This window comes from Coenobita brevimanus, chromosome 81 (assembly GCF_032717465.1).
Source record: "Coenobita brevimanus isolate Jiangsu-jjx chromosome 81, ASM3271746v2, whole genome shotgun sequence".
NCBI classification, from domain to species: Eukaryota; Metazoa; Arthropoda; class Malacostraca; order Decapoda; family Coenobitidae; genus Coenobita; species Coenobita brevimanus.
The window spans coordinates 7,775,417-7,919,595 of NC_137034.1; the positions used below are offsets into that span (position 1 = coordinate 7,775,417).

Here is a 144,179-nt window from a genome sequence, read left to right on the forward strand (position 1 = left end):
TCTCTTCTTACTCTGTCTTACTAAACTTTTCACCTCCCCCTTCCTCTCTACATATAGCTCTCTCTTCCGTCTCTCAACTTCTCCCACGCCCCTGTTTCTGATCCACTTACTATATGCTTTCTTCTTTTGTGCCACAGCCCCTCTCACCTCCCCATTCCACCATGCTGTTCCTTGCACCCCCTTTCGTCCTCTCTTCACCCCACACACCACCTCCCTTTCTGCACAGATTTTTTCTGTGAATATCTTGTACACACCTTCCACGTCCCCCATCTGCTCCAGTTCATATTTACCCAGTCGCTACTCCGTTTCTCTCTTATATTCTGCCTTTTTTCCATCCTCTTGTAACCTTTCCACCCTCATTGTATGAACTACTTCCTTCTGTCCTTCCCTTCTTGTATTTTTCCATTTCATTTGGACTTTGATTCTGACCACTCCCCCAACCTCTATATACTCTTGCATCCATTACACACCTTCTCATCCTTTTATCCACACACGCATAATCAATCATTGCCTTCCGTTCATTCAGTTCACCAGCCACCCTTCTCATCGCTTGCCACGTACACCAGTGGAACATTTTGTGCCTGAAGAGTGTACTGGCTATCACCAACCCCCCCCCCCCCGGCACAAATGTCCACTAAAGCACTGCCATATATCTATCTATCTATCTATCTATCTATCTATATCTATATATCTATATCTATCTATCTATCTATCTATCTATCTATATATATATATATATATATACAGTATATATATATAAGACTTTCATAAATGCATGTGATGTACTGTATTATATGCAGTATAGCTTGCTAGGAAACAGAAACGTGGAATTATGGAATACCGTTCTTTCGTTTATTGTTAAAAAACATCTTCACATTATAAAAAGTGTCTCGCAGGAGAGCGGGGTTTATATAGTCCTCGACTACCATATCTCAGTTGCCAGATAGTGAATAAATTTTAGTACAGTTCGGAATATCTGCTAAAGTTAACATAAGATTAATGATGTGAATGCACGGAAACCCATCTCTAAATTCTTAACAAAAATATGAATATTTCCTAAGTATGCATAGTAATAATACATATGCATATATCTGTCTATCTATCTATCTATCTATGTATATATTTATCTATCTATCTATATATATATAATTATATAATGTTTCTAAAATTACACAGAACTTTAGTTCTTTCACGTTTAAGATTAAAGCCCCGTGAGTCTCTGACATCGTTAAAGATGGCTTTGGGACAATAATTTCCCGCGACAAGCCCAATAGTTTCCTATAACCGAGGAAGCCATTTACAGCAGTGGATGGTGAACATACATTATAACTATATTACGGAATGAAGTGAAGCTTGTTATGGTACGCCTGTTAACTGGGTCGAGGGACAGAAATGCGACGCCCATCCGGGAACCACAATTCCACACTCCTTCTCCCGCCTCGCTGTGGTGAAGTCCTGTCTACAGCAAGGTAACATCGGTTCACGACACGGGATGGCCTTGTAGGGGCAGTTCCTTGCTTGTAGTTGATGGGTCTGATTGGCCATACAGTCTGGGACTACCCAGCAAATAATTTCCCATCACATTCACCCAAGTATAGACTGCTTTTTTGTTTGTGTTTATATAGAGATTTAATCTGCAACTTGTTTTCGTAATGATGATAATAATTATTATAATAACAATTGTATATGAGCGGATACTTGTTTAGTCATCGCGATTTCGACACTGCAGGAACGCTATGAACCGACATTGGTCGTTGTCTCTGGCCAAAATTTGCAGCCTTAAGAAGGGAACGCTGAGAAGACTGTTTTACGTGTACACAACTGACAATTCATTAACTCAGCGTAACATGATGGAGTTCGGCAAAAAATGAGGCTTACATACAGTATCTCTTTCCAAACGATTTTGCGAGAGACAGAGAACTACTAGACTCCGAGAGTGTAACACATTTCACTCCTAATAAAGTGTCCAGTAGCAGCACGGTGCCTATAAGAATAACCTAAATTCTGATAGTATATCTACGGGCCTACATCTCACATTCTGGTGGCAGTGATGGGATGAACTTATCCTGTCTCGTACTTTGCAGCTGACTGTAGATGCTCATCAAATATCTTGTTTTCCTGTAGTAATAATCTACACATTTGTTACAGCATTCATCAAAGGAAGTAAACTTCCCCAGGAATCTACATCTTATGAGAGAATACACTCTTGAGTAAACATCATTTAGCATGCTTCTAAGGTATGCAGTCTTAGCACTGTCTAAGTCCATTGTTTGTATTTGCAGACTGGATATCACTAATTAAATCATAAACACTAGCAGTAGGATTCATGCTTGTAAATTTGGAATGCTATGCATCTTCCAAGATGGTCGTTTGAGGTGCAGGAGGGGATGTTGTAGGCTGAGTTGACATGGTTAAAAAAGTAGAGGGAAAATTTATTTTGGAACAGGAGTAACACAAGTGCTGGGAGAGGCAGGAGAGGATAAGGAAGGTGAGTTTCTATCTAAAGGTAACTAAGAAATGTGTGTTTACGGATAGAGTATGAAAGATCTTCAATGGAAGAATTAGTTGTTGCAACAGAAATAGGGATTTGTGGCTCAGCTGATTGAACGATTTCTCGTGAATAAGTCTTTCCGTCTCTCAAACGGGTATGATTGTCGTGTGAGCTTTCAGTCTGGGTCAGTTCTATTTCATCTCAGGAAGAATGTGTATTATCTTTTGATAAAAATTTAATTTCTTAAAATAAGGAAGTGTCATGAAGAAATAAGCCGGAAAGAGAAATGAAATAAGAAGAGAGTAGGCTACAATGAAAATATTATGCAAGTGGATACAAGTGATGAGATTTTTTTTAACCAAATAAAACTAGTATGTACAATAATAATTAAGAAAGGAGGGTCTTCGTACGAGTTAATGAAAAAAAAAAAAAGTGTTCATATGGATGAATATAGTAAAAGAATATCGGGAGTATGAGAGATGGTATGAGGAACTTGTTTTAAGCACAGTAATTTAATCGTGTAAGGGAAAAGGGAGAGTTACACAGAGTTACATATATACACAGACCACACAGACCTTACGGTCCCTACGAGGTGGTCCGGCCTTAATCCTAATATAGTGCATAGGAGCAGGAGAAAAGGATAGCACAGCAGAAGGCTCTCTCCCCCACCCTCCAGACCCTCCGGCATTTGCCGTACAGGAAACAAGAGAGGAAGTAATACCTTGCAGGACTGGAAAACCTGAAGGAATTTTATAGGATCGGCAGAAAGTAGAATAATATGGAAAAGGAAAATTTGGGCATACAGCCACATACTTACTCTATGCATGCAATTTTTTTATGTTTTTTTTTTTTTTTATCAAAAGATGAATAGAATGTTTATCTATTATTTATATTCTATAATATTGTCTGTGTCTTATAGACACATGAATGCAGAAGCGAATATGCAATAATTGCTCCATCCTAACTAAACGATACCAATTGCGTCGAGATACATGTCCAGTCTCTTTTTAAACATATTTATGGTACCACTTTCAATCACATTCCCAGGGAGTTTATTCCATTCGCTTACAACAGAGTAAGTGAAGAAGTTTTTGGTTGTATCAAGATTAGCCCTCCTTGCTTGCAACTTCATACCATTTCCTCGGGTTACAGTCTCGGCAATTACTGTGAATAGCTTGTTTGAATCAGTATTACTGAAGCCTTTTAGCATCTTAAAGCATTCAATCAGTTGTCCCCTGAGTCTCCGTTTTCTAAGAGAGAATAGGTTTAATTCCTTGAGACGGGATTAACTTGGTAGCCCTACGCTGGACCGCTTCGAGTATTTCTATATCTTTAATTAGGTGAGGCGCCCAAAACTGCACTGCAAACTCTAAGTGTGGCCTGACTATGTTTTTGTATAGGGGGAATACAATATCTTTGCTTTTATATGTAAAATGTCTTTTGATGAAGCCTAGGGTCCTGTTGGCTTTATTGGCGGCAGAGATACATTGATTTGAACATTTCAGATTGTCTGAAATTAGTACGCCTAGATCCTTAACTAGTGGGAGAGAGAGCGAGAGAGCGAGAGAGAGAGAGAGAGAGAGAGAGAGAGAGAGAGAGAGAGAGAGAGAGAGAGAGAGAGAACTCGTTTTACATACCCACTTTGGCCATATCTATTACTTTCATTTTCGTACACTTTCATTTGTTAGTGTTACCTGCCCGAACATTCCTGTCAAGTCATTCGAAGCTTCTGGTCTGTACATTGCCCCAAACCACTGCTCCATCGTGATAAATATTCTCTAAATACCCAAAACATCAACACTATGCTATTCATTCATATACCTTTGAAATTTTTGCAGCTATAAATATCTCCTCTACTTTCCCTATTGGTAATGTAAATATCATCTCTCCTCATCTTGACATAATTGATTACCTAAACAGTTCTGTCTTTGTTTAGATTCTCACTTCATTCATCACTCTTTTTTAAGCCCTCATTTCGTATATCCTCCTATTGCATTCACCCTACTAGAATTCTTGATCATGGTGGCTTTTGTCCATTACTATGCTAAACGTATGGAAAAAGGACTTCATGAAATTAGGTTACAACATGGAACAAGGAAAGCAGTGAAACTTGTTCAGTCTGAAAGTGATGTGAAGGTGCAACCTGATGCTGAAGTTGGAGAAATCTCAGCAGGGGCATGACGAAACTGACGACCCGCGACCCACTCCATCTCTGCTATAGTGTTGATTCGTGTGAAGACGCGTAGACATCCAACTATGTGAACATTATTTAGTTATTACGAGATCTTATTCTCTCACGATACCATTGTAAATTCTGTACAACCAAGTATTATATTATTGTAGTTTTATTGTTAGTCACTATATCATAAATCAGTATTTTATCATTCTCTTACGTATGTACAATAATTTAGTTAAATACCTAGTATTTAACTAGTATCCTCTTATTATTAATAGAGTAACTAGTATCCTCTTATTATTAACAGATTAAATCGCCATATAATTTTCTTATCATTCACTTATGATATCAGTGTTGTTTTATTATTTGAACTGTTCTCCAGTAATCTCTGTCTACAACATATCGGGAGACATCTTATTTACTGGGGGGGGGGGGAGACAAATGTAAGTGAGTGGATGTTTGTTGTTTGGTTGTCATAATTCAGACTGCCAGAATGCTATGAATAGACAGTGGTCGCTGTCTCTGGCCAAAATTTGCAGCCTCAGGAAGGGAATGCTGAGAAGACTGTTATATGTGTAACACAAGTGACAATTCCTTAACTCAACATAACGTGATGGCACTGGGTAAAACACGGACTCTCACTTACCTCTCTCCAAACGATTTTTAGGAGAGACGGAGAACTACTAAACTCCAAGAGTGAAGTATCCAATAGTGGTATGAGGTCTTTAAGAATAACCTGAATTTCTGATGGTATAACTACGGGCCTACATCTCAAATAATAATAATAATAATAATAATAATAATAATAATAATAATATAACAAAAACAAAAACAATAACAACAACAACAACAACAACAATAATAATAATAATAATAATAATAATAATAATAAAAATAAATAATAATAATAACTACAACAACAACAACAACAATACTAATACTAATATTAATACTAATACTAATAATATAATAATAATAATAATAATAATAACAATAATAATAATAATGGAAATAAGAATAATAACACCAACACCACCACCAACAACAATGTAACAACGAGAACTCAGGCCCCGGGCTGTTGACGGCAAGATTCGCTCGGTATGCCTCTGCCAAGCCTTGTGCAGGGACTCCCCATACAACCTCCATGACAGGGATCATTGTGTGTTGAAACGAGTTTAAAAAATAAACTAAGTCGACCCCATATGACCATGACTCTTGACCCCTCGACCTTGTTGACCTAATCAGTTCATCATCCCTTCACACTGCAACACTGGTCAAAATCCGTCAAGGGGTTCGGGAGATATTACACCCACAAGGATAAACTAAGTTGATCCCACATCACCTCAACCTTTGACCTTTTGGCCTAGCTGACCTAACCAGTTCATCATCTCCTCATACTGCATCACTGACAAAAGTGTCGTGGAAATCCGTCGATGGGTTCTGGAAATGTCGTGCCCACAAAAGTGTTATAGACGCATGCACGCACCCACGCACGGACAGACAGCAGACCAGTCACGTAATGCCTCCTCAACCATAGGTGGGCGGAAAGTTTGGTCAGGCACACGGACTCACCATGCAGTCTCCATGACAGGGTTCTTTGTGGGTTAAAATGAGACTACACATAAACTAAATTGACCTCATATGACCTTGGCCTTTGACCTCTTGACCTAGCTGACCTAATAAATTCATCATCTCTTTATACTGCTTCACTGACAGACGTGTGGTGGAAGAAGTTCAGGAGATATCGCGTCCACAAAGTGTTAAGGACACACGGACCCATGATGCACGCACTCACGCACGGGCAGAGCATTCACTTAGGCCCAAATGCGAGAATGGGGCTTGGGCTAGACTTGGATGTCTGACCTGGGACGGCCCCAAGGCGAGGCACAAAGCTTAATCAAGCATGGCTCTGCCAGCTTGACTCGGCCATATGCTGAATTGAAGCTCAAACCTAATTCACAAAGTCGGGGTGAAGTCGCGGACTTGTGGCAAACCTTCGATTATTTTCAGATCAGTCAGTCACAGTGCCAGCTTTCGAATTAAATTTATCAAATAAAGCAAGATCAATCAAAAGACGCATTATAAAAAGTCAGTTCATTATCTCCTAGTACTGCATCACAGACAGAAGTTTGTATAAATCCATCGACGGGTTAAGGAGATATCGGGCCCACAAAAGTTACGGACGTGCGCACGCACCCACGCACACACAGACGGAAAGACAAGCCACTTAATGCCTCCTCCACCATAGGTGGGCAGAAAGTTTGGTCAGGCACACAGACTCGCCATACAACCTCCATGACAGGGTTCATTGTGGGTCGAAATGAGGCTAAAGATAAACTATTTTGACCCCATATGACCTTGATCTTTGGTCCCTGACCTTGCTGACCTTATCAGTTCTTCGTTCCTTCATACTGTATCACTGAGAAAACTTTGGTCTAAATCCGTCTTGGGGTTCAGGAGATATCTCGCCCATATGACCGTGACCTTTAACCTAGTCGACTTAGAGTTCATCTCCTCATACTGCATCACTGACAAAAGTGTTTAGGAATTGTCGTGCTCACAAGAGTATTACGGACGCACTTACCAACGCACGCACGGACAGATCAATCACTTAATGCCTCCATCACCATAGGTGAGTGGAGGCATAATAATAATGATGATAATAATAGTAGTAGTAGTAGTGGTAGCAGTAGTAGTAACAGTGGTAGTAGTAGTTGTAATTATCAATAATGGTAGCTTAAAGATGATGCTGATGATGGCGACGATGATGCATTTGCAAAGCGACTATATTCAGCTTAGATCCCCCCCGTAAGGAAAGGTATATAAGCAGGGTCGTTGCTTGTCAGTGTTCACAACCACCAGAGCCTACTGCAGCTTAGGTCTGTATACCTTTTTTACGCTAACTTGGCCAAATTTGCCATCTCTCCATCTTGACTGCTGCAAGAGGACAAAAATCAAGGCCAGGTTAAGGTAAAAGGAGTATAGTAACCAAGGAGACTCAGTTCCACCTTATTTACTAAGGCATATAAAATACCAAGGAGACACAACTCGTTATTCAAGTTGTGGGATTTGCCAGCTCCGTCAGATGAACACAAACCTATTTAGAATCCAAGGAGACTCATTTTTTCCACGCAACATAGGCTCATCAAATTTTGTGCGTCCATGACAGTATTCAGGTTTTGAGAGTTGTCTAGTTCCGTCAGCTAAAAAAAAAATATTCATAGTAACCAAGGAGACTCACTGCGACCTCATAACTATCTATCAATCTATCTATTGCCAGACGCCTAAATCCTGTAAGGGGTGGCCACAAACAAATTGCCTCCATGTTGACCCGTCCCCCGCCATTTCACTGCCCTGCTTCCAGCTCACATCCCCCTCTCCCATATATCTCTCCACTCCATCCCTTCATCTCATCTTTGGCCTCCCCCTCCCTCTCCCCCCCTCCACCTCACTCACAAATCCTCTCCTCGTCAGTCTTTCACTCTCCATCCTCTCCACATGGTCAAACCACCTCAATGTGTTTCTCCTAACGCTTCCTATCACATCCACATCCACACCACAATGCTCCTTCACTTCGTCAGTTGTCAGTCTGTCTCTCCATGTGACTCCACTTCTATGTATCTATCTATCTATCTATTGCCAGACGCCTTAATCCCATACGAGGTGGCCACAAACAAATCGCCTCCACGTCGCCCTGTCCCCCGCCATTTCACTGCCCTGCTCCCACTTCACACCCCCTTCTCATATACCTTTCCACTCCATCCCTCTATCTCATCCTTGGCCTTCCCCTCCCTCTCTCCCCCTCCACCTCACTCATATACACTCATAATTATACAGCATCGAATTCCATGCAACCACAACTTAATATTCTAGTTGTGGGAGTGTCCTAGTTCCGTCAGATGAAAACAAATATAGTAGTGTAGACTTCGTCATAATTACGATTCATAAAATTTCATTCAACAAACGTTCTGGGAGAGGCCTAATTCCTTAGGATGAAAACAGACCGAATATTTCAACCAATGAGTCCCATTCCTACCTCGTAATTATGCAAATCGTATTTCATGCAGCCAAGACATATTGTTCATGTTGTTGGAGAGGCCCGGTTCCGTCAGGTGAAACAAACCAACTATGGTGACAAAATGAAATTCAGTCTTACTTCATAACAAGATCATCGAATTTCTAGCAACCGCGGCTTAGAATTCAAGTTGTGTTAATGGTCTGGTTCCGTCAACTGAAAAGAAATAGACAATCGTAACCAGAAAGATCCATTCCTGCCTCATAAACATGGTTCATAAAATTGAATGTACCTAACACTTTGTATTCAAGTTATAGAATTGGCCCATATCCGCCAGAACCACACCCATCACCAACATAGTAGTCTTCATCTACTTTACTATCCTTGTTTATTCAAGTACTTTACAAGAAGTCATAAATTTGTAGGAACTGCTTAGCATGGACCAGCTGGCCTACTGCAGTTATCCTCTCTTCCTATGTTATTATAGTTCATCAGAGCTCACCCTACCCTAAACTAACCCTCCTTACCTCTTCTATAACTATACCCAGCCCGGCCCAGCTGTACCCTGTAATACTTTGCTCTAAAGTACCCTTGCTTACCTTGCCCTACTTTACTCTGTTCTCTCATGCCTGATCCTAACCTGCCCTGTCCTGACTTGCGATACTCTGCCTTACCGTCTCTTGTCTTAGCCCATCTTGTCCTGCACTAGAAGTCTCCTATGCCACCAAAAATACGACCAATAATTCACAGGTATATAACAAAAAGCAAAAAAAAAAAAAAAAAGTCAAGATTTGTAGCCTGATTCTAATTTCCATACACTGAATTAAAATGTTATGCTGAAATTTAAGTACCACTTACGGTGTGATCAGAAAATTAGATTCTGGAATCTCAAAGCCTGGAAAAATATAAGGTGATCAGATTCTGGCTTTAGTCTCACAAGGTAGCATTGCCATATTCTTTAATAAAATTACAGATCTAAACTTGGATCTAGCATTTTTTATTGCCTCATAACGGAACTGAATATGAGTATCAGTAGGTGAGGAAGAGATTTGGAAGGAGACACAAAGATGTATACCAGTTACTTCTTGTCTCAGTACTGTTCGGACGTACGTCGTAAGAGTAAGATTAGCTTCAGTACTGTCCTGAGGTGTGTTATATGAGTTTTCTTTTTGTAGAGTTCATTTTACTTTATTATTTGCTTCAGAGTCAGCTGTAGTCTTTCTGGCAATGGCTACACGAGGTTGTGTTAACTTCAGGACAGTTTCTGTTACATCAGTGGTGAATATGTCATAAGGAAGCAACAGAAATACATTTAATATATTAAAGACTTTGTCAAAAAGTGATCTATTCATACTCTGAAGTGAAACTTGGAGGCCAGGACAAATCATGGGCTCTCGATAAAATATGATTTAGTTGCATTGAAGAACTAAGGCTGTCACGAGTCGGCGCGATTTTATATTTAAATAAGCTCGTGACATTAAAACTTTGGTGGGAAACAGCGAATTCTAGTGGAATCCCAGTATGTATTACTCAGTCAACCGCCACGTATTCACCCGATCGGGAGTGTTTTCAGAACCATTTTTCACTGTGTCATAAGTGATCGTCTTTGTCCTCTGCTGAGTGATTTGTTATGGGTGTATTTTGCCCATTCTAGCCGTTAGCAAGTGCGGCTCGACACTCGCCTCTTTCTCACGATTTGAACTCAGTCATGATTTGAGCGCCATGGAAGCAGGTTAGCAGCGTGTGTGTGGCAGCGTCCTTCCTCAGCCGACGCCCAGTTCCTGCCGCCGCCATTGTCCAGTTCCTGAATTCCCACCTAGCGTGATTTGGCGAGAGGCTCAGCATGTGCAGCGTCCTTCCTCAGCAACAACGCCCAGTCATCCGCTTAGTCCACTCTCTGACCAGTATTTCTTTTCCTTTTCCTAGGATTAAGAGTTTAGCTTTTGAGTGAGCGAGTGAGTGTGATCTCCTTTTTTTGAAGTCATTTGAGACGCATGTAATGTAAATTTATTTCATTGTAATCAATAAATTTAACAGTTCTTTTCTCTTGAGCTTAATGTAACGTAAACTCGTGTTTTATTTCTCCATTAAGCTTATTTCACTTATAGCTCCTAGTTTGCATAAATGCTTTGCATTATTCATAAATGGTACTTAGGCCAGTCCTTTTGTATTAAGCTTAAAATCCGTTGTGCAACCAGGAGTTAATTGCACCAGCAAGAACCTGTTTATCATTAATAGTATTAGTTACTGATTGTCAGGGGTGGAGTCACTTTCTCCAGAGGCCAACAGTACTAATAAACGGCATGAGTGAGTCATTAGTCTCTGCTGTGTACTCTTGAGAAAGTTTATAAATTCTCGTCCTTATAGAATTGGCGAAGTAAGCGGAATAAAGTAATCATTGCTTGATTTTCACAAGTCAATTCTTTGTCCCTATTCTCAAGTATTATTGAATATTATCCTTTAATATTGCATACTCTTAAAAACCCCTTGACAAAGGCAGTGGGCAAAAGAGACAAGAACATTTTTTTTTTTTTTTTTAGCTTTGTGTTCCAATGATCTGAAGAATCACAGCGATGAGTGCAACATTTGGACATTTAATCAAGTATACAACGCTAAGAATAGAAAAAAAAAATCTTTATCCAAACCTTCCATCTCCCTTATGACCAGATATACCCGTCCTAGTACCACCTGAGAACCTCGAAAACATACATTGTAGCTCTGACCAAGAAAGCGGTGGCAACAGCGATGATGAGGGCGTCAAGTGTGACAAGCGATAACACAGAACCTCAAGTTTGTTCTCAACATCAACTAAGTGATCTGGTCAGAGACTAGGGTCTTGTTAAGGAGTCTGCCGAGACTTTAGGTTCCAGACTTAAATCCAAAGATTTATTAGCACCTGACAAGTCGTTCCCCTGGTCCCAGAACCAAGAAATAGATTTTCTCCCATATTTTGAACAAGATGATTTGGTTTACTGCACAAATCCTGCTGCATTCCTAGAAAAGTTTGCTCTCATTTACAGTGTTGATGAGTGGAGACCAATTATTCTTTGAAAAGAAGTTTTTGGGCAGTTCTTTTACACTATGGTAACACGTAAGCTTCTGTTCCTGTAGCTCATTCAGTGAACCTCTAGGAAAGTTATGAAAACTTAGTGATGGTTTTAAATAAGATTAATTACAAAGGTTACAGATGGATGATTTGTGGAGGCTTAAAGGTACTTTTTATGAGGCTTGGACAACAGTTGGAATACACAAAGTTTTCTTTCGTGAATGGGATAGCAGGGCAAGAACCTCCATGAGTCTTAGAAACTATGGCCAAGTAGAAGGCAATTTTCACAAGGGGAAAGAAATATTGCACGAGCTTGTTTGGTTGTTCCCAAAAAGGTTCTTTTGCCCCCTATACATGTAAAACTTGGCCTAATGAAGCAATTTGTTAAAGATTTGCCATGAGACAGAGATAGTTTCCAGTATCTGTGCAAGAGGTTTTCAGGACTGTCGGATGCCAAATTTAAACAGGGTATATTTCTCGGACCTGATGTAAGGAAACTTGTCAAGAACAGAAATTTTGAGTACTTTCTTGTTGTTGTTGAAAAGAAATATGGATTGCCTTGGAAGATATCATTAAAAACTTTTTAGATTACTATAAGGATCAAGATTACAGAGACATTGTATGCAGGATTCTGGAAAAGTTTAAGGCCCCAGGATGTAACATGAGTCTCAAAGTACATTTCTTGATTGCTCATTTTGATTACTTTCCGCAAAAATTTGGGAGTTCTGTGTGAAGAACAAGGTGAAAGATTTCATCAGGATATTAAGGAGACTGAGAGAAGATACCAAGGAAAACAGAATGTCATCATGATGGCCAACTACTGCTGGATGTTGGACCGCGAGAATCCACCAACAACTCATAAACAGAGAAATTCCAGACAAAGCTTTGAAACATAAAAACAGCAGGTTTATTCAATTTGACTCAGTTGTGGAGCAGTGCCGATCGCGAGATACATTCCTGGTCCTAAGTGATTTCAGTGCGGTTACTGGCACTGATGGGGAAGGTTTTGAGGAATCTGTATGTCCCCATAGATCTGGAACCAGAAATTCCAGTAACATTTATCACCTGAATTTCGCAAAGTCCCGTAAACTTAGAGTTGCAGGATCCTGGTTCTAACAGTCAGATCTCCACTGCTGGACTTCGTATTCCAATACTGGAGGGGCTGCAAAAGAGATTTGGCACATCCTTGTTGGCACTCACTCGAGGATCCTTCAAACTTCAAGGTTTCCAGGGGTTCGGTGTTCTTTTCTACTGATCACAGTCCTGTCATTGCTATTCTAAGGCTGCAAAGAAAACTGAGAGAAGCTTAAGATGATACAAAAACAGCTTCATCTTGAGAAACTCAAGAATGAGGAGTGTGCTCATGAGTGTGCAGTTGCAGTCTCAGATCGGTTTGTGGTGATCAGTACTGTTGAGGACCCTGTTGAGTGATGATATCTTTAACCCCTAAAGGGCGGTCAACGTTCCAGAATGTCCGCAGTTGATGTTCCGGAACTCATTCCTATTCTGCGGGCCTATTATATGAAACAAATGGGAGATATGGCAACAGTGCCTGTTAGGACGTGAATACATCACACGACACCACCTTGAGTCACTTCCAGTTGATGCAAGTGGCCATAAACAACAGAGGAGGTGTGTTGTATGCAAGAATTGAGCGAGACGCCCATGTAAACACAGAGATGTGACTAAGTGGTGCCCTGAGTGTGGTGTGGGTCTCTGTGTCAATTGCTTTACAGAATACCACACACATATTAGTGTGAACAGTTGTAATATACAGTTGTACATATATATTTACAGAAGTACGATTTTAACTGCAGAGACGTAAGATAAGGAAAATTTTACATTATAATATAGTGTGGAGTGTTCAAAGTGCACCACGAAGACCCAGAACCGTGTACATAATGTAAAAATAATATATTTTAGGCTGCTGTTGCAAATAAGAGCAGAGAACAAGACTCTTTACCCACCTGCTCACAGTTGCTTGCCACTGACAGTGACCTTGACACGCCACTACCCCTCCCACTCAACACTCACCACCATCCAGCCGGCACGCAATCTGAAGTGAGTAACATCAAATTCTGTGTTATTTCAGCTATTCTAATCCATTTATGTATGTTTTGCCTGATTTCATAACACTATATATTTTCCAAAATAATCTTCCCTTACGGATGTAAAATTGGAAAGTTGCCCGCTATTAAAGGGTTAAGCATGTAACCATGGCAGTATCTGATGACTGTGTCGGAATACACCCGAGATCAAGGAGGGATTTGTCTCGCCGGGGACACTGGCCACAGTCAATAAGAGTCGTGCCACTAGACTGGCTGGAGATTGGGAGCAACACAGACTTCTGTCTCAATGGGCACGGGTTTTGCTGAAAAAACGGAGGTGGAAGGGAGCTTTCATGAAAATGACCTTTGACCTGTTTCCCGAGCCCTGAACAAGCTTCACTCCAGGCCTCCTTCTCAGGTTAATTCTATCTGGATAGCAGACAGATGGCTTGTGTCTGGGGTAAATGAGTATAGGGCAGGTATGGCAGCTGGTGTTTGTGGCATCCCAGTGGAACTGACCAAAGCTGAGATTGAAGCTAAGATCAGGGCATTATATACAGTCACAGAAGCCATCTAGTGGACTGGTATCATTCCTCCTGACTGGACAAGAGGTTTGGTCACCTCTCTGGAAAAGAAAAGGAGACTAGTATGACTGTAGTAACTACTGTGGTATTACAGTCCTTAGTGTGCCAAGTAAGGTTCTTGCTTACACTCCTCTGATGCATATTTGGGACAATTTGCTAAAGTTTCAGACTCCAAAGGAATCCAGATTCACACCCAAGAAGTTTACAGTTGACTGTCTTAGCTCTTCGAGATCTCATGGAACACTGCCTTCAGTATTGACAAGGTCTGCTTGCAGCCTATGTGGATCTCAAGAAGGTATTTAACTCAGTAAATCAAGAGGTACTATGGGAACTCCTGCGACTCCAGGGGATACCTACAGAGATAATCTGACCGATGCTGGCCTGAGAGAGCTGTCAAGAGTGGATGGGGAACATCCAACTTCTTCCCAGTAAGTACTGGTGTCAGACGGGGATGTGTCCTTGCTCCACCGCTTTTCAACACGTGCACGGATAGGGTACTTGGCCGAGTTGTGAGTTGATGTCATTGTGGAGTATAAATCAGCAGTTTCAGGGTTACTGACCTTGACTCTGTTGATGATGCAGTGGAGTTACTGGAGATATTACTGGATACTCACAAGGAACTACATGAGAATACAAAGCCATTGGGATTAAAGGTCTCTTGGGCAAAGACCAAGGTATTTGGCGGCTGTTTGGATGAAGCAGTTCAGTTTGTCCAGGTGTGTGATAACATGGACATCTTGGAAAGATTCACTCATCTTGGTAACGATGTCCATAACAACGGTAGTCAGATGATAAGATTTCTCATCACATCGATAAGGCCTAAAGGTTATGATTTAATTCAGCTTGGGTATTTCGCATTGCCGTTATTTGTGCGGAATGACAATAATTCGCATCTTCAAGGCTTTGGTGCTCCCATTCTTACTCTGTGGACACTAGACAGTGACTTGAAATAGTAAATTGCTCCTTTGGTATCAAGTGCTTTTGCAGGGTCATGGGATATCGCTGGTACAACTTGGTGCCTAACAAGCAACGACTCAATAAGATTGCATCAAGGCCTATTACCCACGTAATACGTTAGCGGCAACTCCAGTTATATGGGCATGTGGACCGTTTTCCTGAGGTTGATCCACCTCACAGGGTCATCTCTGAGGGAGTTAACCTGGGGCGGAGGAGAGCAAGGGTAAGTCTCCAGAACTCATGGCTGTAACAGGTCAGTTGCTCCTGTCGAGAGATACTTAAAGAAGGAAGAGCCTCTGACTGGAGGATTGCACAAAGGAACCCAAGCAGGTAGAGTCAGAGGGTGTGAGGCTAAGGGGCCTGCGGTGTTTGCCCCCAGTTGATGATGATTATGATTATTGTTATTCAATATTTACAGCTGCATATACACTTTCAGTTTTGATTTCTCTTGCATTATATGCCAGTTCATGCAAACTTTTGAGTGATTTTCATAATTTTGTGAGAAAACCTTACTTGATGGAGGATAACTGATGTGAAATGTGGAGGTAGCATCCTCCAAATATAGTAACTAAGCCAAAAATAACTGAAGCAAACTTCTATATGTTATATTTTGCAGACCTGTGTTATCACAGTTGTTGTCGTCAGAACTACTGATACGCTGGGCAACCCTACGAAGATGATGATAAGATAAAGTCTATGAATAAGTAACTGATGTCACGAATCTCGCCATCAGCACTCTACTGTTTGTTCACTCGAGTGACGGACGCTGTGTGGCTTCGTTCTATAGACCATTATTGTGTGTCCGGAATTTACAAGCGAAGCTTGGCAGTCAGAGAGGTAACTGTACCAGGATATACTGTATTTATTATTTGAAGTTACATACCTACATATAGGTAAAATGTGTGTGTGTGTGTGTGTGTGTGTGTGTGTGTGTGTGTGTGTGCTCAGCAAGGGTAGCAGTATGGTACAGTACGGTACGGTACGGAATTACGGTGCAGTATAGTATTTTTTCACCTGTAAGTACGGTACGAAATTACGGTACGATATTTCCTTTAAACTAAGGTACAGTACGAAATTACGTGATTTTTTCCGTACCTTTTCCGTACCCATTCCGTACTTATTTTTCCAAATGTGACTGTCCACTGTCCAGAATAATCCAGATGACAAAGAATGACTTTTAGATGGGGTAACCTAATTATTTCCCTGACGCATGTTCTTTTTTAAGATATAACCTTATGTTTTAGCGTGTGTGTGTGTGTGTGTGTGGTACAGTACAAGGTCGGTATGACTGTACAGGTACGGTGCGGGTGAGACGCACTGTCGCTGACCGAATAACCGCGTTCAGTTTCTGTCCACAGTCCACGTACTGCGTTGTAGCTAGTGGGCTCCAGCGCCAGCTCATTTGGCGGCACGGCAGTAGGCGCCTAGCAGTTGGCAGGGAGAGATGTACTAGCTTAGTAGCTTACTGAGATTGAAATTTGGTGCAATGTGCAAGTTTGTCTCGCCTGCAATTTACGAAGCTTCACCTGTCTTGGTGGCGCGATAGATAAGGTGTCTTGTACACTCAGCGTGAGATTGAGGGTTCGAATCCCATTGGGTTACCTCATTGAAAAATAAATTTTATTGCTTTCATTGACTTCATTTGGTGGGTTGGTGGAGTTAAATACATGATCATGTCCATGATAAATAGCTTATTGCCATTTCGATTTTTATTAGGCTATATTGATATAAGTTGCCAAAAATGAAAGTATAGTAATTGATTTTTCATTATACAGTTGTATAGGCGTACACGGTTTTGTTAACCTCTTAGAAGTTGTGAACTTAAGTCGCATTTTGAACACCCTGTTTTGGTTATCAAACTTATCAGATGATTGTATGCAGCTTAATGGATCTGTGTGGCTGACTTTAAAGGGTAAAACCTTTCCCAATCATGCCTCTTTTACCCTTCCTATTTGGAATAAAATTACTCATGTTAAACAAAATATTCTGACATATATACACATGGTACATGTGTCTGTATTGTGGTTACAGTAATTTCCTCTAACAGCAGAAAACACAAATATAATAACTGAGTACTGAAATTGGACGAGGAATTGCCTGCAAAAATAATTTGTATTATCGATTCATTTTCACAGAAACGTAATGGCAGAGGTACGAAATTAGGTACGAAATTACTGTACGAAATTTTATCGTACCAGTACGGTACGGTTCTTTAGGTATGGTACGAAATTACGGCACGATATATTTAAACTATCAGAATTACGATATTTTTTTCCGTACCGTACCGTACCGCAACCCTTGGTGCTCAGGAAACGGCGAGAGACTGTATGAGACAGCCCTAGCTTGTATTCAATATGGACGGTGGGTGGTAACGAAGTGGTGACATGTAGAGGTGTATGGTATGTAGGACTGCTGGGCCTTGATAGCAGGCCGTGAAGCCTATGCCCTGAGTCAAAAAAAAAAAAAAAAAACTCAGGCCAACGGAAGTTAGCCCAGAAGTAGACCCCGCCCTCATCGGTTTTAAGCTGGTTAAGGCCAGTGAAGATCCCCATCTTTACCCAGAGCAGAATGAGGGTGTCCTGCAGGCCCCCTCACCCATTATCTTTGATTCATTAGTACTATAAATACGACAAGGGTTACTGGAGTGGGTGGTGTTGGTAGGAGGGTGGTGCTGGTGGGCGAGTGAAGTAGGTAGGACAGTGTTGTAGGTGGGAGGGTGAAGAAGGTGTAGGTGGGAGGATTATGTAGATGGTAGTGTGAAGTAAGAAAGTGGTGTAGGAAATAGGGCGACGCAGATGAGAGGGTTAAGAAAGAAGGTGGTGTAGGTGAGAAGGTGGTGAAAGTGGGAAGGTGAAGTGACTAGTAAAACGGAGATGCAAGTGGAAGGGTAAAGTTACTTAAGAATGCAGTGTAGATGCGAGGGTGAAGTAAATATGAAGGAGGTGTAGGTGAGAGGAAAGTGTAGGTGGGAGGGTGAAATACATAAGAAGGTGGTGAAAGTGGGTGGGTGATGTAGGTGGAAGAGTGGTATAACTTATATCAGCTAAAGTGAATGAAAAGGGTAACGTAATAAAAAAAAAAAAAAAATCAGCAGGGAAGATGAGGAATGTGCCCAGAATTTCTTAACTAGGAAAACGAAATTTTGTTCTTAGGTAGACTAGTTCTCCAAGCAGGTTTAGGCAAAATAAAACCACAGATCACCAGCTACACCTGGAACTTGGAGAAGAAGGCATAGTTTACCGTTAACAATCGATGTGTAGGAATGGCGCAAGTGGGAGGGTTGATGAGAAGACAGGGTAGGTAAGTAGATGATATAAGTGAGGTTGGTTTCATTGTGAGTGGTATAAATGGGTTAAGGTCTGGGTGAGAAAAGGTAATGAAGATAGGTGGGTGACGTATGTGAAACGGTGGTAGTGTAGGTGAATGAGCGCTGTAGGAGGGAGTGTGATTAAACTCATATCAGCTGAAGTTACCAATGGGTGGAAAGATAAAAAAGGAAGGAAGGAAAGATGAGGAACAGTGATGACAGTGGTAGTGATGACAGCAGTGGTGTTAGTGGAAGTGATGACTGACATGATAACTGCAGTGATATATATCCCACTGGAGCCCGGTGTCCAGAGTATTGGACAGAATTGGGAATTTTCAGATCTTAATAAAGTAGGGAACCCCCGGGTAGGGACCTTTGAGCTTCGCGACCATGAGCCGATAGGCGGAGGGCGGTACGCTTAGTAACCTCCCAGTGCAGTCCCTCGCCCAGCAACTCTGGGATCCAATGGGATATAATTAAACAAGCAAATATATATAGATATATATATATATATATATATATATATATATATATATATATATATGGATGAGTTTGGGAGAGTGTGTAAGAAACGGAATCTAAAGGTGAATGTTGGGAAGAGTAAAGTGATGGTCTTTGAGAGACGTGAAGTCAGTGAATGTACAGCGAGGTTGGATGGTGAGGAATTGAAAAATGTGAGTACGTTTAAGTACTTGGGTAGTGTGATGAGTAAGGATGGAGGTTTGGAGGGTGAAGTGCTTGAAAGGGTACAGCAGGGAAGAAAGGTTGCTGGTTCTTTGAAAGCAGTGATAAGAAACAGGGAAGTGAGCATGGAAGTGAAAAAGTTACTACATGACAGTATTGTGATACCAACTCTAACGTATGGAAGTGAAGCTTGGACGTTGCTGGAAAGACACAAGTCAAGAGTGAGAGCAGTGGAAATGAGTTATTTAAGAGGAGCCTGTGGAGTCACATGGAGAGACAGGCTGACGAATGAGGATATAAAGGAGCGTTGTGGTGTGGATGTGGATGTGATAGGAAGCGTTATGAGGAACACACTGAGGTGGTTTGGCCATGTGGAGAGGATGGAGGTTGAAAGACCAACGAAGAGAGTGTATGTGAGTGAGGTGGAGGGGGGAAGTGGGAGGGGGAGGCCGAGGATGAGATGTAGGGATGGGATGGAGAGGTATATGAGAGAGGGGGGTGTGAGTTGGGAGCAGGGCAGTGAAATGGCGGGGGACAGGGCGACGTGGAGGCGATTTGTTTGTGGCCAAACGGGATTGAGGCGTCTGGCAATATATATATATATATATATATATATATATATATATATATATATATATATATATATATAAATGTAGATAGATACATAGACAGATATACAGATTTATAGACAAATAGATATAAAGAGAGAGAGAGAGAGAGAGAGAGAGAGAGAGAGAGAGAGAGAGAGAGAGAGAGAGAATATATATATATATATATATATATATATATAAAAAGATATATATATAGAGAGAGAGAGAGAGAGAGAGAGAGAGAGATACTGTAGATATGTATATTCTCTCTCTCTCTATCTGTAAATCTGTATATCTCTCTATCTATGTATCTATCTATATTTATGTATGTATGTAATACATAATTTATATATATATATATATATATATATATATATATATATATATATATATCAAGCTATCTATCGATCTATATATATATATATATATATATATATATATATATATATATATATATATATATATATATATATATATATACCATCTATTTATCTATCTATCTATCCATCTATCTATCTATCTATATATGTTAAATGTAACCTGGGAAAAAGAATTTCTGCACAGTTGTATTCCTTCACTTGGATCAGGTTTTGTACACTGCGGGTTTCCCACTCTATTAGGAATGTTGTTGCCTCAGTGAGTTTGAGACATTGCTGGTACACATAACCATAACTTTTTACCCGGGTAATGCTGGGTCCCCCTTTCTCAAACACACACACACACACACACACACACACACACACACACACACACACATTTTCGTAATGAATCATGATGTTTTTGCCTTAGTTTCAACCTATCCACAAAGATTGGCGTATATTGGATAAAATTTTATAAACTCACTTTTTCGTGCGATCTTAACCTTTGGCCTTGGGCTCCTAAAAACGCTTAAGTCTAGTCCTTTACTGATCCTGCACCCTTCCACAAAATTTGGTTAAAAGCAGATCAAAACACCTTTAGTTATTTTGTTAAATCACACAGGCTCGTCAAACTTTTACCTTGACCTTGACCTGTGACCCTTACTTTGAAGATTCTAAAAATTCAGTTACTTCTCTCTTGAGTTACTTTTTTTTTTTTTTTGTTAATGAATAGAGGAAGGAAAAACAAAGGAAAAAAAAAAAAGTCCATGTGCCTAAAGGCATCCTCCATTCATAAAATACTTATAACAATTGGATTTAAATTCGAGTGGATTAAATGTATGTGGGAAGCAACTCCCAGGAAGTGAATTCCAGAGAGTAGTAGTTCTGGGGATAAATGAATTTTGATAAGCAGAGTTTCTGCATTGCGGGGGAGAAAGTGTGAGTGTTCATGGGCGCTCCCAGCTGCCCGAGTATTTCGGGATAAAATGTGAAGGGGAGGCACAATTGAAACCAGTTCGTTAGAGCACTTACGGTAAAAATATCGATAAAATAATGCTAAAGAAGCAACATCTCTATGTACTGATAATGGAGGAAAGTCCTGCGTTATGGCAGGATTATTGATTAATCTAATGGCTTTAATTTGAATTTTGTCCAACTGCCTCAATGCAACTGCTCCACATCCACTCCACAGTGGTGAACAGTATTCGATCTGAGAACGCACATGACTTTTGTATATTGTGGCCATCTGCTCGTCAGTGAAGACCTCACGAACTCTGTACATAAGCCCCAGTTTTTTAGAAGCATTTTTAGCAAGGGATTTAACATAAGCTGTCCAGCTTAGGTTGGGGTTTAGAGTAACACCTAGGATATCAATTGTAGTGGATATGGGAATACTGACATCATTTAAAATTATGTAAGAGTCTGAGGGATTCTTTCTGTTGGAGAAATTAATGTATTTAGTTTTCTGAGCATTAAATGGGACCAGATTTTTTTGTACCCATTGATTATTTTTAGAAAGGTCCTGGTTCAGAGAAATTGCTGTGTTTATTTTGGGAATTTATAATATCAAATTGTGTAAAGGAGGTACTAAATGTGAAAGAACTATGAAGGGTCGAGTCATCAGCATAAGAGTGTATTGGGTTGTGCTTGACAGATAAGAGATCAATAATATGAATGAGAAAGAGGGTTGGCGCCAAAACTGATCCCTGAGGTACACCACCTTGAACATTTCTCTCAAGTTGGGTCTAAATCGGATTGAAAACAATTGTTTAAATTAGTTTTGAAGGTAAAACTTTGAGCTAGCCCTGTGAGCTTGATCTTTAACCTATTGTCGTAAAAAGTAAAAAGATTATTTCAGTGGCAGACAGTCAACCCTTCCACTGGAGTTGGTTAAATATGATACAAACTACTGTACATTTATCAAGTAATCAGTGTCTGGCCTGAGGTTATTACTCAGACATATTTCTTGTACACAGCTCATCCTCTTGGGGGTTATGCCACCACCATTATCCCTGCACCTCGCCTTGTAGAAGGGCCGCGTTCAGACCCTGACGAGCCGTTGTCTGGCATAAGAAGGCGGCTGCTTGTCTGTGATTGATGGGTCTACTCGGATAGACAGACTGAGCTAGGAGAAAGAAAACTTTATAATCGTTGCGACTCTGGCACGTTCATAGAATTTTTGTATCTTTGAATGGCCTCAGGACAAAGGTGGCAGTAGGGTACGGTACGGAAAAAAAAAAAATCGTAATTCTGATAATTTAAAAATATCTTACCTTAATTTCGTACCATACCTAAAGAACCGTACCGTACTGGTACGATAAAATTTCGTACAGTAATTTCGTACCTAATTTCGTACCTCTGCCATTACGTTTCTGTGAAAATGAATCGATAATACAAATTATTTTTGCAGGCAATTCCTCGTCCAATTTCAGTACTCAGTTATTATATTTGTGTTTTCTGCTGTTAGAGGAAATTATTGTAACCACAATACAGACACATGTACCATGTGTATATATGTCAGAATATTTTGTTTAACATGAGTAATTTTATTCCAAATAGGAAGGGTAACAGAGGCATGATTGGGAAAGGTTTTACCCTTTAAAGTCAGCCACACAGATCCATTAAGCTGCATACAATCATCTGATAAGTTTGATAACCAAAACAGGGTGTTCAAAATGCGACTTAAGTTCACAACTTCTAAGAGGTTAACAAAACCGTGTACGCCTATACAACTGTATAATGAAAAATCAATTACTATACTTTCATTTTTGGCAACTTATATCAATATAGCCTAATAAAAATCGAAATGGCAATAAGCTATTTATCATGGACATGATCATGTATTTAACTCCACCAACCCACCAAATGAAGTCAATGAAAGCAATAAAATTTATTTTTCAATGAGGTAACCCAATGGGATTCGAACCCTCAATCTCACGCTGAGTGTACAAGACACCTTATCTATCGCGCCACCAAGACAGGTGGAGCTTCATAAATTGCAGGCGAGACAAACTTGCACATTGCACCAAATTTCAATCTCAGTAAGCTACTAAGCTAGTACATCTCTCCCTGCCAACTGCTAGGCGCCTACTGCCGTGCCGCCAAATGAGCTGGCGCTGGAGCCCACTAGCTACAACGCAGTACGTGGACTGTGGACAGAAACTGGACGCGGTTATTCGGTCAGCGACAGTGCGTCTCACCCGCACCGTACCTGTACAGTCATACCGACCTTGTACTGTACCACACACACACACACACACACACACACTAAAACATAAGGTTATATCTTAAAAAAGAACATGCGTCAGGGAAATAATTAGGTTACCCCATCTAAAAGTCATTCTTTGTCATCTGGATCATTCTGGACAGTGGACAGTCACATTTGGAAAAATAAGTACGGAATGGGTACGGAAAAGGTACGGAAAAAAATCACGTAATTTCGTACTGTACCTTACTTTAAAAGAAATATCGTAACGTAATTTCGCACCGCACTTACAGGTTAAAAATACCATACTGCACCGTAATTCCGTACCGTACCGCACCATACTGCCACCCTTGCCTCAGGAAGCACTTCCTAAAATTAATACGGTAACTCTCACGCTCTGTATATATATTATGTCTGCGTGATAGTATGCTAGGCACAGATAAAGGTATTATATTTTGTTGCTGGCCATTAGTGACAAGACTCCTCATGATTTAAGATGTGATATTTCCATCCAGATAAGATACTGTGTGTTAACGTGGCATTAGTTTTGACAGGTTAGATTACTTGCCCTTAACTTAGCGTTTAACCCATACATTTAAAGCATCACAGGTATCCAAGGCTAAATCTACATTTAATTTATACTGAAGAAGTTCCACTCTGATATGACATTAAGACTTATATTTATTTACTTTGTTTATGCACAGAAAGGAGGTGAGGTAAGTTGCAAGTGCACAGGTTCTATTGTGAGAAATTTGTATACGTATCCTGTTTGATATACAGTAATGACCATTTTTATTTCAATCTTTTACCTTCATGTGTATATATACGGGTAAAAATATACTTGTTGGAACTAGGGTGGGGAAAAGAAACCTTCCTTCACTGCTCATATGTTAGGGAATCTCCTAAACAAAATCACCTGTTACAATACTAAACTACAGAAAGACATAATTGTACTGATGAGGCTAATACAAGAATGGGTTGATAATCGGTAACCATAATAGATTTACGGAATATTATACTTTTGTTATATTTTACCAGGTCACCAGTCACTGCAGAGCTCGACAGTCCCAGCTCTTCAAATATGGTAAGTGCACATACAAGTGGTGCTGGAGAGGGACGCCTTCACGTAGTGGCACTGGTATAGTTTGGTGACTCCACTGCCAAGTTATAAAAACGCCCTTCAGTTCCTTCCATATACCCCCAAAAAGAGGATGGTGGACTGCTGGAGAAGGGCAACTGCCTGTAGTCCACTATACGTTTTTGATGAACCAGGGATCATAACAACAACAACAACAACAACAACAACAACAATATTTACATGTGAGCGTTAAGGTGCTCTTGTACTTTGTATATGTGAGGGAGCAGGAAGCAGAAATGTATATATAATGTTCTCGGGACATGTATTACGGAGCTCATTATAGGGTTATTATCTATATAACAAATAACAGCACACACACACACACACACACACACACACACACACACACACACACACACACACGGTGGTTTTAGTTTGACGCAAAATACTTCCCTGACCCTCCCTCTTATTTTCCCAAAGCTGGGTAAAGCTTGCTAGGCACCCAGAAGCGGTGATAACAGGAAGATAAGTATGTGGGCTAAGTCCTCCTTATCGCTGTGGTGTGTAATCGGTGCAACTCTGGAAAATGAAGCTGAAAAAACATAAGATGATTAAAGCAAAGCTATTCATAATCCTCGGTGATAATTCTGTAAGTGATTTCTGTCTTTTTAACTGTGGTTTGTGAACATGGAGTAAATATGTGTTGCACTATGAGCTGGTATGACGTAATATTTTCATAAATCAGAGTGGTACTTTACATGTTTCGCATAAACAAATACTGCTTGAGAATATTCAAGATGTTTGCGATGCTTTAAAGATTACGCACTCCTAGCACTTATACAGAAAATCAACACTGCCTGCTTTAATTACAAAGTAGGCAGAAAGTGCTAAGTGTATTTTAAGTATCAGGGAAATATCTGTGCAAGGTAAGTAAACTCTCACCAAAAAGTTTTCAAAGCTTTTGAGCACCATGCATTCTGAGAATCAGGAACGTAGAGTTTAGAAACAACTCTCGGTGTTTGGCTGTAGCCTTGATTAACCATTATCTAGGTGAATGGTAGAGTTGTCAGTGGCTCATATCCCATGCCTGTTATGTTATCATAACGCTGTTTCGTCTTTGTCCCACGATAGTCGTTAATTCATTATCATTATTTTGAAGTTATGAATAGCAGTAATAAATACTCAGACAAGACTAACCTTCATTTGTGAGCCAGGTAGACTGTAATAATACTGTTAGATGAAAATCTGATGATTATTAAACCATCCTGGGTGACTCCGAATGTTGGTTGAGTGACATGTGAACTCAAGTTGTGACTCTAAACAACTTTTACTAATAACTCTTCCTTCTACAATCAGTACTTTCTGAGATTTGAGTTTTTGACACAGTCAGACAGACACAGATACATTTCATACAAAAATAATGACCAATAACTTTTATTGATAACTTTTCCTTCTACAATCAGTACTTTCTGAGATCTGAGTTTTCGAGACAGACACAGGCAGACAGACAGACAGACAGACACACACACACACACACACACACACACACACACACACACACACACGCACACACACACACACACACACACACACATTTCGTACAAAAATAATGACCATTGACTTTGTCTACCTGGCTCAATTATCCCACCATAATAAAAGTAGTTGGTTACATTTGGGGGGAATTTATTACTTCAGCATGTTCCTTCCCTTCAGCTGGATAAAATATTTTGGCATTAGCCGATGTGATATTACTTACGTATTGCAAAGATTAAAATTAGGACGTCGTCTTCAGGGAAAGGCTTATGATATAAGGTGGTGAGTGGTCCCTTGAAGCAACTCATCTATTCGGCTGCAACGCACAGCATTATATCGAAACGCCTATCATATACAGCGGTTGCTTCATGGAGGCCTGATACTTACATGTGGCAACTCACCTCTCTGTGGTTACTTATTCATTTCTAACACACTTCATTTTCATAGACTGATAGTAATACTAGGCGTATCAACAGTAAACTAAAATGTTGAATAGTTTTGCTGAGGGCATCTCAACACCCCCCGAAGGAGCCTACGGAGGGGCAAACAGAGCGCGACCTGACTCCGGGCGACAGGGACATAAGTCCGCCCTGGCCATGCTCCCCTATGGCCCGGAAATAACCCGCCGCCACCACAACAGGAAAAAGAGTCTACCTTCCGGGCGAGCTGACCACCGACAGGATCGGGGTGGAGCTATTACTCTAGCTCCAGGCAGCACTCCTGAGACGGCCGGTAGCTGCTCAACCCTCCTACAGGAGACAGCCGGTAGCCACTCTGGAGGTAATCAGGAGACGGCCGGTAGCCACTCTGGAGGTAATCAGGAGACGGCCGGTAGCCACTCTGGAGGTAATCAGGAGACGGCCGGTAGCCATTCCCGCCTTCGTCAGGAGACGGCCAGAAGCCGTTCTGAAGGTGCCCTACAAGAGACTGCCGGTAGCCGCTCAACCCTCCTACAGGAGACGGCTGGTAGCTGCTTCCGCCTTCGTAAGGAGACGGCCGGTAGCTGCTCCGAAGGTGCCCTACAAGAGACAGCTGGTAGCCGCTCGACCCTCCTGCAGGAGACGGCCGATAGCCGCTCCCGCCTTCGTCAGGAGACGGCCGGTAGCCGCTCTGATGGTGCCTTAGAGATGGGTAGTAGCTGCTCGACCCTCCTACAGGAGACGGCCAGTAGCCGCTCTGGAGGTAATCAGGAGACGGACGGTAGCTGCTCCGAAGGTGCCCTCGAGTTGGCCTGCAACCACTCCCCCACACAGACCATGGCCAGTAGCCGGGTCCTTGCGACGACTGGTAGCCATGCCTTTAGAAGGCCATGTCCAGTAGCCGGGCCCTATGAGAGGAGACGGCCAGTAGCCATTCCTCCATCAGGTGCTGCCTCCCTTCCACGAGACTACTACCCAGAGGGAGGTCCCAGCCTTGAGGACTGCTGGAGAGGCCGTGACCTCCACTGGGCTCTTCTCTCTACAGCCGGTCCCTGAGGGTCCTCGCCTGATGGACCCCGATGGAGGCAAATGCCGTAGCCAGCCCATGTCGTCACCGACCACCAGAGACCACAGCCCGCAGGACCTTGAGACCGCCCCCGGGACCCCTGGGCGGGACATCCCCACACCTCAACACCGGAGACCCTTGTCCTCGATCAGGCGCCTGAGTGAATGATTCAGGCAGCTGTTTGGCTCCAGTCCAGAGGGCCAGACTCCAGCTCCAAGCCCTGAGAGTGTGGGGCCCTTCGCTGCACACAGCCCTGGACCAGAAAGGACGCCCCTATGAGAGATCCCATGGCCCCTGAATATGGAGGCCCCTGGCGGAACTTAGCCCCGTCAGTAGCCGGGCTGAGCTGTTCCCTGCAGTCCTTTTCCTGGCCGCTACCACGCCCAGTCCCGATAGTGAATGACAGTGAAAGTACAGTGATAGTGATACAGTGAAACGAGGGCTGAGCAATGAGTTACTAGAAACACGGGAAGCCAGAAATAAAACCTGTCAGTGTTAATGTAAAAGGAAGGTAACAGTGAGACAGTGAACGTGGCAGAGCAGTGAATAAAGTGTCTGTCTGAGTGAACATAATTCTATCACAGTGACGTAGTCTCACGCTAAGACCAATCGTTGCTCCCAGAACCAAAGTAATGATTAACAGTGTAACAGTGAACTCAAGTAAACAGTCCAACAGTGATTACAGTGCCTTGTCTCCAGTGAAAGTGAACTCTGCTTAAACAGATTAAAATCTAGACTTCCCACGAGCGACAGTGATTGATTTCTCGGCCCTAGGACTCCTGGTATTAACTAACGTGCTATTCACTTTGTGCCTGATCTTGTCCCGAATAGTATCCTGCGTGTTACTACTCCTCACAATCTAAACATCTATCTATCTATCTATCTATAGCCCGACGCCACGCCCTAATCCCGCGAAGGGTGGCCACAGACAAAACGCCTCCAAGTCACTCTGTCACCCACCATTTGACTACCCTCCACCCAACTCACCCCCCCCTCCCTCATATACCTCTCAACTCCATCCCTCCACCTCATCCTCGGTCTACCTCTCCCTCTCCCTCCCTCCACCTCACCTACATACACCCTCTTAGTCAGTCTTTCATTCTCCATTCTCTCCACATGTCCAAACCACCTCAGTGTGTTTCTCCTAATCTTCTCAACCACATCCACATCTACCCCACAACGTTCCTTCACTTCTTCATTCGTCAACCTGTCCCTCCACGTCACTCCACATGCTCCTCTCAAGTAACTCATTTCCACTGCTCTCACTCTTGACTTGTTCCCCTCTTGCAAGGTCCACGCCTCGCTTCCATACGTCAGGGTAGGGATCACAATCTAAACATAAGGTTTATAATTGCCCAGAATAATTACACTTGTGACATCAGCCCGTTCCACTTGTAGAATTTGACAATACACGTGTAAGGTTGTTGCCTTGAGTTTTTGTGTCCTACCTCTCTCTTATTTGTCTAAGCTCCGGTCTGGAAAGAGAACCCAGCTACACACTAGGCGTTAAAGGGATGGGAAGCCGCCCCTAAAACACCTAGCATTACATAAACTATGTCACAGAAATACATCTTCCGGTTTCAGGAGTATATGCGACACACTTGACTTCATCAGATCTGATCAGTACAACGATATGCACTAGACAGTACTGTAACGGCTTGAAGTGCGTCACCAGACTCAAACACAACAACCTTTCCGAGATGACTCGCTGTGTTACGCTCATTTTCACATCCATCTTGGCCTGAGCTTCAAGAACTTTTGGGTGAGAGTGTACACTCTCACCCAAAAGCTCGTTAACTCCGCCAGTCAGCTGTTGCTGCATTGCCTGCTTCAGATGTTTCAAACTGAAGTACCAACCAGAACATGAAACTGATGCAAATGAATCTAAAGGTTCGAAGTCTCATTCCGAAGTTCACATATTAATCAACTGGTGCATTGTGGAGTTTTTGGAGGGGGGATGGGGATGAGTCTGGCTAGGAGAGATGGAAGAGGTGTTAGTGTGGTAGGGAAATATGTCGTGACGAAGTCACCCGGCCATGATACCGTTAACACTGTAACGTCGATATCCGGAATAATTTATTATGATGACAAAATATGAATAGTAAGTTTGCTTGCATGAATAATATACCACGATATTCGTTGCTGCAACATTTGTATTATGTTTTGAATTCGTACTGTAAATAGCACACATAATATATATATATATATATATATATATATATATATATATATATATATATATATATATATATATATATATATATATATATATATATATATATATATATATATATATATATATATATATATATATATATATATATATATATATATATATATACATGGAAGGTGTGTGTAGGTTATTTACAGAAGAAATATGTGCAGCATGTGATGTGGTGTGTGGAACGAAGAGAAGACGGAGGGGGGTGCAAGGAACAGCGTGGTGGACTGAAGAGGTGAGACAGGCTGTGGCACAAAAGAAGAAAGCATCCAATGAATGGATGAGAAATAGGGGCGTGGAAGAAGTTGAGAGGTGGAAGAGAGAGTTATATGTAGAAAGAAAGAGAGAGGTGAAAAGATTAGTAAGAGAGAGTAAGAAGAGAATTGATGAGGAATTTGGAAGGAATTTGAATGTAAAGTGGAGGGACTGTAAGAAAATGTTCTGGAAAGAGATGAAAAGGGTAAGACAGGGTGGAAGTGAAGTTAGCCGGGGAGTGAAAGATAAAAATGGTAGATTACTAGTGGAGAAGGGAGAAAAAGTGAGCAGATGGAGAGAACACTTTAAGGAACTGTTGAACATAGAGGATGGAAGTAATGCGAGTATAAGTGGCTGGGGAATGGCTGGGAGAAGGAGGGAGGTGAGAAGACAGGAAGAAATCAGTAGGATAGAAGTTGTGGAAGCAATGAAGAAAGTTAAATCTGGGAAAGCCCCAGGAATTGATGGAGTGTGTGGTGAAATGCTGAAGCAAGGGGGAGAGATAGTAGTAGAATGGATGTGGAAGATGTGCAGATTTGCCTGGGAGGAAGGTAGAGTCCCGGAGGATTGGAAGTCAGGTATACTTATTCCCTTGTACAATGGAAAAGGGGAAAAAGAAGTGTGTGGTAATCATAGGGGCATTTGTCTTCTTAGTATAATAGGAAAAGTGTATGGTAGGATACTTATTGACAGAGTTAGAGAAAGAACAGAGAAATTAGTTAGAGAAGAACAGGGAGGCTTTAGGAAGGGAAGAGGTTGTGTAGATCAGATATTCATTCTTAGATCTTTAGTGGAAAAGTTTCTAGAGAAGGGAAAGAAGTTGTATGCGGCTTTCATGGATTTGGAGAAAGCATCTGACAGGGTGGATAGACAAGGATTGTGGAAAGTGTTAAGAATATATGGAGTAGATGGGAAGTTGTTGAATGCTGTGAAAAGTATGTACGATGGTGCGAAGGCAGCAGTGCGTGTGGGTGGTGAACTAAGTGAATTTTTCTCTTTGAAAGTTGGGTTGAAACAGGGATGTGTCATGTCTCCATGGTTGTTCAATCTGTATATGGATGGGGTAATAAAAGAGGTACAGGGTAGGGTTGTGGATGTTGGAGTGGCCCCGGTGAGAGAGGATAGTGTTTGGAAACTCCCTGTACTGTTGTTTGCAGATGATACTGTGTTGTTGAGTGAAGACGAAGGGGAGCTGCAAGGCTTGGTGGATGAGTTTGGGAGAGTGTGTAAGAAACGGAATCTAAAGGTGAATGTAGGGAAGAGTAAAGTGATGGTCTTTGAGAGATGTCAAGTCAGTGAATGTAGAGCGAGGTTGGATGGTAAGGAATTGGAAAATGTGAGCACGTTTAAGTACTTGGGTAGAGTGATGAATAAGGATGGAGGTTTGGAGGGTGAAGTGCTTGAAAGGGTACAGCAGGGAAGAAAGGTTGCTGGTTCTTTGAAAGCAGTGATAAGACACAGGGAAGTGAGCATGGAAGTGAAAAAGTTACTACATGATAGTATTGTGATACCAACTCTAACGTATGGAAGTGAAGCTTGGACGTTGTTGGAATGACACAAGTCAAGAGTGAGAGCAGTGGAAATGAGTTATTTAAGAGGAGCCTGTGGAGTCACATGGAGAGATAGGCTGACGAATGAGGATATAAAGGAGCGTTGTGGTGTGGATGTGGATGTGGATGTGATAGGAAGCGTTATGAGGAACACACTGAGGTGGTTTGGCCATGTGGAGAGGATGGAGGGTGAAAGACTGACGAAGAGAGTGTATGTGAGTGAGGTGGAGGGGGGAAGAGGGTGGGGGAGGCCGAGGATGTGATGGAGGGATGGGGTGGAGAGGTATATGAGAGAGAGGGGTGTGAGTTGGGAGCAGGGCAGTGAAATGGCGGGGGACAGGGCGACTTGGAGGCGATTTGTTTGTGGCCATCCCAAACGGGATTGAGGCGTCTGGCAATATATATATATATATATATATATATATATATATATATATATATATATATATATATACATATATATATATATATATATATATATATATATATATATATATATATATATATATATATATATATATATATATATATATATATATATATATATACTGTATATATATATATATATATATATATATATATATATATATATATATATATATATATATATATATATATATATATATATATATATATATATATATATATATATATATATATATATATATATATATATATATATATATATACAGTATATATATATATGCAAATAAACATTAGTATGTAGTGGATATGGTTGCTTTTCTAGGTGGGTTGACATATTATTGATCTGTATTTAAAAAAACTGTTATGTCCCCACCCCACACTGCCTTAAGCTCCAACAGCAGTAATACAGTACTGGAAGGACGTTGCTCACTGGATTGTTCTTCCTATGGTTAGCCTTTAGTTGTACAGTATACAGGATCAGCTGAGGCGTCGTAAATAAACACTGGCTTCCTAAGTTCACTGTCTTTACTTTTCAGATAATTACACTCTGTGCTTTCCACCTTCACTTCACTATTCTTACAAGCACTGGAGCTATACAAACTTTACTAACTGCAATCACACTCAACCCATTGGAGCCCGGTGTCCGGAATACTGGACAGAACTGGGATTTTTCAAGTCTTTATAAAGTAGGGAACCACCGGGTAGGGAACTGTGAGCTCCGCGACTATGAGCCAACAGGCGGAGGGCGGTACGCTTAGTACCCACTCAGTGCCATGCCTCGCCCAGCACCCCTGGGATCCAATGGGCTAATGCTTGACAACTCTGTTTTTCACAAGTCTCGATAATGTACAAACTTCAGTAACACTTCACTGTTTGCCACACTGTACTACACTCAAACTGAACTGAAAACTGAATGAACATGTTCTAGTATCTTATCCATCCTTATATAAACTTGCATTGTTCGAGAATGATTTTCTTCTCCACAGTCCTGGTGTATTCTAGAGAAAGAGCACTGGTACCAACTCGGAGACAACCAAAAAATGCTAGAGTTTTCTTACATTACATTCTATTCTATTCTATATACCTAGGCTGCTTCCCCCAAGGAAAGGAAGGTAGCCATGACAGGACGACACACTCCCAATTTACTCATCCACTCAAACACATTCATTCGCATCTTAGCCCCAAAGGGGAGAAGGGACAGATCCTCACTGCACCACACCGCACGAGGGTCAACTGCACAGTGCAATCAATGACATCCACAGTAGGGCCCGACAGCAGAGCTCGTTTACCCCTGCCACATCCTAATAGACCCATCCCCTTACCCGCACCTGACCTGATTAGCTGATCAAACTATATGCGGGAGAATATTCCCTCAGGGCTGCATCAGCATTTAGTCGTTCACAATTTCTCTCCATTTTTTTCTGTCACGCACAGCCACTCTTCCTTGCTTAACAGACATTCCTCTCGCGTCTAACGCTCTCTTCACACTGTCCATCCATCCTATTCGTGGTCTCCCGCTCAGCCTTACACCTTTCACATCAGATCTAGTATCTTTTTCACCAATCGCTCAGTATCCATTCTCTCCATATGCCCAAACCATTGCAACACCCTCTGCTCAACTCGATCAGCCATTTTCCGAACAACTCTGGTTCTCCTTCGCACTTTATCACTTCTCATTTGATCCATACGCATCACTCCACACATACTCCTCAGACACATCATCTCCATTACATTCAAACTTTTCCTCTCTGCTACACCCATATTCCATGTTTGAGTCCCATATAATGCAGTCGGTACCACAACACCCTCATACAGCCTTCTCTTTACATCCATTCTAAGCACTTTTTCATTCCTTCCAGCACCTTTCCTACTTCATTCATTCTAAACTTCACTTCTGCATCTATTCTTCCATCCACAGCAACATGTGACCCTAAATGCTTAAAACACTCTACCTTCTCAAGCAACTCGCCATTCGAAACTATATTCATCCTCCTACCATCTACCGACCTCGTACACATCATCACTTTACTCTTATTCTCATTTACTATCAATTTCCTCCTTTCACACACCCTTCCAAACTCCTCTACCAACTGTTTGAATCTCTCCTCTGAATCAGCCACCAATGCAGTATCATCTGCAAACAGCAGCTGCTTCAGATTCCACTCTCTACCATCAACATTCACCAGACTCAGACCTCCACCTAAAACTCTTGCATTCACCTCCTTAACAACACCATCCATATAAATATTAAACAACCAAGGCGACATCACACATCCCTGCCGCAGCCCCACTCTCACGGGAAACCAATCACTCACAATATTTCCCACTCTTACACACATTCTACTATTTACATAAAAATTTTTCTTCCCTTTTAGTACTCTACCATCAAGTCCATACAATCTTAAAACAGTCCACAAAGCCTCCCTATCAGTTCTATCATATGCTTCTCTAAATCCATGAATGCCCAAAACACATCCTTGCCTTTCGCTAAATACTTTTCACACACTTGTCTCAGCAAACATCTGGTCCACGCATCCCATCCCTCTCTTAATGCCACACTGCTCATCACCAATCACTCGCTCTGTACCCTCTCTAACTTTTTTAACACACTACCATACACCGTACCTACTACACTCAACAGACTTATACCCCTAAAGGTAGTACATTCATACTTATCACCCTTGCCTGTATACAACAGAACCACGCAAGCACTTGCCCAGTCATTTGGCACCATATCTTTCACAAAGCACACATTTAATAATCTTACTAACCAGTCAACAATAATCGCTCCACCACCCTTCATGCATTCCACAGCACACCCATCCATACCTGCAGCTTTCCCTTTTTTCATCTCCTTTACTGCCTCCTGCACTTCCTCCTTCATGATCAAAGAATCATTCAACTCTCCCAACACATTTATTCCTTGCACCCTTCCATCTGCCACAATCTCAGCCACCTTTTCCTCCTCTACATTTAACAATCTTTCAAAATACTCTGCCCATCTCTTCCTTACTGCATCCATCTCAGTTAACATCCTTCCATACTCTGCTTTTACTCACTCTTCCTTCCCAGACTCTCCCTTTCGCACCCTTTTCACCTCCTTCCAAAACATTTTCTTATTCTGTTGAATATTCTCAGTCAACTGTCTACCCCACCTCTCATCTGCTGCCACTTTAGCATCACGCACAGCCCTTCTTGCCCTATTCCTCTTTTCCTTATGCCTCTCATATGACACCTCATTCTTCCTCTGCAGCCACACTTCATATGCACGTCTCTTCTCAGTCACAGCCATACTTACTTCCTCGCACCACCATTCACTTCCTTTTCTTACACCACCACCCACTTGTCTCACACCACACACAATACACCTCTTCCGCATGCCCCACCACAGCACTCGTAAACTAACTGCCATTCCTCCTTATTGCCATTTTCCTGATCTTTCACTGCATTCCACTCATCTTTAAATTTTCCTGATACTCTATCATTTTCTCTCTTTTATCCAAATCACTCACTTTCAAAACCTCCCTGCCACACCTAACTCTCCTAGCTCTCACCCATCTCTTACCTGCTCCTAACTTTCCCTTCACCAGGTAGTGGTCCGACATACCTCCACCCTCCCGTCTCAGAACTTTCACATCCAACAATCTTCCTATTACATTCCTGGACACAACCACATAGTCCATCAATGCTCTGTCAACGACCCTTCCACCCTCCTGTCTCACCCATATATACTTATAAATATCATTCTTCTCAAACAGGGTATTTCCAATCGCCATATCTCGCTCAACGCACATCCCTATCGTTCATTCCCTATTTTCATTTCTTCCAGGCACACCATGCATACCAACTACACCTTCAGCTGCTACATTTCCCACTCTAGCATTCAGATCTCTCATCATTACCACAGTCACATTCGCTCCAAAACTCTGCAGACACTCATCAACATCATTCCAGATAGACTCCCTCTCATCTTCATCCCTTTCACTACCAGGCCCATATGCACTACAGACACCCAGAACTCACATTCAAATTTCGCTTTCACCCACATCAGTCTCGATGACACATCCTTCCATTCAGTCATACACTTGTGTACTTCCGGACTCACTAACAAGGCCACACCTTCTCTTGCCCTTTCTCTATCAACACCTGACAATCTTCCATTCACTCTTCCAAACATAGACTCACCGTTCCCTTTCATCTTCGTTTCACTCAAAGCTAACATATCCAACTTTCTGCTCCCAAACATTCTCCGAATCACCTCCCTTTTAGCTTCAATCGCACTACATCCATGCACATTCATAGACCCAATCTCTGGCCTGTCTCTCTTTAGGAACTAAAAAACAGAGGAGGGGGTGCCTGGTCCCCTCACCCCGCCCCTTTTAGTCGCCTTTTACGACACGCAGGGAATACGGTGGCAGTATTCTTCCTAACAAAACCTGGCCACAGAGTAGTAGTATCATCCCATAGTGCGGACAGATTGTGTACCCCCCACCACAGGGGGACATTACATAATATTGTTGATTATTTACCATATAAATTTAATTTAAATTACATATTTTAACAAGCAATAACATAAATAAAACATTATTGAGGAAAATAGCACAAAATTAATGGATAACTTATGAAATAACTACGCTCACAAACAGCAGGCAAACTGGCAACTCTGACTCGTACCAGAGCTAGCTACCATAAACATCGGGAAACATTGAGATGCTTCTGGACTACCCAGCTGGCAAATCTCACTTCTTAACACTACCCCCTCCCTAGTCCATTGTCGTCCCGACAAAACTATACAATACATACAAACATAAACCTTAATCCTAATGAAACATCTATCATTACACAAAATAATCCTTCAACTTATCAGGTCTTCTATGCCGCTTTCGATGATGTCCTTTTTCCTCCACACAGTCCACTTCCCCTGAAAGGTCTTGGTCCTCTTCCTGATTCACTTCTTCCCTCGGGAAACAATCACTATCCTCTTGCACTTCAGCGCTGTGGTCCTCCTCAACATCCTTGGCTGCAGGAGAACACGATTTCTTGGAAATGTCCCAGCTGTACTGTCCTGGCCCATGGTACTGCCACAGACGATTCACGTGTACCACCTTTGGGCGAGACTTCCTGCCTCCCTGAATCTGATACATTACATCTGATAGGTGATCCAGCACAGTGTAAGGCCCGTCCCATGGGCTCTGCAGCTTCGGTGACTGTTCCTTCTTTCACTGAGGATTGTACAACCAAACTTGGTCACCATCCTTGAAGCTCACTTCACTTGCCTTGGCATCATACTTGCACTTCACATCTCCTGAAAACTTGAGGACTCCTTATGCTTGATAATGTACCTCAGCCAGCCTTTCCTGAAGGTGCTTTACATAGCCGGTGGTGTCTGTAGGAAGCTCTTCACCAGGTGGTCCTCCAATTAACAAGTTAATAGGTAAGCATAACTCGTGGCCCAACATCAGTTTTGCAGGGGTGTAGTCAGTAGACTCATGGGTGGCAGACCGATATGCCATCAGTAACGCAGGTAATTCCTGGTCCCATTCTGTTTGTCCCTCTACACAGTACTTGGTCAGTTCTTGTCCCAGGGTCCAACTGAATTGCTCCGCCATTCCATCTGACTGTGGCCTTAGTGGGGTTGTCCTGGTCTTCTTGATCCCCAGTACCTTGTGCATTCATGGAACACAGCAGGCTCGAAGTTTCTACCCTGGTCTGAAGGTAGCTCTTGTGGCATCCCAAAACGACAGAAAAACTGGTCAACCAACACCTGAGCAACAGTTACACCCTCTTGCTCGGGGATAGCATAAGCTTCTGGCCACTTTGTGAAGTAGTCCATGGCGACACATATATACCTGTTCCCTCTTTCATCGTGTGGCAGAGGTCCAGCAATGTCCACTGTGACTATTTCTATAGGTGCACCCACTTGGTACAGCAGGAGAGGGGCACAACCACGTTCCTTGGGTTCCTTCTTGGCACAACACACATCACAGGTCCGACACCTCTCTTTAACATCCTGACACATGACAATCCAGTAGAATCTCTGTCGCAGCCAGCTTAGAGTTTTCTTCGCTCCCAGGTGCCCACTAGTGATCTGGTTATGGGACTCATCCAAGATTTTGGACCTCATCTTCTTCTGAAGCACCAGTTGCCAATACTTGCTGAGAGCATTGGCTGTCTTCCACTGACACTCCAGTAGTCTGTTGTTCAAATGAAGGAGGTCCCATTGACTCCAGTAGCTCTTGGTCGCAGGGCTTAACTTGGAAACTTCTTCCCAAGATGGTCGCACTGTACTCCGCTGCATCCACTCTAGCATTGGCTGTAAATCTGCATCCTCCATCTGCATCCTCTTGAGGTCTTCTCCATCTGATGTTGGCCCTGTCACAACCGAACGGCGACATTCCTTGCCAAGATTGACATTCCTACTGCACTCCTTGCCGTCTGTTCTTCCATCTTCTCGCACACTATTCATCAAGGTTCTCCTGGATTTCTTCAATGGTGGGGCTTCTTGGGAAAAATTAGCTGGCTGTTGCCTCTCGTCACCAGCCTTCACTAATTTACCCTCATCCTTCTCAGTTGGACGCTCATAGCTGAAATGTCCAACCTCATCACAAGTCCAACACCCGTTTGTTGCAATCAGGGATTTCCTTGCACTGCTGTGTTCTTGCTCCTTCCATTTGTGACAATCTTCCTTCTTGTGCCCCAACTTCCTGCAGAACCAGCAGCCTCCTTTGATCCTCTGTTCTCTCTTCCACTTCTTGCAACCCACTTTCCGATGTCCTGGTTTTTCACAGTGCCAGCATCTTCCTTCAAAATTTTCTACTTCCCATACCTGTACCTTTCTTGCCTTGAATCCTGCACTATGACCTGCCTGAAAGGTGGATGTACTGGAACTGACGTAGGACTCAAACTCAAGAGCCCTGGCTAGTGCTTCTTGCATGCTTCTTGGTTGTGCCTGCTTCACTTGCACTTTCAACTCTGCACTATCAAGAGCATCGGTGAATTGGCCCCTCAGAAGAATAGCCAACAGGTTAGGTGCAGCTCCAGGGTATGCCTTATATGCCATACTCTCCAGGTCATGAGCAAGTTGTTGTTCGGGTTCTCCTCGAGCCCATACACGGCTCTGGAATCTTGCTCTGTAAACCTCAGTCTGGTACATGGTCCCATATCTGTGCTCCAGCACTACTACTAGGGACTGATAAGTGTTCCTCTCCTCTACTGACATCTGGCCCAAAATTTCCATTGCGTCACCCTTAACCCCTACACGCTGGGGGTTTTCCGATGTTGTATGCTCCTCCCTAAGAGGGATATCTGTGATGGAAAAAAATACCATTACTTCAAACCTTAATATCTGCCGAACTGTAATAGCTAGAGAAAAAAATGAAGATTCATAATAATCACCAACTCTTTCTCTTTCAAATGAAAGGATCCCCACATCTCTAGGTGGTCCTGTCGATGAGTAAGATTAAGTTAAAGTTCAAAGGGTAGTGGGAAGATGCATGCGGCTATACACGTCAACCGGAGTTGTTCTACGCCCAAAATCATGACTGCTATACATGTCAGCTGGCAGTTAGGAGTCAAGACTAGTAGCAAGCTACATTGCCCTCTGCCTATCATCCCAACCATTCTGATCCGCAAGTAAATCAGACTGTGCATGGTGAGCTTCCCAAGATACCCTACCATCAGATTCCTGAGGTTTCTTTTTAACTGGACCCCCATTATAGCCATGCACTTCTCTGGTTTGGGGCCTAAAAACTGGGGCATCATAATTAAGGCCAGGACTTAAAACTTCTGCATTCTGATTATTCAACCCTGTAATGCAACCTTTAGATGCTTGGGATCCGTCAAGATTCACCATACACTGTCCTTTCCTATCATATGCTCCATGTACACTAACCTGAGGCTCAGCAGTGCAATAGTTCTCTACAGCCTCAATTTTCTAACTAATTATCTTCACATGTCAACTACATGTTTCAACTGGTTATCTACTGTACATGCTCTCTGCACTCCAACACTATTCCCTCACTAATTGTCTTCAACTGGTCATCTACAGGCTGTTTGCACTTTGTCACTAATTTTTCACTAACTGACTTCAACTGGTCGTCTGCATGTTGTTTACACTTCATCACATTATTGCTTACCTCATACTTCTGCTGCTCTAGCTTGGCATCTACTTCCTCTTTAAACTGTTGTTGTCTTTCCTTCCTTTCCCACATGAAAGCATGTAGCTGTTCTCGCATTCTCAACTGTAATTCCCATTGTTGTTCCTGTAATGCCTCTTGAAGTTGTTCATAGCGTTCTTTCTGTTCTTCGTTCTGTGCCTGCAATTGTTCTTTGATTTCGTTCCTGAGCTCTTTCAGTTCTTCACTTTGGACTTGTAATTGTTCTTGGAGTTCATTTTGTCCTTCATTCTGTGCCTGTAATTGGACACTGTGCTTGTAATTGTTCTTTAATTTCTTTCTTTCAAGCTTGTAACAGCTTCATAATTGCAGCCAGGGTCACAGCCAGGGTCACCTCCTTCTCCTGCCCAGCTCGGGATCCTGTCTGCACACTATGTTGATCAGACTCACTGCATTACCTGAATTATCCCACTCAAAACAACAGTGTTACGGCCCCACCCCACACTGCCACAGGCTCCAACAGCAGTAATACAGTACAGAAAGGACGTTGCCCAGTGAGTTGTTCTCCCAAGGGTACCTACACACTTATAAGAGTAGCGTCATAGGGGGTCTCGGTATAACAGAAAACGGGGTCACTGGTCGCCATTTTGACTCCAACTCGTCCATTCACTCACTGCATTGTAATGTCTTCTTCCAGACAGTCGCTTGAATCTTGATGATAAAAATGGACGTGAAGCCATGCTGCTGTGTGTATGGATGGACGAATAGGTCAGAGAAAGGGTTTATGCTGCACTGATTTCCTGCAAATCCAGAAAGAAGGAAAATATGGATAAACAAAGTCCATCACTGATGAATGTGAGCAGGACTTGTCAATGACAGAGAGTGATAGCTTGTACAACTTGATAGGTTATTGTGCTCACAGCATTAAAAATAATGAGTGCTTAGGAGAAGTTATAGCGTCACCCGATCAGGTAGTTCACAAAGCAGCAGACCTTACTTTGCTAAAGGAGTATAAAAAATGAGAAATTAATGCAGTGTCAGACAAAGCATATGACAAGCTCCTCAAAGTAGAGCTTATGTTTAGGAAAGGTTAAAGTGATTTAATAGGAAAGGCAAATGTTAAAAACACTCATGGATGAAATAATAAATTTAATCCAAGACTGAACTTCCCACATGTCACAACCTTAAGAATTAAGTTATTATGAGTTCATTAACGCTCACATGTATTTCTACAGAAAAAAGGTAAATGAAGAACTTTAAAAAACCCAGGTGAAAAAGAAGATAAAACTTGATAGTAAAGTTATAGCAATGAGAAAACTAGTAAAAAATATAGAGTAATCAATAGGTCTTGTCTCACAGTGTTGCATGTACTGTTAAGCCTAGCTTTGTATAAAGTAAAGATTGATTGTAAACATCCTACTTCTCACTCATCACCTACTCTTATATTACGCTCTCCTCATTATTCACAGAAAGTACTGTGGCTTTGCACTAGAGAGAGAGAGAGAGAGAGAGAGAGAGAGAGAGAGAGAGAGAGAGAGAGAGAGAGAGAGAGTAATGTGGCTTTGCACCAGAGAGAGAAAATGTTATGCAGCGTGTTCTGAGTCCCGACTTCTCGGTCACAGACACGGTGCGGTTCTGGGTTCTTTGTTCCCGACCGGGTCAGTAATGGCAGGGAAGGAAAACACAAACACCACTGGTCAAAAGGCACTCTTATATATTACCAAAAGGCAAATACAGACACCGTTCTATGAGCAAAACTGAGGAACTTACAGTGACTCAAAATAGTGGTTGCAACAACCACTTTCCACCTTGTTCAGCAAGTCTGAGGAGTTACACCTTCCTTATGTAGAGTAATGTCCACACAATGTCACAGACAATATTTCACAAATATGTCAGGTACATTATGTTCAGCACACACGGACAACATAGTACAGTATACCCAAAATGACATGTGCGTGACACGGATGACAATATATGATTCTAGCCCTTAAGTCTAGGTATTCACGTGACATAGACGGATTCCTAGTTAGTACAATGCATCTGCGTGACATTGACGGTACCCTAGCTAATCTTAGGCTATGTATGTGTTACATAGGACGAGAGTATATAATGTCCTGCATTGGTAAAAAGGGGGGGAGGGAGGGGTATTAGTGAGTCTAGGGTGGGTCTGTTCGTGTGTGGACGGGACCTGTGGGGGGGGGAAAGAGAGAGTGTACTGGGGAGGGTTACACTGACATATGATGTTCCGTGGGGCGACACTGGGGGAGGGTTGTCACTGTCAGGGAGCCGACCCATGTGTGGGTGTTGAACACACGCGAGATCACAAGTAGTAGAATTCACTATGGCACACTGAGGGAGGATAACACCGTGGCTGCCAGGGAGGGGAAGAGAGGATAGAGCACTGGGGTGGGGTTGATCAACACTGGGGGAGAGGCACCACAGTATGAGGGGGGAAGTCACAGTGGCTGGTTCACTGTGGGGGGATTCAACAACACTGGGGGGGGTGCACAATCATAGGATCTAGTACTCACGATTCTGGTGGAGTGGAAGGCACAGACCACGGGCAGGAGGGGCTACGCTAGGAGCTTCAGGTGTCAGCTGAACGTGGGAGGTGGGCCGCCCGGCGAGTAGTACAGGGGAGTGTGGTCTGTGTGGTCACCACAAGTCCTGGAGGAGTGGGAGGGTGGTGTGTTGGGCAACCCCCTAGCAGCTATGGCCTGGCAGGAGGCAGGGCTCTCTGGGCTAGGGCCGAAGAGGGCCAGAAGGCGCGCTGCTCGGCTCTGGCCCTTAGTCGTCATCAGGGTCCTAGAGAGGAACTGGAGAGGCCCAGGGCTGGGGTCGGGCATGGAGCGGCGGTGCCCGGGGTGTGCTGCCGCCTGGTCCTGCAGAGGCGGCTGTCAGGGAGGGTCTGTGGCTGCCATCGCTGAGGGGGCCTCGGCTATTGCAGCAGGCACTGGGGGAGGTCTGCTGACTCTGGGGGCTGCGGTCTCATCGTTGGGAGGGGGCCGGCAGGGGTGAGCTGCGGCCTCTCGTCCTGGAGGAGTCCAACAACACCTGGGGCTGCAGGGACAGGACACCGGGCCTCGGGGACTTCACGCCCTCTCTGGTCTCTGATGGGGTCCCTGAAAAGGAGCAGAAACCGCCCACTCATGTAGAGGGGCGGGGAGAGGGGCACCTTACTCGGTCACCGGAGTGGTGGCTGGGGCAAGAGGTACCTTCCTCTGCAGGAGCCTGGGGATGAGTGGAGGGAGAGCGGCCAGGGGCCAGCTCTCCTACTTGGTGGGACAGGGAGGCCCTGCCAGAACTCCAGTCCTGGCTGGACGGGGAAGGTCCAATGGACTCTCCCTCTGTCAGGCAGCCCTGTTGGGCACTGCCTGGGCTCCCACGGGGGACAGAATGGCAAGAGGAGTCAGGGGAGGCTCCTCTGGGCACTACAGACCCTGGCGGCGGGGAGTAGGCTCTCAATGGATACGCCCGGCTATTGCCACAGCTCCGATGGAGGCTGCACTCCAGCTGTAGTCTTGTTGGCGGGGAGAAGGCGCCTGACGGATACACCCAGTTTTTGCCACAGCTTCGACAAAGGCTGCACTCCTACCGTAAGGTCTGGGATTCCTGTCCCAGAGACAGCACTGGGTGATGTCGATGTTTCATCCCGCATGGTACCTCTGGCAGAGAGTACCCCAGGACCCGCCTTCCTCCTTGGGGCTACTGGTGAGGGTCATCTGGTGGATGTGCCGATGTGCTGGCTCCCGAAGGAGGTTGACAGAGGGTGGCGAACTGACGGTCCTTCAACCCAAGTATCCCCGGTGGGTGATACTGTGCTGCTGCTCCTTTGGAGGAATAGCAGCCCTTGAGGCTCCTCCTGAGTCCTCTGTTAAAAAGGAGGCCAATCCGAGGGTCTGCTTGGGATCTTGCCACTGCAAGTTCCACCCTGATTCTGGCGAGCATTCCCTCTGCCGGAGTTTAGTGTAATTTTCCTGCACACTGCTGGGTGGTCTGGCTGTGGAGAAGAGGGGTGTCGGGTCGCGGGGGAGATAAGACGCTCTTGCCTGGAAGGTATGACAGGTAAGCCAGCCTCCCTGTCATCTGGAGGGGTGGGTATAGCCCCCCCGTACTCTCCTCCTGGGATGGTGTCTGGCTTACTCCGCAGCGCGGGTATTTCAGAAAGCACTGTGGCTTTGCACCAGAGAGAGAGAGAGAGTACTGTGGCTTTGCACCAGAAAGTACTGTGGCTTTGCGCCAGAGAGAGAAAGAGAGAGAGAGCAGCATGCATGCCGGGCAGCAAGGAGTCAGCGCGCGCGCCAGGCTGGAGTCAAAATGGTGTCCAATCTCTTGAGTTCTCTCTACTTGCAGTATGTAGGTACCCTAGTTCTTCCTATGGTCAGCCTAGGTGTACAGTACACAGGATCAGCTCAGGCGTCGTAAATAAACACTGGCTTCCTAAGTTCACTCTCCAGATAATTACACTGAATGCTTTCCAACTTCACTTCACTATTCTCACCAGCACTGGAGCTGTACAAACTTTACTAACTGTAGTCACACTTAATGCTTGACAATGGATTACTGTTTTTCACAAGTACCAATGATGTGCAAACTTCAATAACACTTCACTGTTTGCCATACTGCACTACACTCAAACTGAATTGAAAACCGACTGAACCTGTTCTAGTGTCATATCCATCCTTATATAAGCTTGTATTATTCGAGAATGATCTACTTCTCCACAGTCCTGGTGTATTCTAGGGAGAGAGCACAGTTACCAACTCGGAGACAACCAAAACATGCAAGAGTTTTCTTACATTACATAACACTGTAAATAATTTACCATACAAATTTAATTCAGATTACATAATTTAACAAGCAATCACATAAATAAAACATTATTGAGAAAAATAGCACAAAATTAACGCATAACTTATGAAATAACTATGCTTACAAACAGCAGGCAAACTGGTAACTCTGACTCGTATCGAAGCTAGCTACCGTAAATGTTGGGTAACATCGAGATGCTTCTGGACTGCCCAACTGGCAAATCTCGCTTCTTAACAAAACATTAGTGTAAAGGGATATGCTTGTTTTCTCCCCATTAATTCAGTGATATAAACTCTTCCAATATTGTAATGACACATCCAATGGATATATTTATCATTAATAACGTCACTGTCTTCCACTGCATTTCTATAAACGAAATGGGTGGCCACAGGAGGCTGATATAAAGTCCCTGTGTATGTGAAAATTACAGACTTATGTGGCAAATGTTGAGAAATAACTTTGAAGCTATTGATGTATGACAAATGTAGACTGCTTTACTTCGTTTACTAACACTTAATCAGACAGCACATCTTTATGCCAGTAAGCTCCTGTCTCACAGTATATTATTATTTATGCAGGAATGCTGTGCGTCTTGCAAGTGTTTTGCACATAAATGTTCTGCTACATGAATTAATGTAAACACCATGTTTAGTGTTTAATCTAATAATTATAATTATAATTATAGCTTACGAATTCAATAGGGTATGGCAACATTCTCTCATATTTAAATCTTTAAATACTGATTATTTTTGTTATAATGACTTATGCTTCACGCTGCTGGGAATCCTGTCCCTGATCAGGTTGCCAGGTGCTCCTTACTGTTCATTAAAACAGGATATCCGAACCAACAAATGAACAAAGACATATTGTATATAATAATAAACCTGACTTCTGATAATTATTGCAAAAACATTGTTCGCGTTATGCATCTATAAAATTACAGTTATGAGTTTATTCAGAAACTAACAGTCCGCCATTATTTTGGTATGTCAGATCTAGAGTGTCTGGACTGGAGGCCTTTTGGTATTGACTCTCCTCCCCGTTCTGCACTGAATATTCATTTTTAAATCGGACAGTATGGGAAAAATAGGTGTCACATAGGACAGACTGGCCTTAAAAGAGGACACACCTGCCAACTCTCTCCGGACCCAGTGGACGTGACACAACTACATCATCATGCCCAATGAGTGGCCGTGCTGCACTCACACTTATTGAGTGGCCACTGCTATATCATGACAAGTTTAAGTTTACACAGTATATGAGAAACTCTGCATCAGTTTCTTTATTATTGTAATAAACACCTGTTTACCTACCTCTGTCATGGGATAATAGGCCTTGTCCTGATTTAACAGAATAATCGGCTAGGCATCTCGTCGCTCATTATCACTGTTTCATCGGGATCGTGGTCTTTTAGCACTGGAACATGAGAGAGCAATCTATATCAAACTCATTGGCTATAAAGAATGACGTATGTTCAACTGATCAGGACTTATGGTTAAGTAGAACCACCTACTATTGGCATGGTTATCGAGTGATAACGACTCAACTTAGTGGTGTGCCACTCTCCTTATATGGAATGGCCTCGCATTTTGCTTCAGTTTTCTAACATTAAATTGTTTTGTGGAGGAGGGAGAGGGAGGGGGAGGCCAAGGATGGGATGGAGAGATGGAGTGGAGAGTGGAGTGGAGAGATGGAGTGGAGGGGGGGAGTGAGCTGGGAGCATGGCAGTGAAATCACGGGGGACCGGGTGTCGGGGAGGCGATTTGTTTGTGGCCACCCTTTACGGGATTAAGGCGTCTGGCAATAGATAGATGGATAGACATTGTCCATTAATGCAGTTATGTAGCGCGTCATCAGTCATCTACCAGTTCTTCAGCGAATTAGTGGTTGACTTCTATACAGCATGACTTCAAGGCATAGCAGTTCCACACCGTGATGTGTCAATGCACATTAAAGCAACATATGTATTTGATATGTTTTTGTTTAGCGTAACCAGTACGTAAATCTTGCAACGTACAGTACGGACCGATTATTGATAACTCCCATTATCTGTGGCAACAACGGAGCGCTTTGTATTTACTTCTACCACAACAATTGCAGGTTACGTTAATAACCATTACACATGTATATTAGTTACGTAAATACTCACAGTGACACTGGGGCGTTTCCTATGACCAAAACGTTTACGTTGCTGTGGTCATTCATTATAAGACATGACGGCTAATAGTAATAACACTCCTCTCCGTTACTTGATAACAGGTGATGAATGCAGGTGTGTAATGTAGAATGGCATTATATATCTGCAGTGATGGTGTTCTCTTGGTCAATGTATTTTTCCCATTAGTGCAGGTCTAGTTATTTGTATCTGTAGGTTTTAGTATTGGTTAGTGATTTGCCTGTTAGGTTCATTAGGTTTAGCGTTTTTAAATTAGGTATTTTTTCATAAGTTACGTATCGAAATAAAAAACAAAAAATAAAAAAAATGAAAATAGTAATATATATATATATATATATATATATATATATATATATATATATATATATATATATATATATATATATATATATATATATATCATAAAATGAAAATGTCATAAAATACTTTGTGGTTCCTTTGTGGTTGAGTTATATATATATATTAGACTTGTAGACGAGCGGTTTTTATATCTTGGAGTAGCTTCCCATTTGTCATGTAGTGACAGGAGAGGTAAAGAATAGTATGGGACTATTTTTATTTGTCTTGGAAATATTAACAAGTCTCTCACACAGAGCGGAGTATAGAGTCCCGCTAGCTATCTCTCTGTCTCGCTCTGGCTCCTTTCTCTCTCTCTCAAGTTGCTAAGCCCTTTCTTTTTCTGACCTGCCTGTTCTAAGGCTTGTCTCCTTCTGAGCTCTCTTTCCTAAATTCTGGTGTAGCAGGGGTGTGTCACGTGTGTTCCTTGTGAGTGGAAAGTTCTAGCAACCTGTGTGTGAGTATGTGTGTATGTGTGTGTATGGTCACTAGGTCTTTGTTCACAGTTGGACTGCTGACAACTAACTGCATCGTCATCTGTCGTCAGCTTTTCCTCAGTGTAACTTGCAAGCTCATTTCCTTTTCCCAGGCTCGCATAGGGCTGTCTATCTATCTATTTATCTATCTATCTATTATGATTTGTAATTATAATACATTGCTCGGTCACGCGAAAATGGCGTACCATCGCAGTTAATAGTCCTAACATATTAATACATATTATATACATTATAATGAACTTATAAGCTAATTAAGTGAAATACATAATATTGTAAAAGTAACATAATTGTAAGAATATTGTATACATATATTATTCATAGTAAATAGTGATTATTCAGTAATATTACATTTTAAACAAGTTGTATACATATTTGAATAAATGCATTAAAGTAAATTATTTAACTGTAATACAGTATGTACTTGGGTTTTTGTAGTGAAATGCATACATGTGTTGGCCTTATAACTGTAGTTACATTTTGTTAATGTAACTGTTACATAAGTGTCTTGGCCTTATAATTGTATTATATTAATGCAACTGTTAATTGGCAAAGTGTAACATAATGGAATCGTTTGTCGTTACATAATTGTTACATATCGTTTGTAGTTACATAATTGTAGTTAAAGTTACATAAAAGTTACATCTTGTTAATGCAACTGTCACATAAATGGTACATATTGTTTGTAGTATTGTTTGTAGTTACATAATTGTAGTTAAAGTTACATAAAAGTTACATCTTGTTAATGCAACTGTTACATAAATTGGTACATATTGTTTGCAGTTACATAATTGTAATAAGTGTAACATAATGCAATCGTTTGTCGTTACATAATTATAATATGGAGTTACATAATTGTAATAATTGCAGTCCTAACATATGCTGCGGTCGATGATAGTGATGATGTGTCATGCCACATGTTTGTGGAGACAACAATTTGCTTTTTTTGTTTGTAGTTTATGTGGTATTTTGGCATATGTAGTAACACTTACACTTATTTTCATTTGTTTGTTATGTGATCTTACTCTATTTCTCTCTTTTTTCTTTCTTACTTTTTCTTTCTTTTTTTTCTTTTTTTTGTATTGATTTTCTATAGATTGTTTTTCTTCGCTTGTGTACGCTTTTTCTATGTTGTTCATGGTTGCATAATTACTGGCTAATTTCCTTGGGATACTTTTTTAAAGTTTAGTTTATATTGCACAGATACTATAAAATGATATTATATAGTCCCATATTTTGTTATTTTATATTAAAAATATATATACATATATACAGTATTAACTATATACACTGATTTATTGTTCACTTGTACCTATCGTGGGTAATATGTGTGTCAGCACTGTGTGGAAATCATTGTCTTCACGATTGTGTTGAAGATGTTCACTCTTGCTAACGTCATTTGTGTTGGCCATTTTTTTTTTTCTCTAGTTTACCTTGTAACTTAATTTATATGTTTCCACTAGGTAGCTTTAATTAATAAATGTTTAATACAGTTCTATTAATCGCTCACTGAGTAACTGTGATGGTATATTTTCTTTATCACTTTGTAGATATAATAATGTATAGTTGTATGTATGAAACACGTATTTTATGTAGGTATAAATGGTAACACTCGTTGGTAGTAAATAAATGTTATAATAAATGAATGAATATATACTGTGTAGAATATTTATTGTTGGTGCAAGTATTTAATGATTGAATTATGAAGATAATTGAAGTAGGTATGTGTATTTAAGTTGTAACTATACAGCACGTATTATATGTTTGTGCAGAAGCTTATTGTCTATCACTGTGTATTGTATAAATGAAGTAACTATGTAACTCACTAATTTTTACCGTGGAGGAAATGGTGTGAGTGGTGTTGGACGTGGTGATAGCGTTGTTCTTCACGGGTTGATTGGCGTGTTGTCGTCTCAGCACATGGTGAAGTCGGCTTCCCACACTGGTAGCTGTGGTGAATACTGAGTAGCGATGCTTAAGCTGGGTGAAGAAAGGTAAGTAAGTCGCGTTATAAATGTGGCTCTGGTGTTTTGCTGCGTGTCTTGACCTCTGCGTCAGGCGGGAGAGAGTGGTGTGCTTGTTGCTTTGGTCTTTCCTCTTCTTTACTTGCTTTGTTTTATATTCTTCTTGTTGCTGCTTGAAGTTACGTGAAGATTATAGAGTTGTTTTGTAGACTTGTAGACTATTTGCATTGTAGGCTGTATTTTGTAGAGATTCACTGTAGAACTGAAGCTAATCTTGTAGAGTCTCGCCTGCTTTTGTAGAAATTTGCTTTTAATTCAGAGACGATGTCCGTAGATTCGCTGGTTCGTCGTAGAAGTTGCAAGATCGTATCAATATTTTGTTAAACTACTTGCAAGGCGTCGTGTGATCTCTTCACCTCTGCATCAGCATGATAATCGGGGAGACGGAGGGGGCTGGTTGGAGAGAATACTGTCAGGAGCTGGTTGTGTTGTTGGTTGTGAGAGGTATTCTTTTTGTTATCAATCTTGATATTTTGTAGGAATTCAATGTTTATTCGTAGACGAGGTTCGTATACGTTCGCTGCTACCAAATGTCATAAAATGAAAATGTCATAAAATACTTTGTGGTTCCTTTGTGGTTGAGTTATATATATATATATATATATATATATTAGACTTGTAGACGAGCGGTTTTTATATCTTGGAGTAGCTTCCCACTTGTCATGTAGTGACAGGAGAGGTAAAGAATAGTATGGGACTATTTTTATTTGTCTTGGAAATATTAACAAGTCTCTCACACAGAGCGGAGTATAGAGTCCCGCTAGCTATCTCTCTGTCTCGCTCTGGCTCCTTTCTCTCTCTCTCAAGTTGCTAAGCCCTTTCTTTTTCTGACCTGCCTGTTCTAAGGCTTGTCTCCTTCTGAGCTCTCTTTCCTAAATTCTGGTGTAGCAGGGGTGTGTCACGTGTGTTCCTTGTGAGTGGAAAGTTCTAGCAGCCTGTGTGTGAGTATGTGTGTATGTGTGTGTATGGTCACTAGGTCTTTGTTCACGGTTGGACTGCTGACAACTAACTGCATCGTAATCTGTCGTCAGCTTTTCCTCAGTGTAACTTGCAAGCTCATTTTCATTTCCCAGGCTCGCATAGGGCTGTCTATCTATCTATTTATCTATCTATCTATTATGATATGGAGTCCTGATATATATATATATATATATATATATATATATATATATATATATATATATATATATATATATATATATATATATATATATATATTGTTTGTTAATGAAATTAAAAAACTTTTGATGAGCCTCTTCATTAATGAAAATTAGAAGTAAATCATCTACATACCTTCTAAAGTAAATTAGTCTAAATTCTATCTATATATCTATCTATTGCCAGACGCCTCAATCCCGTTTGGGGTGGCCACAAACAAATCGCCTCCAAGTCGCCCTGTCCCCCGCCATTTCACTGCCCTGCTCCCAACTCACACCCCCCTCTCTCATATACCTCTCCACCCCATCCCTCCATCTCATCCTCGGCCTCCCCCTCCCTCGTCCCCCCTCCACCTCACTCACATACACTCTCTTCGTCAGTCTTTCACCCTCCATCCTCTCCACATGGCCAAACCACCTCAGTGTGTTCCTCATAACGCTTCCTATCACATCCACATCAACTCCACAACGCTTCTTTATATCCTCATTCGTCAGCCTGTCTCTCCATGTGACTCCACAGGCTCCTCTTAAATAACTCATTTCCACTGCTCTCACTCTTGACTTGTGTCCTTCCGACAACGTCCAAGCTTGACTTCCGTACGTTAGAGTTGGTATCACAATACTGTCATGTAGTAACTTTTTCACTTCCATGCTCACTTCCCTGTTTCTTATCACTGCTTTCAAAGAACCAGCAACCTTTCTTCCCTGCTGTACCCTTTCAAGCACTTCACCCTCCAAACCTCCATCCTTACGCATCACACTACCCAAGTACTTAAACGTACTCACATTTTCCAATTCCTCACCATCCAACCTCGCTGTACATTCACTGACTTCACGTCTCTCAAAGACCATCACTTTACTCTTCCCTACATTCACCTCTAGATTCCGTTTCTTACACACTCTCCCAAACTCATCCACCAAGCCTTGCAGCTCCCCTTCGTCTTCACTCAACAACACAGTATCATCTGCAAACAACAGTACAGGGAGTTTCCAAACACTATCCTCTCTCACCAGGGCCACTCCAACATCCACTACCCTACCTTGTACATCTGTTATTACCCCATCCATGTACAGATTGAACAACCATGGAGACATGACACATCCCTGTTTCAACCCAACTTTCAAAGAGAAAAATTCACTTAGTTCACCATTCACTGGGACAATAATCTCCCTATTGCACAAAAACAATATAAAAATATAAGGTTCACATGTGAATTAGAAAATAATGGAAGTGTATCATTTTTAGATATAAAAATTGTTGAAAGTAATGAAGGACTAGTTACATGGGTACATACAAAACCAACTTTTACAGGTCAAGGCTTAAATCGGTACAGTTTTTGTCCTGTGATATACAAAATTAATGCAATTACAGGCTTACTGAATAGAGCATACAATGTTTGTTCGAATTATATAACTTTGCATGAAGAATTTCTTACACTTAGATTTATTTTCTGAACAATAATTATCGTATAAGTATTTAAAGTCTTTCCTCTAATTAAACCAAAAAGTAAATCTGTATGGTTTGAGGTGAAAAAATTGGTTAAATATGTTAAAATGCCTTTCTGTGGAAAAATCAGTTATCAGTTTCGCAATTAGATACTTAAAAAAAAAAAAAGTTTCCTATCTCTAAATATTAGGATTATGCTTACTAATGACTTCAAGATAAAGAGTTTTTTCACCCTTAAATTAGGGTGCCTACTCCTCCATGCTCCCTGTTTACAGCGTTATGTAATGTAAGAAAAATCTGTCATGTTTTGGATGTTTCCGATTTGGTAACTGTCGGTGCTAGAGTAAACTGCAAGATTCAAGTGTAATGCAAGGCTATATATGGAGGTGGAAGAGCCTCGGCGAGTCAGTTTCGTTGCAGTTTTTTTGTTTGAGTGCAGTTCATTGCCAATGCAGCCTAATGAAGACTGTATAGCTCCGGTACTTGTGAAAACAGTGAAGTTCGCAAGGATTAAGTGTAATGATTTGGAGAATAAAGACCGCGAGCTTGAGAAGTCAGTGTTTATTTACCACGCCTGAGCCGATCTTGTTGTTGCACACCAAAGGCTGACCATAGGAAGAATAACTCACTGGGCAACATCATTCATATATATATGTATGTATGCATGTATGTATGTATGTATATATCTATCTATCTATACTTTACGTGTCCGACTCTGGGCAAAGGCTTCACTGACTATTCCCAAGTCCCAGTAGTCCTCCCTGGGGCCCAGTAGTCCTCCTACACCTCCACATGTTATCACTTGGGCGCTAACACCAACCATTCATATTGAATACATGCCAGGGCTGTCTCACACAGACTGGTGTACTGGTATTAGCTGGGGTACTTTTATGACATGTCAGCAGGTCATCTGGTAGATCATAAAAGTCTGCTTTTTATGAAATTCAAATCCTTAAACTGTTCCCTGCCCCAGCTGGGGTTTGAATCTAGGTCCATTAGGACTGCAGGCCACTTCTCTACCAATTCTGCCACCGCTGTTGGAGCCTGTGGCAGTGTGGGACTGGGGACATAACAATGGTGTCAGAAGTGGGATCATTAGAAAAGTGCTACAGTGAGTCTAATCTTCGACAAGGAGCAAGGGGGTGTGCAGACAAGGAGCCGAGCTTGGCAGGAGGAGGAAGTGTCCCTGGTTGCAATTATGAAGCTATTACAAGCACAAAGTGTACAAGTACAAGCACAAAATGTACAACTACTAGCAAAGAATTAAGGACAGGAAGAACTCAAAGAACAATTACAAACACATAATGAAGGACAAAAAGAATTCAAAGAACAATTACAAGCACAAGGGTACATACTACTGTGTGACCCGTAAGGAGCTCTTGGCAGTGATGAAGAGCCTTGATTTCTTCCATCCCTACCTGTATGGGTCAAACTTCATCATCAGGACAGACCATGCGGCACTCAAGTGGCTGAAAATGCTAAAGAATCCAGAAGGACAGCTGGTACTCTGGCTCGGGAAGCTAGACCAGCACAATCATGAGGTGCAACACCGTCCTGGGCGGTTACATGACAATGCTGACAGCATGAGTCGTCGGCCTTGTGATCCAGAGTGCCGGCAGTGTAGTAAAAAGGAAGATCATGGTAAGAAATGCAGCCATACTGCAATGACAGGGCCAGGGTCAGATGAAGACCTGAAAAGGATGCAGATGGAGGATGCAGATGTACAACCAGTGCTAGAGTGGCTGCAGTGGAGTATAGTGCAACCATTTTGGGAAGAGGTTCCCAGATTCAGCCCTGCAACTAAGAGCCACTGGAGTCAATGGGACCGTCTTCATTTGAACAAGAGACCACTGCAGCGTCAGTGAGAGACACCCAATGGCCTCAGCAAGTATTGACAACTGGTGGTTCAGAAGAAAATGAAGTCTGGGATCTTGGATGAGTCTCATAACCAGATCACTAGTGGGCACCTAGGAGTGAAGAAAACACTAAGTTGGCTGCGACAGAGGTTCTACTGGGCTGGCATGGATCAGGATGTTGAAGAGTGGTGTCGGGCCTCTGAGGTATGTTCTACCAAGAAGGGACCCAAGAAACGTGGTTGTGCCCCTCTCTAGCTGTACCAAGTGGGTGCATCTATGAAAATAGTCGCAGTGGACATTGTTGAACCTCTGCCACTCACTGAAATAGGAAACCAGTATGTACTATATGTGTTGCCACGGACTACTTCACAAAACGTCCAGAAGCCAATGCCATCCCCGATGAAGAGGATGGAACTGTTGCTCAGGTGTTGGTTGACCAGTTTTTCTGTTGTTTTGGGATGCCACTAGAGCTACAGTCAGACCAGGTTAGAAACTTCGAGTCTGCTGTGTTCCATGAGTGCTGCAACTTACTGGGGATCAAGAAGACAGGACAACCTCATTAAAGCCACAGTCAGATGGGATGGTGGAGAAATTCAACTGGTCTCTGGGACAATAACTGGCCAAGTACTGCATAGAGGGACAAATGGAATTACCTGCGTTGCTGGTAGCATATCGGTCTGCATCCCAGGAGTCTACACCCCTGCAAAACTGATACTGGGTCACGAGTTATGTTTACCCGTTGACCTGTTAATGGGAAGATCACCCAGTGAAGAGCTGCCTACGGACACCTCCAGCTATGTCAAGCATCTTCACAAAAGACTGGGTGAGATACATCATCAAGTGCAAGTAGCTCTAAAGGTTTCAGGCAAAGTGATGAAGTGCAAGTATGATGGCAAAGCAAATGAGGTGAGCTTCAAGGATGGTGACAAAGTCTGGATATACAATCCTCAGCAGAAGAGGGGACAGTTACCGAAGCTGCAGAGCCCGTGGTACGGGTCCCACACTGTGTTGGACCGCTTATCAGACACAATGTACCGGATTCGGGGAGGAAGGAAACTTCGCCCAGAGGTTGTGCACGTGAATCGTCTGTGGCAGCACAATGGGCCAGGACAATACAGCTGGGTCGCCTTCGAGAAATCGTGCACACCCCCAGCCAAGGATGTTGGGGAGGACCAAGGAGCTGAGTTACAAGAGGATGGTGACAGTTTCCCTAGGGAAGAAATGAACCAGGAAGAGGACCAAAACCTTCCAGGAGAAGTGGACTGTGTGGAGGAGCAGTGATGTCGTCAGAATTGACATAGGATATGACATGATAAGCTGAAGACTGATTTTGTGTATAATTAGTTGTTTCATTAGGAAATGATTATGTCTCTAAGTACTGTGTAGTTTTGTCGGGACAACAAAAGGACTAGGGAGGGATTAGCGCTGAGATGCAGGATTTGCTAGTTAGATAGTACTGGAGGGTTCCCGGTGGTTCCCGTAGTTTCTGTTACGTGCCAGGGTTGCCAGTTAGCCTGCTTTTACGATAAGTTATTTTGTACCAGTATACATTAATTATTATTCTCCTTTTCTTTATAATGCTTTATTTTGATGTTTGTTTGTTAAATTACGTAATTTTATTTCAGTTTGTATGCTAAAGCATTTGGAGTGTTCTGTAATGTAAGAAAAATCTGGCATGTTTTTGATGTCTCCGATTTGGTAACTGTAGGTGTCAGTGTAAACTAGAAGATTCAAGTGTAACACAAGCCTATATAAGGAGGTGAAAGAGCCTGGGGGAGTCAGTTTTGTTTCAGTTTTTAATTTCAGTGCAATTCATCGTCAATGAAGTGAAGATTGTATAGCTCCAGTACTTGCGAAAACAATGAAGCGAAGCTGGCAAGCATTAAGTGTAATTTTTTGGTGAATAAAGACAACACTCTTGAGAAGCCAGTGTATATTTACCACACTTGAACCGATATTGTTGTACACTGAAAGGCTGACCATAGGAAGAAAAACTCACTGTGCAACGTCCTTCCTATACTGAACTACTACTGTTGGGGCCTGTGGCAAGTGGGACTTGGGATGTAACATTATATATATATATATATATATATATATATATATATATATATATATATATATATATATATATATAACTGGGGTTTGGGGTTTCTGGCAGGGTTTAAGTGTCCCCCAGATTCCCCAATCCAAAATCACTTAATCATGGCAGTTGTTTCAGAGAGCCTCGGAGGGCCCAATACCTGCCCAGGGCCCCAACCAAATGGGCAGACTCGTGTGGCCATGTGGAATGTGACAGGTGTGAATGAGGAGAGCAAGAGGGTGGAAGTGGTGAATGTGTTCAAGAGTGCAAGATATGCTGTGATGGCATTGTGTGAAAAGAAGATGAAAGGGTGTGAAGTGGAGGAGTGGGAGGGGGTGAAATGTGCAAGAACGGGAATGAATGGGAGAAGAATATGCAAGGGAGGAGTTGCTTTGTTAATGAATCAGGTGTGGCAGAGTGGAATGAGAGACTACAAATGTGTCAGCTCAAGGTGTATGTATGTCAAGTTCAAGGTTGAGAAGGTGGAAGTGGCGGTGATTTTGGCGTATGTACCGTGTGAGGAGAGAAGTGAGAGATAGAACGACAGGTTTTGGGATGAGCTGGGTGAAGTAGTGGGAGAAATGCCCAGGAGCTATAAAGTGATCGTGATGGGGGATATGAATGAAAGAGTAGGCGCTGGTCCAGAGGATGACATAATGGGTTGTTAGGGAGTACCAGGAGAAAATGATAATGGAAATTGACTGAAGGATATGTGTCAGGAGAGGAGGTTGTGCATTTGTAATTCGTATTTCAAACACAAAGATGTACATACTGTACAGTACTGGAAATATTATTATGGATTTTTCTGAAAAATTAGCATTTTTATGTTTAAACATTGCTTAAAACTCATTTACAGATCAAAGTGCATCTGCATTTTGCTAAACCTATATATACACACATTTCTGTCAGGTTTTGATGTAAAAAGAAACCTCTTTATGGCAATACTGATAAAGCAGGGTGGACATGATTGAACTTGACTCGGCTTGGAACCCACAGCACCGCCTAGGACCTTGTAGCAAAGATGTGACCTGCTATTCTCTGATACCTAACAACGTTTATATGCATAAGGAAGTTTTTCTATGATATTTCCACTTACCTTGTGCATTTATTTTTCTTGGTTTTAATTTCAGGGGCATATTTTTTTTATATTATATGATTTACCGAAGATGGGAAAGATTAAAGATTTGAATCTTAGAAAAGTTGGACAAATCAAGGTTCTCTTGCAAGAAACATGTATGGAACTGCAAAGAAATTGAACATTTCACCAAAAGCCGTTAGTTTTTCCAGGAAAAAAGCAGAAAATGGTTTAAATTTGAACTAAAAAAAGATGGGAGAATGAGAGAAAAAGGAAAACTATGCCCGGAGTGGATAGGAAGATGATGCATATGGCTCTTAAGAACCGAAGACTATCATGCAGAAATATTGCAAGTTTGATGGCTGAGGAGGAAGTGAATCTGCACCCCAGAACGGTGAATAACAGGTTTCTGGAAGCTGGGTTGCGCGCATATTGTCTAAGGAAGAAACTGCGACTTTCGAAGACGATGATGCAGTCCCTTTGAGAATGGGCCAAGCAACATGCTCAATAGACTTCAGATGACTAGAAAAAGGTAAATAATCTGATTTACTATTCTATAGTTTAAATATGAGCTATTAAAATAAAATCATGTGAACTTCACTAATACGGAACGATATCTTCCCAAAAAAGAAAGCCTCATCTCAAATTTCTGTTGACACATGACTAGCCGTCACAAAGTTTATTCACTCTCCTTGTATTAATTCTTGTTTCAGTTTGCTTTAGTTGGCGTTGTTACATAGCCTATGATTTCATCATCCTTTGTGTAATTTTAACGTACAGTGTGCTGCCTGTTTGATCACGAGCGTGTTCTGCCTCAGTCCCCCCCTTCTACCGTTATAGTAGAGTAAGTCGTCCTTTCTGTTATTCAGTGCGGGATTGTCAACTCTTTGTCCCCATGGCTTCATTTGCGCATCCTTCTTACAAGTTGTATCAAGCTCTGCTGGCCCCTATATAATGAGCTCAGTCTCTGCATCATTGCCACTTAGATCTACTCCTCATTTTGTTCACATCTCTGTCCTCCCCTGTACCGTTATTATTGAGTGCTCAGGAAGTCTCCAACCATCCAGCAGCTGTGTAATTTGAGTATAAGTGTTGTTGCATTTTTGCTTGTACTGTGTAGCATAAGTTTAATTTGTAGGCCTAGTGAAGTTTTTGTAATTCATGTAGGGATCTTTATGTCCATCAGTTTTAATATTATTTTGTATCTGTAATAATTTATCTTGTATTAACTGAGCATTGCCCGGTGTATTTTTCATTTTATCAGGGCTGACTGAGATAAATTTACTCTTGCTAATTTCGTGTTAATAGAGGCTATTGCAGTTAACCATATATTTAACCTGTTTTTTGCCATTACATTATCCTTATGAGTCCTGAATGTTTTGTTGTTAGTTTGAGCATTAAACTTTAACTTGTAATTTTACCTAACTCTTTTGTTTTGAACCTGGAACTTTACGGGACAGTAGTGATTTTTAGTATTCTCACTTAAAGTGTACATTATCTATCTCTGTTCCGTAACAGTGTTCTTTGAGATGAGTCCATCTTCCAAGTACTTGATGATCGCATCCAGACTGTCCGACGAAGAGCTGGAGAGGAATTCATGGGAAATGTCTGAGGAAAACCGTGAAATTTCCACAGAAAATCATGGTGTGGGAGGCCATATCAGTGAATGGTACGAGTTGTTTGCACATTGTTGATGGCACCATGAACTAAGATATGTACACCCGCGAACCAAAGTTTCGGTACCCCCCCTCGATGGAAGGAAGTGGAAGTCAGGGTTAGGGAGAGGGCAGGTGAACGGACAACCGTGAGTGATACTTTGGAACTGAGCTACGAGGCGAATAGTGAGAAACCTAATGACACTGGATTCGAAACATTTCCATGCTATTCACCTGCAAAACATTATGCGTTCGTAACATACATACTGTAACATATAACATAGACTACTGTGTTATCATGGTGTCCTGTGATACTGACCCATCTGTTTCGGATCCTCATCACACAAACAAAGCACCGAGCCAGTTGTATATAAGTTGCAACTTGTCATTATAACTGCAGTCATAATTTTTGTGAATGTTATCCCTGGATTGTCTATAGCTATAATAAAGAATGATTGTGAATTTAATGTGGATTTTCACAGTAGTTGTGCGGATGGTTATATATGTGGCAATTATTTTATGTGGACGACTAAACCACATTGTGATGGACAGCGGAGAGCATTCGCCAATGATTTACTATAACCAGATGAAATTAGATGCAAACAACACAAAATATTATGAGACAACGAAGACACAGCTGTGGTATCCTGCTCCGCCTTGTTATCAAGGCCTTAACTGTTGCTTCACCTCATACGTGCATTATTTTCCTTCAGTCTCTGCCTTTTTTATTACTCTTACTTCCCGGTATCCTCTTACTGCGAGTCGTCATATTCCTTGGAGGGTTTCTTGTCGTCCAGTCCTATAACCCCTGCTGTATTACATTATTCCTCGCATCATCACTCCCAGACAAACAACGTTAGCACAAGACTGCTGAATCTGTTAATACCATTATTGCCACTGCCACTACTACTGTAATCCCCCTTTTCCTATTGTGTCTAATTTCCCTCACAGTACTACTACTGCTGCTCCTATTACTACTCCACTATAAATCTGTATAATAATAAATATGATTGTCCTTATGTCTGTGTGTCTGTTAATCATAATTATTGTCCCTGTCCCACCGTTGACAACTCGTCACTGACCCGGCACCGCTACTCCAGTTCCCACCCACCATGGATTCTATTCCTCCCCCACTCCGACACCACATTACCCTTCACCTCATCCTTGGGCCAGAAGGCCTGTTGTTCACCCTTTACCGGTGAATATACGTGGCATGCATTAATAATAAAAAAGAAGGCATTTGAGAGCTAAACGGTAATCGCCCTCTAAAATATTCTGTTTGCCAAGTTCAAACTTTAGGCCATATTTTGATACCATGAAGGTTTTATGTTGATAGCTCAAGCCATTCATGAGATTTAATGGTGCTAAAGGCAGGCAATAAAAACTAGTTGACCTTTAGCAGTTAGTTTGGTGACCTTGACTCTGACCCCGAGTTGCCATTTTCGAACTCCTCCAAGATTTTGACCATATCTTGATACGCTGAAGGCTTCACGTTGATAGCTCAAGCCGTTCATGAGATATAATAGGAACACACACACACACACACACACACACACACACACACACACACACACACACACACACACACACACACACACACAGATGCAGTTAAAAACAAGATCGCTCCGCCTTCTAAAGGTAGGCGATAATAATATAATAATAACAGCAACATCGTAGATGTGTACAGTAGTGTTCCTAACATTACACTTAATAAATGCAGACCCAAACGTGCTTATATTACGGAGCACTGATATATTAAGCACAAAACCGACCACAGATTGTTCTTATCATTATCATTGCACCTTCCCTATAGCACTTCACCATGGTAATACAACCCATTGTAGTCCTCTGTGAGATCGCTACACGTGTTTGGGAAAATTAACAGTGCACAACATGCCTACAAACCACTAAAATAAGCATATGATGTTTCACTGACATCCATCAAATAGCCTAGGAGAAGTTAGTGGACAATCAAACAAACGACTGGACACAGACAGACGGATGCAGAATGTCTCGCATCGGTATGTAACGACCTGAAAAAACTCTTGTGATCCTGCATTGCAGGTGTCATCACAGTAATAATAATAATAATAATAATAATAATAATAATAACAATAATAATTAATCACATGTTATTACGCACGGTACTGAGAAGGACACACACTGGAATAGCATGTGTCGACGCAATGCAGAATCTGTTTGCCATGACAGAAGGTTGGGTTGCGGTCAAACATAAATTTAGTATTACTATAACCCTACCATTACAGCATATTATGGCACTGTTTGGTTTTATATGTCACAGCTGTTTTCACTTGTTTTATCAGGGAGATTATGGTGTTTGTCCTCCTCTGTATCATGGATATTAACGTGATTCCTACTACTACTACTACTACGATTATTATTATTATTATTATTATTATTATTATTATTATTATAACTATGATGACACCTACAAAGCAGGATCGTAATAGTTTTGTCAGGTTGTCATATACCGATGCGATACATTCGGCCTCAGTCTATGTCCAGCCGTGTGTTTGATTGTCCGCTAACTTCTAGGCAATTTAATGGATGTCAATGAAACGTCACAGGTGTATTTTAATGGGTTGTAGGCATGTTGTGCGCTGTTATTTTTCCCAAACATGTGTAGTGTTCCCACAAAGGACTTCAGTGGGTTGTATTACTATGGTGAAGTGCTACAGGTAAGGTCCAGTGGCAATGATAGGAACGGTCTGTGGTCGGTTCTGTGGTTAATATATCAGAGCTCCGTAATATAGGCACGTTTGGGTCTGCGACTTTTATAATTATGTAATGTTCGGAATGCTGCAGATGTATGTTGTTGCTGTCAATTTTATGATTATTCTTATTCATGCATGCCACGTATATTCACCGGTAAAAGGTGAATAACAGGCCTGGTGGCCCAAGAAGGAGGTGAGGGGTAAAATGCTTCGGAGTGAGGGAGGAATAGAGCTCATGGCGGGTGGGAGAGAGAGGGGTGGGGTGCAACTGGGGTAGCGGTGCGGGGTAAGTGACGAGTTGTCGACGGTGGGACAGGGACAATATGATTAACAGATACACAGACATAAGGACAATCATGTGTATTATTATACAGATTTATAGTGGAGTAGTAATAGGAGTAGCAGTAGTAGTACTGTGAGGGGAATTGCAGTAGACACAATGGGGAAAGGGGAAATAGTAGTGGCAGTGGCAATAATGGTATTAACAGATTCAGCAGTCTTGGGCTAACGTTGTTTGTTTGAGAGTGATGATGCGAGGAATAATGTAATACAGCAGGGGTTATAGGACTGGACGACAAGAAACCCTCCAAGGAATATGACGACTCGCAGTAAGAGGATACCGGGAAGTAAGAGTAATAAAAGAGGCAGAGACTGAAGGAAAATAATGCACGTATGAGGTGAAGCAACAGTTAAGGCCTTGATAACAAGGCGGAGCAGGATACCACAGCTGTGTCTTCGTTGTCTCATAATATTTTGTGTTGTTTGCATCTAATTTCATCTGGTTATAGTAAATCATTGGCGAATGCTCTCCGCTGTCCATCACAATGTGGTTTAGTCGTCCACATAAAATAATTGCCACATATATAACCATCCGCACAACTACTGTGAAAATCCACATTAAATTCACAATCATTCTTTATTATAGCTATAGACAATCCAGGGATAACATTCACAAAAATTATGACTGCAGTTATAATGACAAGTTGCAACTTATATACAACTGGCTCGGTGCTTTGTTTGTGTGATGAGGATCCGAAACAGATGGGTCAGTATCACAGGACACCATGATAACACAGTAGTCTATGTTATATGTTACAGTATGTATGTTACGAACGCATAATGTTTTGCAGGTGAATAGCATGGAAATGTTTCGAATCCAGTGTCATTAGGTTTCTCACTATTCGCCTCGTAGCTCAGTTCCAAAGTATCACTCACGGTTGTCCGTTCACCTGCCCTCTCTCTAACCCTGACTTCCACTTCCTTCCATCGAGGGGGGTACCGAAACTTTGGTTCGCGGGTGTACATCGAGGTCTTACAACTCGCCTCATGCCTTAAACAAGGGAATGGCATGGAGAAAGACCATACATTTTTCAACAGGAGTCTGTCCCATGCCTTACAGCAAGAAAGTCAAGTCATGGTGCAAGCAAAATGGTGTTCAATTGCTACCATGGGCTTGAAAATCACATGATACAATTCCAATTGAGAATTTATGGGATGAACTGAAAGATGAAATACACGAAGCACCAATAACAGACAAAACTGAACTCATACAGCGACTAATACATGTTTGGTTCCATTCAGCAAAAATCAAGGAACTGTGTCAATCCGACATTTGTGGAATGTTACGACGTGTCAAGAAACGTTTTTCAGCAAAGGGTGGTCAAATAAATTACTAAAGCAATGTGTGTATATAGATTTAGCAGAACACAGATGCACTTTGATCTGTAAATGGGTTTCAGTGATCTTCAAACATAAAAATGCTTGTCTTCAGAAAAATCCATAATAATTTTTCCAGTACTGTAAATATACATGGTATAGAGGAAACGGGGATCGTGTTGAAAGAAGCCTGATTGACTACGTGCTCGTAGAGAGGTCGATGATGGGAATGGTTGCTGATACGAGGGCTGTGAGAGGACGATGTGGAGGTCTGTCAGATCATATGATTGTGGTATCCAAGATCAAGCTGAGAGGAGTGAGGTGGATCAAGAAAGAGAAGAGCAGTCAGGGTGAAAGACTGAAAGTTGAGAAGCTGAGGATCAAAGACATGGCAGATGATTACAGGACCAAAGTAGAGGATGAGTTAGATTCAATGAACTGGAATGAATGGGATCTGGACACCCTGTGAAGAGGAAAAAGAAGAAGGTAAATGATGATCTGGGAAGAAAAATGAATGCAAACTACTCTGAAAATAGGAAGTTATTCTGGAAAGAGGTGCAGAAATGTAGAAGTGAAAGCGGAAAGAAATGTGATAGTGTGAAGGATGCAGGTGGTAGGTTACTAACCTATGGAGATGAAGTAAGGACCAGATGGAAAGAATATTTTGAAAGCCTGATGAATGGGAATAGAGAGAGCAGAGCAGCGGTAAACATGATGGGTTTTGGGGGTGTGCAGAGAAGGAGTGCAGTGCCAGGAAACGTGACACTCGCACAGGTGAAGAGCTCTGTGAAACGGCTGAAAAATGGGAAAGCAGCTGGGGTTGATGAGGTGTATGCAGAGATGCTTAAGTGTAATGGAAAGAGTGGAATGAAGTGCTTGCTGGAGATATGTAAGAAGGCATGGATGAGTGAAACTGTGCCTGCAGAGTGGAAAAAGGCTGTGATTGTACCCCCGTACAAAAATAAAGGTGAGCGAAGTGAGTACAAGAATTATCGTGGCATAAGTTTATTGAGTGTGGTAGGGAAGGTATATGGAAGAATTATTATAAAGAAAGTAAGAGAGATATCAGAAGTCCTAGTGAGTGATGAACAGGGTGGCTTTAGGAGTGGCAGAGGATGTGTGGATCAAGTATTTACAGTGAGGCAGATAACAGAGAAGGCTTGTGAGAAGGACCATAAGGTGTTTATGGCATTCATGGATCTGGAAAAAGCATACGACAAAGTAGACAGAGAGTGATTGTGGAAAGTTTTGCGCATGTATGGCATAGATGGTAAGCTGCTAGGTGCTGTCAAGAGTTTTTATGATGGTAGCGAAGCATGTGTAAGGGGTAATGGGCATCTAAGTGAATGGTTCACGATCGGTGTGGGCGTGTGACAAGGTTGTGTGATGTCCCCATGGTTGTTCAATGTATATATGGATGGGATGATGAGAGAAGTGAAAACACGAGTAGGCTAATGGAGAAAGGGATAGCGTTGGTAATGAATGGTGATGGATGGAATATCTCAAATTTGTTGTATGCTGATGATGCAGTACTGCTTGCAAGTACCGGCCAAGAACTTGGTAGACTAATGCAGAGTTTTGCTGATGTCTGTGAGCGTTGTGCTTTGAGAGTAAATGTAGAGAAGAGTAAAGTGATGGTTACTGAGAGAGAGAAGGGGACTCCCAGTGTGACGTCACAGTGAATGGAGAGAGACTGGAATTGGTGAGAGAGTTCAAATACTTGGGTACAGTGACAGAAAAGAGAGGAAAATGTGCAAAAGAAGTTGAAAGTAGAGTGACACAAGGAAGAAAAGTAGATGGTGCAATGAAGGCCTTGATAAGAAACAGAGGCTTGAGTGTTGCAGCTGCACGAAGCTTACATGAGGGAGTGTTAGTGCCAACTCTAACATATGGGTGTGAGACTATGGTGTGGCATGAAAATGAAAAGTCAAGAGTAAAAGCAATGAAGATGGGATTGTTGAGGAATGTATGTGGAGTACAGAGGGTGGATAGGATACGAAATAATGTGATTCGTGAAAGATGTAGGGTGAGGAAGTCGGTGGACACCAGAATCGAAGACAGTGTCCTGAGATGGTATGGTCATGTGGAGAGAATGAATAACAATAGAGTGGTGAAAAGGGTATACCTGAGCGAATTTGAAGGAGGGAGGAGGCGAGGTAGGCCAAGGAGAAGGTGGAGAGATATGGTGGATGAGTGTTTGAGGAAGAGAGGTTTGGAAGACGGTGAGGCTAGGAAACTGACAAGAGATCTAGCTGGCTAGATGAATGTTGTGAGGAGAAATGCATGATCAGGGATTTTGACACACCTTGTGAGCATGGCAGCGTCCGGATTGACTCCATCGGATACGTTTGTGTGAAGCTGCAGAATGTTGGGAATGTCTTTTGGCATATCTGGTAGAGCCAGGATTCCTGGGGCTTGAATGATGAGTGAATGGAAGTGTGGCCTATTTGGATTGGGCAAGTTTGTGCTGTCTGGACATTGCTACTCCTCACCCTACCCTTGGGTGGGAAAGGAGATCCGGATGATGATGATGATGATATATATATATATATATATATATATATATATATATATATATATATATATATATATATATATACATACAGGGTGTTCATGAAATGTATATACAAAATTTAATGGGTGATAGGGAACACGCATAATGAACATTTTTTCTGCCAAGGAGGTGTGTCTGAAAACGTTTCCTTACGGTGCTACAGGAAAGAAAACATCAGAGTCAAGCATTATTTCCTAAAGGCACTACAATGTAATACTACTGACAAGACAGCATGTTAATTGAAAGAAAATGCCCACATCAATGTCATTTCATTATGGTAGGCAAGATGATGTGGGCTCGTCTTGCTCAGTCCTGTAATTTGTGGATCAGACGCTGTACATGTAACATGGAGCTTTTCACGAATGCTGAAATGGCTGATATTCACATGGTGTATGATGCTGCTGATGGAAATGTGAGAAATGCTATGAGGTTGTACAGTACCAAGATCGTTTCCCGAATAGACATTTGCCGAGCCATCAGATGTTTACCTCTTTGCACAGGCGACTGAGTGAAAGGGGAACATGCACTGTAAACGTGCATGACAATGGTTGCCCTAGAATGTACGAACTCCAGAAATGAAAGAAGAGGTACAGTACTACAGATGTTTGCAAACAATCCGGACACATGCACGTGAGATGTTGCACGTACTCTCGGTGTCTGTCATGTCCTGTTGTGGGAAGTGTTACGTGACCAACAGCTTCATCTATATCATCGACAGAAAGTCCAAGCATTGCTACCTCGAGATTATCTTTTATGCATGGAATTTGCACAGTGGTTCCTGCAGCAGACAGTAGTGCAACCTGATTTTCCATCTTTTGTGCTGTTCTCTGATGAGGCCTTGTTCAACTGTGATGGTGTGTTAAATATGCACAATGATCATGTTCAGGCAGAAGTAAACCCACACGCCACGCGAGAGCATGGGCATCAAGAAAGGGGCAGCATTAATGTTTGGGAGGGTATCATTCATGATAAGTTGATTGGGCCGTACATCCTGCTTCCCCGACTCAACGGGCACATGTAGCAGATATTCCTCGAAGAAAAGTTGCCCAACCTGCTGGAAGATGTTCCTTTGGCCATCTGCTGAACAATGTGGTTTCAACATGAAGCCTCAGCACATTTCAGGGAGGATGTGCGGGAATATTTGAACGCCACTTTTCAGAACCAACGGATTGGCCATGGTGGTCCCATCGCTTGGCCACCAAAATCCCCTGATTTGACATACAGCGATTTCTTCCTCTAGCGACACATGAAGAGACTCGTGTATGAGACACCTATTGAATCAGATGAAGACCTCGTTGTGAGACTTGTTGACGCCACTTCAGTTATTGTTACACGGCCCGGAATCTTTGAACATGTGAGTGAATCAATGCTACGGCGCTGTCGTGCATGCGTGCATGTAAACGGTGGCAACTTTCAGCATTCTCTGTAAACTCAAATGCTGTTATGATTACATTCTTTTGCCTTTTATAAAACAAATTTGACTTTGAGCTGTGCATTTTCTTTAAATTATTTTTTTTTGTTTACACTGATTTCCCTTAAATAAAACTATTTCGATATTGATGTGTACATTTTTTAAAACTGCTGTTTCGTTTACACTGGTTTGTTTTTATTAAGCAACTGTGACTTTGATATGAGGTTTTCTTTGAATTACATGCTGTTTTGTCAGTAATATTACACTGTAGTGCCTTTAGGAAATAATGTTTGATTTTTCTTTCCTGTAACGCCGAAAGGAGACGTTTCCAGACACCTCCATGGCAGAAAAAATGCTTATTATGGTGTTCCCTATCACCCATTATATTCTATATATACATTTCATGAACATCCTGCATATATATATATATATATATATATATATATATATATATATATATATATATATATATATATATATATATATATATATGCAGGATGTTCATGAAATGTATATATAGAATATAATGGGTGATAGGGAACACCATAATAAGCATTTTTTCTGCCATGGAGGTGTCTGGAAACGTCTCCTTTCGGCGTTACAGGAAAGAAAAATCAAACATTATTTCCTAAAGGCACTACAGTGTAATATTACTGACAAAACAGCATGTAATTCAAAGAAAACCTCATATCAAAGTCACAGTTGCTTAATAAAAACAAACCAGTGTAAACGAAACAGCAGTTTTAAAAAATGTACACATCAATATCGAAATAGTTTTATTTAAGGGAAATCAGTGTAAAAAAAAAAAAAATAATTTAAAGAAAATGCACAGCTCAAAGTCAAATTTGTTTTATAAAAGGCAAAACAATGTAATCATAACAGCATTTGAGTTTACAGAGAATGCTGAAAGTTGCCACCGTTTACATGCACGCATGCACGACAGCGCCGTAGCATTGATTCACTCACATGTTCAAAGATTCCGGGCCGTGTAACAATAACTGAAGTGGCGTCAACAAGTCTCACAACGAGGTCTTCATCTGATTCAATAGGTGTCTCATACACGAGTCTCTTCATGTGTCGCTAGAGGAAGAAATCGCTGTATGTCAAATCAGGGGATTTTGGTGGCCAAGCGATGGGACCACCATGGCCAATCCGTTGGTTCTGAAAAGTGGCGTTCAAATATTCTATATATATATATATATATATATATATATATATATATATATATAGCCAGACGCCTCAATTCCTTTTGGGGTGGCCACAAACAAATCGCCTCCAAGTCGCCCTGTCCCCCGCCATCTCAGTGCCCTGCTCCCAACTCACACACCCCCTCTCTCATATACCTCTCCACCCCATCCCTCCATCTCATCCTCGGCCTCCCCCTCCCTCTTCACCCCTCCACCTCACTCACATACACTCTTTTCGTCAGTCTTTCACTCTCCATCCTCTCCACATGGCCAAACCACCTCAGTGTGTTCCTCAAAACGCTTCCTATCACATCCACATCCACACCACAACGCTCCTTTATATCCTCATTCGTCAGCCTGTCTCTCCATGTGACTCCACAGGCTCCTCTTAAATAACTCATTTCCACTGCTCTCACTCTTGACTTGTGTCCTTCCAACAACGTCCAAGCTTCACTTCCGTACGTTAGAGTTGGTATCACAATACTGTCATGTAGTAACTTTTTCACTTCCATGCTCACTTCCCTGTTTCTTATCACTGCTTTCAAAGAACCAGCAACCTTTCTTCCCTGCTGTACCCTTTCATGCACTTCACCCTCCAAACCTCCATCCTTACTCATCACATTACCCAAGTACTTAAACGTACTCACATTTTCCAATTCCTCACCATCCAACCTCGCTGTACATTCACTGACTTCACCTCTCTCAAAGACCATCACTTTACTCTTCCCTACATTCACCTTTAGATTTCGTTTCATACACACTCTCCCAAACTCATCCACCAAGCCTTGCAGCTCCCTTTCGTCTTCACTCAACAACACAGTATCATCTACAAACAACAGTACAGGGAGTTTCCAAACACTATCCTCTCTCACCAGGGCCACTCCAACATCCACTAACCTACCTTGTACCTCTTTTATAACCCCATCGATGTAAAGATTGAACAACCATGGAGACATGACACATCCCTGTTTCAACCCAACTTTCAAAGAGAAAAATTCACGTAGTTCACCATCCACACGCACTGCAGCCTTCGCACCATTGTACATACTCTTCACAGCATTCAACAACTTCCCATCTACTCCATATATTCTTAACACTTTCCACAATCCTTGTCTATCCACCCTGTCATATGCTTTCTCCAAATCCATGAAAGCCGCATACAACTTCTTTCCCTTCTCTAGAAACTTTTCCACTAAAGATCTAAGAATGAATATCTGATCTACACAACCTCTTCCCTTCCTAAAGCCTCCCAGTTCTTCTCCAACTAAGTTCCCTGTTCTTTCGCTAACTCTGTCAATAAGTATCCCACCATACACTTTTCCTGTTATACTAAGAAGACAAATGCCCCTATGATTACCACACACTTCTTTTTCCCCTTTTCCTTTGTACAAGGGAATAATTATACCTGACTTCCAATCCTCCGGGACTCTACCTTCCTCCCAGGCCAATCTGCACATCTGCCACATCCATTCTACTACTATCTCTCCCCCATGCTTCAGCATTTCACCACACACTCCATCAATTCCTGGGGCTTTCCCCGATTTAACTTTCTTCATTACTTGCCGAAATGGTGACATGTGGAGATATAGGAGGATAATATATATATATATATATATATATATATATATATATATATAGGCTATAAGTATACATATATATATATATATATATATATATATATATATATAACGTGTCCGACTCTGGGCAAAGGCTTCAGTGCCTATTCCCAAGTCCCAGTAGTCCTCCTTGGGGCCCAGTAGTCCTCCAACATTTCCACATATCACCACTTCGGCGCTAACACCCACCATCCACATTGAATACATGATAGGGCTGTCTCATACAGGACTGGCGTACTGGTATTAGCGGAGGTACTTTTATGACATGCCGGCGGGTCATCAGGTAGATCAGAAAAGTCTGCTTTTTTGTGTGTGAAATTCAAATCCTTAAACTGTTCCCTGCCCCAGCCGGGATTCGAACCTGGGTCCATTAGGACTGCTGGCCGCCTCTCTACCAATATATAAATACAGAGGTGGGCACCCGGTACACAAAAAGTACCGTCGGTAACGGTACCAGTACTTGCCAAAAAATTGTAGTGTCACAACCGGTACCGGCACAAAAAAAGAGAAGTAGCGAGTACCGACTCGGTACTCCGTACTCGGTACATGAATATAAATAAAGTAAACTTATTATTATTATTATTATTGTTATTTTTTTTTTGTTACCCAGAGACCATTCTTGTCGCAGAGGCGGACCTGAGGAAAGATGAAAGATGTTGTCAGACAATATTGTCACAGTCACATTAACTATGGGGTAACTAAAGCATAAGGTTTTGCGACCGTTCAGTCCTTTGCTTTCAATACATAGATCGCAAACCTTTAAGTGGCCACTGTAATTCACATTCTTATACACCTAGTTTAGTGTTTATCAAAATAAACACAATTTTATGACTACATCATGTCATTACATGTACAATAAGCCAGATGCTTCAACAAGAAAAAGGACAGACGAATGATAAAACACACACACACACACACACACACACACACACACCATACCCCACACTACATCCAGCCACACCACACCCCACACCACATCATTCAGCCACTCAGGACTTCCACGAGTAAATATTTTTTGCCCTAACTCCTTGAAACGCCTTAAAATAGGACAAATTACCCTAGATTCATCAAATTGATATATATGTTGAAATTTTCCTACGCTGTATATAACATGTTATTTAATGAAAACTTTACCATTACCATAAAATCCCTGAATGTTACCCTAAAATTGGTCAAAATACCCTAAAATGGGGTATTTTACCCTAAAGTGGAAGCACTGAGGAGCAGAGAGAACACGCGGCAAATTCAAAATGATAATACCATACTGACCATAATGCTGTCCTCAAAACTTTTTTTTTTTTTTAATCACACGATGCATGAATATATATAAATAAAATGTACTGGTACCAAGTATCGACAAAACATGTTTTAAAAATGTACCGTCGGTACCACTTTCGGTACATGAAAAAAGTAGTGTGACTACTGCTACTGGTACTCGAACTATAACTCGGTATGTAACTCGGTAGTTTTGTACTATATATATATATATATATATATATAAACACAGGGAGTAGGCCAGAATGTTCTCCAGTATAAGTTTCTCTAACTGTCATCACCAAACTACATGCACAGTACACACTACAATTCCTTTTCAAAATTAAATACAGAAAAATGGCACAATTAAATCTGGCCTCGAAGTCCCCAGGGGGAGGGGGGACCATAAATTCCCCCATCATCCGCCCCTCTCCCGGTGACGACTCAGAGAGATGCCTGGAACCACTGTCAGACTCACTTCTACTTCATTTCTGCAACATTCGCGGCCTTACCTCTAACTTTCTCTCTGTTGAACATCACCTCTCCTCCTCTAAACCTCACCTTCTCTTCCTGTCTGAGACTCAGCTGTCTGAGGCAACTGACAGCAAACCCTTTTCTGTTTCCTCCTACTTTCTCTATACTCATTTCAGTGCCAAAGGTGGTTGTTGTGTGTACAGTATGTATGCAACGACTAATATTGCTATTGTGTTCCTGGACTTGATTTTTCTGAATTCTCTACTCTCTGGCTTTGGCTTTCTTGTAATTCTCTGACTAAATACATCTGCACTGTTTACTTATCTACTAATTCTACTGCTTATGAAAATTCTTTGACTATCTTACTTCTACGATGGAACACATTCTATCCATTTCTCCATTTTCTGAAATCTTCATTCTAGGAGATTTCAATGTTCAAAAACCACCTTTGGCTCTCCTGTCCTTTCACTGATCTACCTGGTGAACAAGCTTGCATCTTTTCTACCCTAAATGACCTAGAGCAGCTTGTACAGCACCCTACCTGTATCCCTGACCGCCTTGGAGAGAGATCCAACATACTTGACCTCTTTCTTACAACTAATTCTTCTGCTTACACTGTTAATCTTTCTTCTCTGTTGGGCTCCTCCGATCACAACCTTATCACCTTAATCTGTCCTATCACTCCGGTACGGCCTGTGGACCCTCCAAAGAAACGTCAACTGTGGCACTTTGGAGCTGCGGATTTGGAGGCCCTCAGGCAGTACTTTTTTGATTTTCCCTGGATTGGTTATTGCTTCCATGGCCGGGAACCATCTGAGTGTGCCTTGTGCATTGCGGGGGTTATTCTCTCGGGCATGGAAGCATACATTCCCTTCTCATATCCTTTGACTAATGCAAGAAAGCCTTGGTTTAATTATGCTTGTTCTAATGCTGTCTGCAACAAGGAGAAGGCCAATAAAAGGTACCAAAACCAACCCATCCCTGAATCACATCTTGCTTATGTTTCTGCCCGAAATCATGCTAAGTCTGTTCTTCGCTCTGTTTAAAATAATGTCATCTGTACTAAATGTTCTCAACTCTCGAACTCGAATTCTTCCCGCTCCGTCTGGCACCTTGCCAAAACCTTTCTAACAACTTTACCTCATCATCCTTCCCTCCTCTTTTCTATTCTGATGGCTCTGTGCTGTTCCTCCATCACTTCTCCCCTCTGACTTCCTCATGGTTGACATTAAAATTTCTTCAGCTGATGTATTTTCTGCCATCACTGGCCTTAATATTAATAAGGCATATGGGCCTGATGGAATCTCTCCTGTTGTCTTCAAAAACTGTGCTTCTGTGCATACACCCTGCCTAGGTAAACTCTTTGGCCTTTGTCTGTCAACTTGTACCTTCTTTCTTGCTGGAAGTTTGCTCTTATTCAGCCTGTTCCAAAGAAGGGTGACCACTCCCAACCGTCTGAATATCGTCCAATTCCTTTAACATCCTGTGTCTCAAAAGTTTTCAAGTCAGTTCTTAATGGAAAAATTTTAAAGCATCTTTCCTATCACAACCATCTTTCTGATTGTCAGTATGGGTTCCGTCAGGGGCGCTCCACTGGCGATCTTCTTACCTACCTTTCAGACTCCCGGGCATCCTCCTTTCGGGACTATGGCGAAAGCTTTGCCATCGCACTTGACATCTCAAAGGCTTTCCATCGAGTCTGGCATAAATCTTTAATATCCAAACTGCCCTCTTACGGTTTCTATCCTTCTATCTGTGCCTTCATCTATAGCTTCCTTTCTGGTCGTTCTATAGCCACTGTTGTAGACGGCCATCGTTTTTCTTCTAGATCTATCAGCAGTGGTGTTCTTCAGGGCTCTGTCCTATTGCCGACTCTCTTCCTTCTATTCATCAATGACCTTCTACGCTGTACATCTAACCCTATCCACTCGTACACTGATGATTCCACCCTTCACCTTTCCATTTGGTTACCGCAATATCCATTTCAGCAGTTGCTTCAGCAGACAAGGGATGAGGTTATGGCAAACCTAATGTCAGACTTGGCCCGTATCTCTACGGGGTAAAAATAATCTTGTTGTTTTTAATGCATCAGAAACTCAGTTTATACACCTATCAACCCAACACAATCTTCCACAGGAGAATCCACTAATGTTTAATAATATCCAGCTCAATCCTGCAACATCCTTGAACATGCTTGGGGTTTCATTCACTCGGGACTTATCTTGGAAAGATCATATTCCATCTCTTGTAAAATCTGCTTCCAAGAGATTAGATGTGCTAAGCCGACTCTGTACCTTCTTTACCCCTGCAGTTATTGACTTGATACACGGGTTTTATTCGCCCCTGTTTAGAGTATAACTCTCATGTGTGGGGAGGCTCCCCACATACAGCTCTTCTCAATAGGATGGAGTCAAAGGCCTTTCATCTCATCAACTCTCCATCTCTTTTTGGCTCACTTCAACCCCTGTCTCTTTGCCACACTGCTGCATCTTTATCTCCTTTCTATCGCTACTTCAATGGTCACTGCTCCTCTGAACTGTCTGCTTGCATCCCTCCACCTCTACGACGGGCACGTAGCACCTGCTTAGCAACAAACTCTCATCCCTTTTCTGTCCAGCTCTCTAATGCAAGAGTTAACCGTTACTCCCCATCCTTCATGTATGCAACATGTCAACTCTGGAAGTGTCTCCCTCTGTCTGTATTTCATACTTCCTATGATCTCTGGTCTTTCAAACGCAGTGTGTCCAGGCAACTCAAAATGAACGGATCTTGAATTTGGCTCTATTTTGTATTGTTTTTGTCTTTTTCTTGGAAGGAACGGTTTGTGGGCCCCTGACCTTTGGTTCCTTCTTTCTTGCATTAAAAAAAAATATATAAATATATATATTTCTATATCTATCTTATCTATCTATATATGTATCATCATCATCATCAGCCGTTTGAGTATCCACTGCAGGACCGGCTTATCCCGACAGAAGTCGGGACGATACAGCCAATGTATCTCTACCAAGTGGCTTAGGCTGTCTGGTAGAGATTGTTTGTAGGGTGAGAAGTGCTTGTAAGTGTAATTGTAGTGTTGGAGTGGTTTTGGATGTGTGTGTACAGTCTGTGAACCAAGTGTAGTCGTCCCGCTTAAGCCAACTGGGTGCAAGCATACTTGTAAGTAAGCGACACTGGTTGAACCACAGCACCCCTTGTGTCCGCCAAAGTAGTACGTGGCTGGGTGAACACTCCCAAAGTTTATTACCCTGGCGGGGCACGATCCCTGGCTCACCCGCATACGAAAATGCACACTCTACCACTGTACCACAGAGGCTATATATATATATATATATATATATATATATATATATATATATATAGTATATTTTGTATAGATATATAAACTGATATTGTCAAGAAGCGAGATTTGCCAGTTAGGTAGTCAAGCAGCTTCTCGACGTTTCCCGATGTTTACCGTAGGTTTCAGTACGAGTCAGAGTTGCCAGTTTGCCTGCTGTTTGTGAGGGTAGTTTTTTTTAATGCAAGGAAGAAGGAACCAATGGCTAGGAGTCTGCAACAGTTCCTAGAAAAAAAAAAACAGTACGAAAGACAGCCAAAGTCAAGATCCGTTCATTTCGAGTTGCCTGGAAACACTGCGTTTGAAAGACTGGAGATATAATAGGAAGTAGGAAATACAGACAGAGGGAGACATTTCCAGATTTGACATGTTGCATAAATGAAGGCCTGGGAGTAACGGTTAACTCTTGCATTAGAGAGTTGGACATAACAGGGATGAGAGTTTGTTGCTAGACGGGTGCTACGCACTTGTCGTAGAGGTGGAGGGATACAGGCAGACAATTAAGAGGAGCAGTGATCATTGTAATAGCGATAGAAAAGAGATAAAAAGGCAACAGTGCAAGCAAGAGACAGAAATTGATGGGAGGCAGTAAGACGAGGAGAGTTAACGAGATGAAAAGCCTTTGACTCCACGCTATTGAGAAGAGCTGTATATGGGGAGCTTCCCCACACATGAGAATTGTTTCATAAGTTATGCATTAATTTTTGTGCTCTTTTTCCCAATAATGTTTTATTTATGTGATTGCTTGTTAAACTGTGTGATTAATTTAAGTTTGTGTGGTAAATGATTTAGTGTTAAGTAATGTAAGAAAACTGTGGCATGTTTTGGATATCACTGAGTTGGCATCTGTTGTTCTCGTAGAATGTAGAAGTTTCTCGAGTAATGTAAGGCTATATAAGGATGGGGAAGAGACTAGAGGAAGTCTGTTTTCAGTTCAAGTGCAGTGCAGTGTTAGTGAAGTGTCAGTGAAGTTTTCGGTACTTGTGAAAACAGTGAAATGTTGGCAAACAGTGAAGTGTTAGTGAAGTTTGTGTATCATCGGTATTTGTGGAATAGTTAAGTGTTGTCAAGTACTGAGTGTAACCGCAGTTAGTAAAATTTGTACAGCTCCAGTGGTTGTAAGAATAGTGAAGTGATGTCGGAAAGCATTCAGTGTAATTATTTGGAAAATATAGACAGTGAACTTAAGAAGCCAGTGTTTATTTACGACGCCTGAGCTGATCCTGCATACTGTACGCCTAAAGGCTGACCATAGGAAGAACAACTCACTGGGCAACGTCCTTCCTATACTGAACTACTGCTGTTGGAGCCTGTGGCAGTGTGGGACGGGGATGTAAAAATTTATATATATATTATACATATATATATATATATATATATATATATATATATATATATATATATATATATATATATATAATATGTATTTATTTTATTTTTTTTTAATGCGAGGAAGAAGGAACCAAAGGCCATGAGCCCGTAGTAACAGTTCCCTCCAAGAGAAAAACAAAATACAATATAGAGCCAAATTCAAGATCCGATCATTTTAAGATGCGTGGACACACTGCGTTTGAAAGACTGGAGATCATAGGCAGCAGGAAATACAGACAGAGGGAGACAGTTCCAGAGCTGACCTGTTGCATAAATGAAAGACTGGGAGTAACGGTTAACTCTTGCATTAGAGAGTTGGACAGAAAAGGGATGAGAGTTTGCTGCCAGACGGGTGCTACGCGCCCGTCGTAGAGGTGGAGGAATGCAAGCAGACAGTTCAGAGGAGCAGTGACCATTAAAGTAGCGATAGAAAAGAGATAAAGACGCAACAGTGCGGCGAAGAGACAGAGGTTGAAGGGAGTCAGTAAGAGGAGGAGAGTTAATGAGACGAAAAGCCTTTGACTCCACCCTATTGAGAAGAGCTGTATGTGGGGAACCTCCCCACACATGAGAGTTGTACTCCACACAGGGGCGGATAAAACCCCTGTATAGAGTCAACAAATGTGCAGGGGTAAAGAAAGAGCGGAGTCGGCTTAGCACACCCAATCTCTTGGAAGCAGATTTTACAAGAGATGTAATATGATCTTTCCAAGATAAGTCCCGAGTAAATGAAACCCCAAGCATGTTCAAGGATGATGCAGGATTAAGCTGAATATTATTAAACATTAGTGGGTATACCTGTGGAAGATTTTGTCGGGTTGATAGGTGTAAGAACTGAGTCTTAGATGCATTAAAGACAACCATATTATTTTTACCCCAGTCAGAGATACGAGCCAAGTCAGACATTAGGTGTGCCATAACCTCATCCCTTGTTTGTTGAAGTAACTGTTGAGATGGGCGTTGCGGGAACCGAATGGAAAGGTGAAGGGTGGAGTCATCAGCGTATGAGTGGATAGGGTTAGATGTACAGCTTAGAAGATCATTGATGAATAAAAGGAAGAGAGTTGGTAATAGGACAGAGCCCTGAGGAACACCACTGTTGATAGATCTAGGAGAAGAACGATGGCCGTCTACAACAGCGGCTATAGAACGACCAGAAAGGAAGCTAGCGATGAAGGCACAGATAGAAGGATAGAAACCGTAAGAGGGCAGTTTGGAAATTAAAGATTTATGCCAGACTTGATCGAAAGCCTTTGAGATGTCAAGTGAAATGGCAAAGCTTTCACCAAAGTCCCGAAAGGAGGATGACCAGGAGTCTGAAAGGTAGGAGAGAAGATCGCCAATGGAGCGTCCCTGACGGAACCCATACTGACGATCGGAAAGAAGGTTGTGATAGGAAAGATGCCTTAAAATTTTTCTATTAAGAATTGACTCAAAAACTTTTGAAATACAGGACGTTAAAGCAATTGGACGATAGTTGGAGGGTTGGGAGTGGTCACCCTTCTTTGGGACTGGCTGAATGAGAGCAAACTTCCAGCAAGAAGGAAAGGTACAAGTTGACAGACAAAGGCGAAAGAGTTTGCCTAGGCAGGGTGTAAGCACAGAAGCACAGTTCTTGAGAACAACAGGAGGGACCCCATCAGGCCCATATGCCTTGTTAGTACTGAGGCCAGTGATGGCAGAAAATACATCAACTGAAGAAATTTTAATGTCAGCCATGAGGAAGTCAGAGGGGGGAAGTGATGGAGGAACAGCACTGGAATCGTCTGAGGTGGAATTGGAGGAGAAAGTCTGAGCGAAGAGATCTGCTTTATCAGTAGAAGAAATAGCTACAGAACCATCAGAGTAGAAAAGAGGAGGGAAGGACGATGAGGTAAAGTTGTTAGAAAGATTTTTGGCAAGGGGCCAGAAGGAGCGGGAAGAATTCGAGTTGGAAAGTTGAGAACATTTAGTATGGATGAAATTATTTTTAGTAGAGCGATGAACAGCCTTAGCATGATTCCGGGCAGAAATGTAAAGATGATGTGATTCAGGGGTGGGTTGGCTCCGGTACCTTTTGTAGGCCCTCTCCTTGTTGCGGACAGCATTAGAACAAGAGTGATTAAACCAAGGCTTTCTTGCGTTAGTCAAAGGATATGAGAAAGGAATGTATGCTTCCATGCCCGAGAGAATAACCTCCGTAATGCGCAAGGCACACTCAGATGGCTCACGGCCATGGAAGCAATAATCATTCCAGGGAAAATCAAAGAAGTACTGCCTGAGGGCCTCCCAGTCCGCGGCTCCAAAATGCCGTGGACGACGTTTCCCTGGAGGGTCCACAGGCCGTACCGGAGTGTTAGGACAGGTTAAGGTAATAAGGTTGTGATCGGAGGAGCCCAACGGAGAGAAAAGATTAACAGAGTAAGCAGAAGGATTAGTTGTGAGGAAGAGGTCGAGTATGTTGGAGCTCTCTCCAAGGCGGTCAGGGATACGGGTAGGGTGCTGTACAAGCTGCTCTAGGTCATTAAGGATAGAAAAGATGTAGGCTTGTTCACCAGGTGGATCCGTGAAAGGAGAGGAGAGCCAAAGGTGGTGGTGAACATTGAAATCTCCAAGAATGGAGATTTCAGAGAAAGGAGAAATGGATGGAATGTGTTCCATCGTAGAAGTAAGATAGTCGATGAATTTTTGATAGTCAGTAGAATTAGGAGATAAGTAAACAGCACAGATATATTTCGTCAAAGAATGACAGGAAAGCCGAAGCCAGAGTGTGGAGAATTCAGAAGAATCAAGTTCAGGAGCACGAGAGCAAGATAAGTTGTTGCGTATATATACACAACAGCCACCTTTGGCTTTGAAATGAGTATAGAGAAAGTAGGATACAGAAAAGGGTTTGCTGTCAGTTGCCTCAGACAGCTGAGTCTCCGTTAGAAAAAGAAGGTGAGGTTTACAGGAGAGGTGGCGCTCAACAGAGCGAAAGTTAGATGAAAGGCCGCGAATGTTGCAGAAATGAAGAAGTCGGACAGTGGTTCCAGGCACCTTGAGTCGTCACCAGGAGAGGGGCAGATGGTGGGGGCATTTATGGTCCCCCCTCCTGGGGACTCCGAGGCTTGGTAAATCGACGCCATTTTTGGTGAATTTTGAATAGGAAGTGTAGTGTGTTCTGTGCATGTAGTTTGGTGAAGATAGTTAGAGAAATTTGTACTGGAGAACATGCTGGCCTACTCTCTGTGTAACTGAGACACTGAAAAAGTTCAGCAAAGGGGGATGGTCAGGAACTAGTCCTGAGGGCTGATGAAACGGGAGCTCCAGCACTCCCTGTCATCAGCTTTCCATCCACCTCGGGAGTACTGCCCTGCTCGACTGGTGCTACACTCTCTCTCTCTCTCTCTCTCTCTCTCTCTCTCTCTCTCTCTCTCTCTCTCTCTCTCTCTCTATATATATATATATATATATATATATATATATATATATATATATATATATATACACCAGATTCACTCCTGTTAGGGTGACACCGAATTCTTTCCCACCTCTCTCTAGGGGCCCGGTGCAGTGCTTCATTCATTTTCATTAGTTTCATGTTCTGGTTAGTACTGAGACATTTTTAAACATCTGAAGGAGGCAGTGCAGCAATAGCTGGCTGGTGGAGTTAAAGAACTTCTGGGTGAGAGTGTACACATACGCATCATCCCAGGAAGCCAAAGCTGCTTACCGCTGAAAGTGGGCTAGAAATCGAACATACCGGACAGACTGATTGTTTCAGAATACACCGTCCACAAATAGCGCACATATATGTCCGATGTGCTGTTAGGCTGAAACTTTGGCATATTATTTTTTTCCTGCTGTAAGTGGGAGCGCGGTAGCTCGGTGGTAGGGTGTCGGGCTCGTAATCGTGAGGTTGCGAGTTCGCGCCCCGCCCGGTGGCTGCCGTGCAGGGAGCGGTAGCCTCTCCTGTAACCCTAGCAGGGCTATATGATCTGATGAGGTCTAGCTCAGGGATTAATCCCCCCCTTTTTTTTTCTTTCTTTTTTCTGTGTGTAAATTGCAGCAACACAGCCACATTCATTATGATATGCTTACAGGTGAGTAAAATGTTCACACAGAGTCTTTATGAAGACAGTTCTGCTCACGAACTCTCTGTTCATGCTGGTATACTGACAACGTAATTAGGAATTTAACGAACTCTGAATATTTCACTTTCGGAGTACTTTTGGCAGTAAGATTTAAATCGTCTGGCGTTGGATGGAACATAGCCTGAAACCTATAGTATATCGTAGCTGCCAAAGGGTTAAACAAGTGTGTGTTGAGGATGGTCCAGGGCAGTGGTAGGTGGGTGGCGATCGGGTGGGAGTTTGCTAACGACAGTGCTGATGTTTGGTACTGGTGAAGACGAAAGTGATGGTAGTGGTGGCGGTGGAGCAGGAGTGATGTTTTGGGTGGAGAGGCAAATGAGTGTGCTAAAGAGGTAGGGGGCATTATGGTGGTTATGGTCGTAGACGAGTTAATAATTACATCTACTTATCTACGTATCTATGCAAAAAAAAAAAAAAAAGGAAAGGAATGCATCAGTATCTAAATGATAAAAGCAGCCATACTTCACTGTGTGTGTGTGTGTGTGTGTGTGTGTGTGTGTGTGTAAACTTACAAGTCATTCTTCAAGTGCAATATGGTGATTTGGTGGTTTGGCTGGTGGGAAGATGGGTGGATGGGTGGGTGAAAGGCAAGTTGAGAACAGTGGGCGGGATGGGGTAGATGGGCAGGGCTTGATGGGTGGGCTGGGTAGATGGTTGGGTAGGTTGGGTGAGGAGGGTGAGGGAGTGAGCAGGTTGATACGAAGAGGTGCTAGGTTGGTATGTGAGTGGGTGAGACAAGTGGGTTCGCAGGTTGGGTCGGTGGGAAAGGTGGCCCAGGTGGGTATGAAGAGTGAGTGGGAAGTGTAAGTGGAGTGGGTGGGTGGAAAGCTTAGGTGGAGTGGGTGGGTGGTTAGGGTAGGGTGGATGGGTTGATGGGTGGGTGAATGTATGTGTGGCTCCCCAGAGGTCATAGCAAGAGGCTAGACTTAATACATAGGGTGAGTAGGTTGGGATATGAGTGGGTGGACTGTTGGATGGTAGAAAAGAGGTCCTATATAGAATAGATCAATGGTGGATAATGGGTTCATGTAGGAAAATATGTTCATAAGGGAATGCGGTCCTTCGGGAAAATCGGCCCAAGAGGAACCATTAGAAAAAAAAAGTCCATGGGGGAAGTAGGTCCATGGGAGGAAATAAGTTTATGTGGGGATTAGGAGTTTCCCTGTAGGGTGGGAAAATGTAAATGGAAAAATGGATCTATTGAACATTTGGACCATGGTGAACATAGGTCTATGGATAAATTAGGTCATTTGATGGAAAACGGGTTCTTAGAGGTAAAATTGGCCCATGGGGAATGTACAATACCTTCATGGGGAAAGTATGTCCATGGGGGAAATGAGTCCATGGGGAGAAGCAGGTCCATGGAGTAAAAAAAAAAAAAGTTCCATAGAGGAGATACACACATACACACACACACACACACGCACACACACACACACACACACACACACACACACACACACACACACACACACACACACACACACACTCAGCTTGGTTAGAGGAAAGAGGGCCAACAAGGGGGAGGGGGGTATTAAGTTCACAGGTAAATATGTAGGCTATATATTTCTTGTTCGGGAAGTAGGATTATTGGGGAAGTAATTTCACACCGGAATAAGGTGTATGGGGGAAACTAAGTCAGAAAGTGATAATAGGTCCATGGAGGGAAATGGATCCATGGTGTGAAAATAAGTCCATTCTGGAAAAATAGATTAGTGGGGGCAACACTTAAAGCCGTGGTTCACAACATTTTTAGGGTCGCACCTCCATAACAGCTGGTGCTCATGGCCACGCTCCCTCCCACCAGTCTATATCTGATTAAGTTCTAGCTTCTTGTGTGTGTGTGTGTGTGTGTGTGTGTGTGTGTGTGTACCACTATATCTACACCATTATAAACACGATCACACCTTGTCATCATAAACACCAACACCCCACATCGTCATTAATACCACCACAACATCGTCATTAACACCATCACAACATCGTCATAACACCACAACATCGTCATAACACCACAACATCGTCATAACACCACAACATCGTCATAACACTACCATAATATCGTCATAAACATCACAACATCGTCATACCATCAAAGCATCGCCATAACACCACCACAACATCCACATAACACCACTATAACATCGTCATAACACTACCACAGTATCGTCATAACACCATCACAATATCGTTATACCACCAAAACATCGCCATAACACTACTACAACATCGTCATAACACCACCACAACATCGTCATAACATCATCACAACATCGTTATAACACCACCACGACATCGTCATAACATCATCACAACATCGTTATAACACCACCACGACATCGTCATAACACCATCACAACATCGTCGTAACACCATCACAACATCGTTTTAACACCACCACAACATCGTCAAAACACCATCACAACATCTTGCGATCTATTCACAGGCCAGACGTTATTTGCTTACGGGGGATGCACTTAGTGGATCACTCTGATCCTCCATGGCTCAAACATTACCAATCATATAAGAGATCTGATGGTCATGGAGTTGCCATACACATTCACAAATCATACCACACGAACAGAAGTGGTTCTAAATTCTACTGTGGAAGCTGTCACGTGCAGAGTAAAAGTGAATAACACATATCGGTCTATCTGTTCTCTGTACTGCCCACCAGATGGCTCCGTTGATAATGATGCTTTATAATCAATTTTTGATCATCATCCTGGAAATAAGTTAGTTTTGGGAGACTATTATGCCCATCACTATCAGTGGTGTGGCTTGAGAACTTATGGTCGTGGGGAGCAGGTAGCTGACCTTTTACTACTGTCCAACCTCCGTTTTCTGAACGAAGGTAGAACGACTCGTGTAGATGATCGTACGGGTAATTTTTCGGCCATCGACTTATCTCTGGCCTTTCTAGGCATACATCAAGTTTTCTCGTGGGTACCTGATGACTCCTTGAGGTGTAATCATTTATCCATGTCTTTCTTATCCACTTGCAAAATTTAACTTCAAGGAAGCAGATCGGTGATCTATCTCAACGAATGCTTATTTTATATATATATATATATATATATATATATATATATATATATATATATATTGTTACATGGCCTATGATTTCATCATCCTTTGTGTGATTCTAACGTACAGTATGCTGCATGTTTGATCACGAGCGTGTTCTACCTCAGTCCACCCTTCTACCGTTATAATAGAGTAAGTCGTCATTTCTGTTGTTCAGAGCGGGATTGTCAACTCTTTGTCCCCATGGCTTCATTTGCGCGTCCTTCTTACAATTTGTATCAAGCTCTGCCGGCCCCTATATAATGAGCTCAGTCTCTACATTAATTGCCACTTAGATCTACTCCTCATTTTGTTCACATCTCTGTCCTCCCCTGTACAGTTATTATTGTGAGTGCTCAGGAAGTCTCCAACCATCTAGCAGCTGTGTAATTTGAGTATGAGTGTTATTACAGTTTGTTCTTGTACTGTATAACATAAGGTGTTAATTTGTAGGCCTAGTGAGGTTTTTGTGCTTAGTGTAAAGTTTTACTATCAGCCATCATTAATAATATTTTGTATCTGTAATAATTTATCTTGCATTAACTGAGCATTACCCAGTGTATTTTCATTTTATCAGGGCTGACTTAGGTAAATTTACTCTTGCTAATTTCGTGTTAATAGAGGCTATTGCAGTTAACCATATATTTAACCTGTTTTTTGCCATTACATTATCCTTATGAGTCCTGAATGTTTTGTTGTTAGTTTGAGCATTAAAATTTAACTTGTAATTTTACCTAACTCTTTTGTTTTGAACCTGGAACTTTACGGGACAGTAGTGATTTTGAGTATTCTCACTTAAAGTGTACATTATCTTTCACTGTTCCGTAACATAAATTTGGCTACCCTGCTAGGATATTCAGGATATTATCATAAGGATATTGCTTGATATTTTGTGACTGTGATTTATTCATGATGTCTACTATTACTACACTTGATGAAGCCAAAGATTTTTTGTCAAATGTGCAAACAGTGTGTGATGTAGAAAACAGAACAAAGAATGAACTTAAGCTTGTTGCTCAACAATTGGGAATTGCTGTTCGCTCTCATCATTCTAAAGATCAAATTGTTGACATGATTAATGAAAGCTTGTTTAATGTAACTCCTCCAAATGAGCAAACGCAGATTGAATTAGCTAAGTTACAGCTAGCCCTGCAGGAGGCTCAGGCTAAGGAGGCGGAGTCTCGTGCTAAGGAGGCTGAATTTCAGGCCCGTTCTAAGGAGGCTGAGGCACAAGTTGAAATTGCTAGGATTCAGGCAGACCATGAGTATCGCATGAAACAAGGTGGAACTGGATCATCTAGCTCTGATGATTTTGATGTGGCTAAAAATGTTAAACTTGTCCCTCCTTTTAATGAATCTGATTTAACAAAGGACTGACCAAACGATGACGACCCAGGACCGGACAAAGGACTTGGTAATGAGTACATGGAATGTAAGAGGAGCGAATGATGAGGTGAAAGAGAGAGAGATTGTCCAGGTGCTTGAGGGTGCGAAAGTGGATGTATGTGGAATAACTGAAACAAAATGGTGAGGAGAAAGTGTGAGAGAATGGGAGTATGGATGGGGTATATGTGCAGGAGTAGATGAGAATGAGAGGGCAAAGGAAGGAGTGTGTATAGTTGTGAGTAAAAGATGGAAGAAGAGCATAAGACAGTATGGATCAGTTGGGTCAAGGATTGTGTGGGTAAAGTTGAAAGTTGGAATACAAATGTGGGCGATTGTGTGTGTGTATGCGCCAACGCAAGATCGTGCTAGAAGAGTGAGAGAAGAGTTCTGGACAAATGTGGAAGTGTGCATGGAAAAGTTTGGAAGGAATGAGAGAGTGTTTTTGATTGGTGATATGAATGGTAAAGTTGGTAATGTGAAGGTGGATGGAATAGTTGGTGAGTGGGGTGTGCCTGCTGAGATAGATGAGAATGGGAGTGCGTTAGTGGACATTTGTGCTGGGAGGGGGTTGGTGATAGCCAATACCCTCTTCAGGCATAAAATGATCCACAGGTATACATGGCGAGTGATGAGAAGGGTGGGTGGTGAACTGAATGAAAGGAAGGCAATGATTGATTACTACTAATATATATGTACAGGAAGCCAAAGATATGGGACTTCGTGACCCCGATCAAATAAAGGAATATGTCCTCTCTCGGTTTAGTTACAAGCAGCAGCTTGAGAATGATGCTTGTGAAGAGCATCGAATTCAGCGTGAGGAACGCGAGAGAGAACGTGAACACGAGTGAGAACAACGTGAACACGAGCGAGAACAACAAGAGAGATTCATAGCTCGTTTCGAAGACATGGCTGAGCTGTACGAGCTGGATGAGGCAGCTAAGCAGCTCCAGTTTCTTAGCTTGTTTGAGGGCCCTGCTCTCGATATTCTCCACAGAATTCGTGGAGACAATCTTACGTATGAGATGATGAAGGCCGCACTTGTCAAAGCGTACGGTCTCACAGTTGACGACGCCAAGTGTCAGTTTATGAGGGCACGTCTACAAGAAAAGGAGACTACTGTTCAGTTTCTTGACCGGCTTGTTGCTTACTTAGATGAGTGGATGGAGAAAGATAAAACTCCTCCCACACAAGAGGGGATAATTGACCTTATGCTGTGCATGCAGCTAGAAAAGTCGTGGCCTGCTGAGCTTATGGCTCACCTTAAGATCTACCAGGTAAGGGATGCCAGCCAAATGGTGGAGAAGGCTGATGCATTCTTCACTGCGTACGGGTATCAAACTCATAAGCAACACACTTGGAACAGGAAAGCTGACAAATCTGGGAAACAGTCTCAGACTGAATCCCAGCATCAAGGCCGTTCTCAGAATAATGGCCAAGGTCCAAACAAACCACAGAAGAAGGACAAGGGGCAAAATACCCAGAAACCTGAGTGGAAGCGGTACGACAACCAGTACCGTAACCAGCAGCAGTATCAGCCATGCAGTCAAAGGTCGGGACTATCCTTTCCTGCAACAGCCCCCAGTGTATCAGAGGCAGGAGGCAAATGCACCCTTCATTCCTCAACAGCAGTACAGTGGTGTCCCTAGCAGTATGGGTACTTCCCCACAGTTCACTAGTTCCCCAGCGACAGTGAACCCTCCGCCACAGGTGGTCAACGCTCCATCTCCCCAGACATACAGTACAACCCCTCAGGTATCAAATTATCAGGGCACCAAGTTTGCCGCATCATTCATTCAGCAGCCTCATCAGTGGCTGGCTGCTTCCTCCACAAGCCCTCCCACAGTGCCTTCCTTGTTCAGCTAGGGTTTGCGGGAGGCATTCCTGTAAAGGTCCTGAGAGACAATGGGTCCTCAGGTTGCTCTGTCAGGCAGAGTCTAGTTCAGCCTGAGGAGTACACAGGTCGACAGATCCAGGCTCAGCTTATTGATGGATCAGTGAGATTGTTCCCTGAGGCACGTATCCAGGTGGGATCCCCATTTTACACTGGTACGACACTTGCAGTTGTCATGCCAGAACCTTTATTTGACCTCATTATTGGCAACATAGCAGGTGCCAAGTATAGTTGCACTGTAGATGACACTACTCAGACTTCGGCTGCAGTAACACAAGCCGTGGCTGAGGCTCCAAACTGTCACCCCGTTGACCATTGCATCGTCGCAAGATCTGATTTGTAGCCAAGATGTTGTCCAAGAACAACAGTCTGACCCAACACTTGCTGCTGTGCTGAAGAAACAAAAGGGTAGAGTGATTAAGTATTCACAGGGAGGTCAAGCCAGGTTCCTTTGTAAACAAGGACGGCTGTACCGTGAGTCATGAACACCCCAGGCAAGGTTTGACTGCAGTTTGTCATTCCTGCTAAGTATCGCCAAGCATTATTAGAATGAGATCATTGTTCAGCCTCAAGAGGTCACATGGGCAAAAGGAAAACCCAGGGCCGTATCTGTGCTGACTTTTTCTGGCCAGGAATGGGATAAGAAATAGATAGCTTTGTGCATTCCTGAAATGTGTGTCAACGTACCACTAATCAGGGACATGTCCTTCCTGTGCCGTTTGAATCCACACCCATAATCTCTGAGTCAGTTGAGAGAGAGGGCAGTGGTAATGTGGGTGCAGACCTGACATCTTGCCCGTTGGTCCCACAGGACACATTACGTCCAGGATATATATACATGTATACCGTAGGTTAAGGGAGAGTTCGAGACCCCCGTAAGGACAATCTGAGGCTGTGTTTGAATTACCTTGTGGTGTCTCGTGCTGTGGACCCCGCTGAGGATTCCCGGAGAATGCTCCCACATAAGTGTTCACACACACGGTGGGTGTTAAAATGTGACCTGCCTGAGATTGCATAGGGATTCTCAGCTTGCCAGTGTTAATCGTAAGTGTAGAGTAGGGTTTAACCCACCCCGTCCCGGCCACTTTTCGACCACTGGTACCCCCCAATCCCGGGCAATTTTCGACCTTTTTTTTTTTTTGCTAAAACTTTCGCTTTTGGTGAGAAACATCGAAAATTCATAGAGAAATCGCTCACCTGAGGTTTAAAATACTCATTACAGGTAGGAGAGCCTCCTTACTTTACTGGGTTTTCTATCAGGCTGGCACCAAAGAAAACGAGTTCTATGGGAGGATAACTATTTCACACCACTCATAAACGGTATTTATTTATTTACTGTTACGAATTTATATGTAGTACAAAAGTATATTGGTTTTCAAGCAGTAATATAGGCATTATAAGCATTGTTTCACTCACTAATACCTGACCTTTTTTTGCCACATTACCTGATCATCATTTCTAACTGTTTCTTCCTCTAATGCTATGTAAAGTTTGTCCTCCACATTGTCATTGATTGGGGAATCACTCTGGCCCTGAATTTCGTACCGTGGCATGACATGGCTATACTGGCCAGGTCACTGATAACAGGTGAATTGTTGAGAAAAGGGCATGCAGGGGGGGAGGAGGTCATGCTGGGTAAGGCATTGTCTCTGCCTGGCATCTTGTTGAGGCAGGTGTCCCGTGTATACGTACCAAAAATGACTCGCGAAAATTGAAAATTGTGGAAATTATGAACCTTGCAATTGCAGGACGTTGAAGTACGTCCTCGGGATTAGTTGTGACAAAACGTGAGGACGTGGAAGTACGTCCTCGGGACGGCGCGGGTTAACCAGTAAACTATAAGGGTCTTTTGAGATTCTGTCCTGGGACCACACTTCCTGGTTAATAACGTATCCAATACGAAAATAATGGCTACCTCAAATGTACAAAGCTTGGCTGTCATTTAAAATTCTCGGCTAGGGCGTACTCTTTGTATCATAATTATATACTGACTGCTAGGCAGAGAAATTGTAATTCAATAAAGATTGTTTGTCGCACTGACACTTTTGATGCTCCACCTTGATTGCTTTCGCAGGTGCAACTGACGGGTGTAACAATTTTGTCATGGAGATCAGCTGATTGTCTCTGCCCCATGCTGCCACCTCTTCTCTTCTGCCTTGCCGCCTTTATTTACTATTGATTTGTATTACATAATTTTACACATAGGCACAGTTACACCACAACTGTCACACCTACACCGTGTATTACATACATCACGCTACATAACAGTTAGTTGTTAATGTAAATGTAGCAAACTTTTTGCTCAGCTTGACCTGAGTACAGGAATTTTCACCGTTGTCACGGAGTTTTTTCCTCAAGCTTGCTTCTATTAACGTAAATACAAGGTTTTAACGCTCATGGGCAACTGTGTTTTTCTTCTGTAGCAGGATAGTACACACACCAGAGTGTGAATCTTGTTTGACTGTGTTAGGATTTATATGTATGTATATCGAAAAATTTTCTGAAGAAAAATTTGATTTTTATGGGGCGTAATGTCATGAATTCGCTCGAGCGTATTTATAAATTCGTGACATTGTATTTTATTGAGAAAACCACGAATTCTAGAGGAATTCCCAATGGGCATCATTCAGTTCAACCGTCCTCATATTCACTCTGATCAGGATGGTTTTCAGAACATTTGTCACTGTATCATAAGTGACCACTCTTATGCATGACATTAGTGCCTTCACTGAGTGATTTACTGTGAGCATATATCATTCACCTTCTCTTGTTAACCGTTGACTTAGGCCATGCCGACTTCCTGCAAAAATGGCCAGCCCTTACCTCTTTCATAGTTTGAAGTCAGTTAGCTTTGAGTCATCGCGAGAATTGGATCGTTTGTGCCCAGTGAAAGGCAGCGCTGCCGTTGTAAAGCGAGTTCCTGAATCTCCATCCTAGAGGGCGAATTGGCGAAACGGGCTTAGCGAATTGCAGCGTCTGATGTCCAGCACAGGTGCCCAGTCTTTTCACTTGGCTCCCCTCCATTGACCAGTATTTCTTTTGTTTTTTTCTAGGCTTAAGTGTGTTTAGCTTTTGAATGAGCGAGTGAGTGTATTCTTGTTATTTTGAATTCATTTTTGAGATTCATATAACGTAAATTTATTTCAGTGTAACCAATAAATTTACAAGTCTTTTCTTTGAGTTTAATGTAACGAAATTCGTGTAACTAAATTCGTGTTTTATTTCTCCACATTAAGCTTATTTTAGTTGCTGCTCCTAGTTTGCACAAACTCTTCACATTATTCATAACTGGTACTTTGGCCAGTTCTTTTGTATCAAACTTAAATCCATTGTGCCAGCCAGGAGTTAAGGCACCGGTAAGAACCTGTTTATTATTATTAGCATTAGTTATTGATTGTCAGGGGTGGAGTCACTTTCTCGAGAGGGTAACAGTACTACAAACAGTACTCGTGAGTAATTAGTCTCTGCTGTGTACTGTTGAGAAAGTTTATAAATTCTCGTCTTTAGAGAATCGGCGAAGTAAGCCGGCATAAAGTAAACTTACTGCTTGATTTTCACAAGTCAATTCCTTGTCTCTGTTTTCAAGTAACATTTTAGCATTATTCATTCATAATTTCACATCCCCCCATGACAGACATCAGAAAAGTATCTGGAAAAGTCCGTTTTTTTACCCCAGGCAATGTCAAGCTAACAGATGACGTTCATGTCACCCTAGGTCATCAGTCTATAGGTTCACCAAGTTTGGTGACTCTAGCTTTAATGTTTCGTGGAGAATTAGATGATATCTGGAATATCTAGAAAGTTCCAGTTTTTTGCCCCAGGCGAGGTCAAGTTTACTGATCTTGTGCATGTCATCTTACATATCAGTCTACAAATCCACCATGTTAGGTGGCTCTAACACTATTATTTCATGGAAAATTAGGTGACACCGTGAATATTTGTAAAAAATCGCAATATTTGACATTAGGTTATCTCAGATGATATTCATCTGATTAAGATCATACCCCTTTCATATCTGCTCCCCTGCAAGGGGTATATGCTATAAAAACTTCAGCTTCCTAACTGAAGTGGTTTCTGAGAGAGTGTCAGTAATTTGGTTGTGTATGCTCTGGATACTATCCGGAGATCCATTTTACAGATTTCCTTCTAGCTTTGCCAGATGAAGCGGCCAGTGGGGGAATTAGCTGGCAGAGTTTGAAGGCTGTAGGCTAAAAAATCTCCAAGTTGTGGTCATTTGCTTTTTAAGAAATAATAATAGTAATAATAATAATGAGAATAACAACCATAATAAAAAAAATAATAATAACAATAATATAATAATAAAAATAATAAAAATAATAATAATAATAATGGCAAAAAACAATAAAACTTCCCACGGGAATGTGAGAAGTTTTAATAATAATAGTGACAAAAACATGAAAAATTACCACTGGGATGAGGGAAGATTTAAGAAGTAAGAATAAGAATGACCCGAACACAGTAAAATTGTCCAAGGGCAATTTTGATAAAGAACAATTTCTCACAGACATAGCCTACTAGAAGGCGAGCTATACAGGAACCTTGAGAGTAATGACCTTGGCACTCGTACCTGTCTATCTGTAATCAGACGCCTTAATCCCGTAAAGTGTGGCCACAAACATATCGCCTCCATGTCGCCCTGTTCCCTACCATTTTGCTGCCCTCTCTCTCTCTCTCTCTCTCTCTCTCTCTCTCTCTCTCTCTCTCTCTCTCTCTCATGTAACTCTTCACTCCATCACTCCAAAATTAATGATCTTAGCACAGGGTCAAGGTCACCAGTTCTTGGTATATTATCAGGTCTATACTAGGCAAGTATAGGAGTAGACTATAGCACCAGTCGAGCAGAGCAGTACTCCCAAGGTGGATGGAAAGCTGATGACAGGGAGAACTGGTGCTCCCGTTTCATCAGCCCTTGGGACTAGTTCCTGACCATCCCCCTTTGCTGAACATTTTCAGTGTCTCAATAACAAAAAGAGAAGGCCAGCATGCTCTCCAATACAAGTTTCTCTTAACTGTCATCACCAAACTACATGCACAGTACACACTACACGTCCTTTTCCAAATTATAAAAGAAAAATGGCGCAATCAAACCTGGCCTCGGAGTCCCCAGGGAGGGAGACCATAAATTCCCCCACCATCCGTCCCTCTTCCGGTGAAGACTTAGAAAGATGCCTGGAGCCACTGTCTGACTCACTTCCTCATTTCTGCAACATTCACGGCATTTCCTCTAACTTCTCTCTCTCGAACATCACCTCTCCTCTTCAAAACCTCACCTTCTCTTCGTGTCTGAGACTCAACTGTCTGAGGCAACTGACAGCAAACTCTTTTCTGTTCCCTTCTACTTTCCCTATACTCATTTAAAGCCAAAAGTGGCTGTTATGTATATGTACACAATGATTTATCTTGTTCTCGTGTTCCTGAATTTGATTCTTCTGAATTCTCTACTCTCTGCCTTCGGCTTTCTTGTCATTCTCTGACTAAATATATCTGCGCTGTTTACTTATCTCCTAATTCTACTGACTATGAAGAATTCTTTGACTATCGTACTTCTATGATGGAACACATTCTATCCTTTTCTCCCTTCCATGAGATCTCCATTCTAGGGGATTTCAATGTTCACCACAACCTTTGGCTCTCCTCTCCTTTCACTGATCCACCTGGTGAACAACCCTACATCTTTTCTATTCTTAATGACCTAGAGCAGCTTGTACAGCACCCTTCCCGTATCCCTGACTGCCTTGGAGAAAGCTCCCAACATACTTAACCTTTTTCATACAACTAATCCTTGTGTTTACACTGTTAATCTTTCCTCTCCGTTGGGCTCCTCTGATCACAGCCTAATTACTTTGACCTGTCCTATCGCTCCTGTACGGCCTGCGGACACTCCAAAGAAACGTCGACTGTTGCACTTTGGAGATGCTGATTGGGAGGCCCTCAGGTAGTACTTCTTTGATTTTCCTAGGAATAATTATTGTTTCCATGGCCGGGAACCATCTGAGTGTGCATTGAGCATTACGGAGGTTATTCTTTCATGCATGGAAGCATACATTCCCTTCTCATATCCTTTGACTAATGCAAGAAAGCCTTGGTTTAATCACGCTTGTTCTAATACTATCCGCAACAAGGAGAGGATCTATGAAAGGTACCAGAACCAACCCACCACCAAATCACATCTTGCTTATGTTTCTGCCTGGTATCGTGCTAACTCTGTTCTTCGCTCTGCTAAAAATAATTTCATCCATACTAAATGCTCTCAACTCTCCAACTCGAATTATTCCCGCTCCTTTTGGCACCTTGCCAAAATCCTTTCTAACAACTTTACCTCACCATCTTTCCCTCCTCTTTCCTATTCTGATGGCTCTGTAGCTATTTCTTCTACCAAAAAAGCAAACCTCTTTGCTCAGACTTTCTCCTGCAATTCCACGTTAGACAATTCCAGTGCTGTTCCTCCATCACTTCCCCCCTCTGTCTTCCTCATGGCAGACATTAAAATTTCTTCATCTGATGTATTTACTGCTATCACTGGCCTTAATACTAACAAGGCATTTGGGATTGAGAGAGTATCTCCTGTTGTCCTCAAGAACTGTGCTTCTGTGCTTACACCCTGCCTAGGTAAACTCATTTGCCTTTGTCTGTCAACTTGTACCTTTCCTTCTTGCTGGAAGTTTGCTCTCATTCAGCTAGTCCCAAAGAAGGGTGATCATTCCCAACCCTCTAACTATCGTCCAATTGCTTTAACATCCTGTGTCTAAAAAGTTTTCGAGTCAATTCTTAACAGAAAAAATTTAAATAATCTTTCCTATCACAACCTTCTTTCTGATCATCAGTATGGGTTCCGTCAGGGATGCTCCACTGGCGATCTTGTCAAGTATCTTTCAGACTCCAGGTCATCCTCCTTTCAGGACTTTGGCGAAAGCTTTGTCATCGAAGGCTTTCGATCGAGTCTGGCATAAATCTTTAATTTCCAAACTGCCCTCTTACGGTTTCTATCCTTCTATCTCTGCCTTCATCTCTAGCTTCCTTTCTGGTCGTTTTATAGCCGCTGTTGTAGGCGGCCATTGTTCTTCTCCTATATCTATCAACAGTGGTGTTCCTCAGGGCTCTGTCCTATCACCGACTCTCTTCCTTATATTCATCAATGACCTTCTAAGCTGTACATCTAACCCTATCCACTCGTAAGTTGATGATTCCACCCTTCACCTTTCCATTCGGTTCCCACAACGTCCATCTCAGCAGTTACTTCATCAATCAAGGGATGAGGTTATGGGAAACGTAATGTCTGACTTAGCTCGTATCTCTGACTGGGGTAAAAATAATCTTGTTGTTTTTTAATGCATGAAAAACTCAGTTTTTACACCCATCAACCTGACATAATCTTCCAAAGGAGTACCCTCTAATGTTTAATAACATCCAGCTTAAACCGCACCATCCTTGAACATGCTTGGGGTTTCATTCACTCGGGACTTATTTTGGAAAGATCATATTGCATTTCTTGTAAAATCTGCTTCTAAGAGATTAGTTGTGCTAAGCCGACTCCATACCTTCTTTACCCCTGCACAGTTGTTGACTTTATACACAGGTTCTATTCGCACCTGTGTAGAGTACAACTCTCATGTGTGGGGAGGCTCCCCACATACAGCTCTTATCAATGGGGTGGAGTCAAAGGCTTTTTGTCTCATCAACTTTCCCTCTCTTACTTGCTCCCTTCAACCTCTGTCTCTTTGCCGCACTGTTGCATCTTTATCTCTTTTGTATTGCTACTTCATTGGTCGCTGCTCCTCTGGACTGTCTGCTTGCATCCCTCCACGTCTACGACGGGCCCGTAGCACCTGTTTAGCAATAAATTCTCATCCCTTTTCTGTCCAGCTCTCTAATGCAAGAGTTAACCGTTGCTCACAGTCCTTCATTTATGCAACATGTCAACTCTGGAACTGTCTCCCTCTGTCTGCATTTCCTACTTCCTATGATCAGTCTTTCAAACACAGTGTGTCCAGGCATCTCGAAATTAACGGATATTGAATTTGGCTCATTTTTGTACTGTTTTTGTCTTTTCCTTTGAAGGAACGGCTTCCTGGCTCCTGACCTTTGGTTCCATCTTTCTAGTATTAAAAGAATGTAGTTCAAAAATTTTCACCCTTCTACATTAATGTCTTCATAAGTTTCGATCATTACTAAATGTCACTTTGGCAGTTTTTCAACTGCACGATGGTCTTTCTGCAAAAAGGTCAAAATCGTTTGAATAAAAAATAAATATAGATACAAAACGATGTGTTGCCTTATAGAGGAGACTTTTGGGATTCAGAAACAATTTTTATTTTCTCTGTAGCTCCTCCAGAAGCCGAGCAATAAAGGACCCAATTTGGAAAGTTTGCGGGTTCATGTAACCTTGACCTTGAGGTCAAGGTCATCGATCTTGTGCATGTTACATTAGGTTATGTCTACACGTCCACCAAGTTTGGTGACTCTAGCATCATTCTTTCATGGAAAAGTAGATGACATCTGGAATATCTGGGAAAATCCCAATATTTGACATAAGGCGATCTCAGACGATATTCATCCGATTAAGTTCATACTTTCAGATCTGCTCCCCGGCAAGGGGCATATGCTATAAAAACTTCAGATTTCTGGCTTAAGTGGTTTCTGAGAGAGTGTCAACAATTTGGTTTTCTATGTTCTGGATAATATCCCGAGATCCAGTTAATCGATTTCCTTTCAATTTTGCCAGATGAGGTGGCCAGTTGATAAAATTTGAAGGCTCTAGGATAAATATCCTCCAAGTAATGCCCATTTACTTTTTAAGAAACAATAATAATAATAATAATAATAATAATAAATAATGATAATAATAATAATAATAATAATAATAATAATAATAATAAAAAAAACTGACAAAAACAATAAAATTTCCCACAGGAATTTGGAAAATTTTGGTAATATGCTGAACACCGTGAAATTGTTCCAGGGCAATTTTGATAAAGAAAAGCTTCCCACAACCATTGCCTGCTAGAAGCCGAGCAAAAAGGGACCTTCAGGTCAAGGTCACTGAGCTTGTGCATGTCACATTAGGTCATCACGGTCTATAAGTCCACTAAGTTTGGTGGCTCTAGCTTCAATCCTTCATGGACAGTTATATGACATCCGGAATGTCTGGAGAAGTCCTTTTTTTTTTTTTTTTTTTTTTTTTTAAATCTCAGGTGAGGTCAAGGTCACTGATTTTGTGCAAGCCACCTTAGGTCATCACAGTCTACAAGTCCACCAAGGCTTTAGCTCTAAAATTTCATGTAAAATTAGATGACATCCAGAATACCCGGAAAAGTCCCACATATTGAGCCAAGGCTAGGTCAAGGTCACTGAGCTTGTGTATGTCACCTTAGGTCGTCACAGGCTATAAGTCCACCAAGTTTGGTGGTTCTAGCTTCATTTCTTCATGGAAAATTAGGTGACATCCTGAATATTAGTAAAATTGTCAATAATTTTTGACCCCAGGCAATCTCAGAGATTATTCAACCAATAGGAACCATATTCCTTCTGCACTGCGTTTACCTTGAGTAAAATTTCAGCTTCCACACTTAAGTGGTTCTTGAGACAGCATGGCTGACTCACTTTTCTGTGTTCCGGACAATAGCCAGAGATTCGGTTGACGGACTGCTCCCATATTTGGGCAAAAGAAGCAGATATCTGTCCGACTATGTTGATCATGTTTGAAGGCTCTAGGACAAATAGCCTTTGAAATATCGTAATTAACAAAATAGTAAAAATGATGACGAAAACAAGAAAGCTTAGCACAGGGAGGTGGGAAATTTTAATAGTAATGATGATGATGATGGTAATAATAATAATAATAATAATAATAATAATAATAATAACAACAACAGTGATGATGATGATGATGATGATGATACCGATAAGGATGCTGGAGAGGGTAAGGCCAACATTAAGCTAATGAAACACTAATTACCTCCGCCAAGGAAGTTATGGTTTCGCCCGTGTCCGTTTGTTTGTTGATTGGTTGGTTGGTTTGTGAGCAAGATTACAAAAAACTACTGGACGAATTTCCACGAAACTTGGTAGAAGAATAGGCCTTGGCCCAGAATAGATTCCAATAAATTTTGGTGTGGATCCGGATAAAGGTGCTGATCCGTTTTTTTTCTTTCTTTCTTTAACATTGCAAGATAGGGAGTTTTTCAACATTTTCGTAAATTTTTCAGTGAATATTGCATGGCTCTTGACTGAATTAAAAGGAACTGCATGTTGGGCCTTGGCGGAGGTATGCGCTCTACTGAGTGCCATTCTAGTTTATTATGTGAACAATCACCCCCAGCTAAGGAAACCCAGTGAAAGTTTTAGTTTCATTTATAATCTCCCCAGGTTCTACATTTCTGCGTTTACCTGTCAGCACACATTCCTTCACCACACCCTGACACCTACACTGACACCCCTCTTCTCTCCCTTTCACTTCAAATAACTTCGAAACCCATACACTGGAGTTCGGTTTCTCACCCTGGGGAGAGAGAGAGAACTGGCAGTGCTAAGTGGTAAACTAGGGAGTGGAGCCAACTGTAACACATCAAAAGGCAAAAGGTGGTTTTCGGGAGGGTCGATTTTTTTCCCATTTGTGAGAACAGAGAAAATTTGCAAAGGTGTAGGGTTTAACAAGGGTTCTGGATTCATACGTCGGTGGCCGTACAGTTTGAAGATAATCAGTGATAATGAAGACCATTATTTAGTACTGTACTGTCTCTCACTACTGGTATTATTTTAGCATGCATGTTACTGTACAGTCCACAATCTGTTGTGACATAATCACACTACTTTTATTAGCTTGTCACTTCTCATTACTATTTCAGTTTTGCATAATTCGTTTTCTTATCACTGAGTTAGTAATGTTAGAATCTCCTGGTAGGTTATAAGTACATCTGTGTCCATATTTGTAAAGAAGCAGTTTTAATGTTCCACAGAACAGTCCTGAGGAATGCAGTGTGTGCTACGTACCTTATGAAGTGAGTGAGCGTCGGCCACGCACTCTCCCATGCGGTCATACCTACTGCTCACCTTGCCTCTCACAGATGATCAGAGCCAACCAGCTGTCCTGCCCTGAATGCCGCGCCTACCATGCTGCCATCTCAGTGGATCAGTTCCCTATCAACTAGGTTTTGGAGACTGTGCTTCAACAGCTTAAGAATGTAGAGCTGGCAAAGGAAGTGGTAGTAAAAAAAAAAAAGAAGCCAGTCAAAGCACAGCTGCGAGATCAAATAACAGTAAGTTACCCACTACTGTCTCCCGTCATTGCACCTCCATCACTAATTTCATGAACTGACATTGTCTATGAGTAACAACGTCCACACGTAATAACATGTCAATACAGTCCACAGGTAATATTTTGCTGGCACTAAAAAAAAAAAAGAAAAAAGTATTTGATTGATCTGTTCAGCTGAGATGTATGGAGCAAGTATGGTGTGTTTGTTTCGCGGCTGCTGATTGGCCGCCAATGATGTCATTGAAGTAAATGCAGGCATGTTTTGTAGTGCAACATGCGGACGTAGGTATACACCGTGAGTGGCTATTAAAGTGCAACATGTGGACGTACAGTAGGTGTACAGTGATAAGAAAAATTATCTTTACCTCCAGGAATGTTCGATGCGAAACGAACGTTAGCTGGGCTATGTGGGCGGGTCCTTGCTATTCGCCCCTCCCCTATCCAGTGTTGCCATACCACAGTCCCATTACAAGAGTTGGAATAATGAGCAAGAATGAGCCATATGGCGAGGAAATATATAGGACGTGTTTGCGTTACCCTGAGCGCCCCGTTGGTGATTAATAATGAAACTCAGGACGTTTATTATATTCCTACTATTCAACACCTATTATCTATTCTATAGAATACAACAAATAAATTATTTTGAAGTGTATTAAATCTATGGCCATCGACTGTTTTTTTATGATAGTGTAGGAGGGGTGCACGAGTTCATTTGTTTGCTTTAGATGGATGGCTAAATGCTTCAGATGGATGCTTCAGTTAGTGGCATCCTTAAGTCGATATCTATAGGCTGTTCTGGAAGCAGTGGGTGGGTATACAAAATATTAAACCAATGAGACTGAACACGTATTATTATTTTCTTTTTACCCAACATTTATTATATGTAGAAAGTAATACAAATCATTATTACATTGATATTTAGTAACTTGGCTTGTATTGGCTGAAATACTATCATACGTCTGGCATGGGTGTTCATACTCTTTGCTCGTCTGCATGTGTGTTGCCGACTCTACACCATTTTTTTTTTATTTTAATGATTTCCGTGCCAGATAATAAAACGTATTGTCTCTATGCACAGAGGCCAAACGATCAAATTAGCTCTTATTACCTCTAGCACAAATTGAAGTATCTGTGTCTCACATAACAAACATTGACGGGTTTGCGGTACAAACTTTCCCGTCCCTTCCTTCCACAACTCTTCGTCGTTGTGTCACGGTGCATAGCTCTGAAGTGTAACGATAGTTTTTCTTATGGTTGTACACCACGGGTGGATGTAATGCAACATGCGGACGTGGGTGTACACCATGGGTGGATAATTTGCTTCAAACATCACGCATCATTTTATAAAACTTTATAATGAAGTTCAATTTTCTTTGATAATAAAGTTTTAAAGCTAATTTTGACCTCTTCACTTTCGGAAATTATTCTGTATTTAATGTGGCTGCTTGTATTAAAGGAAATTAAAAAATATAAATATATATTTGTTACCCCTGGCGGTAGGGGGTTTTTCAAGAATACTCCCCCAGTATCCCTGCTTGTCGTAAAAGGCGACTAAAAGGGTTGGCGGAGGGTTAGTGCCCCTCCCCAGAAAACAACTAACTAAAAAAACAAACAATAAGCCTCGGACAAAGGACTGACCAAACGATGACGACCAAGGACCGGACAAAGGACATGGTAATTGGAACTTGGAATGTAAGGGGGGCGAATGATGAGGTGAAAGAGAGAGAGATTGTCCAGGTGCTTGAGGGTGCGAAAGTGGATGTATCTGGAATAACTGAAACAAAATGGAGAGGCGAAAGTGTGAGAGAATGAGAGTATGGATGGGGTATATGTGCAGGAGTAGGTGAGAATGAGAGGGCGAAGGAAGGAGTATGTATAGTTGTGAGTAAAAGATGGAAGAGGAGCATAAGACAGTATGGATCAGTTGGGTCAAGGATTGTGTGGGTAAAGTTGAAAGTTGGAATACAAATGTGGGCGATTGTGTGTGTGTATGCACCAACGCAAGATCGTGCAAGAAGAGTGAGAGAAGAGTTCTGGACAAATGTAGAAATGTGCATGGAAAAGTTTGGAAGGAATGAGAGAGTGTTTTTGATTGGTGATATGAATGGTAAAGTTGGGAATGTGAAGGTGGATGGAACAATTGGTGAGTGGGGTGTGCCTGCTGAGATAGATGAGAATGGGAGTGCGTTAGTGGACATTTGTGCTGGGAGGGGGTTGGTGATAACCAATGCCCTCTTCAGGCATAAAATGATCCACAGGTATACATGGCGAGTGATGAGAAGGGTGGGTGGTGAACTGAATGAAAGGAAGGCAATGATTGATTATGTGTGTGTGGATGAAAGGATGCGAAAATGTGTAAAGGATGCAAGAGTGTATAGAGGTTGGGGGAGTGGACTTTCTGACCACTACTTGGTGGTGGCCAGAATTAGAGTTCAAGTAAGATGGAGGAATAGAAGAAGGGAAAGACGAGAGGAAGGAGTAGTTGCAAGGAGAGTGGAAAGGTTACAAGAGGATGAGAAAAAGCCAGAGTATAAGAGAGAAGTGGAGGAACGATTGGGCAAATATGAATTGGAGCAGATGGGAGACGCTGAAGGTGTGTGTAAGATATTTACAGAAGAAATATGTGCAGCATGTGATGTGGTGTGTGGAAGGAAGAGAAGACGGAGGGGGGTGCAAGGAACAGCGTGGTGGACTGAAGAGGTGAAACAGGCTGTGGCACAAAAGAAGAAAGCATACAATGAATGGATGAGAAATAGGGGCGTGGAAGAAGTTGAGAGGCGAAAGAGGGAGTTATATGTAGAAAGAAAGAGAGAGGTGAAAAGATTAGTAAGAGAGAATAAGAAGAGAGTGGATGAGGAATTTGGAAGGAATTTGAGTGTAAAGTGGAGGGACTGTAAGAAAATGTTCTGGAGAGAGGTGAAAAGAGTAAGACAGGGTGGAGGTGAAGTTAGCAGGGGAGTGAAAGATAAAAATGGTAGATTACTAGTGGAGAAGGGAGAAAAAGTGAGCAGATGGAGAGAACACTTTAAGGAATTGTTGAACGTAGAGGATGGAAGTAATGCGAGTATAAGTGGCTGGGGAATGGCTGGGAGAAGGAGGGAGGTGAGAAGACAAGAAGAAATCAGTAGGATAGAAGTTGTGGAAGCAATGAAGAAAGTTAAATCGGGGAAAGTCCCAGGAATTGATGGAGTGTGTGGTGAAATGCTGAAGCATGGGGGAGATATAGTAGTAGAATGGATGTGGAAGATGTGCAGATTGGCCTGGGAGGAAGTTAGAGTCCCGGAGGATTTGAAGTCAGGTATAATTATTCCCTTGTACAAAGGAAAAGGGGAAAAAGAAGTGTGTGGTAATCATAGGGGCATTTGTCTTCTTAGTATAATAGGAAAAGTGTATGGTAGGATACTTATTGACAGAGTTAGAGAAAGAACATTAGTTGGAGAAGAACACGGAGGCTTTAGGAAGGGAAGAGGTTGTGTAGATCAGATATTCATTCTTATATCTTTGGTGGAAAAGTTTCTAGAGAAGGGAAAGAAGTTGTATGTGGCTTTCATGGATTTGGAGAAAGCATATGACAGGGTGGATAGACAAGGATTGTGGAAAGTGTTAAGAATATATGGAGTAGATGGGAAGTTGTTGAATGCTGTGAAGAGTATGTACGATGGTGCAAAGGCTGCAGTGCGTGTGGATGGTGAACTAAGTGAATTTTTTCTCTTTGAAAGTTGGTTTGAAACAGGGATGTGTCATGTCTCCATGGTTGTTCAATCTGTACATGGATGGGGTAATAAAAGAGGTACAAGGTAGGGTAGTGGATGTTGGAGTGTCCCTAGTGAGAGAGGATAGTGTTTGGAAACTCCCTGTACTGTTGTTTGCAGATGATACTGTGTTGTTGAGTGAAGACGAAGGGGAGCTGCAAGGCTTGGTGGATGAGTTTGAGAGAGTGTGTAAGAAACGGAATCTAAAGGTGAATGTAGGGAAGAGATGGTCTTTGAGAGAGGTGAAGTTAGTGAATGTACAGCGAGGTTCGATGGTGAGGAATTGGAAAATAAGAGCACGTTTAAGTACTTGGGTAGTGTGATGAGTAAGGATGGAGGTTTGGAGGGTGAAGTGCTTGAAAGGGTACAGCAGGGAAGAAAGGCTGCTGGTTCTTTGAAAGCAGTGATAAGAAACAGGGAAGTGAGCATGGAAGTGAAAAAGTTACTACATGACAGTATTGTGATACCAACTCTAACGTACGGAAGTCAAGCTTGGACATTGTTAGAAGGACACAAGTCAAGAGTGAGAGCAGTGGAAATGAGTTATTTAAGAGGAGCCTGTGGAGTCTCATGGAGAGACAGGCTGACGAATGAGGATATAAAGGAGCGTTGTGGTGTTGATGTGGATGTGATAGGAAGCGTTATGAGGAACACACTGAGGTGGTTTGGCCATGTGGAGAGGATGGAGGGTGAAAGACTGACGAAGAGAGTGTATGTGAGTGAGGTGGAGGGGGGAAGAGGGAGGGGGAGGCCGAGGATGAGATGGAGGGATGGGGTGGAGAGCTATATGAGAGAGGGGGGTGTGAGTTGGGAGCAGGGCAGTGAAATGGCGGGGGACAGGGCGACTTGGAGGTGATTTGTTTGTGGCCACTCCAAACGGGATTGAGGCGTCTGGCAATAGATAGATATATAGATAGAAAATAAGAGGTGTACATTCAAATTATCGGCGGCCAATCAGCAGCCGCGATTCAATCACACACTTCTCGCCCAATACATCTCAGCTGCACAGGTCAATCAAACAGGGTATACTCACAATGGTAAAGTACTGGACCTGTCCACAGGTGCTAAAGTACAGTACTGTCAGTGTCTTGAGATACTGATTTACTATTGTTGGCCACAGTGAAAATTATTCCCACTTTCTACAGGCATTATGGTTTGGTGCTGTCAAATGATAATAATATACTGACACTGTCTATAGCCAGTAATGTACTAACAGTGTCCACACAATAATTAATGTAATGGCTTTGTCCACAGGTTGAAGAACTCCTCAGAATGAGTCAGCCCATTAGGAGGCTGGTGGAGGCTGGTCGTGTTTTTGCCATCCAAAAGAAACAAGATTATCTTTGCTCTTCCAGGATTACCCTTGAAAATGGTCAGATTTATCTGCCCTGCCTAAAGAATGAATCCCCACCTACCCATGCCCGGACAGTACTGGTAAACTCCACCCTTTCACTTGTACCCTCAAATGTGTCATCTGTTAATTTCTTATTCCAGATCAGCATCATATACGAGGGATTTTTATCTTGCTTGTTTCATGCAGCTCACGTTCATTTCTACTGTATGCAATCGAATGTTTCATATGCAATCAAACTAGTTATTCTCTCCCTCATGACATATCTCATAAAACAGAACATCAGTTTACCACGAGGCTGGCCAGGAGTATTCACCTTAAAATGCATTCGCACTCAATCGTAGTGTTGCTTAGTCGATCAGTGTTGGAGCATGATTTTGAAACATGACAACGATGCCTTGCTCAGACAGTGATCGTGTAGATGGCAACACTGATCATCTTCATGATCACTACTTGGAAACCATGCTCCAACACTGGTCGAGTAAAAGAGCCCTTATGAACAGAGAATACTGTAGCATTTATTGCTTCCTTCTGGAACTGATAATGTATTAGCATTGTACCACGCATACCCCTTCTGCGCATGGAACTTCATTAGAGTTGCGATATCAGCCGTCCCTCACGTTAGCATCTGAGCCAGGGGAAAAGCTAACAACAATCAGAACGTTCCCCACCGAGAGCAGTGGTATGTCTTATGAGACAGAAACCGCACTAGGCATACATTTCAAATAAATATGGAGTTATGAAGGAATGACCAACTGAAAATGAAATAAGACATAAATATTTATACTTTTGCCTGCAGCAGCATTTTGTTACAGAGGGTAAATAGCCCACAGTGCAAAAGAAATGAAAAATAGTATGGTTCACTGGTACATTCTTTGGCTCTGCCTCTCCGTTCACTCGGTTGTGTTCAAATCTTTTTCACTCATTTTGACATCGACACAATGACACTGATCCTGAACCATTATTTTGGAAAACTGTACGCAGACACTCAAGGTTTACAAAGAGAATTACTAGAAAACAGATTATCACAGAAGAGACATTGGTAATACCACTTAGAATCCTCAGTGATTTTATGGTTTATCTTAAACCGTGCAAAAAAAAATGGATACTCCATCCCATAATGGGGAGAGTCCGGAGAGAGAAGAGTAGCACGGTAGCAGTTGATATGATCTGTGTAGGATAAGACGCTAGTAAAGAATGGATATAATGTTTGAAGTGCCCACCCCAATGGAGGGCCCAGGGAGGGGTGTCACAACAACCCACCCCAGGAAGGACGCACTGCCACACACCCATCCCAGGTGGAGACAATGGGGAGGAGCATGGGGAGAGCGCACGGCCCGGGCGAGACGGGCCTAGGTTCCCCAAAACCCTGTGCCCCTCTTCCCTTCAACATGGCCACCAGCAGGAACACAGTCCCGGCAGACTACATCAAAGCTGGGCCAGCCGCCAGGATCGGGGTGGGACTTGTCCTAGTACAGTCCCAAGTAGCACTGCGGTGACAGCCACTGTACGCACCGGGAAGGAAGTGATGACCACTGTACGCACTTCCACTGCAGCTGCTCCTGGGAGCAGCATGATGGTAATGGCCACTGTACGCACCAGCAAGGGAGTGACAGCCACTGTATGCACTCCGACTGCAAACCCAGAGAAAGGCAGGCCCACGGTGATGGCCACTGTGTGCACTGGGAAGGAAGGGACAGCCACAGTACACCCTTTGTCTGCCACCCTCCTTAGGGAGCAGCACCGCAGTGACGGTCACTGTACCTACCAGGAAGGAAGAGATGGCCACTGTCCTCTCTTCGGCTGTTGTTTCTAGGGCCTGTGGAACCGCAGTGACGGCCACTGTATGCACCGGGAAGGAAGGGACGGTCACTGTACGCCCTTTGTCCACTGCCCTTGAGACTACCCCCTTGGAGGAAGTCCCTGGCTCGGCCCACCACCCATCCAGTGGCCAAGTGGGATGCCTTTCTCTCTCTCCCCACAGGTGCGTCCCCCCCCCCCCAGAGGAGTTGCAGTTATAGGAGCTGTGGTAAGGGTCCATCACGAGCCTGGGGATCCGTGCCCTACAGCCAGCCCCTGGAAGACGCCCTCCACTGATGGACTCCACAAAGAAGGGATGCCACAGGCAGCTCCTGGTGGCAGCTCAACTGTGCAGAGACCGCAGCCCCTAGATGCCCAGGGACACCCTTAGGACTCTGGGGTGTGACCTCCCCAGCCCCACCAGCAGGCAGGCCTCCTCCAGGAGCAGGAGGAGGCATGCCTGCTAGCCCAGTTCAGCCCCAGTCCAGAGGGCTGCTTTCTCTGTCAAGGCCCCACCAGGGAAGGGCCTCTCTCCACGCCGACCAGCAGCCTTGTCCAGATGACGTCGCCTCCAGCAGCAGTTCTGTGCCTCCTGCAGGAAGGCACACCTGACAAGCTACCTCCCATGTCTGGGTGCCTCCTATAAGCAGCCCAGACCCACAACAGCCTGGGTCAGAGTCTATTTGGATAAGTGTCCCCCTTAACCTGTCTGTGTATACTATTGTCATTGTACTGTACTGATTGTAACTAAGGTATTATACATGTAAGGACTGTCATCTGGGTTTTTATGCCCTGTTTCTCTTGTTGTGTGTTCTAGTTCCAGTCTCAAAAGTGAACCCCGGCTCAGTAGCTAGTGTTCTAAGGACGAGAGGTCGACCAAAGAACACCTATCATAAGAATGTTTATTTCTACCTGCAGTTTTTTCGTAACATTAGAATGAAAAAGCCGGAATAAATGTGTAGCTCACTTTCTATAGTCACGGCTTGCAACTCTGAGGTTGTTATTATCGTGCCCTGGCAACCTACCATTCAAAAGTGCATCTGATTTCGTGTATGAGACGCATGTAATTCCTGTATAGTATGTTCATATATAATAATATTCATGTTAAATTCGTGCAAAATAAAATGATTCGTGTATAATATGATTCGAAATTGGAGGCACTTTTGAATGGTAGGTTGCCAGGGTACGATAATGACAACCTGAGTCATGCGTCGCGAATATCTATCTATCTATAAACCTAGGCTGCTTCCCCCAAGGAAAGGGAGGTAGCCGAGACAGGACGACACACTCCCCATTTACTCATCCATTCAAACACATTCATTCGCATTTTAGCCCCAAAGGGGAGAACGGACAGCTCCTCACCGCACCACACCGCACAAGGGTCAACTGCACACTGCAATCAGTGACATCAGCAGCAGGGCCTGACAGCAGAACTGGTTTACCCCTGCCACATCATAACAGACCCATCCCCTTACCCACACCTGACCTGACTAGCTGATCAGACCAAATGCGGGAGAATATCCCCTCAGGGCTGCGTCATCACTTATTCATTCACAATTTCTCTCCATTTATTTCTGTCATGCACAGCCACTCTTCCTTGCTCAACAGACATTCCTCTCACATCCAGTGCTCTCTTCACACTGTCCATCCATCCTATTCGTGGTCTTCCTCTCAGCCTTACACCTCTCACATCAGATCTAGTTATCTTTTTCACCAATCGCTCATTATCCATTCTTTCCATATGCCCAAACCATCGCAACACCCTCTGCTCAACTCTACCAACCATCTCCTGAACAACTCCAGTTCTCCTTCTCACTTCATAATTTTGCACTCGATCCATACGCGTCACTCCACACATACTCCTCAGACACCTCATCTCCATTACATTCAAACTTTTCCTCTCTGCTACACCTATATTCCATGTTTCAGCCCCATATAATGCAGTCGGTACCACAACACCCTCATACAGCCTTCTCTTTACATCCATTCTAAGCGAACGACATCTAAACACTTTTTTCATTCCTCCCAGCACCTTTCCTACTTCATTTATTCTAAACTTCACTTCTGCATCTATTCTTCCATCCACAGCAACATGTGACCCTAGATATTTAAAACACTCTACCTCCTCAAGCAACTCGCCATTCAAAACTATATTCATCCCCCTACCATCTACCAACCTCGTACACTTCATCACTTTACTCTTATTCTCATATACTTTCAATTTCCTCCTTTCACACACCCTTCCAAACTCCTCTACCAACTGTTTCAATCTCTCTGAATCAGCCACCAGTGCAGTATCATCTGCAAACAGCAGCTGCTTCAGATTCCACTCTCCACCATCAACATTCACCAGACTCAGACCTCCACCTAAAACTCTTGCATTCATCTCCCTTACAACACCATCCATGTAAATATTAAACAACCAAGGCGACATCACACATCCCTGTCGCAGCCCCACTCTCACAGGAAACCAGTCACTCACAGCATTTCCCACTCTTACACACGCTCTGCTATTTACATAAAAACTTTTCACCCCTTTTAACCCACCCCGTCGCGTCGACGTATGGGTACGTTGCAACGATTTGCATTTGCCAGTCCCGGCGACGTACCGGTACGTCGTGCAATTGCAAGGTCCCTAATTTGCACAATTTTCAAATTTCGCTTGTGATTTTTCCTATGTATACACGGGACACCTTCCTCTGTTCCTCTACAAGATGCCAAGCAGGGACAATGCCTTACACCGCATAACCTCTCCCCTCCCCCCTTCATGCCATCGTCTCGGCAATTCATTTGTTACCAGTGACCTGGCCAATAACGACATTCAGGGCCAGAGTGATTCCCCAATCGATGACAATGTGGAGAACAAGGTTTACATAGCATTAGAGGAAGAAACAGTCAGAAATGATGATCAGGTAATGTGGGAAAAAAAGTCATGAATGGTGATTAGTTAGTGAGTGAAATAATGCTTATAATGCCTATATTAGTGCTTAAAAACCAATATACTCTCATACTACATATAAATTCGTACCAAGTAAATAAATAAATACCGTTTATGAGTGGATAAAATATTTACCCTCCCATTGAACTCGTTTTCTATGGTGCCAGCATGTTAGAAAACTCAGTCAGGGAAGGAGGAACTCCTACCTGGATTGAGTATTTTAAACCTCAGGTGAGCGATTTCTCTATGAATTTTCGATGTTTCTCACCAAAAGTGGAGGTTTTAGCCAAAAGAAATTTTTTTGAAAATACCTCGGGACTGGGGGATGTCGGAGGTGCGGAAAACCTCAGGACGTGACGGGTTAATAACCTACCATGAAGTCCATACAATCTTAAAACAGTCCACAAAGCCTCCCTATCAATTCTATCATACGCTTTCTCTAAATCCATAAATGCCCAAAACACATCCTTGCTTTTATACTTTTCACACACTTGTCTCACAGCAAACACCTGATCGACGCATCCCCTCCCTCTCCTAAAGCCACACTGCTCATCACCAATCACTCCCTCTGTACCCTCTCTAACTCTCATAATTAACACTCTACCATACACCTTACCTACAACACTCAACAGACTTATACCCCTAAAGCTAGTACATTCATACTTATCACTCTTGCATTTATACAACAGGACCACACAAGCACTTGTCCAGTCAATTGGCACCATACCTTTCACAAACCACACATTCAACACTCTTACTAACCAGTCAACAATAGTCACTCCACCACCCTTCAGGCATTCCACAGCACACCCATCCATACCTGCAGCTTTCCCTGTTTTCATCTCCTTTACTGCCTTCTCCACTTCCTCCTTCGTGATCAAAGAATCATTCAACTCTCCCAACACATTTACTCCTTGCACCCTTCCATCCGCCACAATCTCAGCCACCCTTTCCTCTTCTACATTTAACAATCTTTCAAAATACTCTCCCCACCTCTTCCTTACTGCATCCATCTCAATTAACATCCTTCCATCCTCTGCTTTTACTCGTTCTTCCTTCCCAGACTCTCCCTTTCGCACCCTTTTCACCTCCTTCCAAAACATTTTCTTATTCTGTTGAAAATTCTCTGTCAGCCGCCTATCCCACCTCTCATCTGCTGCCACTTTAGCATCACACACAGCCCTTCTCATCCTATTCCTCTTTCCCTTATATCTTTCATATGACAACTCATCCTTCCTCTGCAGCCACACTTCATATGCATGTCTCTTCTCAGCCACAGCCATACTTACTTCCTCGCACCACCATTCACTTCCTTTTCTTACACCACCACCCACACGTCTCACACCACACACCTCTTCTGCATGCCCCACCACAGCACTCTTAAACAACTGCCATTCCTCCTCCACACTGCCATTTTCCCGATCTTTCACTGTGTTCCACTCATCTTTCAATTTCTCCTGATACTCTATCTTTTTCTCTCTTTTATCCAGCTCACTCACTTTCAAAACTTCCCTGCCACACCTAACCCTCCTAGCTCTCACCCATCTTTTACTTACTCTTAACTTTCCCTCCACTAGGTAGTGGTCAGACATACCTAAACCCTCCCCTCTCAGAACTCTCACATCCAACAATCTTCCTATTACATTCCTAGACACAACCACATAGTCCATCAAAGCTCTATCAACAACCCTTCCATCCTTGTATCTCACCTATGTATACTTATAGATATCTTTCTTCTCAAACAAAGTATTTCCAATCACCATCTCTCGCACAACACACATCGCTATCATTCGTTCCCAATTTTCATTTCTTCCAGGCACACCATGCATACCAACCACACCTTCAACTGCTACATTTCCCATTCTAGCATTCAGATCTCCCATCATTACCACATTCACATTCGTTCCAAAACTCTGCAGACACTCATCAACATAATTCCAGAATGACTCCCTCTCTTCTTCATCCCTTTCACTACCAGGCCCATATGCACTCACAAACACCCACAACTCACGTTCAAATTTCGCTTTCACCCACTTCAGTCTCGATGACACCTCCTTCCATTCAATCACACACTGCTGTACTTCCAGACTCACTAATAAGGCCACACCTTCTCTTGCCCTTCCTCAATCAACACCTGACAATCTTCCATCCACACTTCCAAACATAGCCTCACCCTTTGAGTCTGATAAAGTTGTACTTTTTTGTTTTACGTACAAGCCCTTTGTCACGGGGGGATGTAAATTTCAGAATGGAATGCCAATATTACTCGAAAGTAAAGACAAGGAATTGACTTGTGAAATGAAGTAGAAAGTTTTACTTTATTCTAGCTTACTTCGCCGATTCTCTAAGGACAGGAATTTTATAAACTTTCCCAACAGTACACAACAAAGATTATCTACTCACGAATGCTGTATCATTAATACTGTTAGCCTCTGAGAAAGTGTGATCTTTACCCCCTGACAATCAATAATTAATAATAATAATAATGAACAAGTTCTTGCTGGTGCTTAACACCTGGCTGGCACAATGGATTTAAGTTTTAAAACAAGAATTGGCCTAAATACCAGTTGTGATTAATATAAGAAGTTTGTGCAAACTAGGAACAGCAAACTAAAGTATGCACAAAGTGGAGAAATGAAGCACCATTAATACATTACATTAATCCCTTAACTGAGGAGATGTCGGAAGCGCTCTGTGCCTGTCCCATAGAGATAATCGTGCTCCGACTAACTTTTAAAAAATATTTGCCAATAATCAGTTATTAGTCCTAGCATATTATTAAATATGCATATGGCACATACCTTCAGCTTTCTCCTGGGATGTTTGTTGAGCCTTTGTCTTGTGGAGACTTCTGAAGCTGGGTAACGAAGTCCCCACTTTACACTTCCTGACACCCCGTAATATGATTGCCCCTGCCTGATATTATCACTAGAAACACTATTCTATGAATTTCAAGAAGTTTGGAATCCATACTCCAAAAAAAAAAAAACACCATGGAAGCAATGTAAATTACGAGCGCGTACGAGCTTTCCACCCGCGCTCGTTCCCCACTAGTATTCTGAGGCGGTGCTGTCATTTATTATTTACAAACACACTCACACTTTATATTCCTAGTACTTTATTACACTTACTCATATATACAATATTTATCCATAAGTTTCCTTCACTACTAGTAGTTTATTTTCACTCTAGGCATTCACTTTCTCATTCAGCAAACTAGCATAGAGAGTGAAGCTTTCACTTTCACTCTGATTACTCTAAATATTTATACTCATACTCTTATATTAGTAATTATTTACATTTCTATTTACATTTTTTATTTACATTATTTATATTTTTATTTTATTTACACTATGTTATGCACTGTCACTTGCAGTAACTAAGGGTTCCTTTCCCATGGAGCCAGGACAAACTTTGGACACTGAAGTACTCATACTGGGAGTTTCTGTCACCATTTCCTCCACTGGCTCATAACACGATTCACCAGAAAGATCGTAGTCACTGTCCATCATTATCGTGGATAAATTAGCCAGTTCACGTTCCACAGCAGAGTCACTTAGTCCTTTACCCCTGCCCACACGAGGTTTTGTAGGGGTAGAGGTCACAGGGACCTTTGCAGTGGGCTCAGAAGTGGCGGAAATGGAGGGGCACGAATCCGACATGGTTTCACCTCGAAAGACGACAGTAAACTGAATGATGTGGCATATTATGGGCAGGGAAGGGTTGACAACGTCAGCGTGGTGACAGCTGCTAATTTATATGCTGTGAAATGATTGGCAGGAAATCTAGACTATACATGATAAATATCACTTAGGCTTCTCCCTTTCTTTCTTATTTATATTTCTATTATGAGAACAGGTCATACGGCATATTTCAAGGGTAAATAAACAAGGAATATTAGTGAACGAGTGCATGTGGGGTGTTCCCAGGTGATAATTAGCCCATTCCAAGTGTATGGCAGTATCAATTACCTTTTATCTTTTTTATATATATTATTTTGTATAAGAGTAGGGCACATTTCATCGATGAAATGAGTGGAAAAATCCGAGCAGGATTTGTGTAGTGCAGCGCAGCTGGGCAGGCGGGAGGAGAGGGTAATGGAGGGGAGGTAAGGAGGGGAGTCAAGGACAAGGGAAAAATGGCTAAACTATCAACAATGGATGGGAGTACAGATGACGTATATGGGCAGGGAAGGGTTGACAATGTCAGCGTGGTGACAGCTGCTAATTTATATGCTGTGAAATGATTTGCAGGAAATCTAAACAATACATATTAAATTAGGTAGTTCCAGGTGAATGTAAATATCACTTAGGCTTCTCTCTTCCTTTCTTATATATATTTTTATTATGTGAATAGGTCATATGGCATATTTCAAGGGGAAATAAACAGGGAAAATTAGCAAACGAGTGCATGTGGGGTGATGCCAGGTGATAATTAGCCTATTCCAGGTGTATGGCAGTATCAATTACCTTTTCTCTTTTTTTTATATATTATATTGTACAAGAATAGGGCATAGGGCACATTTCAATGGATGAAATGAGCGGAAAAATCCAGGCAGGATTTGCGTAGCGCGGCGCAGCTGGGCAAGCCGGAGGATAGGGTAATGGAGGGGAGGTAAAGAGGGGAGTCAAGGACAGGGGAAAAATGGCTAAATTGTCAACAGTGGATGGGAGTACAGATGACATTAGCAGCGCTGACTATAGCTGGACACTGGCAGTACTGACAGATGATACAAGCCACCACTTGAAAGCCTGGGTGAATTCAAAATAACACAGAATCACAAAAGTGACATCCCGCGGTATGATCTCTTGCACCCGAGCATCACAAAAGTGACACCCTGCGGTTAAGGGGTTAAGCTCAAAGAAAAGAACTGTAAATTTATTAATTACAAAGAAATAAATTTACATTACACGAATCTCAAAATGAATTCAAAGGGGGAATTCACTATCACAGGGGGACTAATGAATTCAAATAACAAAGGAGATACACTCACTCACTCATTCAAAAGCAAATCAGTTTTAAGGCTAAGAAAACGAATGAAAATACTGGTCAGTGGAGGGAACGGAGCTGAAGCTATGAAAGACTGGACATCTGTCTGTTGAACACCAGGTGCTGCTATTCGCTGCTTGTCCGCTATGCCGATCACTGTAGATGGAGCGATCCGGAAATCGCTGTACAAAGGAGACACTGCTCTCTATGCTGGGCACAAACGACCCTACTCTTGTGGTGGTTTGAAGTTGACTGACTGAAGTAAGCAAGCTGGAGCACAAAGCATGAGAGATGAGAGTGGCTCAACTTAATGATCGAGAGGCAATGTCAAAACGACAACTACACGAAAATTTTCGCAGTGAAATGCACTGTCTATACAGAAAGAGTCACTTATGAATCAGTGACAAGGGTTATGAAAATCATTACAATCTGAGTACAAAAGTGAGGCAGTTATGGTCTGAGCAATATTTTATGCATTTCAATGAAATTCAGACGTTCCCTTATATGATATTAATACAGTGTCACAAATCAATTCGTGACATTACACCCCATCAAAATGAAATTTTTCTTAGAAAATTTAACAGTAGGTGATATTTATATCCTAACTCAGTTGCACCAGATTCACACTGTTGTGTGTGTACTATCCTGCTACAGGAGAAAATCACTGTCACCAATGACCTTAAAAACTTCGTTTTTATGGTAATAGAAGCAAGCTTGAGGAAAAAAAAACTCTATGACGATCGTGAAAAATCCTGTACTCAGGTCAAACTGAGCGAAAAGTTCGCTACATTTACATTAACAACTAATTGTTATTGAACGTGGTGTATGTAACACACGGTGTAGTTGTGACAGTTGCAGTGTAACTATACCTATGTGTAAAATAGTAATTAGAGACGATGAGGCACAAGAGAAGAGGTGGCAGCATGCGGCAGAGTCAATCAGCTGATCTGCACGGGAAAACTGCTACTCCCGCCAACAGTACCTGTGAAATCAATGAAGGTGAAGCATCAAAAGTGTCAGTGCGACAAACAATTTTTATTAAATTACACTTTCTCTACCTAGTAGTCAGTACATATGCTACAAAAAGTACGCCTTAGCCGAAATTTCAAGTGACAGCCAAAGCTTTGTACATTCGAGGTCACCATTATTTTCTTATTGGATACATTATTAACCATGAAACTTAGTCCCAGGACAGAATCTCAAAGGACCAACCTTGTAGTTTATTGGTTAAACCTACATTATTATTAACCAGGAAGCGTGCTAGTCCTTGAATTGCTCAGATCTCTCAGAACTGGCAGTTTACTGGTTAAACCTAACTCTACACTTACAATTAATATCGGCAAGCTAAGAATTCCTACAGAATATCAGGCAAGTCACATTTTAACACCCAATGTGGTGTGAACTCTCACGTGGATAATATGCATTCTCTGAGAATCCTCAGAGAGGCCCACAGCTCGAGACACCACAAGGTAATTCAGACACAGCCTCAGATTACCTCTGCGGGGGTCTCGAACTTTCCCCTTAACCTACAGTACATATGTATGTACAGGCCCTGGACATAAAGTGTTCTGTGGGGCCAACGGGCGAGACATCAGGTCTACACCCACATCACCACAGCCCTCTCTCTCAACTGATTCAGAGATTGTGGGTGTGGATTCAAATGACACAGGAAGGACATGTCCCTGATTTGTGGTATGTCGACACACATTGCAGGAACGCACAAGCCTATCTATTTCCTGTCCCATTCCTGGCAAGAAAAAGTCAGCACGGATACGGCCCTGGGTTTTCCTTTTGCCCATGTGACCTCATGAGGCTGAACAATGACCCCATTCTAACACTGCTCGGCAATACTTAGCGAGAACGACAAACTGCTGTCAATCCTTGCCTGGGGTGTTCGTGACTCACGGTACAGCCATCCTTGTTTATGAAGGAACCTGACTTGACCTCCCTGTGAATACTTAACCCTCCTCAGGTAGACCTCTGTCCACCCTTTTGCCTCAGGTAGACCTGGGTCTACCAGACCCAGGTCAGAAACAACATCAGAAAACACACTTTTGTTTTATTTATGACAGATCCAAACATGGTATGACATTCTTCAATGTATATGTAATACAGCCATGTAAATAATCTAAATTTTTTAATTCATTATATATTTTTACCTATTTAAAAAAAAATAAAAAGTCCTTTTTTAAATATTCAGGGAAAACATGAAAACAACATCTGATTGTAACTTTGTGTGGTGCAACTGGCAGTAGCATCATGGAGCTTCATGGTGTGATGTTGGGGTGCCTGAAGCTGCAACCTTATTTGCAATCAGGGAACAGAGTAAAGCACCCTGCTCAGGTAGAGCCGGGTCTCTGAGACCCCCCTCCTACACTGGAAACGGTGAAGAGTTCGAAATTGCCCTTTCACCCCTTACATGGGTACAAAAAGTCAGGCAGCTATTGGGGGGTACAGGGTTCCCGGGTGTTTAGAAGGTAGTTTACCTAACAAACTGGGGGGGGGGGTCTCAGAGACCCGGCTCTACCTGAGGAGGGTTAATCACTTTACCTTTTTGTTTCATCCACACAGCAGCAAGTGTTGGGTCAGAGTGTTGTTCTTGGCCAACATCTTTACTACAAATCAGATCTTGCGGCAATGCAATGGTCACCGGAGTGACACAGTTTGGAGCGTTGGCCATGGCTCTTGTTACTGCAGCCAAAGTCTGAGTAGCATCATCTACAGTGCAACTATACTTGGCACCTGGTATGTTGCCTATTATTAGGTCAAACAAAGGTTCTGGCACGACAACTGCAACTGTTGTACCAGTGTAAAATGGAGACATGTGCCTCAAGGAACAATCTCACTAATCCATCAATAAGCTGAGCTTGGATCTGTGTACTCCTCAGGCCGAATTAGACTCTGCCTGACAGAGCAACCTGAGGAACCACTGTCTCTCAGGACCTTTACAGGAATGCTTCCCACAAACCCTGGCTGAACAAGGAAGGCACTGTTACCTGCGGGAGGGCCTGTGGAGGAAGTGGCCAGTCACTGATAAGGCTGCTGATCCGCTGAGTGCCCTTACAGCCATTCAGAATTTTTCCAGTACTCACCCTTTGGTGCAGCTAATTCAGGAGTAGCTGTTTTGTTTAGCTTCCTGTCTCAAGAGACTTCGTTTTTGCTGGATTCCTACTCATGTGGATGTGCCAGGCAATGAGGAGGCAGATGTCGCAGCTAAGGAATCTGTTCATGGTACTATGGGTAACTTTCCTGTCCCTTTTGCTTATCTTAGGTCAACATATATCCGATTTCATCAGGAGGAAAGCAAAACATCCCTCTGTGCAGGTTTGGCCTGTGTCCGACAACGGTCCGAGCAGGCGCTTGGATGTTGCTCTGACCAGGCTTCATATTGGCCAAACTCAATTAACACACCGCCACATTTTATGTGGCGGTGAAGCTCCCCTTCGTGAGGCTTGCCATGTCCCTGTGATGGTGGAGCATGCTTTAGTTCAATTCAGAAAGCTTCTTATTCCCTTGGGCACTGTGGGTTTTGATACCCACTGTCTCCAACATTTTAGGTATTTCTGCAGGTATTTTTAAGGTTGCGAAATTTTTATCAGCTTGTGACATACTTTATGACATTTAACTTATCGATTTTAAGGTGTTGTCTTTTCATTTTAGTTTTTCTAGTTATTAGGCACTGAATGACCACATGGATCCTAGTGCCTGGCCTTTGTGCCAAACTTTTATCACTCACTCACTCACCCTCCCCTCCGTTCCACCTCGGCTCACAGTCATCTCCTGTCAGAGAAACAGTGGGATCCAATGGCTTTATTATTTGTTTCTATAGTGGTAGGTGAGGGCGCTCACCATCCACTCACTCGATGTATTGCTGCTCTCGGGTATGTGCCCTTTCCTCTCTTCCATCCTTCTTTCCTTCCATCCTCTTCTGTCTTTCTATCCTTCATTCTTTCCTTGTCCTTCTGCCTACGGGTGACTTTACACTCCCTCTTCTGTCTTTTTCTCCTTCATTCTTTGCTTCTCCTTCTGCCTGTGGGTGACTCTACACTGAGTGACAAGCCAAATGGTTTCCTGTACACCAGGAAATAATTTGCTATGCTGGGTGGTAATCATATAACCAAATTTTGGCACCTGGTGGTTTAGTGGGTAATTATTGCGCTCCTGTCGGATTGAGCCGGTGAAAGTTTATATCCAAGGGGTGCTTGGGGTTGGTTGCTCATGTAATGCCACTCAGGGATGAGTGAGGCTGGTCACTCTCATCTTAAATGTCGAGACCAACTGCCTAGCCTCGGGCTCCTACGCTCCTCCTGGGGCAATGTAGGATTGGATGGATGGTTGGATTTTCTCTCTACCTTCCACTATACATATTTGGCAAACACTTGTATCTGCAGACCGAGTATGACTTGACAGAACATTGTTTCTGTGGGTACTTGATACTGTAGCGGAGAGGAAGCTTTGCCGGGTCTACCCATTCACTTACTATTATTATGATGTAAACAAACACAGTGCTGCCACATTTCACCAAGCACACCACCCACTGTACTCGTTAGAAATGGAAGTAACTGTACGTCTACGTCCACATGTTGCACTATAATACATGCCTGCATTTACTTCGGTAACATCATTGGCGGCCAATCAGCAGCCGCGAAACAAACACACCCTATTTGCCCCATACATCGCAGGTTCACAGGTCAATCAATCAGACTGTAACAGAAATCTGAGGCATTGTCTTGGCGCAGACCATGGGACCTCAATGGAGAGACAGGGCTCCACCAAATATACTGAATCAGGTGGCACTAAATTTCATTTACCAGAAACTTTGTGGCAGGTGAGATTATTTTGCCACAATTCACCAACCATACATGAATTCTATTGATGGTGAATATTCGGGCATTCCTGTTGGATCATCGTCAACTCAAGGTTCAACCACACTTCCTCCTGTGCTTACGGGCAGCGTGCCACTGAAGGTGAGAAGACACTGCCTCGGGATATCATACAAACTGAAATCCATGAAAAATTACACGTACAGTTTAACAAAACTTACAGAAAATTACCAACTTGATATCCTAAAGACTGAATTAGAACACATTAGTTGGATTTTATTGCCCTAAACGAGACCAACAGAAAAGAAGATAATTTATATCAAATCCAAAACTGCAACCACCTATTTTACTACAGAGGAAGGTAGAACGAAAGAGTTTGTAGTGTGTCGGGACAGTAAACACTGGATGATGCTACAGATCCCGAACATGGAGAAGCCAACGTGTGTGGGGCAGTATTTTATGTCAGTAAACAAAGGGGCCAGGGTTCCCATACTCCAAGCTTACCTTTTTTTTTTTTTTTTTTATGCTAATAAGAAGGAACCAAAGGCTAGAAGCCCGCAAACAAATCCTTCCGAGAAATAAACAAAAACAGTACAAAAGTGAGCCAAAGTCAAGATTTGTTCATTTCGAGATGGCTGGAGACACTGCGTTTGAAAGATTGGAGATCATAGGAAGTAGGAAATACAGACAGAAGGAGACAGTTCCAGAGCTGACCTATTGCATAAATGAAGGACTGGGAGTAACAGTTAACTCTTGCATTAGAGAGATGGACAGAAAAGGTATGAGAGTTTGTTGCTGGACAGGTGCTACGCGGCCATTGTAGAGATTGAGGGACAGTTCAGAGGAGCAGTGACCGTGGAAGTAGCGATAGAAATGAGATAAAGAGGCAACAGTGCGGCGAAGAGACCGAGGCTGAAGGGAGCCAGTAAGAGGAGGAGAGTTAATGAGACAAAAAGCCTTTGACTCCATCCTATTGAGGAGAGCTGTATGTGGGGAGCCTCCCCACACATGAGAGTTGTACTCTACACAGAGGACGAATAAAACCTGTGTATAAAGTCTACAACTGTGTTAGGGTAAAGACGGTACGGAGTTGGCTTAGCACACCTAATCTCTTGGAAGCTGATTTTACGAGAGATGTAATATGATCTTTCCAAGATATATCCCGAGTGAATGAAAGCCCAAGCATGTTCAAGGATGGTGCAGGCCTGAGCTGCATATTATTAAACATTTGTGGGTACTCCTGTGGAAGATTCTGTTGGGTTGATAGGTGTAAAAACTGAGTCTTTGATGCATTAAAAACAAGTTTATTTTTACCTCAGTCAGAGATACGAAACAAGTCAGACATTAGGTGTGCCATAGCCTCATCCCTTGTTTATTGAAGTAACTGTTGGGATGGACATTGTGGGAACTGAATGGAAAGGTGAAAGGTGGAATCATCAGTGTACGAGTGGATAGGGCTAGATGTACAGCTTAGAAGATCATTGTTGAATAAAATGAAGATAGCTGGTGATAGGACAGAGCCCTGAGGAACACCAGATCTAGGAGAAGAACGATGGCCGTCTACAACAGCAGCTAAAGAACGACCAGAAAGGAAGCTGTAGATGAAGACACAGATAGAAGGATAGAAACCGTAGGAGGGCAATTTGGAAATTGAAGATTTATGCCAGACTCGATCGAAAGCCTTTGAGATGTCAAGTGCAATGGCAAAGCTTTCGCCAAAGTCCCGAAAGGAGGATGACCAGGAGTCTGAAAGGTGGATGAGAAGATCGCCAGTGGAGCGTCCCTGACGGAACCCATATTGACGATCAGAAAGAAGATTGTGATAGGAAAAATGCTTTAAAATTTTACTGTTAAGAATTGACACGAAAACTTTTGAGACACAGGATGTTAAAGCAATTGGACGATAGTTAGAGGGTTGGGAATGGTCACCCTTCTTTGGGACAGGCTGAATGAGAGCAAACTTCCAGCAAGGAGGAAAGGTACAAGTTGACAGACAAAGGCAACAGTGTACCTAGGCAGGGTGTAAGCACAGAAGCACAGTCGTTGAGGACAACAAGAGGGACCCCATGAGGCCCATATGCCTTGTTAGTGTTGAGGCCTGTGATGGCAGAGAATACATCAGCTGAAGAAATTTTAAAGTCAGCCATGAGGAAGTCTGAGGGAGGAAGTGATGGAGGAACAGCACCGGAATCGTCTATGGTGGAATTGGAGGAGAAAGTCTTAGCAAAGAGGTTTGCTTTTTTTGGTAGAAGAAATAGCTACAGAGCCATCAGAGTAGAAAATAGGGAATGTTGATGATGTAAAGTTGTTAGAAAGGTTTTTGGCAAGGTGCCAGAAGGAGCGGGAAGAATTCGAGTTGGAGAGTTGAGAGCATTTAGTACGGATGAAATTATTTTTAGCAGAGCGAAGAACAGAGTTAGCACGATACCGGGCAGAAACATAAAAAAGATGTGATTCAGGGGTGGGTTGGCTCTGGTACCTTTTATAGGCCCCTCTCCTTGTTGCGGACAGCATTAGAACAAGCGTGATTAAACCAAGGCTTCTTGCATTAGTCAGAGGATATGAGAAAGGAATGTAGCTTCCATGCCAGAGAGAATAACCTCCGTAATGCGCAAGGCACACTCAGATGGCTCCCGGCCATGGAAGCAATAATCATTCCAGGGAAAATCAAAGAAATACTGCCTGAGGGCCTCCCAATCCGCAGCTCCAAAATGCCACAGTCGACGTTTCTTTGGAGGGTCCACAGGCCGTACCGGAGTGATAGGACAGGTTAAGGTGATAAGATTGTGATCGGAGGAGCCCAACGGAGAGAAAAGATTACCATTGTAAGCAGAATGATTAGTTTTAAGGAAGTGGTCAAGGCGGTCAGGGATACGGGTAGGGTGCTGTACAAGCTGCTCTAGGTCATTAAGGATAGAAAAGATGTAGGCTTGTTCACCAGGTGGATCAGTGAAAGGAGAGGATACGCCCATCAATCCTGGCGTAGGGCCTAAACGGGAACATAACGAAACAAAGAGAAATGAAGAAGAGGGAAATGAAGAAGAAAGAACTGCTACACAAAGAGAGTGTTGCGGGTCACTTTGGGAGGCATACAAAACAATTAAAAGTACGCATCAAGGAGATTGTAACGAAAGCACAGGAAACCTTAGAAGCTGCAGAGAAGACCTGGAGACAGCGGGAGAATATGGAAATCACAAGAGGGAGGACGTAAGGGTGGAAATAGGAGGGAACAGTGAACATGAGAGGGTACTTGATACTTCTGATGCAGGCCAGGCTGCTGTGGGGCTGGGGTGATGAACAAGGGTCACGAGAGAGAGCATCATTAATTTTGGTAACAAGACTTGAGGGAGAGTGTTGATGAGTACATCATTAGTATTAATGACTTTAGTCAGGAGCAAGGCAGTGCTCCAGGAAGTGTATGAATATACAAGGACAGTCATATAGGTAACAAAGCAAAAGAGAATTAGGTGGCTGGCAGAGGGGACAGACTTGAGGAGTGTCTCAGGGGCACAACATTTCTGCTGGGAGAAGGAGACAATCACACGACTATGAACGGCAAAACGAAGTTGGTGAGGAAAAGTTAAAGAGATTTGGAGATTTGTGTGTTATATAAGGCGAGGGAATTTCACATGCCTCAAACGTCAATTAAACGTCAACTTCTGCTCAGTATCCAGCAGTAATGAGAACACTACTGCTAGTCTCTGGACGTGGGGATAATTAACAGTGACTATTCTTGCAGTAGGTAGGAGTTAAAGTGAACTTACAATACACAAAAGTGAGTCGTTATATTACATTTAATATGTTTGCTAGTTTCATGTAGTTGAGTTTAATCTATATGTATTGAGTGATTTGTTTTCATTGGTATTGCTAAAGCAATGTAACTGATTTGTATAAAGTTAGTGACGGTAAAGTAGAAAACATGTCTGTATTTTTGGAACCCCAGTGTGTGAAACAGTTTTCCTTGTAATCCGGGAGGGAACTGGGACAGAAAGGGATGCACAGTGTCGCACTGTCCTAACCTTAACGTTACAGACTCTCTTTGGACTTGTCTCTGCCCTCCCCACTGCTATTACTTTCACGCTGAAAATCGCTGTTAACAGCAGTCAGATATCGTCTTCATTAAAGACGAGTGTGACGCATGGAAATGATTACTGAGGGAGTGTAGGGCACGACAGATGTATGATTTCTAATGAACAGAAATCTTGCAGAGAACATCGCAAAATTCAGCAGTCTCCGACAAACTAGCATGGACTGTAATTAAACTATGGAAAGGGTATACCCTGGTAGTAATACAAGTATATGCACTCACTTCTCAAAGCACTGGTGAGGAAATAGAAACATTTTATGACGACATCTCCCAGACCAGGGAAGAAGAAAAGCCCAGATATGCTGGAATTGGGAGACTGCAATGCAAAAGCTGGAAAACTGAAAAATGGAGGAGCATGTATGGGAAAATAGGAGTAGGAACGAATGGCTGAGGTGGAATGGTGGTAAATTTTGCTGGAATGTAGAGCACGAGGATACCAAACATTCTTCCACAAAAGAACAGGAGGAAATTGGACATGGAGAAGGTCAATTGAAGAAAAAGGATGAAATCGACATCATTATAGCAGATAAGAACATTATGATCATTAATGTCAGGTATCAACAAAGTAAGCACAGTAACATAGAATGGTGGGTTGCATAGATTCACTTTCAGAAATTAAAGAAAGAAGCTAAATGAAAATAAAAAGGTATGCCCAATAAGAGTGTGCGAAAACAAAGCAGCCTTTCAGTCAGAAACAAAGAACAGATATCCGGATGGAAGTTATGCAGACTGACACTGGTGAGTTGAGTGGTAGATTAACGGGGATGGTAAGGAAAACAAATACAACCAGGTCCAACAAGTATTCAAAAACGGCTCTCGAGCTCATGAAAAGAAGAAAGGAAATGAAAGTAAAAACAAAAAAAGATGAAACAGAGTGAACAGATTTTGAAAACAACGTATCAGCAACAGACAAAAAGAAAAGCGAAAGAGAAATATGCATCAGATCAAAGAAACTATAAAAAAAAAAAAAAAAAAAAAAACGTCCAAAACAGGTCCAAAGCAAAATAGCACTAGAAAAGCAAAAAAAATTTTCACTGAAAGACAAAAATGGTAAAATAATTAAGTGCAAAGAGATTGATAAGAGAGCTGAAGAATTTTTCAAAGAACTTTATGCATCAAAGACAAGAGTACTAAGAGCTAACATTTAGACTGACGCAAGAGAAATACCAGAAAACAGGCCTCAGGAGAAAATGGAATAGTAGCAGACTTACTGTCTGATAGAGGGCATGAAGTTCAAAACTGACTCGCCCATCAGTTTACCCAGTGTTTAAAGAAGTAGAATATTTCCAAAACATGGTGTAATGCAATACAGTGGCTATTTTGCTTTGCAAAAAAAAAAAAAAAAAGACAAAAAATCTTAGTAACTATCGACATTTTAGCATATCATCATTTATTTATAAGTCCTTACGAACAAAATGACAACAGATTTGGAGGAAAACCAACCTCTTGAGCTGGCAGGATTCCGAAACGGGTTATGACTGATGGATATGTCAACATCTTCCTTAAGTGAACACAAAAAACAAAGTGCATGGATAATACATGGGAATATCACACAATTACAATGGGAAAAGAGTTTCAGAGGAACAGTACACTCACCTCTCTCTTTCTCTTAAATATTTGTATGAAACTGAAGAAATACATGGTGGAAACAGCTGTGTGTGTGTGTGTGTGTGTGTGTGTGTGTGTGTGTGTGGAAATAATTTGGTACTTGCATTTCTTGGTGCTATGAACAGGATGATAATGTTTATCCCACTGACTCGACGACTATTATTCTTTTCTTGTGTATACTTCCTCACATTTTAAGATTTTTCCTACCCATTCTTTCCCTCCCTTTTCTTTCTTATTTCTTTCGTCTTAAATTATTCTCAGCAGTTCTATTCCTTCGTTAAGTTTCCTCCTTCCTTTCTTTTTTTTACCTTACCTCTTCATCTTTCCTTTCTTTGCTATACATTTACCTTTTGCTTCTCTTCCTCCCTTCTCTTCTCTATGTTGCTTTCCTTCCATCTTCTTCTCTATGTTGCTTTCCTTCCATGCTCTTCTTCTCTATGTTCCTTTCCTTCCATCTTCTTCTCTGTGTTGCTTTCCTTCCATGCTCTTCTCTATGTTGCTTTCCTTCCATGCTCTTCTTCTCTATGTTGCTTTCCTTCCATGCTCTTTTTCTCTATGTTGCTTTCCTTCCATGCTCTTCTTCTCTATGTTGCTTTCCTTCCATGCTCTTTTTCTCTATGTTGCTTTCCTTCCATCTTCTTCTCTATGTTGCTTTCCTTCCATGCTCTTTTTCTCTATGTTGCTTTCCTTCCATCTTCTTCTCTATGTTGCTTTCCTTCCATGCTCTTCTTCTCTATGTTGCTTTCCTTCCATCTTCTTCTCTATGTTGCTTTCCTTCCATCTTCTTCTCTATGTTGCTTTCCTTCCATCTTCTTCTCTATGTTGCTTTCCTTCCATGCTCTTTTTCTCTATGTTGCTTTCCTTCCATGCTCTTCTTCTCTATGTTGCTTTCCTTCCATGCTCTTTTTCTCTATGTTGCTTTCCTTCCATCTTCTTCTCTGTGTTGCTTTCCTTCCATGCTCTTCTTCTCTGTGTTGCATTCCTTCCATCTTCTTCTCTATGTTGCTTTCTTTCCTTCTTCCTCTTCTTTATGTTGCATTCCTTTCCTCATCCTCTTCTCTATGATGCTTTTCTTCCATCCTCCTCTTCTCTTTGTTGCTTTCCTTCCATCCTTTTTCGACGAAAAGCCAAAAAATTTATTAAATGCGGTAAGAAAAACCTTGAGACACATATTGCAAGTATCAGCAAATCACATCTCAAAGAATTTTTCAGTTACATAAGAAGCAAAAGGGTAATAGCTCCATCAATCGGTCTCTGAATCACAGATAACGGAGAGCACACTGATAATGAAACTATGATGGCAAAAATTCTTAATGCTTTCTTCGCGTCAGTATTTACAACAGAAAATATACATACGATTCCTACTGTTCCTCCATTCCTATAGAAGAAGGCAACATAATCACTGACATTACAGTTAGCGATCGCGACGTACTGCTTGCAATAAACAAATTAAAAGAGAATGAAGCACCAGGACCGGACAAAATATCACCACGTTTATTGAAGGAACTACAGAATGAAATATCAAAGCCTTTATCTGAACTTTTTAACTTATCACTTAAGAGCAGTAAGGTGCCATACGAATGAAAGCTTGCTAATGTAACCCCAATATTCAAAAAGGGCAACAGAAGCCAACCAGAAAACTACCGCCCAATTAGTTTAACATCGCTGGTTTGCAAATTGCTTAAAGCTATTATCAGAGACAAGTTGTGAAACACTTGGAAACAAACAATCTCATAAAAGATTCGCAACATGGTTTTCGTAATAATAACTCTTGCCTCACGGATCTGTTTGACCTTTTCAATGATATACTGGACATGTACGACGAGACTAAATCTGTTGATGTGGTCTACCTCGATTTTCAAAAGGCTTTTGACAAAGTTCCACACAAAAGACTCCTTCAGAAGCTAAAGGCACATGGTTTCAGCGGCAGTGTTCTCGGGTGGGTAGAAGATTGGGTCACAGGACGAAAGCAAAGAGTTGTAATAAATGGAAAAGAGTCAGACTGGATAAACGTTACAAGTGGAGTGCCGCAGGGTTCAGTGTTAGGTCCTATTCTTTTCTTAATATATGTAAATGATACTGACGAAGGATTGTGTTGTAAATTTCAAAATTTGCTGATGATACTAAAATAGGTAACAGAGCAGATACAGCACTGCAAAGGCAGGCAGTTCAGAGAGATATTGATCATCTGTTTAACTGGGCCCAAGTCTGGCAAATGGATTTCAATACTAGTAAATGCAAAGTGCTAAACATTGACAGTAAAAATGTAAGAGCAAGTTATAGCATGAATAATGTTCAACTTGAGAGGGTAAACCATGAAAAAGACTTAGGAGTTATAATAACAAACTATTTGAAGCCAAGCAAACTATATACACAAGCTGTGAAAAAAAATAATAAATTGAACTGGATTCATAAGCAGAGCATTTGAATATAAATCAGATAATATCGTCCTCACTTTGTGTAATTCCTTAGTAGGCCAGCACTTGGAGTATTGCGTTCAGTTTTGGTCCCCGTATTATAAAAAGGATATGGAAAAGTTTGAAAGAGTGCAGCGAAAGATGACAAAGATGATACCTAGATCGAGAAATAAACCGATCGAAGCACTGAATCTCTTTACCCTAAAAAAACGGAGGATACGAGGAGATTTAGTCCAAGTATTCAAAACATTCGTGGCTGTCGATAAATACTTCACAGTTGCTCACTCGAATTACACTAGAGGCAATGGGCATAAAATAATTGGGAAACGATTCCAGTCGCATGTAGCTAGGCATTTCGTCTTCAGTAGAGTTGTAAATATATGGAATAAATTGCCGTACAAAGTAGTAAATTGTAATACAGTACAAACCTTTAAAGGTCGCCTGGATAAGTATTTGTCATCTAACCCGCAGCTTAATATATTTACTCCTGAATAAAACACTTGTTTATATATTTTCTTTTATTTTTCTTTATTTCATATTTTTTAGAGCCTGGATCAATGCACAGATAGCCTTCAGTTAACAGTCACTACTCATACTTTTGACCTGTGATGAGCTGTGGATCACTGAGGGTCCCTGTTAGTTAAGTGCCCACCATAGGGATTTTTTTAATGTACCAGGGGTCACTGCTTCAAGAGGTGACTTGTGTGCTTGTCCTGCATGGGAAAGTTCTTACTCTCAGTGGAATGAACGGAGCTGGGGCCTGATTGACTGCTGCCTACCTTAATAGCTCCAGGCAAGGCTACCACACCACCACTGAGCATCCACACTGTGCACTGTGCAATTTCCACGCTGTGTCCACAGACACCCCGTCAACTCAACATACCTGTACATAGTGACATGCATTAGTTATTTATTTTTTTGATTATTCATTTTACTTGGCTACTTTCTCTTTCAGGTTATTCGTACTGGTAGGTTATAGATAATGTATTATAGAATGTAGCTTTTCCTTCTCAGTCTTTCCTATGAAACTTCCATGTCAGTTTTTCCATGCTGCCTGTTGGATTTTCTCTCTTTTTCTTATCAGTTTTAACTGGAGGGTTTGGAGGCGTGGGGAGCCTTCTTGCTTTACTATCTTTATCCTTCAGCATGTAGAGTTAGATCGTAATCACAGTCTACTCTGTAACAAACAGCCTCGAAAGGACCATAAGGTCTGTTGCTGTTTGGTTTCCTTTGAACTCCTTTGAACTTTGAACTTCTCTATGTTGCTTTCCTTCCATCTTCTTCTTCTTCTTCTTCTCTGTGTTGCTTTCCTTCCATCATCCTCTACTCTATGTTGCATTCCTTCCATCCTCCTCTTCTCTTTGTTGCATTCCTTCCGTCCATCTCTTCTCTATGTTGCTTTCCTTCCTTCCACCTCTTCTATATGTTGCTTTTCTTCTTTTTCCTGTATTATTCTCCCTCTGGCCTACATCCCTTCTTGATCTTATAGCTTTCTCACCTTCCCTCACTTACACCTTTGCTCACATTATTTACTTCTTCCATATTTTCTACTCTTTTTTATGTATCGTCTTTCTTCCTCTGCCTTATTTGTTCTTTTTTTCTTCCACTATCTTTTCTCTTTCTTCCCTTGTTCTATGGAATATAAACTTCCTCTATTTACTTTTTTTTTTCCTTCTTCCTTTTGTCTCCATTTGTTTCTTTTCTGGTTTTCTTTGCATTTTTGTTTACATTTTTTCATTTCTAGTGACACGTTTTCTCTTCCCTCATTTGTTTCTTTCTTCTAATATTTTGTTTCTTCCTGTTTCTTTCATTTTCTTTCTTCTACCCCCCCGTTCTCTCTGTGTTTTCCTTCTCTTTATGTCTTTCCTTTCTTTTCTGCCTTGTGTTTTCCCATGAATTTCTTTAATCTTTTATTCCACTTTCCTTCTTCTTATTTATGCTCCTTTTTGTTCATGCAGTCCCTGTTTCTTCTTTCCTATCCACTGATGTTTTTATTTGTTGTTCTGTACCGTTTCGATGCTTCCCATTGTATTAATTCATTTATTTTCACTCTTCTGTTTTCCTATCTCCGTTACTTGTTTGCACTTTCATTATTCTCTTATATTATTCTCTCTCTCTCTCTCTCTCTCTCTCTCTCCTTCTTTCTGTCTGTCTCTCTCTCTAGTGACTGACGGTATTGTGTTATGCAGGTGAATGAGATTGTGAAGGCAGTACGTCCCCCTGTCCGGGCCTACCTGGACCTGAGGTGGAGGGAGTCAACAAGGGGACGGGTGCACATTCAACTAAGCCTCGCCAAGCCCTTATCACGCCAGTTCATGTTGATGTGTACTGGCCAGCGCGGCGTCTCCTACCGTAACACTGTCTTCCTCAGGGTGGCACGCAAGGGCACGCCGGGGGAGAGTGTGGTGGGTGGGGATCACGATGGAAAGGGAGGGGCGGGGATAATTGACCTCACCGGGGGGAAGTACCGAAAGTCAGGCATGGCGGGGGCCGTGTGGGGGTGGCCGTGTAATGCTGCCACAGCTGCCCAGTTTGCCATCACAACCAGAGACAGCGATGATGGCTGGGAATGGGATTATGTCTTTGGGAGGGTGACGAGTGGGCTGGAAGTAGTGAGGGCAGCAGTCAACCACAGTGACGTTACACAGGTCACTGTTGTGGATTGTGGTATTGTCCTCAACCAATAGTTACTGTACTAAGCTCATGTATTTCAAGTTCTCTCCCTCCATATGATTTTATTCAGCGTTGAGAGAAACATCAGGTAATGAAGTCGTTACCGGACACCCTTAATATTATCTTCTCAGAGCCAAACTAGTATAATGCTACTACTGTGTCAAACCATATAATGCAATAATGCATTACCAAATGAAATAAAGATGCTTTAAAAGTAGTCTTACGAATCATTTGTTAAATACCTGTGACAACTACTAGCTTACCTGGAATTATCACTTTCAAGATATAATTTTGGCTTAGCACTAAAATTATATCATCCGTGATGTTTACCAGCAATGTTTTACTACAATATTTTTTTTTGCCGTCTTGTATTATCAATTTAGCCTTCATGAAATAATCCTATGCATTAGCCTATCTTTCAAGTTATTTACCACCATTACGCGGTTTGTATTCTTTCTAGTACTCAGTACCTCATTGTAAGCCTATTGGTGTGATTACCTTAATTTTGTCTCTTCGTAATTTTTTGGTATTCACTGAGTAAGTTTTTTTTCTGCTGCTCTGATACATGCTTTTGCCACTAATTGTCTTTCTGCCACACACGTTTCCCAGTTTCATTGTTTAAGACTTTTTAAAGATCATCCGGTCATTAAAAAGTCTGAGCTTTTTTTGCATTGTATTTGGATGCCTTGTAATGCAATTAGACTAAATAAATGTATTAGTTCAGCTCAGTTTAAATTTTTAACCGCATCACTATAAACAGTCTCTCTATATTTTGACCCCTGCTATCTATGGACGTGTTTTCCACTCTTCCTGTTATCTCCAAACGATTTTATCGAAGAAGAAAACAAAAAAACTGCCGGAGTTAGATACAGCCTCCATTATCGCCTCCCTTCATAGACGCCTGTTATGAATTGAATAAAATCGTCTGGAGGTAGCAAGAATACAAAACAAAAAAAACATCACAGGACTGAAAAGAAATATCCAAAGCGCCTGGAGGTCATACATGTCATGGTGGGGTTAAAGAACGTACTGTAATGTGGCCAGAACTGTACTATCATCATCATCATCATACAAACGACTCTCTCTCTTATCTAAGGATGGTGTGAGATAGGGCCCAGAAATCAAGAAAACTAAGCCTCTCTAAACCATTAATTGATCTCCTTATACTGTTAACATATACGTCCACAAATCGTGTGGTATAAGTTCATCCAGTCTATAGTTCTTTTACCTTAACATGGCCTGCAGATCTGTTCTTTTTGCAGCTATTATAACTCGGTGACAGAAAAAGAGTACTACGGCTCTCCAACCTTTCCACAGCATTTCTTCGTGACTCGCATCATATTATAGCGTTATTCTAATGTTACAACTCAGCAATCGAGATGGAGTGCTGGCAAATCTAGGCCAAATTAGTGTAAAAAGTATGTCATAGCCAAATGGTTTTAATGAAACGTCCTTGTAAGTAACCCCTCCATCTCTAAAAATCTCTTTGGTCCTGAGTTACATTATTGGGGATAGTATGAACGAAATTAAAGAGTAGTTATGCTATGGAACGGATTCACCCTGAAAGTCGCATATGGAGATTTCGTAACCTCTTCCTTAATGATTAATTTTGTATATCACACATCATTATCCTCTCGTATAATATTGATTGAAACAGTGTCGATATTAAATGATAGAAATATGCATGTAGGAGAATGTTGAGGCGTAGTATGCAAAATAAATCACCAGGAAGTTGTCCTATGAAGTCTGGTATGCCACTTAGAATACTGCACGTCAACATCATCTTATAAGCTGTTGTTGTTGTTGCTGAGTAGCCCTGGTCTGTTTGACTGGACAAACCCAACTTTACAGACAAGCAACCGCCACTGTTGGATCGTCCCGTACAGTGAACCTATGTTCCCTGGCGGTGGACAGCCCCTCGCTGTGGCGAGGCACGGGGAAAAGTTTAGAGGATTGGTTCCTGGATGGACGCTGCATTTGCGTCTCTCCACCCAGTTAACAGGGCCACCGTAGTAACCTCGTTATTTGATTATATGGTTACCAGCCAGCATTGTAAATGGTTTCCTGTTACAAGAAACCATTGGGCTTGTCACTCAATGTGTTACCAAATGAAGTGGAATGAACAGTAATAAAAGTGACAGGAAGAATGGGAGAAATAGGAAAAAAGGAGGGCAGACAGAAAAAGAGTGATAAAGGTGAAGGAAGAAGTAGGCAACATGCCATCAAGCGAGTTGAGGATGGTCACCACCACATGCCACCTTCAAATTGTTAGTTATCGACGCATTTGATGTTCATGGTAAGGGGATACATTTATCATACAAGAGAATGTCAAGGAGCAGACTAATACGCAATATCAGTCGCAAAGGAAGAGATGTTATGAATCCTTCCATGTTGCCAAGAACAACCCTGATTTACAGTGAGAAGTGATTTAAGTGATTATTTCACCCAGGATGGCCATGGAGAATAAACTTACAATCAGCCATCGGAGTCACAAGAGGACATTTTCGAAGGACACGAAAGTGGATTCGTGTGACCAGGGCTTAATTTGGACTGGTTCTCACAGGAAAGACAAAGAGACGGGAGTGTTAAATGGCTTTAACTTAGGCTTGTTTTTTCGGAAAGGACAGAGAAAGGGGAGTATTGAAAGGGCTTAGGCTTACTTTTACAGGAAAGACAAAGGAAGAGGATTATTGAAAGAATTTTACTTAGGCTTATTTTTACAGGAAGGACAGTGAAAAAAGAGTTTTGAAAGGTCTTAACTTAGGCTTGTTTTTGCAGGAACGACAAAGGGAGGAGGGTGTTGAAGGAACTTTACTTAGGCTTGTTTCTGCAGGAACGACAAAGGGAGGGGAGTGTTGATATTTCCCATGTCCTATATTCTTTCTGTGAGAATAAATCTGAGACAGAGGAGAGAACTGATCGGGAGTATACTTGTGAGCTGAAGCCATTAAATTTATTCTAGATCAAAAGAACTTTCATTCCACCTTTATGCTCAGTATGATTCAATTCTACTTCTTTCACTCCACGTCTTTGTTTATCACTTTAATGTTCTCCTTTCATTTTTTCTGTATGTTTATTCTCACTCAAACGCAATCCTTTCGTTTCCCTTTTATGTTTATTCTTACACAAAGGTGCTCCTTCCATTGCCCATTTATGTTTATGAATCATAATTTCCTTTCATCTCCCATTTCATGTTTATTCTGACTGAAATTTTCTCCTTTCATTTTCCTTTTATGTTTATTCTGACAAATGTTCTCATTTCATTTCTATTTTATGTGAATTTTAAAGCAGATTTTCTCCTTTTATTTCCCTTTTATGATTATTCTAACTCTAATATTCTCGTTTCATTTCATCATCATTCTTCGGAATCAAATATTCTAATTTCTTTTCCTCTTGATGTTTATTCTGAGAAATGTTATTCTTTCATTTCCTTTTATGTTTATTCTGACTCAAGAAGAAGGCATATGGTGAATGGTTGGCGAGTAGAGGTAGGGGAGAAGATGAGAGAGAGAAGAGAGAGGTATATGTGAGCAGGAGGAGGGAGGTTAAGAGACTGGTGAAGGAGAGTAAGAAGAAAGTGGATGAAGAGTTTGGGAGGAATCTGAGTGTGAAATGGAGGGAGAGTAAGAAATTGTTTTGGAAGGAGGTAAAGAAAGTAAGGCAGTGTGAAAGGGGAAATAGTAGGGGAGTGAAAGATAGGAATAATAGATTGTTGGTGGAGAAGAGAGAGAAATTGAGGAGATGGAAGAAGCACTTTGAGGATTTGTTGAATGTAGAGAGTGAGAGCAGTGTGAGTATAAGTGGTTGGGGAATGGCTGGGAGAAGAAGAGATGAGAGGAGGGAGGAAGAGATCAGTAGGTAGGAAGTAGTGGAAGCGATGAAGAAGATTAAGCTGGGAAAGGCCCCAGGAATTGATGGAGTGTGTGGTGAAATGCTTAGGTATGGGGGTGAGATTGTTGTGGAGTGGATATGGAAGTTGTGTAGATTGGCTTGGGAAGAGGGAAGGGTTCCAGAGGACTGGAAATCAGGTATAATTGTTCCTCTGTACAAAGGAAAAGGGGAGAGAGAAGTATGTGGTAACCATAGGGGTATTTGCCTTCTTAGTGTGACTGGTAAAATATATGGTAGAATACTCATTCATAGGGTTAGGCATATGACAGAGGCGCTAGTTGGAGAAGAACATGGGGGATTTAGGAAGGGAAAAGGGTGTGTAGATCAGATATTTGTTCTAAGATGTTTAGTGGAGAAGTATCTAGAGAAGGAAAGGAAAGTGTATGCTGCCTTCATGGACTTGGAGAAAGCTTATGACAGAATAGATAGGCAAGGTATGTGGAAGGTATTGAGAATATATGGAGTGGAGGGGAAATTGTTGAGTGCTGTGAAGAGTATGTACGAGGGAGCTAGGGCTATGGTGCGAGTGGATGGTGAGCTGAGTGAGTTCTTTGATCTCTATGTGGGACTGAAACAGGGGTGTGTGATGTCTCCATGGCTGTTTAATATATATATGGATGGGGTTGTAAAGGAGGTGCGAGGTAGGGCAGTGGATGTGGGGCTGGCCCTAATGAATGAGGGTGAGATTTGGAAGCTTCCGGTGTTGCTGTTTGCTGATGATACAGTATTGTTGAGTGAAGATGAATGGGAGTTGCAAGGTTTGGTGAATGAATTTGGGACAGTGTGTAGGAGGAGGAAGCTGAAAGTTAATGTAAACAAAAGTAAAGTTATGGTGTTTGAGAGGAATGAAGTCACAGAGTGTGCAGTGAGATTGGATGGTGAGGATATGGAGAATGTGAGTGCATTCAAGTACTTGGGTAGTGTGATGAGTAAGGATGGAACTTTGGGGGATGAAGTACGTGAAAGGGTACAGCAGGGAAGAAAGGTTGTTGGTGCACTGAAAGCAGTGATGAGAAATAGGGAGGTGAGTATGGAAGTTAAGAAGTCACTGCATGATGGTATTGTGATCCCTACCCTGACGTATGGAAGCGAGGCGTGGACCTTGCAAGAGGGGAACAAGTCAAGAGTGAGAGCAGTGGAAATGAGTTACTTGAGAGGAGCATGTGGAGTGACGTGGAGGGACAGGTTGACGAATGAAGAAGTGAAGGAACGTTGTGGGGTAGATGTGGATGTGGTTGAAAAGATTAGCAGAAATACACTGAGGTGGTTTGGACATGTGGAGAGAATGGAGAATGAAAGACTGACTAAGAGGGTGTATGTAGGTGAGGTGGAGGGAGGGAGAGGGAGAGGTAGACCGAGGATGAGGTGGAGGGATGGAGTTGAGAGGTATATGAGGGAGGGGGGGGTGAGTTGGGGGGAGGGGAGTCAAATGGTGGGTGACAGAGTGACTTGGAGGCGTTTTGTCTGCGGCCACCCTTTGCGGGATTAGGGCGTCGGGCTATAGATAGATAGATAGACTGACGTGTAAAATATACTGTATATCACACAAAATTTCAGTTGTTTCCTTAATACATATGCCTATCTGTTTTATTAACCAGAGTCAAGGAGTATCAACCATATTACGGACACTAACCAAATATCAATCTTATTAGTCACAGTAAAGTAGAATCCGTTTCATCAGCCACAATAAAGGATTACCAGTCGTATTAGAGTCATAATAAGGGGATATCAGTCTTATTAGCAATAATAGAAGTAAAATAGTGCCAGTCAGTCACTGTGAAGAATGACACTTACACATCGTTCATCACACATTATATATTCCTACAAGAAAGACTCCAAGTAATTATAGAGGTTGTTATTTGAACTAACGAACCCTGGGATGTGTGTCATTTATTCTTGCCATCTCCTGATATTTCATTCAGCGTAGGGTAGAGCTTTTGAACAGCAGGGGAGAGACGGATGCTTAATCAACCCCTTCACAACATCACAACATGACGTCTCTCCTCGAATTGAAATCGTTTGGAAGCAGTAATAGTATAAATGAACGTCACTCGGCTTCGGAGTGTTAAGACCTATCATAAAAAATAAAAAAAAATCTTCACCCCTGTAAGGTTAATGGTAAAACAGCTAAACCTGTTTTATCCCCTTTGAGTTGTGAGGGTCTGAGGCTAGGTTGCCGTAGTCCAGTACAGTTAAAGGTAGATTAAAATATAACTTCTCTTGGTGGCATTACTCAAATAAAACGTATCTAGGCACCTCTAGAGGCTCGTTACTTCGACTGTGGCGTTCTAACCACTAAGCCACACTGCTCCACTCAGACACGCCAATTGCAGACGTTTTAATTCAAATAAGGAAGGGTCTCTACTACAAGATAAAAGGTTAATTATGGCTATGTAAATGTTGGGTGGGAGAGTCAAAGGTTAGAGCTTAATTTCTTTTCTAACGTTTCGAACTACACAGAACTCATCTTCAGAGAGATTGTTAGGAATGGTTAGAGAGTCTCACGATGGGTTCTGTGTAGCCAGAAACGTTGGGCAAAAAAATAAAAAAATCAAGCCCTAACCTGTGTCTCTCTCCCATTCAACAGTTCCACTTGTCGCGAAGGATCATCTGCAATTAAGGTTATATCAAAACTTCAAATTAGAAAATTCTTTAGCAACCGAAAAAAAGCTTCCGCGAGTAGCAAGAATATAACCAATAAAGTGCGCTTTGTGAGCGCGTGACGAGCGAGAGAGCATTTGTACCTACGTCTGTCATCATAATTTCATCTTGGTGTAAACTTTCATTTCTGGTGAGGATGTTGAACAATAACTGAAGAATAATTGAGCTAAAATATTTACGTTCTCACATTTTCTTCCTCGCACACACACACACACACACACACACACACACACACACACACACACACACACACACACACACACACACACACACACACACACACACACACACACACACACACACACACACACACACACACACACACACACACACACACACACACATGCGCGCTCAGGGACAAGAGTCCTATCAACATATGAAAGTGAAAAACAAGCCATACCTCGCATGTGTCACTTTTCACAGTGCTTTAAATCGATTTCATAGTGAAGCATGTCAACTGAAGTCCTCGGTACATTCCCTTGGAAAGCTGGGATTCCAAGGGATTTCTCTAGTCTCATGAGTAAATATACAGCTTATAGATCAAAACAAATTTTACTGAAAGTATCTACTACCTGCTGAGAGAAACTCTTCTCTATCTGACATAGTAGAAAAATTATTAGCCTTTGAAATCCATCGTGGTCGGGCCGTGTCATGTTGGGCTGTGTCATGTTGGGCCTTGTGGTGTTGGGCCGCTTATTTCTCATCTGAACATAGAGTAAACATCACTTTGCTATGCTTGCTTGCTTTATTCGCTGCTCTTGCTCGCTCGTAACAAGAACTAACACACTTATATCTAATCCAACAACTTCGAAAATCCTTTAATGATAATAATCACCTTCTCGACCTCTTTCTCCCTCCTAGGGATGGGGTGAACGAAGGTCAAGACAGACCTGAATGAGGAAAGCAAATCAACGGCATGTTCAACTAGAGGCCTTGCCAAGGGGAGAATCACACCATCCGCGAGCTGATACATATTTAGCGCTGCTCGAAATATGACCCTGACCTAGACAGTCTTTCACCAATTTCGAACTAGTAGATATTCATCCCTACTACACACCTGAACAATTTTGTGATGATATCTCGAGTGGTTGCGAAGTTAGCGTGGTAAGAGACACGCAGACCTTGACCTACTTTCATCAATCTCTAACTCGTAGGAGGTTTTCATCCCTACTATAAGCCTGTAAAATTTTGTGATGATATGAGTGGTTGCGAAGTTATCGTGGTAACAGACACACAGACCTTGACATACGCTCACCAGTTTCGAATTTGTAGGAAGTTTTCATCCCTACTATAGGCCTGTAAAATTTTGTGATGATATCTTGAGTGGTTGCGAAGTTATCATGGTAACAGACACAGAGACATTGACCTATCTATCTATCTATCTATATACCTAGGCTGCTTCCCCCAAGGAAAGGGAGGTAACTGTGACAGGACGACACACCCAATTCACTCATCCACTCAAACACATTCATTCGCATCTTAGCCCCAGTGGGGACAAGGGACAGATCCTCACCGCACCACACCGCACGAGGGTCAACTGTGCAGTGCAATCAGTGACATCCGCAGCAGGGCCTGACAGCAGAGCTGGTTTACCCATGCCACATCATAATAGACCCATCCCCTTACCCGCGCCTGACCTGATCAGCTGCTCAGACCAAATGCGGGCAAATATCCTCTTAGGGCTGCACCATCATTTATTCATTCACAGTTTCTCTCCATTTATTTCTGTCATGCACAGCCACTCTTCCATGCTCAACAGGCATCCCTCTCGCATCAAACACTCTCTTCACACTGTCCATCCACCCTATTCGTGGTCTCCCTCTCAGCCTTACACCTCTCACATCAGATCTAGTTATCTTTTTCACCAATCGCTCATTATTGAGTCTCTCCATATGCCCAAACCATCGCAACACCCTCTGCTCAACTTGATCAGCCATCTCCCGAACAACTCCAATTCTCCTTCGCACTTCATCATTTCTTACTCGATCCATATGTGCCACTCCACACATACTCCTCAGACACCTCATCTCCATTACATTCAAACTTTTCCTCTCTGTTACACTCATATTCCATGTTTCAGCCCTATATAATGCAGTCGGTACCACAACACTCTCATACAGCCTTTTCTTTACATCCATTCTAAGCAAACGACATCTAAACACTTTTTCATGCCTTCCAGCACCATTCCTACTTCATTCATTCTAAACTTCACTTCTGCATCTAGTCTTCCATCCACAGCAACATGTGACTCTAAATACTTAAAACAATCTACCTCCTCAAGCAACTCACCATTCAAAACAATATTCATCCTCCTACCATCTACCGACCTCGTACACTTCATCACTTTACTCCTATTCTCATTTACTTTCAGTCTCCTCCTTTCACAAACCCTTCCAAACTCCTCTACCAAATGTCTCAATCTCTCCTCTAAATCAGCCACCAGTGCAGTATCATCTGCAAACAGCAGCTGCATCAGATTCCACTCTCTACCATCAACATTCACCAGACTCAGACCTCCACCTAAAACTCTTGCATTCACCTCCCTTACAACACCATTCATATAAATATTAAACAACCAAGGTGACATCACATATCCCTGCCGCAGCCCCACGCTCACGGGAAACCAGTCACTCACAGTATTTCCCACTCTTACACACGCTCTACTGTTTACATAAAAATTTTTCACCCTTTTTATTAACCTACCATCAAGTTCAGACAATCTTAAAACAGTCCACAAAGCCTCCCTATCAAGTCTATCATACGCCTTCTCTATATCCACATCCTTGTCTTTTGCTAAATACTTTTCACACACTTATCTCACAGAAAACAATTGATTCACGCATCCCCTCCCTCTCCTAAAGCCACACTGCTCGTCACCAATCACTCCCTCTGTACCCTAACTCTCTTAATTAACACTCTACCATACACCTTACCTACAAAATCAACAGACTTATACCCTAAGGCTAGTACAGTCATACTTATCACCCTTGCCTTTATACAACGGGACCACACAGGCACTTGCCCAGTCAATTGGCACCATACCTTTCACAAAGCACACATTCAACAATCTTACTAACCAGTCAACGATAGTTGCTCCACCACCCTTCAGGCATTCCACAGCACACCCATTCATTCCTGCAGCTTTCCCATTTTTCATCTCCTTTACTGCCTCCTGCATTTCCTCCTTCGTGATCAAAGAATCATTCAACTCTCCCAACACATTTATTCCTTGTGCTCTTCCATCCGCCACAATCTCAGCCACTCTTTCTTCCTCTGCATTTAACAATATTTCAAATACTCTGCCCATCTCTTCCTTACTCTCCGTACTGCATCCATCTCAATGAACATCCTTCCATCCTCTGCTTTTACTCGCTCTTCCCTCCCAGACTCTCCCTTTTGCACCCTTTTCACCTCCTTCGAAAACATTTTCTTATTCTGTTGAGAATTCTCAGTCAACCACCTACCCCACCTCTCATCACGCACAGCCCTTTATCATCACGCACAGCCCTTCTCGCCCTATTCCTCTTTTCCTTATACCTCTCATATGATACCTCATCCTTCCTCTGCAGCTACACTTCATATGCATTTCTCTTCTCAGCCACAGCCATACTTACTTCCTCACACCACCATTCACTTCCTTTTCTTACACCACCACACACCTCTTCCGCATGCCCCACCACAGCACTCTTAAACAACTGCCATTCCACCTCCACACTGCCATTTTCCTGATATTTCACTGCGTTCCACTCATCTTTCAATTTCCCTGATACTCTATCATTTTCTCCTTTTTATCCAACTCACTTTCAAGACCTCTCTGCCACACCTAACTCTCCTATCTCTCACCCATCTCTTACCTACTCTCAACTTTTCCTCTATCAAGTAGTAGTCAGACTTACCTTCACCCTTCCCTCTCAGAACTCTCACATCCAACAATCTTCCTATTACATTCCTGGACACAACCACATAGTCCATCATTGCTCTATCAACAACCCTTCCACCCTCGTGTCTCACCATGTATTCTTATAAATATCTTTCTTCTCAAACAGGGTATTTCCAATCACCATCTCTCGCTCAACGCACATCCCTATCATTCGTTCCCCATTTCCATTTCTTTCAGGCACACCATGCATACCAACTACACCTTCAACTGCTACATTTCCCACTCTAGCATTCAGATCTCCCATCATTACCACATTCACATTCACTCCAAATCTCTGCAGACATTCATCAACATCATTCCAGAATGACTCCCTCTCTTCTTCATCCTTTTCACTACCAGGCCCATATGCACTCACAAACACCCACAACTCACATTCGAATTTCGCTTTCACCCACATCAGTCTCGATGACACCTCCTTCCATTCAGTCACACACTGCTGTACTTCCGGACTCACTAACAAGACCACACCTTCTCTTGCCCTTCCTCTATCAGGACCTGACAATCTACCATTCACACTTTCAGACATAGACTCACCCTTCCCTTTCACCTTCGTTTCACTCAAAGCTAACACATCCAATTTTCTTTTCACAAACGTTCTCCCAATCTCCTCCCTTTTAGCCTCAATCGTACTACATCCACGCACATTCATAGACCCAATCTTCAGGGTACGGGGATAACTCCATCCCCCATCCCTTTCTCTGGCTTGTCTCTTTTAAGGAACTAAAAAACAGAGGAGGGGGTCCCTAGTCCCCACACCCCGTCCCTTTTAGTCGCCTTTTACGACACCCAGGGAATACGGTGGCAGTATTCTTCCTAACACAACCTGGCCGCAGAGTAATAGTACCACCCCATAGTGCGGCGAGATTGTGTCCCCCCCGCCACAGGGCAGAGACCTTGACCTACTTTCACTAATTTCGAACTCGTGCTTCATTTTTTCCTTACTACACACCTGCAAAATTTTGTGATGGTATCTTGAGCAGTTGCGAAGTTATTGTGCTAACACACACACACACACACACACACACACACACACACACACACACACACACACACACACACACACACAAAACAATACCAGCTTTGTTATTGCGGCTAGTAATACAATCAGCCACTCTCAATTCACTCACCATTCAAGCTCCGGAATCCTGAACTCATTTTAATGATACTCCACATCTTAGTGGTCTTATTCTGTTTATTTCCGTTCTATATACTAATAGTTTGTAAAAATAACAAGAACAATAATATTGATGCCTCATAGGCATAAACATACTCTTTCACTTTAAATTGGCCAGGATTTTCGTCCTTTTGCAGCTACTTCACGGAGCTTAAGGTAAAAAAAAAAAAATAAATAAAAGCTACATTGTATCCATACCACTTCTTCGTGACTAGCATCATATTCCAGTAACAATATTTTGTTCAAACTCTGTATTGAAGAGGGAGAGATGGCAATTATTTGGCCAAGTTAAAGTGAAAAGAGTATAGCAAGAAAAAGACGCCCCTTCACCAAGGTAGTATGGAACTCCGCCAGTGTTAAGTAGATATACGTAACACATTCTAAAAGATTATTAAGGTGTGATATGCAAAATTAATCGCTTAGGAAAAGGTGATTCACAGCTTCCTAAGCTAATGAGAATACATGCAAGAGAGAGAGAGAGAGAGAGAGAGAGAGAGAGAGAGAGAGAGAGAGAGTGTTACAACTAAATGTTTATGCAAATGTAGAATTATGTCACTGTGGTCCCAAGATCAGCAAGTACTGAACTTGGTAGACTGCAGAAAATAGGCTACTTCAGCTGGGTGTTCCCAGAGGTCTTTGTGTTGGAGGTTCCTGTATGATGAGGGTAAAATGAATGAAGTGAATGCGATGTGAAGGACTGCAGTAGCTTGAGGATAAAGTATGTTGTGAGAAAGAGTGCATGAAGGTAAGTCAGTGTGTCATGGCGGGAAGATCAGAATTATTATAGTGAGACCAGTGTGTTTTGTGAGAGTGAGGTGTGTAAGATGAGAACGTGAGAAGCGGCATTACAGCGAGAGGGGGTGTTTTGTGAGACTGAAGTGTGTGAGATGAGGAGGTGAGGGGCGGCACTACACTTAGGGCAGGGCGTTCTGTGAAAATGGGGTGTGTAAGTGAGAAAGCGAGGGGTGGCATTACAGTGAGGGCACAGTGTCTTGTGAGGGTGAGGTGCATGAGGTAAGTTGAATTGTGGTGTGAGCGATGGAATTAAAGTGAGGGTAAAGTGCGTTGTGAGATGTGAAAGTGAAGTGTAGGAGGTAAGTTTGTTGTGATGTGAAGGCGGCAATACAATGAGGACACACACAATCATATATTGTAAAAAAAAAAATATCCGTGTAGGTGACAGGCTGCCAACGAATTTTCGAATTCTCGAGCTGGATATAAAAAATGTGGAGTAAATACCAGTGTTCCTCAACATCCTCCACAACTTTTGCGAAATTCTTGTAGCTCTAAGTTATTTTCCCCCTTTTCATAAAATGTTTTTCACTGTCATTTTTTAGTGCACATGCCTGGAAGCAATAAATTTTTAACAGGTGTATTTTTATATGAGAAATCGAATTATTGTTTTTACCTTTTGTTGCTGTACACCAGGAAACCATTTTCTACGCTGGTTCGTAACCATATAACCAAATTATAGCAATAGTGGTTTAGTGGGTATTTAAGGCGCTCCAGTCTGATTGAGCCTGTGTAGGTTAATATCCAAGGGGTGGTTGGGGTTTACTGTTCACGCAATGCCATTCAAGGATGAGTGAGGCTGGTCACTCTCGTCTTAAATGTCAGGACCAACTTGCCTAGTCCCGGACTCTTACGCGCCTCACGGGGCAACATAGGACTGGACCATGGATGGAGGGATGGATGGGTGGACCTTTTTGTTACTTTGCGCAAAAATGGTACCACCATACATTAGGCTACTTGTGGCTGGTATCTGGTAATTTTATTGGTTGCTAGCGGTATGGTATGACTCTTCACATATTTAGAGCAGGCCAGATTCCCCTAGCAGGCTGATCTGCTATACATGTCCCAGCACACACTGTTCTGACTCCTCCTGCCAGTTTTGGATCTATATATGATTAAACTTTCAAAGACAATTATAACGCGACGCAGTGTAATGAATAACCTAGAAACTTACAAGAGTGGATCAGGCAGCAGTTAGGAGTGGGAATGGTAGGCTCTTAACCAACCATAAGTTTGCCTCTTAAAAGCATATATTGCCAAATAATCTCTACAAAACCTTCATGTGAAATAGTGTACGTAATCGCGATATACTTTCACAGAAACAAGCCCACATCTCATAGGTAATGTTATTGTTACTGAAAGGGTTATAACTCATCTTTCCACCTTATCATAAACTAAGATATGTAGGAATAGAGGAATTAAAGAACATGTTTATTTTCTTACATTCATTTTTTTTTTCTTTTCCACCAACCACCTATACATTTTCTCCACTAAATATTTAAACTTTATCTTTTCCTTTTTTCAAAAACAATAGAAATAATTTGCTCAGGGACTGAAGTATGCATAAAAATATTATTACATTACACTAGAACTTCATTAGTAAAAAGATCAGTTGTCAATCATATCTAATATGAAGAACGAGACTTTTAAATTTAAAAAAAACTGCAACTTATTTTTATTTATCCATGTTATATATTTTTCTAGAAAAACTATTAAACCAATTTCAGTCAGACCTACACGTTTAGATGTATAATTTAACCCTTAGTACATGAAAAAAAGACAGACCTATAGAAATTAGTCTGGAGTCAGATCTGAATTAATGCACCTATCGTGAATCCGAGAGAGTAAAAGCTACCAATATGCCAGATCATTTTAAAATATGCCACTGATTAATTCTGGGGTGAGGGTCACCTCCACAGACCATACGATACATCACACTGGAGTCACTGAGTACACTGGGGCCATAAATATATATATAAATACTTACTGTATTTTTGGTTATCGCGTGCATGTTTCTTTGATGTATGTGTTTGCCGTGTAGCATTATGTCATGTACATAGTGAGACTTCTGGTACAAGCAATATAACATTATATTAAATAATATATTTGATTTTTTCGTGATGTAAAGTAGAAAATACTGCCTTTCGAAACTAATATCATTCGTACTTTTTCCTTATTTCATTGCAATGCGAACATTTGAACTCTATTTTTTTCTGTGCCATTTACTTTTTAAAAGTCAGCTTATAGGATTTATTCTGCTTTCAGAGAGCCTGAAAAATGTCTAACGACAACATAGAACCAGTGGCAGAGCTTCCTATCAAGAGGCGGTGAAAGAGTGTGTAAGACTGGGAGCTGTGCGTTTTCTGTCAGGGAGTCACACCTCCACCTAGAAGTGCATAAAACAATGGGATCCAAAAAGTTAAGGAGGCCTTTAACATTCACTGGAATTGTGGGGAGGAGAAAAGAGGTGTTCTGGATCGTTTGGATACAGTCAAATATTCTAATTTCTTTTCCTCTTGATGTTTATTCTGAGAAATGTTATTCTTTCATTTCCTTTTATGATTATTCTGACTCAAGTTTCCTTACATTCCACCCTTTTGGCTGTTCTGACTCAAATGTAACTCTTGCTCACGGACAATATTTATCTGACGTGTAAAATATACTGTATATATATCACACAAAATTTCAGTTGTTTCCTTAATACATATGCCTATCT

General features: G+C 42.1%; 1 protein-coding gene across 1 annotated transcript; it reads left to right on the top strand.

Annotated features, from left to right (window-relative positions):
* Window positions 1-128,515: 128,515 nt before the first annotated feature.
* LOC145409552 (uncharacterized) lies at window positions 128,516-129,019 on the top strand. Its single transcript, XM_080279940.1, has one exon. It carries the CDS (start codon window positions 128,516-128,518, stop codon window positions 129,017-129,019), a length of 504 nt encoding a protein of 167 aa, XP_080136066.1.
* The last annotated feature ends 15,160 nt before the right edge of the window (window positions 129,020-144,179 follow it).

What these genes read in the sequence shown, in the direction of transcription:
- LOC145409552 (XM_080279940.1), top strand. Translation starts at nt 128,516, where the DNA reads ATGCAGGTGAATGAGATTGTGAAGGCAGTACGTCCCCCTGTCCGGGCC.